Below are 144,179 nucleotides of genomic sequence, written 5' to 3'. Positions count from 1 at the left end.
ATTCACTTCAGCTGTCCTTTCTTCCTCATCTTCTTCATGACTAGTATCTTCCTCCTTCTCGTGGGCAGCTGTTATGGATTGATCATTTTCTGTAACAGCTTCCTTGAGTATGTCTTCTGTAGATACACCTGCGTCATCAAAAGAAATACCTTTTCCGACATTTTTCGGATAAGACTCATCAAAAGAAACATGGACAGATTCTTCAACAGTAAGTAAACGCTTATTATACACTCTATATGCTTTACTTGATTGTGAGTATCCAAGAAAGATACCTTCATCCGCTTTTGCATCAAACTTCCCAATGTTTTCCTTACCATTATTCAAAACAAAGCACTTACAACCGAATACGTGAAGATGTGACAAGTTTGGCTTCCTTCCTTTTAAAAGCTCATAAGGAGTTTTATTTAAAATAGGACGAATTAAGATCCTGTTTAAAACATAACAAGCTATGCTAACTGCATCAGCCCAAAAGTATTTTGGTAATCCACCGTCATTTAACATTGTTCTTGCCAACTCCTCTAAAACACGATTTTTACGCTCCACAACGCCATTTTGTTGTGGAGTTCGAGGAGCTGAAAAGTTATGCTCAATACCATACTTGTCACAATACTTATCAAAGTGATAGTTTTGAAATTCACCACCATGATCGCTACGAATTGTAACTATTTTGGAATTCATTTTGTTTTGGGACAGATTTGCAAAATTCTTAAAAGCAGAAAATGTTTCATCTTTGCTATGAAGGAATATAGTCCAAGTAAATCTAGAATAGTCGTCAACGATTACAAAACCATAATAATTTCCACCTAAGCTCTTTGTCCTAGAAGGTCCAAAGAGATCCATATAGAGAAGCTCAAGGGGTCGTGAAGTTGAAATTACACTTTTAGATTTAAAAGAGACCCTCGTTTGCTTTCCCATTTGGCACGCGTCACATAGGTGGTCTTTTGAAAATTTTATTTTTGGAAGACCGACTACTAGATCCTTAGATACAACCTTATTGAGCAAATCGAAATTAACATGCGCTAAACGCCTATGCCAAAGCCAAGAATCATCATTCAAGGTAACTAGACATTTAGTACTTGTTAAAGATACAACAAAAAGGTCAAGCAAATAGATATTGTTTACTCTTACTCCCTTAAACACAACATTTTGTTCAGCATGTTCAATTATGCAGCAAGTTTTTGTGAAAGAAACTTTATAGCCCTTGTCACACAATTGACTTATGCTTAACAAATTGTGTTTAAGCCCCTCTACTAAATGGACATCAGAAATAGTAGTGGTAGAGGGATTACCTACACTACCTTTGCCAAGTATAGCTCCTTTGTTATTGTCTCCATAAGTAACATATCCCTTCTTCTTTGCTTTGAATTCTATAAAAAGCGATATGTCACCGGTCATGTGTCTTGAGCAACCGCTGTCCAGAAACCATCTCCTATCTACGGAAGCAAGGCACCCATCCTACAATATCAAAAGAGAGAGGTTGGTACCCAATTTTCATTGGGTCCAAGTGGGTAAGTGCTAACATGGTTGCCTTTTGGCTTCCATTGATAAATACCTTTAGGAACAAGAAATCTCCTAAACTTGCATTTTTCAATGGTATGGCCAGCACGACAACAATAATGACATGAACCATGATGATGTGTTTGTTTATTCTTGTTCATTAAATCCTTTGGAATAAAAGAGTATTTTGCATATGGTGGATTTAATGACTTCTTAAACAACCTAGAGTCAACGGCATAAGTAATCTTAGGTTGTAAAGCTTTTTCCAATTTGACCTTGAGAGTGTTTACCTCTTTTTGCCAAATATGACAAGCTTCACAATACCTAACTTTACTACATCCATCAATGTCAATATCTTTTGAATTTTCTGCAATACTAGCTTTTAGCCATTCTAAATCTTTTTCAGCTTTGTATACTTTACCTTCCAGAAATGAAAAAATTTGTTTATCGGAAGATAATCTTTTAAAAGCATCTACAGCTTCGTTATGCAGTTTTTCAAAAGCTATTTTCAGTTCAGAAAAAGTCATAGAAGAGAAATTATTATAGTAGGCTTGTTTTACCTTTCTATCATTGATTTTCTTCTTGTGGTAGGACAGATTTTTGGTGTGCGCCATAAGGCACAGATTTGCGGTTTCATCACTATCACTTGAACTTTGTGTGCTTGATGAATCACTATCACTTTCCCATGCAATGTAAGCTCTTCTTTGTTTGCTGTACCCTTTTGTTTGAGCTTTTCCTTGATCCTTATACTTCATAGGACAGTCTGTTTTATAATGTCCAAATTTACCACAATTAAAGCAAGATCCTCTTCCTCTACTCTTCTTATTCTCTTCCTGTTTTGAATATGTAGATTGTCTTCGAAACTTCATGAGGTTTTTGTCGGAATGCTTGACTCCATTCTTTCGAATGAATCTATTATATCTCCTTACAAACAGTCCCATTTCCTCATCATCCGAATCTTTGTCACTACTAGAATCATTGTCACTTTGCTCTTTTCGTGAGGACTTAGAGCTAGAGGCCACAAGAGCTATTGGCTTCTTCTCTCCCTCTTTGTCTCTCTTCTTCTCCTTTTCCTTCTTACTTTTGTTCTCAAACTTTTCAAGACTTTCTAATGCTTGCTGATGTTCTTCCAGCTTTCCAAACAGAGTTGTAATCGTAAGTGTCGTTAGATCGTTGGCTTCCTTAATTGTTGTTACTTTAGGTTGCCATTCCCTGCTAAGACACCTTAGAATTTTATTAGTAGCTATTTCATTGGAAACAGGGTTTCCAAGTGCATTCATCCTATTAGTGAGATGAGTGAATCTCTTTTGCATGTCGGAGATAGATTCTCCTTGTTTCATGCGAAAGAGCTCAAACTCTTGATTGAGTGTGTTAATGCGGGACTGTTTACTTCAGTAGTACCCTCATGGGCAACTTCTAAAGCATCCCACATTTCTTTAGTTGTCGTGCAATGGGATACCCGATAATACTCATCAACACCAAGTGCTGAAATTAGCATATTTCGAGCTCTCCAATCACACGACCACTTTTTCTCATCTTTCTCATTCCAATCAGCTTCTAGTTTAGGAACTATGGTGCCAGCCGCATTTGTCATAGTAATTTGAAAAGGACCATTTTCAATGGCAGCCCATACTAACCTATCCACATAATTTATATGAACTCGCATGCAGTCTTTCCAGTAGCCGTAATTTTCACCGTTGAAAATAGGCGCTCTATTATACGCCCCATTTGGTTCAGAATCCATATCGTTACAGGCAGCCACAGAGCACCAGCGAACCGGCGCTCTGATACCACTTGTTAGACGGTGTGGCTAGTGATCGAGAGGGGGGTGAATAGATCACCTCTTTAAAATAAACGGATTTAAAGATTTTATCAGAGTTATTGAAACTTAGCGGAAAATTACAGTCCCGAATCGACTTCCGTCTATTCTGAACCGCTACTGGAAAACCGGACACGCGAATTTATTGCTGGATTTGAATTAGAACGATGAAGATTATTAACACTAGAATCTAACTAAGTCAAATGCACTTATCACTAAATTCTATTTCCAATGAATAAAACTCAGCTAACAGTTTTGTCAAACAATTGGTGTGTATGTGATCAATGAAGAACAATGGTGGAGTTTAGTTAAAGAATTTTTCTTGCCACTATTGTATCACGAAAAGTGCAGTCACAACACGCCAACTGAAATCACAAACCTATTGAAAATGTAAAGAGATATAAGGAAAGAATACGATACGCAGAGATTTGGTAAGGAAGTTCCCCACGTCGTCCTCGCGTGTGGGTACGTCTCCCTCTCAATTTCAACTGAAATTGAGAACTATAATTATCAATAATGCCGAATTCGTTGATACAAGGTTACAATACACAGACATAATTCTAAATCCCAAGAACTTCTTCTTGTATAAAACCTCCACTTGATCTGAGCACGATCAAGAATTTCCTGCAAGAAATTGCAAACAATTCACCGGTTCCATGACCTGTTTGCGAAATCACCCGATTCCCAAACCCTACGCTACGGCTGAATCTATTCTGCAAACGTGACTGACAAACCCGCAAGAAAACTCCAGTTCTTGAAGGATAAACCGTTTGGTTTTTCCTCGAAACCCCCTTCAACCTTCAACTCAGCTAGATCCTCGATCGTTCCACTGAACACCTCAGCTAGATCCTTGATCGTACCACTGAACGTTATGTCGTTGATCCTTTAATCCAAAGAACAAGAATGATTATGTGTTGATGTTCTTGAAGAAAAGTGATTGAGAAGATGAAGAAGATGAAGTCTCTTTCAGGTTTCTATCTGCTCCAACAATTGCTGTTACACACCCCTTTGATTTGTGTTCAACTGTTTTTCTCTTCAGAATTCTTACTTGTAGCACTGCTGTCACAACACTTCTTATATATGAAGGACAGAAGCTGTTAGTAGACAAAACAGACTTATGCATTGATACAAAAGGTTATGCATCGATGCATACTGTAACTTTGATTAATTTTAGAGAATTAATGTAAGCATGTATCGATGCAAAGCTCGTATGTATCGATACATAGAGCATTTTAACTAGGCATGTATCGATACAAGACTCGTATGGATCGATACATAGAGCATTTTAACTGACCATGTATCGATACAAGACTCGAATGGATCGATTCATACTGAAGCAAAAATGTTTTGTGATTTACAACAAATGTATGGATCGATGCATATGAACATGTATTGATACATACTGACACAAAATGGTTTTTATGAGTTCTTTTAAGAGATGTATCAATGTGAATCTTTGTGTATAGACATGAACCAATAGTATAGGCTAAAAACAGAAATGAATCATGTAAAATAATGCACAACCAACAATTAGACAATGATCACACAATTTGCTATCATTCAAAACTTATTCAAAGTAAAGAATTTGCTCACAAAATGATATAGTCATATCCAACTCTGTTGCTTAAAAAAATTTTTAGGGAGGAAATGTTTTTAAGTGGGGGAGAGTTGTAACTCCCCAAATTCGTTAAATTAATTTAAATAAATTATTTAGATTTTCATTTAATTATTTGGTGAGTGAAGTGTCTTTAAAAGAAATTTAATGATTATATATGTTGTTGGGGTATAATGGTATTAATAGGGTATGGTGAGAATATAAGAGTTTGGTCGAATAATTGGAAAATAACTAGAATATTAGTATTTTTACTCAATATTAGAAAAAAATAAAAATAGAAATTTGTGGATTTGAATTATAAATTATTTTATTCATTATATAATAGAGAAAATAGGAGTTAGTAGAGAAGTAAGGGGCAAGGAGGATATTTAGGAGAATAAGTTAATGGTAGTAAGAGAAATACCTAAATAGAGAATTAATTTGTATCTATAAATGGTAGATTTGGTGGAAAATTAAATTTATTAGTAATGTGAGTTTAAATATTAAATTAGAAAAATCTAATTGTGTAAGTTTGGGGTGATAGTATGAATTAATAGTGTTGAAGGCTAATGAGGTGATAAAAAAGAATTGTGTAGAAAATCCTAAATATATATTATAAAATGTAATGGAGAGTTAGATTTCTATCCAATTCTTAGAGAACTTGAGAAAGAGGCAAGAGGAGAACCCTAGAGCCATAGGAGGATGGGAAAACCATTGGAGAAAACTTGCTTGCTGGAATTCTTAGGTAAGGAGGAGAATAGATTGCAATAGGGTTTATGCATGAGGGGCATGGTAGAGGAGTCCATAACCTCCCATAGGGAATTAGGTTTTTCATGAAATTTTAGAGGAGTTCTTCCATCCAGGTTGTTTAAATGGGTTTGCTCCCTTGTATTCGACATGTGTGTGAAAATAATATCGATATTTATTTGTTTTATTAACTAGTGGTTTGCAGGAACGTGTTTGAAACATGTGAGGGAGAAGCTTCTGCTTCTCTGAGATGTTTAAGGTGTGAGGAGTTGGTAACATGTCATTATTATAAGGGTACATGTGTGGTCTACAAGCTTGGGGACGAAATGAGATAGTCATATTCATCTCCGTTGCTTAAGAAATTTTGGAGGGCGGAATTTTTTTTAAGTGGGGGAGAGTTATAACACCTCCAATTCGATAAATTAATTTAAATAAATTATTTACATTTTTATTTAATTATTTGGTGAATGAAGTGTCTTTAAAAGAAATTTGCTGAGTATATATGTTGTTGGGATGTAATGGTATTGATAGGGTGTGGTGAGAATATAGGAGTTTGGTAGAATAATTAGAAAATAACTAGAATATTAGTATTTTTACTCAATATTAGAAATAAATAAAAATAGATATTTTTGGATTTGAATTAGAAATTATTTTATTAATGATATAATAGAGAAAATAAGAGTTAGTAGAGAAGTAAGGGGCTACGAGGATATTTAGGAGAATATGTCAGTCGTAGTAAGAGAAATACCTAAATAGAGAATTAAGTTTTATTTATAAATGGTATATGGGATGGAAAATTAAATTTATTGGTAATGTGAGTTTAATAAGTAAATTAGAAAAATATAATTATATAAGTTTGGGGTGATAGTATGAATTAATAATGTTGAAGACTAATGAGGTAATTGAAAAGAATTGTGTAGAAATCCTAAGTATATATTCTAAAATGTAATGGAGAGTTAGATTTCATCCAATTCTTAGAGAACTTGAGAAAGAGGCAAGAGGAGAACCCTAAAGCTAGAGGAGGAGGGGAAAACCATTTGAGAAGAACTTGATTGCTGGAATTCTAAGGTAAGGAGGAGAATAGTTTTCAATAGGGCTTATGCATGAGGGATAGGGTAGAGGAGTCCTTGATCTCCAATAGTGAATTGGGTTTTTCATGAAATTTTAGTGCAGTCCTTCCATCTAGGTTGTTATAATGGATTTGCTCCATTTTATGCAACTTATGTGTGAAAATACTATCGATACTCATTTGTTTTATTAACCAGTGGTTTGCAGGAACGTGTTTGAAACATGTGAGGGAGAAGCATCTGCTTCTCTGAGATGTTTTAGGTGTGGGGAGTTGGTTAACGTGTCATTATTGTAAGGGTATATATGTGGTCTGCAATCTTGTGGGAGAAATGAGATAGTCATATCCAACTCTTTTGCTTAAGAAATTTTTAAGAGCGGAATTTTTTTAAAGTGGGGAAGAATTGTAACACCCCAAATACGCTAAATTAATTTAAATTAATTATTTATATATTTATTTAATTATTTTGTGAATGAAGTATCTTTAAAAGAATTTTGGTGATTATATATGTTGTTGGGATGTAATGGTATTGGTAGGGTGTGGTGAGAATATAGGAGTTTGGTAGAATAATTAGAAAATAACTAGAATATTAGTATTTTTACTCAATATTAGAAATAAATAAAAATAGAAATTTATGGATTTGAATTAGAAGTTATTTTATTAACTATATGATAGAGAAAATAGGAGTTATTAGAGAAGTAAGGGCAATGAGGATACTTAGGAGAATAAGTTAGTGGTAGTAAGAGAAATACGTAAACGGAGAATTAAGTTTTATTCATAACTGATAGATTGGGTTGAAAATTAAATTTATTAGTAATATGAGTTTAATAATTAAATTAGAAAAACAGAATTATGTGAGTTTGGGGTGATAGTATGAATTAATAGTGTTGAAGGCTAATGAGGTAATCGAAAAGAATTGTGTAGACAATCCTAATTATATATTCTACAATCGGATGGAGATTTAGATTTCATCCAATTCTTAGAGAACTTGAGCAAGAGGCAAGACGAGAACCCTAGAGCCATAGGAGGAGGGGAAAACCATTGAAGAAGAACTTGCTTGCTGGAATTCTTAGGTAAGGAGGAGAATAACTTTCAAGAGGGTTTATGCATGAGGGTTAGGGTAGAGGATTCATTAACCTTGTATGCGACATGTGTGTGAAAACACAATCGATACTTCTTTGTTTTATTAACCAGTGGTTTGCAAGAACGTGTTTGAAACATGTGAGGAAGAAGCTTTTGCTTCTCTGAGATGTTTTAGGTGTGGGGAGTTGGTTAACGTGTTATTATTGTAAGGGAACATGTGTGGTCTGGAAGCTTGGGGGCGAAATGATATAGTCATATCCAACTCTGTTGCATAAGAAATTTTTTAGGGAAGAATTTTTTTTAAGTGGGGGAGAGTTGTAACTCCCCAAATTCGATAAATTAATTTTAATAAATTATTTATATTTTCATTTAATTATTTGGTGTATGAAGTGTCTTTAAAAGAAATTTGGTGGTTATATATGTTGTTGGGGTGTAATGGTATTAATAGGGTATGGTGAGAATATAAGGGTTTGGTAGAATAATTGGAAAATAACTAGAATATTAGTATTTTGACTCAATATTAGAAAAAAATAAAAATAGAAATTTTTGGATTTGAATTATAAATTATTTTATTCATTATATAATAGATAAAATAGGAGTTAGTAGAGAAGTAAGGGGTAATGAGGATATTTATGAGAATATAAGGTTGTTATAATGTATTTTCTCCCTTGTATGCGATATGTGCATGAAAATACAATTGGTACTCGTTTATTTTATTAACCAATGGTTTGTAGGAACGTGTTTGAAACATGTGAGAGAGAAGCTTCTGCTTCTCTGATATGTTTTAGATGTGGGAATTTGGTTAACGTGTCATTATTGTAAGGGTACATGTGTGGTCTGGAAGCTTGGGGGGGGGGGGGGGGGGGGGGGGTGAAATGAGATAGTCATATTAGACTTTGTTGCTTAAGAAATTTTCGTCGGCGGAATTTTTTTTAAGTGGGTGACAGTTGTAACACCCCAAATTCGATAAATTAATTTAAATAAATTATTTAGATTTTTATTTAATTATTTGGTGAATGAGGTTTCTTAAAAAGAAATTTGGTCATTATATATATTGTTGGGGTGTAATGGAATTTGTAGGGTGTGGTGAGAATATAGGAGTTTGGTAGAATAATTAGAAAATAACTAGAATATTAGTATTTTTACTCAATATTAGAATTAAATATTAAATAAAAAGAGAAATTTGTGGATTTGAATTAGATATCATTTTATTAATTATATAATAGAGAAAATAGGAGTTAGTAGAGAAGTAAGGGGCAACGAGGATATTTATGAGAATAAGTTAGTGGTAGTAAGAGAAATACCTAAATGGAGAATTAAGTTTTATTTATAAATGGTAGATTGGGTGGAAATTTAAATTTATTAGTAATATGAGTTTATGAATTAAATTAGAAAAAATAGAATTATGTGAGTTTGGGGTTATAGGATGAATTAATAGTGTTGAAGGCTAATGAGGTAATTGAAAAGAATTGTGTAGAAAATCCTAAGTATATATTCTAAAATGTGATGGAGAGTTAGATTTCATCCAATTCTTAGAGAACTTGAGAAAGAAGCAAGAGGAGAACCCTAGAGCCATAGGAGGAGGGGAAAACCATTGGAGAAGAACTTGCTTGTTGGAATTCTTAGGTAAGGAGGAGAATAACTTTCAAGAGGGTTTATGCATGAGGGTTAGGGTAGAGGATTCATTAACCTTCAATAGGGAATAGGGTTTTTCATGAAATTTTAGAGGAGTCCTTCCATCTAGGTTGTTATAATGGATTTGCTCCTTTGTATGTGACATGTGTGTGAAAATACAATCGACACTTCTTTATTTTATTAACCAGTGGTTTGCAAGAACGTGTTTGAAACATGTGAGGGAGAAGCTTTTGCTTCTTTGAGATGTTTTAGGTGTGGGGAGTTGGTTAACGTGTCATTATTGTAAGGGAACATGTGTGGTCTGGAAGCTTGGGGGAGAAAGTAGATAGTCATATCCAACTATGTTGCTTAAGAAATTTTGGAAGACAATTTTTTTTTAAGTGGGGGAGAGTTATAACACCCCAAATTCGATAAATTAATTATTTATATTTTTATTTAATTATTTCGTGAATGAAGTATCTTTAAAAGAAATTTGGTGATTATATATGTTGTTGGGGTGTAATGGTATTGGTAGGGTGTGGTGAGAATATATGAGTTTGGTAGAATAATTAGAAAATAACTAGAATATTAGTATTTTTACTCAATATTAGAAATAAATAAAAATAGAAATTTATGGATTTGAATTAGAAGTTATTTTGTTAACTATATGATAGAGAAAATAGGAGTTAGTAGGGAAGTAAGGGCAATGCGGATACTTAGGAGAATAAGTTAGTGGTAGTAAGAGAAATACGTAAACGGAGAATTAAATCTTATTTATAATTGATAGATTGGGTGGAAAATTAAATTTATTAATAATGTGAGTTTAATAATTAAACTAGAAAAATATAATTACGTAAGTTTGGGGTGATAGTATGAATTAATAGTGTTGAAGGCTAATGAGGTAATCGAAAAGAATTGTGTAGAAAATCCTAAGTATATATTCTAAAATCTGATGGAGATTTAGATTTCATCCAATTCTTAGAGAACTTGAGAAAGAAGCAAGACGAGAACCCTAGAGCCATAGGAGGAGGGGAAAACCATTGAAGAAGAACTTGCTTGCTGGAATTCTTAGTTAAGGAGGAGAATAGCTTTCAATAGGATTTATGCATGAGGGTTAGGGTAGAGGAGTCATTAACCTTCAATAGGGAATTGGGTATTTCATGAAATTTTAGAGGAGTTCTTCCATCTAGGTTGTTATAATGTATTTTCTCCCTTGTATGCGACATGTGTGTGAAAATACAATCGGTACTCGTTTCTTTTATTAACCAATGAGGTGTCTTAAAAAGAAATTTGGTCATTATATATATTGTTGGGGTGTAATGGAATTTGTAGGGTGTGATGAGAATATAGTAGTTTGGTAGAATATTTAGAAAATAACTAGAATATTAGTATTTTTACTCAATATTAGAATTAAATATTAAATAAAAATAGAAATTTATGGATTTGGATTACAAATTATTTTATTAATTATATAATAGAGAAAATAGGAGTTAGTAGAGAAGTAAGGGGCAACGAGGATATTTAGGAGAATAAGAGAAATACCAAAATGGAGAATTAAGTTTTATTTATAAATGGTAGATTGGGTGGAAATTTAAATTTATTAGTAATATGAGTTTAAATATTAAATTAGAAAAATATAATTGTGTAAGTTTGGGGTGGTAGTATAAATTAATAGTGTTGAAGGCTAATGAGGTAATCGAAAAGAATTGTGTAGAAAAATCTAAATATATATTCTAAAATGTAATGGAGTGTTAGAATTCATTCAATTCTTAGAGAACTTGAGAAAGAGGCAAGAGGAGAACCCTAGAGTCATAGGAGGAGGGGAAAACCATTTGAGAAGAACTTGCTTGCTGGAATTCTTAGGTAAGGAGGAGAATAACTTTCAAGAGGGTTTATACATGAGGGTTAGGGTAGAGGATTAATTAACCTTCAATAGGGAATTGGGTTTTTCATGAAATTTTAGAGGAGTCCTTCCATCTAGGTTGTTATAACGGATTTGCTCTCTTGTATGCGACATGTGTGTGAAAACACAATCGATACTTCTTTGTTTTATTAACCAGTGGTTTGCAAGAACGTGTTTGAAACATGTAAGGGAGAAGCTTTTGCTTCTCTGAGATGTTTTAGGTGTGGGGAGTTGGTTAACGTGTCATTATTGTAAGGGAACATGTGTGGTCTGGAAGCTTGGGGGCGAAATGATATAGTCATATCCAACTTTGTTGCTTAAGAAATTTTTTAGGGAGGAAATTTTTTTAAGTGGGGGAGAGTTGTAACTCCCCAAATTCGATAAATTAATTTAAATTAATTATTTAGATTTTCATTTAATTATTTGGTGAATGAAGTGTCTTTAAAAGAAATTTGGTGGTTATATATGTTGTTCGGGTGTAATGGTATTAATAGGGTATGGTGAGAATATAAGAGTTTGGTAGAATAATTGGAAAATAACTAGAATATTAGTATTTTTACTCAATATTAGAAAAAAATAAAAATAGAAATTTGTGGATTTGAATTATAAATTATTTTATTCATTATATAATAGATAAAATAGGAGTTATTAGAGAAGTAAGGGGCAATGAGGATATTTAGGAGAATAAGTTAATGGTAGTAAGAGAAATACCTAAATGGAGAATTAATTTTTATCTATAAATGGTAGATTGGGTGCAAAATTAAATTTATTAGTAATGTGAGTTTAAATATTAAATTAGAAAAATATAATTGTGTAAGTTCGGGGTGGTAGTATGAATTAATAGTGTTGAAGGCTAATGAGGTAATCGAAAAGAATTGTGTAGAAAATCCTAAATATATATTCTAAAATGTAATGGAGAGTTAGAATTCATCCAATTCTTAGAGAACTTGAGAAAGAGGCAAGAGGAGAACCTTAGAGCCATAGGAGGAGGGGAAAATCATTGGAGAAGAACTTGCTTGCTGGAATTCATAGGTAAGGAGGAGAATAGCTTTCAATAGGGTTTATGCATGAGGGGCATGGTAGAGGAGTCCATAACCTCCCATAGGGAATTGGGTTTTTCATGAAATTTTGGAGGAGTCCTTCCATCCAAGTTGTTATAATGGGTTCGCTCCCTTGTATGCGACATGTGTGTGAAAATAATAACGATACTTATTTGTTTTATTAACCAGTGGTTTGCAGGAACGTGTTTGAAACAAATGAGGGAGAAGCTTCTGCTTCTCTGAGATGTTTTAGGTGTGAGGAGTTGGTAATGTGTCATTATTGTAAGGGTACATGTGTGGTCTGCAAGCTTGGGGACGAAATGAGATAGTCATATTCAACTCTGTTGCTTAAGAAATTTTGGAGGGCGAATTTTTTTTAAGTGGGGGAGAGTTATAACACCTCCAATTCGATAAATTAATTTAAATAAATTATTTACATTTTTATTTAATTATTTGGTAAATGAAGTGTCTTTAAAAGAAATTTGCTGAGTATATATGTTGTTGGGGTGTAATGGTATTGATAGGGTGTGGTGAGAATATAAGAGTTTGGTAGAATAATTAGAAAATAACTAGAATATTAATATTTTTACTCAATATTAGAAATAAATAAAAATAGAAATTTTTGGATTTGAATTAGAAATTATTTTATTAATGATATAATAGAGAAAATAAGAGTTAGTAGAGAAGTAAGGGGCTACGAGGATATTTAGGAGAATATGTTAGTGGTAGTAAGAGAAATACCTAAATAGAGAATTAAGTTTTATTTATAAATGGTATATTGCATGGAAAATTAAATTTATTGGTAATGTGAGTTTAATAAGTAAATTAGAAAAATATAATTATGTAAGTTTGAGGTGATAGTATTAATTAATAATGTTGAAGACTAATGAGGTCATTGAAAAGAATTTTGTAGAAAATCCTAAGTACAGATTCAAAAATGTAATGGAGAGTTAGATTTCATGCAATTCTTAGAGAACTTGAGAAAGAGGCAAGAGGGGAACCCTAAAGCTAGAGGAGGAGGGGAAAACCATTTGAAAATAACTTGATTGCTGGAATTCTAAGGTAACAAGGAGAATAGTTTTCAATAGGGCTTATGCATGAGGGATAGGGTAGAGGTGTCCTTGATCTCCAATAGTGAATTGGGTTTTTCATGAAATTTTAGTGGAGTCCTTCCATCTAGGTTGTTATAATGGATTTGCTCCATTTTATGCAACTTGTGTGTGAAAATACTATCGATACTCGTTTGTTTTATTAACTAGTGGTTTGCAGGAACATGTTTGAAACATGTGAGGGAGAAGCATCTGCTTCTCTGAGATGTTTTAGGTGTGGAGAGTTGGTTAACGTGTCATTATTGTTAGGGTATATATGTGGTCTGGAATCTTGTGGGAGAAATGAGATAGTCATATCCAACTCTGTTGCTTAAGAAATTTTGGAGGGCGAAATGTTTTTAAAGTGGGGGAGAGTTGTAATACCCCAAATTTGATAAATTAATTTAAATTAATTATTTATATATTTATTTAGGTATTTCGTGAATGAAGTATCTTTAAAAGAATTTTGGTGATTATATATGTTGTTGGGGTGTAATGGTATTGGTAGGGTGTGGTGAAAATATTGGAGTTTGGTAGAATAATTAGAAAATAACTAGAATATTAGTATTTTTACTCAATATTAGAAATAAATAAAAATAGAAATTTATGGATTTGAATTAGAAGTTATTTTATTAACTATATGATAGAGAAAATAGGAGTTAGTAGAGAAGTAAGGGCAATGAGGATACTTAGGAGAATAAGTTAGTGGTAGTAAGAGAAATACGTAAACGGAGAATTAAGTTTTATTTATAACTGATATAGATTGGGTTGAAAATTAAATTTATTAGTAATATGAGTTTAATAATTAAATTAAAAAAATAGAATTATGTGAGTTTGGGGTGATAGTATGAATTAATAGTGTTGAAGGCTAATGAGGTAATCGAAAAGAATTGTGTAGAAAATCCTAAGTATATATTCTAAAATCTGATGGAGATTTAGATTTCATCCAATTCTTAGAGAACTTGAGAATGAGGCAAGAGGAGAACCCTAGAGCCATAAGAGGAGGGGAAAACCATTGGAGAAGAACTTACTTGCTGGAATTCTTAGGTAAGGAGGAGAATAACTTTCAAGAGGGTTTACGCATGAGGGTTAGGGTAGAGGATTCATTTACCTTCAAAAGGGAATTGGGTTTTTCATGAAATTTTAGAGGAGTCCTTCCATCCAAGTTGTTATAATGGATTTGCTCCCTTGTATGCGACATGTGTGTGAAAACACAATCGATACTTCTTTGTTTTATTAACCAGTGATTTGCAAGAACGTGTTTGAAACATGTGAGGGAGAAGCTTCTGCTTCTCTTAGATGTTTTAGGTGTGGGGAGTTGGTTAACGTGTCATTATTGTAAGGGAAGATGTGTGGTCTGGAATCTTGGGGGTGAAATGAGATAGTCATATCCAACTTTGTTGCTTAAGAAATTTTTTAGGGAGGAAATTTTTTAAGTGGGGGAGAGTCGTAACTCCCCAAATTCGATAAATTAATTTAAATAAATTATTTAGATTTTCATTTAATTATTTGGTGTATGAAGTGTCTTTAAAAGAAATTTGGTGGTTATATATGTTGTTGGGGTGTAATGGTATTAATAGGGTATGGTGAGAATATAAGAGTTTGGTAGAATAATTGGAAAATAACTAGAATATTAGTATTTTTACTGAATATTAGAAATAAATAAAAATAGAAATTTGTGGATTTGAATTAGAAATTATTTTATTAATTATATAATAGAGAAAATAGGAGTTAGTAGAGAAGTAAGCGGCAAGGAGGATATTTAGGAGAATTCAATAATATCTCTACTTGGCTTTTCAATTCAACCAACTCATATGGAGACATTTGATAAGAAGGATTTGAAATAGGTCTGGATCCCAGATACAAATCAATAAAAAAAACTCTACTTCTCGAACTGGAGGCAATCCTTGGATTTTTGACATAAAAATATAATGAAATATATTAACTATTTGTATGTCTTTTAGTTGAACACCTGTCGACACTTCAACACTGGCATGTGGTAATTCTTAAACTCTCCCCCCTAAAGAAATTCAAAGTTGATTTACAGACAAATAATTAATAATTCCTAGTTCAGAGATAATAACCAACTTTTGAGCACAATCCAAAAGTATATAGTAGTACAACAACCAATCCACTAGACCTCGAGTGACTGGAGGGGAAGACAAATCAGATTTGGCTAAAAGTTATATATTCTCCATAACGACCAAACAATGCAAACATTTAGTGTTTACAACTATGTACTTAGTCGGTATGGAAATTTTCAAATCAAACGGTATAGGTGATATGATTAACCTCAAACAATTTTCACAATAATGTTGCCTGAAATCTGAAAATCCTCCTTAATCCACTAGACCTCCTTAATCATAAATGGTCTCATCTGCGTTAAGGGAGACACTTTTGATTATAAAACTTATAATAAAATATTTTACAACCATTATCAGGAGCATTATTTCAGTACCCGAATAAATATCCACATGAAGAGTTTCCAAAAGTGAACACTAAAATTATAATCATTTACCTGCAGATACCCATAATTCTTGTGACACACCCTAGTCATAATAAAAGATATAGCAGTTGATCAAAAATACTAGTCAAGTCAGAATATATATACTATAGTGTCCAAATACAAGGCCAAAATGAATGACCGTAAACAAATATAAATAATAAAGAAAGTCTAGTCCTAGAGTCTGATCACTAAGAGGTACAATAACAAGGATGCCCTCCATACCTTTGACCAAAACCAACATAAAACACCTTCGGTGTCACCAGTACCTTACCAACCATGCTACTTATATAAGAACCCGACTCCTATTTCACCAAATCAATCCACTCAAGAGGTGATTCTTTAAGTTCCGAAATCACTTTACATCTCTCTAAATCCGAATGAATGGGTAGAGGTGTTGCAACCACCTTATTCACCTCTATAAAATGAATGGGGGACGCTAAACTCCATAAAGTCATATCTTCCGTAATACCACTATCACTTATAGAAGCCTCTAAGGGAACCCTTCCCAAGCGTCCCTCAACAGGGGGGCCAATGGCCCACCTTGCTCCAACTAATCAGGGGGTGGGTACCCACTCCAGTTGTGGATACCACTCGACCTACTATGGTAACGTTGTGAACTCCACAATTCACTCCTCTCTATACACCTAATATAGATAATGAAGGAATATGGTGTGAAATCCTCTCCCACCTACTGATCTCATGAACTACCTGTATCCCTCGTCTAATCGTAACTACCACTCGCTCGTAGTCAAAAGTAATGCTAGAAGTCGGCTCGAGACATCATGCACTAGGAAGTTCCCTATCTGGAAAATTCAAAGTCGTCTCCATCGCCACACTAATAGTTAGAAACATGTGTTATAACATCGTCTGAGGGCATAGCCCAAAATTCACAAATATAGGGTCATAATCTAAAAAACATATAACCAGGAATACAACTACAAAAGCATAACATAATATGACAAGAAAGAGAATCATAATTTTATTGGTAGCATAAACAAAACAATAATCACATAGCTTAATACAGTGACTCTATATCAATGTTTTAAAAACCGGACCGGAGATTGAACCGGTAAAATTTACGTTTTAGTGTTCAATTGGTTTAACCGATTAAACCTACAAACGAATCGTTTATCAAATAAAATATAATATAAAAATAAATGTCATAAATATGTCACACATAATCATATGTTCACAACTTTAAAAAAAATATTTCAAAAACTCATTACAAATTTAATACAACAATATCGATAATACATATAATAACATAACATAGTTCTACATTTCATCTCAACATTCATTTAAGAACAATTTGACCAAATTAAAGAATTACAATAAACTAAGTTAAACTAATTCAAACTAAAATTAAAATAATAGACTATAATAACTAAAGTAAAATTCAAATAATTAAGAATACCTAAATTAAATAAGATAAAATATCAAAAATAAATAATATAATATACTTCATTAAACAAAAGAAAATGAATTTGAATTGAACTACGACAAATAAATTTTAATTGACAACAACAAACAATATTGACTTGAACGACAATAAATATTGAGTTGAATATCGTGACTATGTTTGAAAGAGACGGCGTGATGATGATGAAGTGTGGTTGAAAGAAAAACTATAATGGAGTGACAAAACTTAGAAGTTTGTATGGTTGTAAAAAAATCCGGATTTTTTTTTTGTGATTGAGAATGTATGTTAAGTTTTGATATTTACATATTAAAATTTATAAAAAGAAAATTTTAAAATGGTCAATTTGATGAATTTTTTTGAACCGGACGATTTTACAAAACCGGCTCCGGTTCTTTGGTTTGAATAGTTTTGGATGGTTCAATCCGGTTTTTTCAGTTTTACTCCGGTTGACCCACTAGCGGTTTTTTAAGGTTGACCTAACTAGATTCATCTCCGGTTCCCGGTCCAACCGCTTGAACCGGTCGATTCGGTCCGATTTTTAAAACATTGCTCTATATACTAGTGAAAGTGATTATGAAAATTACAACTCCGAAAAGTGTAATAGGCGCCTCCTACCACTATTTCAACTCAATAAGTTCCGCATAACTGAGGTGGACCCATTCCCCATAACCACACCCTTGTGTAGTCGGCTTGGTTTACACGTATTATGATATGCATGAACATATATTTGCATCTCAACATATATGTAAGTTCAATAAATTACTATCTAATAAAATGTTAATTAAATCCCATTAAAATGTGTTTGATAATCACCATAACTAAGTTTGATCTCTAATAAGGGTCATAACAACAATTAAAGAATGTGTTCACACGTCAACAAAACAAAATATTAAATTTTAACAATCACAATCAAGTTCACAAGAGTACAATGCATTTAAGAGTATATAGTATCGTTTAAAAAGTGTTCATATCTAAATATTTTCCTATCTCTTTAGCAATGATAGCACAAACTCCTTCAATTCCTAAACAAATAACCAGTTTAAGTTAAAAAAGATTCTCAAACACTTAGGTAATAGTGGCCACAACTACTAATTTTCTAACCCATTACTAAACTATCTAAAAATTCACTTACTTAGAAGATATTATACCCACACTTAACACAATCATGAAAAATCTTTTAAAATAAGCATGAAATTCTTTCATTACCACAAATTTTCATTATTTGTATGAGTATAATCCAACAAGGTTTCTCTCAAAGTATGAGCACTATGGAAAAAAAACATAGATAGAAAAATAAAATATTGATTTGAGTATAATCCAACATTTTCACAAAATTTGTTCAATCCAATAATCGCTTACATACGCACATATGTTGATGTGAAACTACTTCAAGATCTCCATGAACTTGCCAAAATGTTATTCTTCCTTTCCTTTTATGATTCTCCGAGGAAAAGGGGGATAAGGTCTTTCTTGAACAAACCTCGGTACCCTGGCGACCTCGGGCATGACCATAGGTTGCTTCTCTGGATTGGATGTCATGCTAGGAGTCTTCAGCTTACCCATTTCTTGTGTTATCACTTATTTAGTAGGTTTCACCATGGATGTTTCTTAAGGGGTTTCAGACACTTCCTTCTCTGAAGTGTTAAGAGCGATCAAATTTTTTCCTTGTGATTCTTCCCTTGCAAATATTGATCCTTCATATTCCTTTCCACTTCTTAACTTGACGACCTGCGCTTGCAATAGATCAACACCTATCCTGACACTAGATCACAAAGACCATCAAAAGCTCAAATGTCGGTTTAAAAAAATAGTATTGCAAATAAAATCAAGATGTTATTTGTTACTCACTCCCCAACAACGATGCCAAAAACTTGTTGTTTGAAAACGTGTGTCACATGCAAGTATACATGTATATCTTAAAGTAGCAAGGGATGAAAGCTAAGGATATCGTACCCAGAGGGAGTGGAAGGTAACTTAGGTTGATTTTTGCAAGAAACTATCTTTTAGTAAATAAGCACGAGCAAGATGAAAATAATATATGATTGTCACAGGGGTTTGGTGAAATAGTAAACAAGTGCAGAACAATGTTAAAAACATGTTTTTGAGTTCAATAATGGAGAGTATGTTGGATAATGATTCATTAATATAACATAGTTATTTGTGTGTTTATGATATGTTGTGTCGTACCAAGAAAGGTCAGAGAGTGATCTAAAGGTGTATCTCTACAACATCAAAAGCATATACTTTAAGGAAAGGGGATAAATCTTTAAGCCTCGCTTGTAACCCTAAAATATGTTTATTTTTACTTTGAAAGTCATTTATGGTTTTAGCTATTTGTCTCTAAGATTAAATTCTAGTGAATATCTTTGTCCTACTATTTCCACCACTTTTATCATGAAATTTGTTTGTTGTTGGATCTCTCACAACAACAAACTTTTATCTTTTTCCAAGTTGATCAATCAAAGAAATTGATTTATAACATACTAACGCATGATAAAACAAAGCATTAACAACACATCACTTAACATAAAAACTACATTATATCAACTTTCCATTGCTCAAAAAACAAGATTTTAGCTCATGATGAGCTGAGTACAAACTACAATACTGGTTCTTATGCTAATCATTCTCAAATACAAAGTAAAAAAGAAATAACAACCTAAGAGAAACGTATTGTCTTCTTCCAATAGATAATTAACAAGAGAAAACTTTTTTCACGCCAAGACTCAGTAGGAATCACTTGAGATGGTGAGAAGAAGAAACTCAATTTTCACTTAACTCTTTTCCTCATTAATTCTTCTATGTGAAATTTTTCTAACGAATGCCGAACTCCTTCTTCAGTCTTCAAGAGTTGCTTTTATAGGTGCTTGAGCTAGGGTTTTCCCATTTAAATTGGATCATGGGCTTGAGAATAAATCAAATCAGGCCCAAGATAAAATTAGCAAAGTTCCCTCATTTTCTTCTCCTTTGTAAAACATGAAAATCAAGTACAGACAATAGCGGGGGATAAGGTGTAGCGTGGCAGATTGCAGGTACCAAGGAGCATGCAGCGATAGTCTTTTTCCTTGCATGGAGCGCGTAGTGGGTATATGACATACTATCTTTTATCTTCTAGTGCCTTTGAACTTATTCTTTCAAATCAGTTCTCCTTCCAACACATAATGCTACCACGTCTTCCCTATGAATGCATTTGTTGTTTCTGTTTTTCTCTTTAGTTGTTTCCAGTCTTCTGTTTTCCTTTGACTCCCAGATGTTGTCCCTGACTGTCATACCTGAGCTCATCAGTACTACCTTGCACAAAGCAACTAACACATAAAAATTACAAAAGATAACACTTATTATTCTCTTTGCAAACTACTCTAAAAATAGCAAATATAAATTTGACTATTAAATGATAAAACACAAAGTTAAAACTAAGAAATAGGAATTGTAATAACTCACAAAATGTGGATTATCAATAAAGAACAACATGGAATGAAATATTACTATCTCTGTGGAATCCTACTAAAAACGCAAGTCGTCTCGATATCAAGAACATATAGGACTACAAAACATTTCTATAATGTTCTAGTACTCGTGTGTTTCAAAACAACCAAAGGGGATCGAGGCATAATCAACCTCATACAATATAGGAATGCTGATACACTCACTCTAACGTTCCACGTATACCTCAAAATATGGTTAGCCTCATGGAACATTAACTTCCGGTTAGCACTTCTCATATCAATCATAGTTTTACAATCTCTGTGATTTCCTACTAATCCTTTCTGTCAAGTTTGGTTTTACAGCAGGAATGACCACCTTGCATAAATTACCCTCTTAATTACAAGCTACATTCTGATATGTGCAGGGAGTCTCGAAATTCCTGACATATATTACAATTTATTCTTTTTGAAACAATGTTAATGTATACTCACTATCATGTGATACATGTACGTATCAAAGATTCAATATTGGTTTCCCTTAGATTTATGTCATATGGTTACATACGGTTCTTACTTTACCTCAACATTATTCATTAATCACAACATCACACATACATACAAGTACTATGAAAATTTGCCACAAGATAGATCTTTGAATTAACTTTCTAACGCAACTTATCCCGCCTTAACCGCAATTAGCAAACTCAAGTTACGTTATTTTCAACTCCGCCTCGCATTTTTAACACTAATATTTGAATACCACTTATTCATAAGTCAAATTTTCACATCTCTAACACATATATTTGAATTCCTGGACAAAAAAAAGTTATTTGCTGCATGTTCTTGCATCCAACCATTACCTAAAGTACCTAACCATCACCTAAAGTTCCACTTTACCATAATCATTTCTCAACATATAAAATTAGTAATTAGGGACAATAAACAAGCATGCAACACATAATTAAGCAGCAAACATGAATCCTGCAACTTAAAATACTCAATTCCTACATGCAACCCCCTAAATTTGGTCTACCCAAGATTAAAGTTTAAGAACCCCACCTCAAGGTTGAAGAATTCATAATTTGACGAGATGGATTTGGATGGATGATGATCTCTTTGGTTTTGATCATGAAATTTCCTCTATATATATATATATATATATATATATATATATATATATATATTATGAAGAATGATGAATCTCTCACAAAATTTGGTTTATACATTTTCTTGCATAAAAGACTCAAATGCCCTTAGCTTCTCGAAATTCCAAAAGTACGCTATTTTTAGCTTCTAACTTATTAAAATCTTAAACTTTATCTCATATTAGTCTTAGTTTAAGATAAATGAGATGTTACATTTACACCTATGTTATAGCTCATCTTACACAATCTTAAAGACAACCTTCACATATCTTTTTGGCTGCTTATCTTTTATTAACTTTTGTTGCACTTGATGTTTATGCAGCCATAAAGGAATAAATTAGGCTAGCCATCTCTCTTTCCGAAAACTGTCTTGACAATGAATCAACCAATGTATTATGGATCAGGGTTTGTTAGTGACCTCATGGTTATATCCTAGTGAACAGGGATGGAGCCATATCCACTTCATACGCCCCCAATATATATATATATATATATATATATATATATATATATATATATATATATATATTTGATTAAAACAATTTGTCCCATCAAGAACATTCTTAAAACGAATATATTATTAAAATCTAAGTGCAAAATTAGAAGGTATATAATTAACAGCAATGCTATTCCTGTACCTATTTTGTACACCAATACTTACACCGTATACACTGTTTATCATATAAATACGGTAAACAGTATTTTTTTAATAAAAAATATATTTTATGAACAGTATCTCGTGAATAATATTCGTGAACAGTAATTTTAAATGGGGAAACAAAGTTGGTTAATAAGATATAAAAAATAGGTTAATGAAATAATGAAGCTGGTTAATAAATACAACTATTTAAAATAATTTTTAGTGTAAAAATAAAATAATTTTTAGTGTAAAATAAAATTGGTTAATAAAATATAAAAAGTTGGTTAATAGAGTGATGAAAGTGGTTAATAAACATTCAGATATTAAAAATATTCTTTTATAATAATATAAAGTTGGTTAATAAAATATAAAATTTTGATTAATAAAATATAAAATATTGTTTAATAAAAATATATAATTGATTAATCATATTAATTTTAAAAATAATAATAATAATTGAGATTAATTATTATACACTGTCAGTTTAAAAAGTTTTACACCGTCGGTTCATCATCATCACCTGTTTATATTACTTTATAGATTTTTAAAATAAAAGTCAAACTTCATTTAATATCCAACGTCTATAATTAAGTGATGGTGTAAAACCCTTTTACAGTGACAGTGTATTTCAATTAATCTCATAATAGTTTTTATATTTTTATAAAAAAATATGTATTACTGTAATATTTTAAATATATTTATATCTATTAAAATATAAAGAAAAGATACATATAATTGTAATAGGAGAGAGAATTTAATGACAAAAAATTAAAAAGATATTATTTATGATATAGGTGTAAGAGAGTAGTGTAGAAATATCATTTCTATATAAATAATTGTATAGGACATAGTTTGAGATAATTAAAAAAAAATATTTTAAAAATCAATTGTAAACCAAATCATAGAATTGATTTTGTGTTTAATTTTAAATTATTTTTTGAATAAAACATCAAAAGAAAATTATATGATTAATATGAGAAAATTGAGAAAATTACTAACAATATTAAAATTGAGAAAATTACACGAATAAAAAAGATTACATGTCATAAAAAAGTACTGCCCCGCAACTTAAATCTTCTGAGTAGCATACGTGTCCAATGTTGGTGGCCAGCTGTGGTGATTCTCTGCTGCAACAAGTGCTAAGACATTTTTTTTTTGTTGTTGTAAGTGCTAAGACTCTTTTGATCTTTGTAGACCATAAAGTTTTTATTAAATACACATTAACTTCCATAAAACATTTGAGCCTTGTCAACTAAACATTACTATCACTTATTAAATTTTCAAATATTGTATGGTTGATACAATTCTGCTGCCAATCTTGGCTTTGCTATTGCTACAAGTGGCCCTCCAAGGTATCTACCACCATTGGAATACTTAAGAAGATCTATGGTTGATACATTAGGTGATCCACTCCAGTTGAAGCCATGGATCAACCTACCCAATAACATCACAGTCATTGTGGTTCCAAGTACAATTCCAGGACAAGCACGCCTTCCAGTACTAAACGATATGAACTTTAAATCTGGTTCCGCCAAAACTACCATAGAGCCGTCGTTTTTTAGATGGCGTTCTGGTTTAAATTTGTGAGGTTCATTCCAAACTTTTGGGTTTCGTCCGAGTCCTTGTTTGCTTAGAAGCACATGGCTACCTTTCGGGATCATGTAATTACCAATCATTGTGTTCTCCATTGAGACATGGGGAGGATTGAATATTGTAATGGGGTGAAGACGAAAAGCTTCTCTTGCACAGGCTTTCACATAGTTGAGATTTGGAATGTCCGATTCTTGGACTAGTCTTTGTTTTCCTACGATATTGTCCAATTCTTCGGTGGCTTGTTGAAGTAACTCTGGCCGATTTATCATTTCTGATATCGCGAATTCTGCTGCATTCGATGGATTGTCCACTCCTCCCAACAAAAGTTCCTACAAGTTTGAGTTTGGTCGTCAATTTTTTGAAGTGATAATGCAAGTGACAGAAACAAAACAAAACAAAAAATAAAAACAATATATTACTAGAGCTTGAGCCTTGATTTCTTCTGATGTCAATAATGGTTCGTTGTTCGCATCTTTGAGGGAGATTAGAATATCAAGTATGTCCTCTACATCAGCAGGACTAGTCTTTGATCCATCTTTCCATTTTTCAATTCTCCTTTCAATGATTGGATCATTATACTTTTTCACAACACTCATAGCATCCTTCACCTTTCTCTCATGTCCATCAATGTCAAGTCCTCTCAACAATGGCATATAATCGGAAACACAAAAAGCATAAACATACTTAAGCAATGTGAAAATAGCGTCTACATGTTCAACTTCCTCCAAACCAGGACCTCCATCATTCCTACCTTCTCCGAAATACCTTGTATTAAAAACCAGTTTCCTCATCAAATTACAACAATAGTGTCGAGCAATGCTCCTAACATTCACAAGACCGTTATTATTCTCATTTTTGCATTTGTTGTAGACATAAAACATTAGTTTATCAGCTTCTTCATTTCTTTTGTTTGTGAGTAATTGATGTTTGTGGGGAGAGAATAATTCGTTGACGAATATTTTCTTCATTTTCTTCCATTGTTCTCCGAAGGGTGTAACTGCTGTTGTCAAGAAACCATTGCTGATGATATCAGTGGACATGGATATTGGTCTTGATGCAAAAGTAGCATCATGTTTTCTCAAGAATTCAAGAGCAATGGTGGGACATGTAACAGGAATAACATGGACATTTCCTAGGCGGATACATGCTATATCAGTGTTCATTTCTTCCATTATTTTGTGTATCCACCTAGTTGGAGATTTGCTTGCAAGCATTTCAGGAAGATTACCAACTATAGGCCATGGTTTGGGACCTGGGGGCAATTTTGGTATATTTGGTTTCATACTCATCAAAGGATATCGTAGGATTTTGTTAGTCATAAAGCATAAAAACATAACAAGGAAAACAGGCCTAAAGGATTGAGGAAATAGCAAAAGGAAACTACGAATGTAACTCATCATAGCTTGGAAAAAGATTTTAAAATGAAAACAATAAGCAAGGTTTAAAGTTGTTGAGCTTGGTCTCTTATGAGAAGTGGGAGCGGTCCTATTTATAATAGAATAAACCTTACATTAATGCTCAAGTGTTATTTTCTACCTTACTTAATTTTTTAAAGGTTAATAAAAGTTGAGATTACAACTCGTTTGTAAAATAAAATTTTGATTTTAATAAGTGTTAGAAACATGAATTTATTATATTATCTTTGAATTTTTTTCACTCATTTTCAAAAGCTATTCAACATTTATGTAAATTTCCAAATCTCTACCAAAAATTCTAAAAAAGATAAGTTTTTTTCCGGAAATTTCAAATTCTCTATTAGAGATTCTGAAAAAGATAATATTTTCTTTTGGGGGAAATTTCAAAATTTCAAGTAAAAATCCTTTGAATTTGTACCGAAAATTTAAGAAATTCCGATATTTTTATATGCATGTTTTTTCAGAAATTCCAAATTTTCGGTAATTTCGTATGCATTTTTTTCGGAAAGTTCTAAATTTCCAACGGTTAAAAAAAAGGATATTTTTCGGAAATTTCAGAATTTCCAGTTAAATATGGAAAATTTTAAAAAAATTTGTAAATGTTGAGATTTTTTGTTTTTGTTTTTGCAGATACAGGGGGAAAGGATGACATAATTACAGGCATGGCCATAGAAAGAGCGGTAACTCAGGTTAGGGCTATTGAGATTGAGTCTTCCCAACTACGAGTTGGACGAGTGGTTCCAACCAACTCACACCAGAAACGGTTGGTTGAGCAGGGGAAGTTTCGCGCACCTTCTAGCACCCGACACCAAGCGATGTGATCAGACGAGCAACCCAGAAATGATGTTGAGGTTGTTCCGCTCAGGAGGTGCAAGTTCGGGATGTTCATGACTCAACGGTCGAAACAGATACAATACATGTTGCAGCTGAGGTTGTTGATGAGGTGACATATGAGGTGGTCCAGCCAAATGCCCTTGTTGCAAATGATGTAGTTCAACCAGATGCCTTTGTTGCTAATGAGATGGATACCACAGATCCGGTCCCTTTTGCTACTACTGATACAGAGGTTACAGCTCCGTCGACGAAGCCATCTGTGCGTACTGATGGAGCGCTCCCAGGAGAACCCATTGATCGGTCGATGCTTACCGAGTATGTTGATCATATGACATACCGACTATGACACAGAGAGGTATATATGTTTTAGGTTTAACTTTATTTTATTTATTATTGTTCCATGATGTGTTGAAATCTAACTTATAACTTTTTCTAAAGTTTGGTTGTTACAGAACTGTGTCCCACTGAAGGTGACATCCCACGGGTCGAAGATGAAGAACTTCCCTAAAAATCTGTCTGAGTAGGTCAGGAGAATTGTACATGATTTTGGTCTCCTCTCATTTTTTCATTGCTCCCTAACCATGCTCGATGCTCCATTTCTTACTGCTTTTGTTGCGCGATGGCACAAGGATACATCTTCCTTTTATCTTCTATTTAGGGAGATGACTATCACTCTGGATGATGTCTCATCATTGTTCCATCTCTCCATCGCTAGTAGATTCTTCACGACTCCTGTTATTAGCCAGTCGCTTGCATGTATGGTGGTTGTACGAGATTTATGAGTTATTCAGGAGGCCGTGCTGGAGGAGTTTGAGTTTAATAGGGGAGCTCACCTTCATATATCTTGGCTTCAGGATAATTACGACGAGCTTGGTGGGGCACATATGTATGAGACTTCCGCTAGGGTGTATATGCTACATCTAGTAGCATGTACTCTATTTGCAGATAAGTCTCATGTTTATATTAATGCTCGACACATGTGGTTTTTCACTATCCTTGACGATATCAGTTGGACTTAGGGGTGCACTGCATTGACCATCCTATATACAACACTTGGAGTTTCTACTGCCTTTTAAGACCAGGAAACTTGTTGGTCATTTGAGTCTATTCCAGGTATACTTGAAATTATTATTTCTATATTAGTTCTTATTTAATTGTTACGAATCAAATTTCTTAATTATTATTTGTTGTGTCTGTGTTCTTATATCAATGTTGGATATACGAGCATTTCCCCACCATTTATGACATGAGGGTGCAACATTCCCCTGCAGCCGCCCTACGCGCGAGGAGATGGATGGACAGGCAAGCACATGATGGTGCGGAGTACAATATAATGCTTGATGTCTTAACTGTAGGTGATGTCATATGGACACCATACACAGGTCACAGAGTCCATTGTGAGTTTCATGAGTCTTTTTATATTCTAGTTATATGTGGTGGGAGACCTTAGTGGCTAGACACTCTCTTGAGAGGTGTCCGTGAAATTATGGTTATGTCTAGGAAATCCAACGACTAGTTTCAGATATTCCATCTACAGGGAATTGACAGGTGATTTTAGAGTAACATCATCAGCTCTGCTCGTAGCGCAGCTACAGTTCAGCATGACTCGCTGTGTGAGGATGGTTACCTAGAGTGGTACCTCACCGTATCACACCCTCACATCATCCCACATGTTTAGCATATGGATGATGTCAGGCCTTCCGATATTGGGGTACCTGTCGATGATGTGTCGTCACCGCTGCCACCTCTAGCTGATGTCGATGACCAGCAACGCCTGTAGATGATTGCAATCATTATGGATAACCTCATGGGTTTGGTAAACCCAGATGGTGGGATTTTTACTGGATTATCGTAGGCAACACGCATTGTCCGTGGGTGACCTATTTAGAAATTATTATTATTTTTATGTATTATTTGTATATTATGTGTAACATTACTCAGACATTTGCACAATACTTTTTATTAGATAACATTTTAGATGTTCCATTGATGCGTGATGAACATAATTTAATATTTGACAAAGGGATACATAACTTAGACAAACGATTATATAACTTAAGAAAACAATAATAAATAAGAAAACCTAAACACTATCAGATGATTTTGGATGTTTCATCATCTTAGTTATGTGTCGCATCCTGCGAAAAATCAACCGGCGAGCCTCGAAAATAAAACACACAGAGCCGCCACTAAACGTTATTTATCCCAAGATAGGGAAAGGAAACGCTCAGAGAAACCTGGAAAGACATGGTCTCGCGACCAGAGAGAAAAGGTTCGGGAGTCGGTTACGCAAGGGGAAGGTATTAGCACCCCTCACGTCCGTCGTACTCGACGGGATCCACGTCCTAGAATAAAGAAAAGGTTGCTAAACATCACACACACACACGGGGAACGCAGGTGGGGTTAGGAGAAACGAGCTCGATAAGGTATCGCACCTTATGCCTACATATCTTGTCTGGAACAAGAATCAGAGCCACTGTAGTTCGGCTTACGCACGCCAAACAACACAAAACAAACCAACAAGAAAGGGTGGCAAACATGGAGCCCGACAACCACTGGATGGAATTACGTCGGCATCCGAACCAAAACACACTCAAAAGGGCAAACGTGGAGCCCGACAGCCAATCACTGGGCTTACGTCGGCATCCGAACCCAAGCACAATCAGATAACAAGTAAACGCACGCAAAAAAGAAAAAGGTTGCCCGGAGTGGTCTCGCACGACCACCTGCCTACATACCTTGTCTGGAACAAGGATCAGGGCGATGTAGTTCCCCTGAAAGGGACTGAATTGCTAACCAGAAACAGAGGGGAAAACACGACACTAGGGAGCTGAGACTCGAGCCTAATGTTGTCATGCATCGTTAACCCTAAGTTCAGTTTTCTATCCTACTTGCATAAGCAAACTAACCTAACCAGGAAAGAAGCTAGCACACAAGCATACAATCATATATCATCAAATGAGAACAGGTATCTCAAACAAGCATGTCAATCAGATATCCACATAACACGCACTATAGCCAAACAAGGGGGCTCAATCAATCAGGTTTGACTGCCTAAGCAATCGTCTGTACAGGCTGTGTTTGCTCTTAACCTTGCCATTACGAGGCTAAGGTGAAGCAGATGATGGGATGAAGTGAGGATCAGACCTCACAGCTCATATCCCTAACCAGGGAGAGCTTCTGACAAATGAGCATGGGTCCAGAATGGGGGAACCCTTCTATACTCGATGACTCTGACACAACAGATCTTGGGCTTTTGATCTCGATGCTACAACCATGTAATGGGAGCAAGGAGAAGACTCACTGAATAGTGGGGGACAGACTGCTTGTCCCTACCTTCCACCAATTGCCTTCTTTAAAGGACTTTTCCTGCTTGGGCTTAAAAATAAACATACACAAGCATTGCCTCTTAAGGAGGACTTCAGACAATTTGCCCGGCCCGGTAACAGCCGGGTCTCCAGACTACATGAAGTAAGAAGGTTATACCTCTATGCAAGTTGCTTAAGCAAAGCAAAGCAATAGTTCACAAGGAACTGAGCAACTAAAGTACCTGGAAACAATCAAACTCAGTCAGTATTCAATCAGACAAATTGTACAGCAAACAATCAAACAGTTTAAACAATACAACACAAAGCAAGCTCAAGGCTTAAGCCCAAGCTCTAACACCTACAAAACAATGTTATGTTAGTGTACAAACATCCACAACATCAATTAAAATTGATTTGGATCATTCTCCATGTGCATTATGCTTTTGGTCCTGAAAAATCAAGCAAATATTAGCAACTAGACCACTAGGCCAAGCCTAGGGTCCAAAAGCAAGAAAAAAGTTAAAACAGCAAGGTATTCATTAACCAACATCAAATTAACATCAAACACAAGCAAACATCATTGGTCTCATGTTTATATCATCCACCAAGCTCATGTTATGCACAAAACAATCCATATTGGTTCAAATGAAGCACCAAACATACAAACAGAATTATTGCATTCAAATCCATACCAAAACACATCCAAAAATTCTCAAATTAAATACACCTAAACAGGGGTCAATCAAGGTCTACCATGTCAAATTTGAGCTTAATTGGGCAAATGGAACCATGTCAATGAAAATCAACAAAAACAGACACAATTTCATGCTTCAATTCACACCATCAATGCATACATCCACTTCAAAAATTCATATCTCATTGAAAACAAAAAAGAAATGGATGGGACCAAAACAGGAATGTCACATTATGTGTCTACAACATGCATATCAAATTTCATGACCATACAATTCCATATGAGGATTTCCCAATCATTCTACCAACCTATGTCATATGAGCTTGCAATTTCAACCACCAGAAATGAAAAATCATGATCAAATTGAAAATGCAATGTAAAATTCCACAAAAATTCATACAATATCTCAACATGCTAACTAACCATCATGCAAAATTTCAGCCAATTCTAACATGTATAGGTCACTCAAAAAAATCCTGCAAGTTGACATAATGAGGTGTGACACAAATTGTCACACCTAAGTTCCAGAATTTGCTGCTCTCTAACCAGGTATCCAAAATTCATGAAATTTACATATAAATAATCCTCAATGAGTCAAGAACCACCACAAAAATTTTCAAGAATTTATTCTACATTATGAGCATTTCATGATCAAATTACAAACATGTATCAAAATGTGACATACATGAGAAAACCCTAGGTCAACTAAAATATTTGTCAAGCACAACTTTGACCAATAGGTCAAAAAAAAACTAGAGTTAACAAGGAAGTCATAGAAAAAATTTCCACATTTTTATGATTTTTTTACTATTTTTTATGAATTATTTAATGTGTTAATGATTTGTTAGAAATTATTGAATATATTATAATTAAGTTAAGATGAATTAGAATAACAGTAGTGGCATTTTAATGTGTTGGCGCATGGCTATAGGACAATTCTGGAGGGAAACAACATTTTGAATTGCCAAGCCAAAAAACAGGATCAAACGCGTTTTACATCCAGCACTGCTTCATCTTCCTCGCGTGTTCGCAAGCTTCCATCTCAAAACCGGTTTCAATCATTTCATCACCAAATTGCACAAACTAATACTCATTGGAAAGGTCTGAATGCATAGATCACGAATATATAACTTAATCAACCTAAATCTAACCGTGTAAACCGGATCGATCGTTTAAAGTTTCGCATTCAAAACTAAAAATCGCTATATCTCATTCTACAATCAACCAAATCGAAAACCACGAATTGCAGCATGTTCAGCAATGAATGAACTACAAAAACCATATCTCAATTCAAGAAATAATGAAACTCGAATCCGCACCTTATTTCGATGACGGCAAGTAATCCGCGAGCTTCGAGCTTCAAATCATGAAAACAGATGTAGAACACGCTTCAGGAAGATGAATGCCAAGCTCAAGTTCAATTAATGTTGCTTCTAGTGTGCGAATTCTTGATTTTCCATTGGAGAGTGAACTTTGGACAGCTGCGAATTACTACTCCTCAAGCTCCAATTTCCAAAAACAGTTTGAGATGATGATGAATGGAGTTCGATGCAAAAAGAATTTCGAAAATTGGTTGAAGAATGAAGAAGTTTGATGAATTTGAAGATTTGTGTTCTTGATAAAAGTTGAGAGAATTGGAATGGTTTTGAGATCCAATCTTGGAGTGTGTGAATTCTGTTGTGATTAGCAAGAGATTATGAATATATATGGTAGCCTTAATCATGCTTAAGTGTGTAATCAACCAAATTAGCATTGTAAGTGAAAATGTCATTTTCCAAATGAAGGGTAAAATTGGAATTTCACCATGACAGCTAGCGCCACCTGTTTTGACAGCACATACACCTTCTAAATATCATATGTGAACTGTAGAAACTTGTTTCATGCTCATTGGTTGCTCCATTCTCAAATTCACCATATGTATGCATTTGGTCCATTTTTGTCATTTCCATTTTTCAAGACAAAATCCAAATTAAAAGCCTTATGCATGAAATGAAAATTCAAACACATTCTAAATGCCATTCCTGAGGTGTTGGAAAAAGTCCCATTCAAAAATTCCCAATATTTTGACATTTGGACGATTTTGCCCCTGGTCCAATTCAGCTGTCCAGTTGAAAAGTGACTTTTTGCCTTGGCCACTTTTGGGAAAATCCAATGATGCACCCTCAAAGTACATGTCAAATGGAGTTTGTGCATATAAAGAACTTGCAATTTGGACAAACCATGTGGAAGTTATGGCCTCCTGATTACGGTCTTTTCTGAAATTCACTGAGCCATATCTCGCAAACCGTACATCGGATTTTCAAGTTCTTGGACTTTTTGGAAAGGTGAGAACAAGATCTACATCTGTCATGTTGAACAATTTTTCATTTGAAGCTTCCTTGGACTTCTGTTTTTGAGATCAAAAAACTTTCCATTTTTGGAAACTTCTATTACAAGTCAGTTGCTATTTTTGGCAGTTTTTGTCCTGACTTGATTTTCTTCATTCTTAAGCTTTGAGATGTCAAATATCACTTGTTCCAACATGAATGAAGTGTATCCAACTCATTTCCACCTCCACATCCATCAGATCAAGCACAGTTGACCACAGTTGACTTTTCATCTGATAGATGAATTTGGCAATGCATTGATCAATTTAAGCCCCAATCTCCAACTGAAATGGCTCAAGGGTGACACCCTAGCCTCAATAATCACCATATAATCACAAAATGATCCTCATCTCCTTCATAAACCCCATCTCCTGATCCAGCCCTGATTGGCCCAATACAACTGATTAGGGTTGACCAGTGGTCAAAACCCTAATCTCAAGGAATCTTCTTCAACCTCCTGATGACATCCAACCATGGTGATGATGATGTATCGATTCAATCAACATGAAGACCAATACCCTTGGGAGTCACAAAACCCTAATTCACAGCTCAATCCTCAGATGGCCCATGATCAATCAGTACAACCCTAGGCTTGCATTTTCTGACTTCCTCATCTTCTGATCAAGACTTGGGAAGATAGCTTGCACTATGTAACCACATGTTATGCGATATGAAATGCCTAATGTCCTAAAATGAAATACAAATATGTTAATGCTAGTCCCAAGAGAGGAGGGCAAATTTTGAGGTGTTACAGCTGCCCCTATTCAATCCACTGTGAACCTGTCGATACGAAATAGCCTCGGCTTTCGGATGATCAGGATGAAGAGTGATTGAATACCAAGAAACAGACGAACAATTTGCACTCTGAGGGGATAATAATTAACAACGCCTGTCAGCATCGGCGAAGAAACAATCTCGAAACCGTCGACCTGGGTACCAAAATAAATGGTAACGCAGGGATAACCATGGCCTGATCACCACACATCCACTCGGGATTCTTATTCTCTTCTTTTTATGCTTTTCTTGAACCCCGAAAATTTTCTCTTCTTCTACCTGGTCCGAAAACCACTTCGGTCTGAACTCCGAAAAACTGGCCTGAATACCATAAGTGCTTCAACCTGATAGTCGGAAACTTCACTAATCACCACTCTAAGGGCAACACGTCAGAGGGTACACCTTCAACCAGACACTGACTGATGACTGGGAAGAAACTTGACGTTTACTGAACATCGGACGATGATGTTTACTGACACCAAAAAAAGCTCGACCAGACATTAACCAATGACCGGGAGGAAACTCGATGTTTACAGGCACCGAACAATGATGTTGACATGACATCAAACAATGATGCGGACAGACATCAAACAATGATGCGGACAGACATCAAACAATGATGCGGACAGACATCAAACAATGATGCGGACAGACATCAAACAATGATGCGGACAGACATCAAACAATGATGCGGACAGACATCAAACAATGATGCGGACAGACATCAAACAATGATGCGGACAGACATCAAACAATGATGCGGACAGACATCAAACAATGATGCGGACAGACATCAAACAATGATGCGGACAGACATCAAACAATGATGCGGACAGACATCAAACAATGATGCGGACAGACATCAAACAATGATGCGGACAGACATCAAACAATGATGCGGACAGACATCAAACAATGATGCGGACAGACATCAAACAATGATGCGGACAGACATCAAACAATGATGCGGACAGACATCAAACAATGATCGACCAAACACTTACTGATGTCTGGGAAGAAACGGTGGTTCCAAACTCACAATGCTGAACTCCTCGGAGCATCGTCTTCGCTGTCAGACAAAACCAAACCTCAAGCGGTAATCACGGCTTGAATCGCGCTGATCGCGTAACGTCTTCTGACTGTATTCCCATCTCTGTCCGACGGGAACATTTCCTCCAATATCGCACTACTGGGGAACATTGCTGATCTGACGTTGTGATGCTAATCTCCTCAGAGTAACATCTTCACCTTTGGTGAACCCCAAATCTTCAAGCGGTAACCACAGTTTGGGTTGCGTTGAATACATCCCTTTTCCATCTCCGTCCGACGGAAGGAGTCTTCTCCAGTGTCGTACCACTGGGACAATACCTGTGATCCAATCATGAGGCTATACTACTCGGAGTAACACTTTCATTTTCTGGCAAAATACCTCTCAAACAGTAACCACGGCTTGAGACTAGCTGACGTTTGCAATGATGCATGCTTGATTTCTTCTGCGTAATGCTCCATAATTATGGAAATGCTACGCGATTATTTATTTTTCTATGCAATATGCAATGCTTATTCTACATGATGAATGCATAAAAATATCCCCCTCAAGGGAATTTTCTGGGGAAAACGAGACTCTCTGCTGAGGAACTCGCCACTGCTCCGATTTCCACCCTGCCGGGGATAGCACTGCTGCTAGGAAATAGACAACCCTTGCTGGGGATACAGATCCTTTGCACCCAACCCTCTCGAGGACATGCTGGGGATACAGATCCTTCACTGCACTCTGTGGGAATACCACAGTCTTTGACTTGCTGGGGATATAGATCCCAACTCTGCTTTGGGAATCCTCACAGATACTCCCGCTGGGGAAATGAGCAATCTTCAACCTGCTGGGGGAATACCATCCAGACCCTGCTAGGGGAACGACAACTACTCCGCTGGGGAGGACCCAATCAATCCACATGTAGGATACCCTCGGCTGGGGATGCAGATATTCGTCTGCTACAGAAACTCGTTCAATCCACTGGTAGGATGAACACTGTTGGAGAAATATGTCATTGAAAAAAACCCGCTCCACTCGGGGAACTGCTGGAGATATATTTTATTGAACCCGCTCCACTCGGGGATTAGCAACCTTCAGACCTGACTGCTGAGGAGACACCGTTGTACACCTGCCAGGTATAACCATACTGATTCGGCTGGAGAGGTCACAGACCTTGGATCTGCTGAGGAGCTAGTCCTATAATTCTGCTTGGGGACTTAGCTGGGAAATGAGAAAAGTTGGCACAGAACACCCGTCGACTCGTCGAACCACAGTATCTACCTTCCAGTCTCGTATCAGCTTTCCACTTTTGAGAACTCCAGACTCGTCTGGACCTTTTCTGCTCCATCATCTTGTATCCCCAAATCGCTCCGCGCTCGACGAGAACGTACTCATGGGAGTTATAAAGAAATTTCAATTTTCCGACTTTGAAGAGTCTTCTTGATTAATTCCAAAGGTCGTCGGACGTCTCTCGTCGTCTCTCCACCGTTCCTCCTTCGTCCCTGATCGAACTCTGCGGGGAATTGCATACTTTCAAGTCTTCCGACTTTGAAGAGTCTTCTTGATTAATTCCAAAGGTCGTCGGACGTCTCTCGTCTCTCCGTCCTTTCTTCATGCACTCGTCCCTAAGCGGACTCTGCGGGGAATTACATACTTTCAAGTCTTCCGACTTTGAAGAGTCTTCTTGATTACCATCAAGGAACGTCGTACGCCGCAACGTCTTCGTCATTCTTTCATTCATTAGTCCCTGAGCGAACTCTCTGGGGATTTATTACAATGCTTCTACATCACAACCTGCAAGTGAGTGAAAATATCTAACAGTTCCTGCAAAACAGATCATTAGATAAAACCGTGCCCCAGGCGTGTCAAGATTTCAACACTTGGGTCACTCAACCTTCCAAATAAGATTTCAAATTTTCAATCTTATAAACATGCATTGGAAGGAAACCTGTATGTTTTAAAAATGCAAGATTCTTTATCGAAAATATCTGGATGTTTTTGCAATCAAAGCGATTATGAAAAACAAAAACAAAATTATTTGACTGAATATGCATTTTATTGATTTGAAAAGCGTGACTCAAATGAGAAATACAAAAGGAAGCAATTCCTGAAAAGAGGTAACTGCACAAAAGGAAAAATCTATCCCAATGGCAATGTGAAACCCGTAATCTCATCGAGTTCCAACTCGGTTACACCCCATATGTCCTCAGACTCTCCGTGCTTTCTGCCTTCTGAACAAGACGATTCCAACTGATCCCCACCGGGTATTATCCATGATGCTTTAACCAAAGCACAAACGATCATGCTAGACGCAGTTGTTCGTTTCAATCCCTCTTTTGCCTGGACCGCCCTTTCGGGTTTTCAGTCCACCGGGATGCCCTTTTTTGCCCAAGTCGCCTTTTCAGGTTTTCGACTTGCCGGGTGTACATTTTTCATTTTTATCCCTAATTTTTGCCCGAACCTTTCTTTCTGTTTTTGGTTCGCCGGGATGCCCATTTTTGCCTGGACTATTTTGTTCTTTTCGTCCAGCGGGTCAATTATACGAAGTATTTTTTAACTGCGTCCGCATTCACAGGGGATGGAAGATCCTCACCATCCATGGTCATTAACAATAAGGCTCCACCAGAGAAAACCTTCTTGACCACGAATGGACCTTCATACTTCGGCGTCCATTTGCCCTTTCGATCGTTTTGGGGAGGAAGGATCCTTTTCAGCACCATATCACCTACGTGATATACCCGAGGTCGCACCTTCTTGTCAAAAGCACGCTTCATCCTTTGCTGGTATAACTGCCCATGACAGATAGCTGCCAGCCTCTTTTCTTCAATCATGCTCTCTGAGTGAGAAAGGCGTGTGCCCCAGCAGATGTACGTACCGAAGTACCGTCCCCAGGATACCAGCTTCATACTCGGTCACCATCGTTGATACATTCCATCGTGCCCCGGGAAGCACTAACTCATCCACCTTAACCTCCCCATCAGACATCAGAATCCGTTCGGATTCAGGGTCAGGCCCCTCCTCCGGGATCGGTCACTCTCAATCTTTCGATTAGAGCACCTCGAGATGTCCTCATCAGGGAACTCAAACTTCATCGGTTGATAATCCTCAATGGGTTGCGGAGCGATGTAATCAGACAATACACCCCTTGATTGCTTTCTGAGAGCATCACAAATCAGTAAACATTTTATTTTTCTCCTCTCGCCACCCGTCCGGTCAATGCTGGATTCTCAAACCCATACTCGATCGGATCCATCTCGGAAATCCACAAAGTGGCATGAATCAGCATATACTGTCTCAGTCGGCGAGCAGCCTATGCCAAAGTACATCAAGTTTCTCGAACAGTGAATGTATTGTTTCACAGTCGGTAAACTTTTGCTAAGGTAAATTGCATGCTCTTTTCGACAAGACTCGTCATGCTGACCCAATACACCTCGTAGACCCCTCAATGGCCGTCAAATACAGAACTGACAATTGCTCTTCCCACAGGAGATATCAGAATCAGAGGTTCCTGCAACTTATTCCTTTATTTCTTTCAATGCCCCTTGGCAATCATTATTTCGCCTGACCGTTCGATTTTTTTTTCAACATCCTGAATATAGGTTCGCATGTGGCTGTTTAGATGAGATGTGAACCATGACAGGTAGTTCAATCTTTCTAAGAAACTACGAACCTCTTTTTCTGTTTTTCCTCGGTTCAGGCGTTCCTCTTTTTTTTTTTTTTTTTTTTTAAGCAGGAGCAACCTCGATTCCTCTCTGACAATGAACCCCCGACAGCTTACCGGACCGCACTCTGATAGTGCCCTTACTTGAATTCAACCTCAGTCTGAATTGTCTCAACCGGTCAAACGACTTGCCCCGGTCTGCCAGATGCCCCACTTCTGTTTGGGACTTTTCTATCATGTCAATAGCATAGCATTTGATTCCATGATGAATCATCTCATGAAACAAAGTCACCATGGCTCTCTGATACAGGCACTGGCGTTCTGCTTCTCTGGAGGACAGTCTCCTTTCCATGGCAGCCTGTGCACAACAATATCGGTATCCAACCTTGGCATATCCTGACATGACCAGGTGAAGCATCCACATGCTCTTTCAACAAGGCTACCATTCTGCTCTCGATTCGCCTCTGAAGCGGCCCTAATTTCACTTCCTTTCTGACCTCGGTGCTTGGAATAACGATCTTGCATCGCTCCTCGGGCGACTGAATCACCTTCTCCTCTTGTTTTCAGCAATCTGGCCAATCCCAACAGATCACAATCTTCTTCGTCTTCTTCTTCAGCAAGATAGATCGGTTTGTCGAAGTCATATGAGAGGTAACCAAATTGTTATCAATGAGATCCGGAGAAGAATTTTTTTTGAAGTCGGGACGAGACAAAACAAAAGGAAAAAACAGAAAATAAACATTGCCATTTTTATTTTGTTTTTAAACTGCAAAAATAATTGAAAAACAGGGAACACCGTTTTTTGACTGAAAAACATCCATTTATTAATGATGCAGAAATGCAAATTTAAACATGAGGTGGCCCTTACAATGAACCATTACGTGTCGGGCAACACGTATGGCTTTCATGCATATAAACTGAAAACAAGAAATAATACTCTTCCAGATGAGTAACAATGTTGATCTTTCAAACCCTCCAGTTCAGGATTTGCTGCCCTGGTGCACACGGTTTTACCCAACCATCCAGCTTGCAGTCACTGTTGGTCTCTCCACCCACTGCACAGGTGTAATCTGCATCTTCAGCAATTGCACTCACCGTCGCTTGACCATGTACCGGCATGGGATTAGCATTAACATTCGGTGATGGCGCAAAATTGATAGCTTTGGAGTCTACCAGGTCCTGGACGACATTCTTGAATGCTCTACAGCCCTCAATGTTATGCCCCTGCGTACCAGAATGAAATTCACACTTGGCATTCTCATCGTAATCAGGAGGCCACTGATCTGTTCTTATCGGAACCATCGCCCTCGGTTGAACCAACCCAAGATCCATCAACTTTTTGAACAGAACAGCGTATGTCACGGGCGGCTTGTCAAAATAGCGATCAACCCCTTTTCCTTTCACCTGGTACCCGGCTCTCTGTTGAGGTGGCTGACGTTGCTGTCGTACCGACTGATTACCAGCAGGGATGGTTATAGCAGCAGTGTGCTGGTAGTAACGATCCCTACCGTATCCTCCCTGGGCATACACAGCACTTGATTCTCCCTCATTCTTCCTTTGACCATTTCCGAAGGGCTTCTTCGATCCTGATGATGAAGCAATACCACCCTGGATTTTCCCCATTTTCAGCCAACTTTCAATTCGTTCACCAGCCACCACAATGTCTGCGAAATTGGTTACCGGACAACCCACCATTCTCTCGGCAAAGACCCCTTGCAAAGTACCCATGAAGAGATCAGACATCTCCCGATCCACCAAAGGAGGTTGCACTCTGGCAGCCAACTCCCTCCATCTTTGAGCATACTCTTTAAACCCTTCAGTATTCTTCTGAGACATACCCTGCAGCTGGGTACGACTCGGGGCCATATCAGCATTGAACTGATACTGTTTAAAGAAAGCATCTCCCAGATCTTGCCAACCCTTGATGTCAGCAGATTTCAGCTTGGTGTACCACTCCAGAGATCCTCCAGACAGACTGTCCTGGAAGAAGTACATCCACAGCTTCTGATCCGTCGTGTAGGCAGAAATCTTACGTACGAAAGCTTGGAGGTGAGTTTCCGGGCAGGAACTCCCATTGTATTTGTCAAATGCAGGCGCTTTGAATTTTTGTGGGATCACAATCCCCTCAACCAGCCCCAAGTTGGACATGTTGACAAATCCCGGAGTGGCGTGGCTTTCCAGAGCCTTTACCTTCTCTGCCAGTAACTGAATTTCTTTGCTCTGTGGCTGGACACCATATTGACCAAATGGCTCATCGTGCATGGAGAATTGATCAGCCTCTCTGTCTTCCTCCCTGTCATCATCAAACCCATAGAAAGGAGGCACAAAATTGTCCTTCAAATTCTGCCCCAGACCGGGCCCAGGTTGACCACCAGCACCAAAACCAGCAGCATTGTCATTCACCAAACCCACAGTCGCTCTTTTACCACCATCTTTGGATCCACCCAACCCCTGATTGGAGACACCATCCAGATTAACAACACTGTTAGCAGCTGAAGCCCGCTCGAGCTTTTCAACTTTATCTGCCAGAGCCTTCTGACCAACTGCAAAGCCTTGCATGATGTTGATCAGCTCGTTCATTTTATCTTTCAGTTCGAGCATATCTGTGTTGGGAAGATCCATCAGTCTGGGTGTATTGCGTCTGGTGAAGTATCTGTGAGGACGGGTTGAGTGCAAGGGTACAACTCTACGAGCACGAGCAATGATTCCTGCAAAACAGCAAACAGGTTAATATGCATGAATGCAACGTCTATCCATATGAGGAAGATTCCGTCCTTCGATTCTGGTTTCATCGAGACAGATAACATCTTAACATCCACATTCTGAAATTCATGATGTCTCTCAACCAGAATCTCAATCCATAGTACTCCCCATATGACTAGACGTAGTTTGGGTGCAGATGAATGCGAAATGAGAATGATGCATGAATGCAATGCACTGTGCCATCCTCCAAGCCCTCTGATCATCAACTGTACAGAAGCCTGGTCTCTGAACTGTTCATACCCATCCGAGGAAACTGTAACCATAAGTCCGACTCAAGGGTTCCGAAATAAACGGAAGATAGATACATCATCATCATCACCAGTCTCTGAGCAGACACCCTCAACCATCTGAATCGGCCCGGGGAATCCTGAAATAAACGGATCCCCACTGATAAATATCACGGACAGCACTCCGGCGTCACGGCAACAAATAACCATAAATCCGACTCATAAATATGTCTCTGAATCACAGATCAAAAGTCACCATCTGAAGGCTATCTGAACAAACATCTGACAGAACAACCCTCCCCTCACAGGTAAGTTCTAATCAAGTCATCCTAAGGCGGATAATGGTCTCGACAATCGGGCGGAGATACTCAATGGGTTTGCCCTTTCGGGTGTGCCATTGTAGCTCCCTTAAAATCGTCTAAACCAAAGATCCGGGAATGATCGGTCACCAGAGTCAACAACTCAAATGGAGTGACTCAAACAAAGCGGAATATCCACAGAGATGAGCACTATCAAGTGAGCCTCGTCCGGCTTGTGGCACATCACGCCGCCAGGCACATGTTGACTTAACATGAAAGAGGCAACGTGAGACCACACTAGTCCTAGGTGTATACTCGGGCCTGGGTTTTAGCCCCACTCAGAACACCCACCCCACACAACAGAACCACCTGCAGAGGACAGCAACAACATGATAGTATGATGCATGCAAACATTTAATGCAAATATATACACACTGGTTAGAATAATAAATAACACAAACAAGCAACCTAAACTAATCCTAAAACGCTAGGAAGGACTCGCTTAGGGACGATGGACCAGCATAGGTCTACATCGCAAGTCCCCAGCAGAGTCGCCAGCTGTCGCATCCTGCGAAAAATCAACCGGCGAGCCTCGAAAATAAAACACACAGAGCCGCCACTAAACGTTATTTATCCCAAGATAGGGAAAGGAAACGCTCAGAGAAACCTGGAAAGACATGGTCTCGCGACCAGAGAGAAAAGGTTCGGGAGTCGGTTACGCAAGGGGAAGGTATTAGCACCCCTCACGTCCGTCGTACTCGACGGGATCCACGTCCTAGAATAAAGAAAAGGTTGCTAAACATCACACACACACACGGGGAACGCAGGTGGGGTTAGGAGAAACGAGCTCGATAAGGTATCGCACCTTATGCCTACATATCTTGTCTGGAACAAGAATCAGAGCCACTGTAGTTCGGCTTACGCACGCCAAACAACACAAAACAAACCAACAAGAAAGGGTGGCAAACATGGAGCCCGACAACCACTGGATGGAATTACGTCGGCATCCGAACCAAAACACACTCAAAAGGGCAAACGTGGAGCCCGACAGCCAATCACTGGGCTTACGTCGGCATCCGAACCCAAGCACAATCAGATAACAAGTAAACGCACGCAAAAAAGAAAAAGGTTGCCCGGAGTGGTCTCGCACGACCACCTGCCTACATACCTTGTCTGGAACAAGGATCAGGGCGATGTAGTTCCCCTGAAAGGGACTGAATTGCTAACCAGAAACAGAGGGGAAAACACGACACTAGGGAGCTGAGACTCGAGCCTAATGTTGTCATGCATCGTTAACCCTAAGTTCAGTTTTCTATCCTACTTGCATAAGCAAACTAACCTAACCAGGAAAGAAGCTAGCACACAAGCATACAATCATATATCATCAAATGAGAACAGGTATCTCAAACAAGCATGTCAATCAGATATCCACATAACACGCACTATAGCCAAACAAGGGGGCTCAATCAATCAGGTTTGACTGCCTAAGCAATCGTCTGTACAGGCTGTGTTTGCTCTTAACCTTGCCATTACGAGGCTAAGGTGAAGCAGATGATGGGATGAAGTGAGGATCAGACCTCACAGCTCATATCCCTAACCAGGGAGAGCTTCTGACAAATGAGCATGGGTCCAGAATGGGGGAACCCTTCTATACTCGATGACTCTGACACAACAGATCTTGGGCTTTTGATCTCGATGCTACAACCATGTAATGGGAGCAAGGAGAAGACTCACTGAATAGTGGGGGACAGACTGCTTGTCCCTACCTTCCACCAATTGCCTTCTTTAAAGGACTTTTCCTGCTTGGGCTTAAAAATAAACATACACAAGCATTGCCTCTTAAGGAGGACTTCAGACAATTTGCCCGGCCCGGTAACAGCCGGGTCTCCAGACTACATGAAGTAAGAAGGTTATACCTCTATGCAAGTTGCTTAAGCAAAGCAAAGCAATAGTTCACAAGGAACTGAGCAACTAAAGTACCTGGAAACAATCAAACTCAGTCAGTATTCAATCAGACAAATTGTACAGCAAACAATCAAACAGTTTAAACAATACAACACAAAGCAAGCTCAAGGCTTAAGCCCAAGCTCTAACACCTACAAAACAATGTTATGTTAGTGTACAAACATCCACAACATCAATTAAAATTGATTTGGATCATTCTCCATGTGCATTATGCTTTTGGTCCTGAAAAATCAAGCAAATATTAGCAACTAGACCACTAGGCCAAGCCTAGGGTCCAAAAGCAAGAAAAAAGTTAAAACAGCAAGGTATTCATTAACCAACATCAAATTAACATCAAACACAAGCAAACATCATTGGTCTCATGTTTATATCATCCACCAAGCTCATGTTATGCACAAAACAATCCATATTGGTTCAAATGAAGCACCAAACATACAAACAGAATTATTGCATTCAAATCCATACCAAAACACATCCAAAAATTCTCAAATTAAATACACCTAAACAGGGGTCAATCAAGGTCTACCATGTCAAATTTGAGCTTAATTGGGCAAATGGAACCATGTCAATGAAAATCAACAAAAACAGACACAATTTCATGCTTCAATTCACACCATCAATGCATACATCCACTTCAAAAATTCATATCTCATTGAAAACAAAAAAGAAATGGATGGGACCAAAACAGGAATGTCACATTATGTGTCTACAACATGCATATCAAATTTCATGACCATACAATTCCATATGAGGATTTCCCAATCATTCTACCAACCTATGTCATATGAGCTTGCAATTTCAACCACCAGAAATGAAAAATCATGATCAAATTGAAAATGCAATGTAAAATTCCACAAAAATTCATACAATATCTCAACATGCTAACTAACCATCATGCAAAATTTCAGCCAATTCTAACATGTATAGGTCACTCAAAAAATCCTGCAAGTTGACATAATGAGGTGTGACACAAATTGTCACACCTAAGTTCCAGAATTTGCTGCTCTCTAACCAGGTATCCAAAATTCATGAAATTTACATATAAATAATCCTCAATGAGTCAAGAACCACCACAAAAATTTTCAAGAATTTATTCTACATTATGAGCATTTCATGATCAAATTACAAACATGTATCAAAATGTGACATACATGAGAAAACCCTAGGTCAACTAAAATATTTGCCAAGCACAACTTTGACCAATAGGTCAAAAAAAAACTAGAGTTAACAAGGAAGTCATAGAAAAAATTTCCACATTTTTATGATTTTTTTACTATTTTTTATGAATTATTTAATGTGTTAATGATTTGTTAGAAATTATTGAATATATTATAATTAAGTTAAGATGAATTAGAATAACAGTAGTGGCATTTTAATGTGTTGGCGCATGGCTATAGGACAATTCTGGAGGGAAACAACATTTTGAATTGCCAAGCCAAAAAACAGGATCAAACGCGTTTTACATCCAGCACTGCTTCATCTTCCTCGCGTGTTCGCAAGCTTCCATCTCAAAACCGGTTTCAATCATTTCATCACCAAATTGCACAAACTAATACTCATTGGAAAGGTCTGAATGCATAGATCACGAATATATAACTTAATCAACCTAAATCTAACCGTGTAAACCGGATCGATCGTTTAAAGTTTCGCATTCAAAACTAAAAATCGCTATATCTCATTCTACAATCAACCAAATCGAAAACCACGAATTGCAGCATGTTCAGCAATGAATGAACTACAAAAACCATATCTCAATTCAAGAAATAATGAAACTCGAATCCGCACCTTATTTCGATGACGGCAAGTAATCCGCGAGCTTCGAGCTTCAAATCATGAAAACAGATGTAGAACACGCTTCAGGAAGATGAATGCCAAGCTCAAGTTCAATTAATGTTGCTTCTAGTGTGCGAATTCTTGATTTTCCATTGGAGAGTGAACTTTGGACAGCTGCGAATTACTACTCCTCAAGCTCCAATTTCCAAAAACAGTTTGAGATGATGATGAATGGAGTTCGATGCAAAAAGAATTTCGAAAATTGGTTGAAGAATGAAGAAGTTTGATGAATTTGAAGATTTGTGTTCTTGATAAAAGTTGAGAGAATTGGAATGGTTTTGAGATCCAATCTTGGAGTGTGTGAATTCTGTTGTGATTAGCAAGAGATTATGAATATATATGGTAGCCTTAATCATGCTTAAGTGTGTAATCAACCAAATTAGCATTGTAAGTGAAAATGTCATTTTCCAAATGAAGGGTAAAATTGGAATTTCACCATGACAGCTAGCGCCACCTGTTTTGACAGCACATACACCTTCTAAATATCATATGTGAACTGTAGAAACTTGTTTCATGCTCATTGGTTGCTCCATTCTCAAATTCACCATATGTATGCATTTGGTCCATTTTTGTCATTTCCATTTTTCAAGACAAAATCCAAATTAAAAGCCTTATGCATGAAATGAAAATTCAAACACATTCTAAATGCCATTCCTGAGGTGTTGGAAAAAGTCCCATTCAAAAATTCCCAATATTTTGACATTTGGACGATTTTGCCCCTGGTCCAATTCAGCTGTCCAGTTGAAAAGTGACTTTTTGCCTTGGCCACTTTTGGGAAAATCCAATGATGCACCCTCAAAGTACATGTCAAATGGAGTTTGTGCATATAAAGAACTTGCAATTTGGACAAACCATGTGGAAGTTATGGCCTCCTGATTACGGTCTTTTCTGAAATTCACTGAGCCATATCTCGCAAACCGTACATCGGATTTTCAAGTTCTTGGACTTTTTGGAAAGGTGAGAACAAGATCTACATCTGTCATGTTGAACAATTTTTCATTTGAAGCTTCCTTGGACTTCTGTTTTTGAGATCAAAAAACTTTCCATTTTTGGAAACTTCTATTACAAGTCAGTTGCTATTTTTGGCAGTTTTTGTCCTGACTTGATTTTCTTCATTCTTAAGCTTTGAGATGTCAAATATCACTTGTTCCAACATGAATGAAGTGTATCCAACTCATTTCCACCTCCACATCCATCAGATCAAGCACAGTTGACCACAGTTGACTTTTCATCTGATAGATGAATTTGGCAATGCATTGATCAATTTAAGCCCCAATCTCCAACTGAAATGGCTCAAGGGTGACACCCTAGCCTCAATAATCACCATATAATCACAAAATGATCCTCATCTCCTTCATAAACCCCATCTCCTGATCCAGCCCTGATTGGCCCAATACAACTGATTAGGGTTGACCAGTGGTCAAAACCCTAATCTCAAGGAATCTTCTTCAACCTCCTGATGACATCCAACCATGGTGATGATGATGTATCGATTCAATCAACATGAAGACCAATACCCTTGGGAGTCACAAAACCCTAATTCACAGCTCAATCCTCAGATGGCCCATGATCAATCAGTACAACCCTAGGCTTGCATTTTCTGACTTCCTCATCTTCTGATCAAGACTTGGGAAGATAGCTTGCACTATGTAACCACATGTTATGCGATATGAAATGCCTAATGTCCTAAAATGAAATACAAATATGTTAATGCTAGTCCCAAGAGAGGAGGGCAAATTTTGAGGTGTTACATTATGTCGTTGAAAGATCTTGATATCTTTGCATCTAACTCGATCGGCCCCTTAGTTAGCCTACAGTGAAATGATCTTCACATAAGCATCAAATCTTCCATGATCTTCAACTCAATAAGGTTCTATTTCACCCTTACATTAGTATCAATCCAATATTCACTAAACTCGATCTTTCTCACCTTTATGTTAACGATATCATCCAAAAATTCATTCAACTTGGATGTCAAGGCGGCTAGAGATGTGGTGCCATCTGGAAGCCGAAACTCTACAGGAGGTGCTACTCCGTTGAAGTACAGTTTTTCCTTAATCAAAAATTAAGGAATAGTCGTTTTGAGATGTTTTTCTCAACAATAGGTGAACCATATTTATACATCTTTGAATTCATTATGGATCACACAAAATGGTTTGTGCAATATCAATCGTCCAAAACTGTCGGAACAATCCTAAACGTTTGAAATCTTATAAAATTGAACTATCGGAAATTTCACTTTGGTTGAAATTTCTAGTAAAACATGTTAATTTTAAAAAAAATGGTAAAATTGTAAACTTTCATAAATTTTAAAAATTCCAATATACCTGAAATTCTGAATACACTACCGGAAATTTTGAATTCACTCCCAGAATTTTTGAATAGCCTACCAGAAATTTTACACGCATATTTGATTCAAATTTTTAGCAGGGGAACTTTTGGAATTATGAAATTATGTGGGGGTGTTAGGTATAAAAGAAGGGGTGGCAAGTTAAATGCTCAAGGACCTAAACTCTAGCCAACGACCCACGTTGAAAGACCTAATGATGAGTATTTGGAGAAAACTTACGAGTCAATGCTTTTAATTATAATATGAGGTTTTATTATGGGATTTAAATTTGTGTGCGTGTGTGTGTGTGTTTGTGTGTGTGTTTGTGTGTTATTTGTGATTCCGCTGCCTGATATCAGATGAGTTAGATGTCGTGTAAAAATTTCAAGTACATATCAAATGAATTGATGTCGTGTAAACATCCCAAGTGCAATTGTGCGTATTAAAATATTGTGTTGCATGCTTATTTAAATTAAGTGTTACATGATAAGCAAATGTGTGTGTTTTGAGAGGCTTAACATCCAATGTGAAAAAGTTGTGGAAAATATGTTGTTTTACTATAATCATGTTTTGGGAAATTAGGGTGTTACATTAGTGGTATCAGAGTATACTTGGTCCGTCCATCCAGGTTGTTATAATGTGTTTGCTTCTTGTATGTGACATGTGTGTGAAAACACTGTCGATACTCGTTTGTTTTTTTCACCAGTATTTTGCAGGAACATGTTTGAAACATGTGAGGGAAAAGCTTCTACTTCTCTGAGATGTTTTAGGTGTGGGGAGTTGGTTAACGCGCCATTATTATAAGGGTGCATGTGTGGTCTGGAAGCTTGGGGGCCAAATGAGAGAGTCATATCCGATTCTATTGCTTAAGAAATTTTTGAGGGCGGAATTTTTTTAAGTGGGGGAGAGTTGTAACACCCCAAATTCGATTAATTAATTTGAATGAATTATTTAGATTTTTATTTAATTATTTGGTGATTAACATGTCTTTAAAATAAATTTGGTGATTATATATGTTGTTGGGGTGTAATGGTAATGGTAGGGTGTGGTGAGAATATATGAGTTTCGTAGAATAATTAGAAAATAACTAGAATATTAGTATTTTTACTCAATATTAGAAATAAATAAAAAAAGAAATTTGTGGATTTGTATTAGAAATTATTTAATTAATTATATAATAGAGAAGATAGGAGTTAGTAGAGAAATAAGGGGCAGTGAGGATATTTAGGAGAATAAGTTAGGGGTAGTAAGAGAAATACCTAAATGGAGAATTATGTTTTATTTATAAATGGTACATTGGGTGGAAAATTAAATTCATTAGTAATATGTGTTTAATAATTAAATTAGACAAATAGAATTATGTGAGTTTGGGGTGATAGTGTGAATTGGAAGGGTTGAGGGCTATTGAGTTAATTGAAAAGAATTGTGTAGAAAATCCTAAGTATATATTCTAAAATGTGAGGGAGAGTGAGATTTCATCCAATTCTTAGAGAACTTGAGAAAGAGGCAAGAGGAGAACCCTAGATCCAGAGGAGGAAGGGAAAACCATTAGAGAAGAACTTTCTTGCTGGAATTCCAAGATAAGTAGGAGAATAGCTTTCAATAGGGCTTATGCATGAGGGTTAGGGTAGAAGAGTCCTTAACCTCCAATAGGACATTGGGTTTTTCATGAAATTTTGAGTTCCTGTGATATTATGATGTTGATTGACTGAATTGATGTGTATTTTTGTTATAATTTGGTATGTGATTACTGTTTTGAAATTGTTAATATTTTCCACCATTGTCGAATGTTTGAAGCTTTAGGGTTAATATGTTTTCGATAGAATTGAGACTGATATGTGTTAAATTGTTGTTTTAATCATTAGATAATTGTACTACATCAAATTTTGAGATCGGGGCTTTTTACGGAATCAAAATCGGAGGTCTAGAAGGGTTGCTATAGTGGAAAACATAGAAAAGTATATTCTTGGTATTAACACACGGATTTTTGGATTTAGTGATGAACTGATCGTGGGAAAAAACATAGTTCTGGGTTCATCCGTCAATCCTCATGACTTCCATTATGCTTGACAAAATATATCATAACTTGAGATTCGTGATTCTATTTGGGACGCGGTTAGAAGGATTGGAAAGCTAACACATAGACTATATCATGGTGATGCCTTAAGAGGCTGAATGTGCACTTAATGATGTGAGTATACTATTTTACTTAAGGTGTAATGTCGGTGGTTGTGTTTCTAGCTGCTGAGTTGGGTTTTATGTGTTGTGTTGTCATGTGATTCATGTTAACTGCTATTGGGCATATTTTGGGTGACTTAAACTAATTAATTTCCTGATTACATTAGGTTGTTTAGTTTTAATAATTGATCTAGAAAAACTATTTAATTGTTATAATTAAATCGATAATGTTATTTGGTGTTGCTATGTGATTAACGAAAGATGATTTTTTGTATTCTTAAATTTGGTTGTATATCGTGTATGAATATTTGAGTTGTGTGATGCTTTTATGTGAATATGCATAATAGTTGTTATGGTGGTGGTAGATCGAAGGGGGAACTACGTTCTTTTATGCACTGTTGATTGATAATGTGTATTTTCTGATTTTGGTGTGATATAATCTAGAGAGGGATTGCTAGAGTTTTCAATGCATTACATCCTGATCAGAAGAGGTGTCTTAACTCATTAATTTGAGGATATAATCATGCATCATAAGAAATATGTCAAGAGGCATGTTTGCTAGTTTAGAAGATGAGACTAGTGACTTGTCTCAAGCTCTGAAAAAGGGGCTTGGAGCTCAGTAGAGGGAGCTCATGGGTTCAGAAGAGGGGACCCGGTTCCAGAGAGAACCGAATATTTAGTTTGTACCACATGCATATGCATAGAGTTATGTAGTCGTGTTTTATTGAATAATGAGTTATATGTATAATTGTTGAGTTGGGATTGATTGTTGAATTTTGGTAGAGATTTTGATGACATATACATTGAATGAAATTGTGTAGAGGATGTTGTGTTATTATCCTACCTTGAACTATATTCCTTCTATACTTGTTTGTGAATTCTCACCTCTTTTGTTTGATTATTGTCTTTATCTGGGCATCATGCACATACTGAAGAGTAGAGACGTTGTTGTGAGTGGAATCTAGCTCCTAGAGCTATTTTCTTTAGTTTCGTTGTTTTAGTTCTGGTTATGCTCTGATATGTAACACTTGGGAGCGATTTTCTTTGTTTTATGTTGCGATTTTATGTGAGACAATGTATGCTCTCGTATGTTTATATTTTGGTGTGATGAGCTTTTGGAAAAAACTTACGAGTCGGTGCTTTTAATCATAATATGAAGTTTTATTATGGGATTTAAAGTTGTGTGTGTGTGTGTGTGTGTGTTATTTATGATTCCGCTGCTTGATATCAAATGAGTTGGATGTCGTGTAAACATCCCAAGTATAGATCAGATGAATTGATGTCGTGTAAACATATTAAGTGCAATTGTGTGCATTAAAATATTGTGCTACATGTTTATTTAAATTAAGTGTTACATGATAAGCATGTGTTTAACATTCTATGTGAAAATCTTTTGAAAAATCTCTGATTTTATTATAATTATACATTGGGGTATTAGGGTGTTACATTAGTGGTACCAGAGCCTGCTCGGTCGTTCCATCCAGGTTGTTATAATGTGTATGCGACATGTACGTAAAAACACTATCGGTACTCGTTTGTTTTATTAACCAGTGGTTTACAAGAACATGTTTGAAACATGTGAGGGAGAAACTTATGCTTCTCTAAGATGTTTTAGGTGTGGGGAGTTGATTAAAGTGTCATTATTGTAAGGGCACATGTGTGGTCTTGAAGCTTGAGGGTCAAATGAGGGAGACATATCCGACTCTGATGCATAAGAAATTTTCGAGGGATGAATTTTTTTAAAGTGGGGGAGAGTTGTAACATCCCGAATTCGATAAATTTATTTAACTGAATTATTTAGATTTTTATTTAATTATTTTGTGAATGATGTGTCTTTAAAAGAAATTTGGTGATTATATGTGTTGTTAGGGTGTAACGGTAATGGTAGGGTGTGGTGAGAATATAGGAGTTTGGTAGAATAATTAGAAAATAACTAGAATATTAGTATTTTTACTCAATATTAGAAATAAATAAAAATAGAAATTTATGGTTTTGAATTAGAAATTATTTTATTAATTATATAATAGAGAAAATAGGAGTTAGTAGAGAAGTAAGGGCCAATGAGGATATTTAGGAGAATAAGTTAGTGGTAGTAAAGGAAATACCTAAATGGAGAATTAAGTTTTATTTATAAATGGTAGATTGTGTGGAAAATTAAATTTATTAGTAATATGAGTTTAATAATTAAATTAGAAAAATAGAATTATGTGAGTTTGGGGTGATAGTATGAATTAATAATGTTGAAGGCTAATGAGGTAATTGAAAAGAATTGTGTAGAAAATCCTAAGTATATATTCTAAAATGTGAGGGAGAGTTAGATTTCATCAAATTCTTAGAGAACTTAAGAAAGAGGCAAGAGAAGAATCCTAGAGCCAGAAAAGGAGGAGAAAATCATTGAAGAATAGCTTACTTGTTGAAATTCTAAGGTAAGGGAGGAAAATAGATTTCAATAGGGTTTATGCATGAGGGTAGGGTAGAGGAGTCCTTTGTGAGCAAATTCTTTACTTTGAATAAGTTTTGAATGATAGCAAATTGTGTGATCATTGTCTAATTGTTGGTTGTGCATTATTTTACATGTTTCATTTGTGTTTTTAGCCTATACTATTGTTTCGTGTCTATACATAAAGATCCACATTGATACATTTCTTAAAAGAACTCATAAAAACTGTTTTGTGTCAGCATGTATCGATACATGTACTTCTGCATCGATACATAAATTTGTTTTAAATCACAAAACGTTTTTGCTTCAGTATGTATCGATCCATACGGGCCTTGCATCGATACATAAATTTGTTTTAAATCAAAAAATGTTTTTGCTTCAGTATGTATCGATCCATACGAGCCTTGTATCGATACATGCTCAATTAAAATATTCTATGTATCGATACATACGAGCTTTATATCGATACATGCTTGTATTAATTCTCAAAAATTAATCAAAGCTACAGTATGTATCGATGCATAACCTTTTGTATCAATACATAAGTCTGTTTTGTCTACTAACAGCTTCTGTCTTTCACATATAAGAAGTATTTTGACAGCTTAGTGATAAGCACGAATTCACAAGTGAAAAACGGTTGTAACACCAATCAAAGGAGTGTGTAGCAGCAATTATTTGAGCAGATAGAAACCTGAAAGAGACTTCATCTTCTTCATCTTCTCAATCTCTTTTCTTCAAGAACATCAACACATAATCATTCTTGTTCTTTGGATTAAAGGATCAACGAGATAATGTTCAGTGGAATGATCAAGGATCTAGCTGAGGTGTTCAGTGGAACGATCGAGGATCTAGCTGAGTTGAAGGTTGAAGGGGGTTTCGAGGAAAAACCAATTGGTTTGTCCTTCAAGAACTGGAGTGTTCTTGCAGGTTTGTTAGTCACGTTTGCAGAACAGATTCAGCCGTAGCGTAAGGTTTGGAAATTGGGTGATTTCGCAAACAGGTCGTGGAACCGGTGAATTGTTTGCAATTTCTTGCAGGAAATTCTTGATCGAGCTCAGATCAAGTGAAGGTTTTATACAAGAAGAAGATCTTGGGATTTAGAATTCTGTCTTTGTATTGTAACCTTGTATCAATGAATTCGGCATTATTGATAATTACAGTTCTCAATTTCATTTGAAATTGAGAGGGAGACGTACTCACACGCGAGGACGACAGTGGGGAACTTCCTTACCAAATCTCTGCGTATCGTATTCTTTCCTTATATCTCTTTACGTTTTCAACAGTTTTGTGATTTCAGTTGGTGTGTTGTGGATGTACATTTAGTGATACAATAGTGGCAAGAAGACTTCTTTATCTAAACTCAACCATTGTTCATCATTGATCACATACACACCAAATGTTTGACAAAACTGTCAGCTGAGTTTTATTCATTGGAATCAGAATTTAGTGATAAGTGCATTTGATTTGATAAGATTCTAGTGTTAATTTTCTCTATCGTTCCTGTTCAAATCCAGCAATAAATTCGCGTGTCCGGTTTTCTAATAGTGGTTCAGAATAGACGGAAGTCGATTCGGGACTGTAATTTTCCGTTAAGTTTCAAAAACTCTGATAAGATTTTTAAATCCGTTTATTTCAAATAGGTGATCTATTCACCCCCCCCCCTCTCGATCACTAGCCACACCATCTAACAAGTGGTATCAGAGCACCGGTTCGCTGGTGTTCTGTGGCTGCCTGTAACGATATGGATTCTGAACCAAAGGAGGCGTATAATAGAGCGCCGATTTTCAACGGTGAAAATTACGGCTACTGGAAAGACTGCATGCGATTTCATATAAATTCTGTTGATAGGCTAGTATGGGCTGCCATTGAAAATGGTCCTTTTCAAATTACTATGACAAATGTGGCTGGCGCCATAGTACCTAAACCAGAAGGTGATTGGAATGAGAAAGATGAGAAAAAGTGGTCAAGTGATTGGAAAGCTCGAAATATGCTAATTTCAGCACTTGGTGTTGATGAGTATTATCGGGTATCCCATTGCACGACAGCTAAAGAAATGTGGGATGCTTTAGAAGTTGCCCATGAGGGTACTACTGAAGTAAAAAAGTCCCGCATTAACACTCTCAATCAAGAGTTTGAGCTCTTTCGCATGAAACAAGGAGAATCTATCTCCGACATGCAAAAGAGATTTACTCATCTCACTAATCGGTTAAATGCACTTGGAAAACTTGTTTCCAATGAAATAGCTACTAATAAAATTCTAAGATGTCTTAGCAGGGAATGGCAACCTAAAGTAACAGCTATTAAGGAAGCCAACGATCTAACGACACTTACAATTACAACACTGTTTGGAAAGCTGGAAGAACATCAGCAAGCATTAGAAAGTCTTGAAAAGTTTGAGAACAAAAGTAAGAAGGAAAAGGAGAAGAAGAGAGACAAAGAGGGAGAGAAGAAGCCAATAGCTCTTGTGGCCTCTAGCTCTAAGTCCTCACGAAAAGAGCAAAGTGACAATGATTCTAGTAGTGACAAAGATTCGGATGATGAGGAAATGGGACTTTTTGTAAGGAGATATAATAGATTCATTCGAAAGAACGGAGTCAAGCATTCCGACAAAAACCTCATGAAGTTTCGAAGACAATCTACATATTCAAAACAGGAAGAGAATAAGAAGAGTAGAGGAAGAGGATCTTGTTTTAATTGTGGTAAATCTGGACATTATAAAACAGATTGTCCTATGAAGTATAAGGATCAAGGAAAAGCTCCACCAAAAGGGTACAGCAAACAAAGAAGAGCTTACATTGCATGGGAAAGTGATAGTGATTCATCAAGCACACAAAGTTTAAGTGATAGTGATGAAACCGCAAATCTGTGCCTTATGGCTCACACCAAAAATCTGTCCTACCACATGAAGAAAATCAATGATAAAAAGGTAAAACAAGCCTACTATAATAATTTCTCTTCTATGACTTTTTCTGAACTGAAAATAGCTTTTGAAAAACTGCATAACGAAGCTGTAGATGCTTTTAAAAGATTGTCTTCCAATAAATAAAATTTTTCATTTCTGGAAGGTAAAGTATACAAAGCTGAAAAAGATTTAGAATCGTTAAAAGCTAGTATTGCAGAAAATTCAAAAGATATTGACATTGATGGAAGTAGTAAAGTTAGGTATTGTGACGCTTGTCATATTTGGCAAAAAGAGGTAAACACTCTCAAGGTCAAATTGGAAAAAGCTTTACAACCTAAGGTTACTTATGCTGTTGACTCTAGGTTGTTTAAGAAGTCATTAAATCCACCATATGCAAAATACTCTTTTATTCCAAAGGATTTAATGAACAAGAATAAACAAACGCATCATCATGGTTTATGTCATTATTGTTGTCATGCTGGCCATACCATTGAGAAATGCAAGTTTAGGAGATTTCTTGTTCCTAAAGGTATTTATCAATGGAAGCCAAAAGGCAACCATGTTAGCACTTACCCACTTGGACCCAATGAAAATTGGGTACCAACTTCTCTCTTTTGATATTGTAGGATGAGTGCCTTGCTTCCGTAGATAGGAGATGGTTTCTTGACAGCGGTTGCTCAAGGCACATGACCGGTGACATATCGCTTTTCATAGACTTCAAAGCAAAGAAGAAGGGATATGTTACTTATGGAGACAATAACAAAGGAGCTATACTTGGCAAAGGTAGTGTAGGTAATCCCTCTACCACTACTATTTCTGATGTCCACTTAGTAGAGGGGCTTAAACACAATTTGTTAAGCATAAGTCAATTGTGTGACAAGGGTTATAAAGTTTCTTTCACAAAAACTTGCTGCATAATTGAACATGCTGAACAGAACGTTGTGTTTAAGGGTGAAAGAGTAAACAATATCTATATGCTTGACCTTTTTGATGTATCTTTAACAAGTACTAAATGTCTAGTTTCCTTGAATGATGATTCTTGGCTTTGGCATAGACGTTTAGCGCATGTTAATTTCGATTTGCTTAATAAGGTTGTATCTAAGGATCTAGTAGTCGGTCTTCCAAAAATAAAATTTTCAAAAGACCACCTATGTGACGTGTGCCAAATAGGAAAACAAACCAGGGTCTCTTTTAAATCTAAAAATGTAATTTCAACTTCACGACCCCTTGAGCTTCTCCATATGGATCTCTTTGGACCTTCTAGGACAAAGAGCTTAGGTGGAAATTATTATGGTTTTGTAATTGTTGACGACTATTCTAGATTTACTTGGACTATATTCCTTCATAGCAAAGATGAAACTTTTTCTGCTTTTAAGAATTTTGCAAATCTGTCCCAAAACAAAATGAATTCCAAAATAGTTACAATTCGTAGAGATCATGGTGGTGAATTTCAAAACTATCACTTTGATAAGTACTGTGACAAGTATGGTATTGAGCATAACTTTTCAGCTCCTCGAACTCCACAACAAAATGGCGTTGTGGAGCGTAAAAATCGTGTTTTAGAGGAGTTGGCAAGAACAATGCTAAATGAGGGTGGATTACCAAAATATTTTTGGGCTGATGCAGTTAGCACAGCTTGTTATGTTTTAAACATGATCTTAATCCGTCCTATTTTAAATAAAACCCCTTATGAGCTTTTAAAAGGAAGAAAGCCAAACTTGTCACATCTTCACGTATTCGGCTGTAAGTGTTTTGTTTTGAATAATGGTAAGGAAAATATTGGGAAGTTTGATGCAAAAGCGGATGAAGGTATCTTTCTTGGATACTCACATTCAAGTAAAGCATATAGAGTATATAATAAGCGTTTACTTACTGTTGAAGAATCTGTCCATGTTTCTTTTGATGAGTCTTATCCGAAAAGTGTCGGAAAAGGTATTTCTTTTGATGACGCAGGTGTATCTACAGAAGACATACTCAAGGAAGCTGTTACGGAAACTGATCAGTCCAGAACAGTTGCCTATGAGAAGGAGGAAGATACTAGTCATGAAGAAGATAAGGAAGAAAGGACAGCTGAAGTGAATGACCTTCCACCAGCTTGGAAATCTTCAAAAGACCATCCTATTGACAACATCTTGGGAGATATTTCAAAAGGAGTAATGACTCGTTCTAAGATAAGTAATTTTTGTTCTCACTTCGCTTTTGTTTCACAAGTAGAACCTAAAAAATGCCAAAGAGGCCTTGATTGATGAATGTTGGCTAATGGCCATGCAAGAAGAGCTTAATCAATTTAAAAGAAATGACGTTTGGGAACTTGTCCCTCGTCTGCGAGATCATCATATCATAGGTACTAAATGGGTTTTTAGAAATAAGCTTGATGAAAACGGAGTGATAACTAGGAACAAGGCACGTTTAGTAGCACAAGGGTATAACCAAGAGGAGGGCATAGACTATGAGGAAACTTATGCTCCAGTTGCTCGCCTTGAAGCTATACGTCTCTTGCTTGCCTATGCGTGTTCTAATAATTTTAAGCTTTACCAAATGGACGTAAAAAGTGTGTTTCTAAATGGTGTCATAAATGAAGAGGTATATGTCTCACAACCTCCTGGTTTTGAGAATGCTGAAAATCCAGATTATGTTTACAAATTAAAACGAGCTTTGTATGGTCTTAAACAAGCCCCTCGGGTTTGGTATGAAAGGCTTAGCAAATTTCTAATTGATCATGGATATTCAAGAGGTAAAGTGGATAATACTCTCTTTATTAAACACAAGGGAAAGCACATTCTTTTAGTTCAAGTTTATGTAGACGATATAATTTTTGGTTCAACTAACATACACTTGGTCGAAGAATTTTCTAAGGTTATGCAGGGTGAATTTGAGATGAGTCTTATGGGGGAGCTGAATTACTTCCTAGGTCTTCAGATAAAACAACTTGATGAGGGTACAGCAGTATGTCAAACAAAATACTGCAGAGAACTACTCAAGCGCTTTGGAATGAACGACTCAAAATCAATTGACACCCTTATGCCTACCAACAGAAATCTAGATAAAGATGAGCATGGTAAGAGTGTAGATGTCAAAAAGTTTAGAGGTATGATTGGGTCTCTTCTGTATCTTTCTGCTTCTAGACCTGACATCATGTTTAGTGTTTGTATGTGTGCACGATATCAATCAAATCCTAAGGAATCACAACTGAAAGCTGTTAAGCGTATATTTAGATATCTTCATGGAACATCTAAATATGGGCTTTGGTATTCTAAAGGAAGTGATTGTAGCTTAATAGGTTACTCCGATTCTGATTTTGCTGGCTGCAAATCAGATAGGAAAAGCACGAGTGGTACATGTCACCTGTTTTCAAACTCCTTGGTAAGTTGGCATAGCAAAAAGCAGGTATCTGTGGCTTTGTCAACTGCAGAGGCTGAGTACGTTGCAGCCGGTAGTTGTTGCGCTCAGATTTTGTGGATAAAGCAACAACTACAAGACTTTAACATTCAACTCAAACGTATTCCAATAAAATGTAACAACACTAGTGCTATAAACCTTACTAAAAATCCTGTTTTACACTCACGCACTAAACACATAGAGATTAGACATCACTTTCTTCGCGATCATGTTGAAAAAGAAAACGTTGTATTTGAGCATGTTGATTCTAAAAACCAGCTTGCTGACATTTTCACTAAACCTTTGGCAACGGAACCGTTCTTCAACATTCGTCGTGAATTAGGGATCTTAGATCTATCTCCATTGTTGTCTTAAGCATGTTTGTTCTTATTTATATTATACCTCACCTTGGTTGATGAGTTTTGCTTTAGATTTCATTTATACCTCACAAGGTTACATCAACAGAGGTAATATCACTTCTTTCTATATCTCTTTTAGAACTATGTGTTTGTGTATGTTAGAACAAAATTCCTTATTTTCGTTTATGTGAATTTCTTTGCATATATTGTTTGAACATTAATATCTGATTTGTGAATTATACTTGGGCATCATTATCATGACATACTTCATAATGCATAACCATACTGCATAAAAATTAATTAAAATTTGGTTTGGCATCAGTATGTATCGATTCAAAGATGTATGTATCGATTCATGTCTTCTTTATTTCACATCTGTTAAAATTGGTTCAGTATGTATCGATTCATCCGTCGTATGTATCGATACATAGACCCTTTAAAAACAAAAAATGCGTGACATGGATCGATCCATTCCCATATGCATCAACACATACTGATTATTTTTGGATTAAATGCATTTTATTTCACTCATGGATCGACACATCAGCAATTCTTACCACATCTTCTCACAACCTTAGTATCAGCAGCTCTCCTACCTCTCAAAACCTGCGGCTAACCCTAATCTCCTTCATCATCATTCTCTCCAAAACCCTAAATTCATCTTACTTTTCTTCAATCTTTCATCACAATGCCTCCAAGAACCATTCCGGCTAGAGCAAAAGGAAAAGGAAAAGGAAAGGATCCGGTTGGCACTTCTCAGCAGTTACCAGAAATTCCTCCAAATGCCTTAGATTTGCTTCATCCTGCAATTGCTACTGAGTTTGAAGATTCTTTCAAGACAAGGTTAGTTATGAAACCCCATGCCTTCGATAAACATGATGCTTTTCGCCTGCATCTCAATGATGTGGTTGAACTCCTCAATGCATAAAAACTTGGTTCATTTTTTACTACAAAGGATGATTACCATGAGGATTTTATCCGTGCATTTTATGCTGGCTTACAATCTGGTAAAGGATATATGTTTAAGTGTTCTATTGGTGTCAGAACCTATACCTTTGAAGCTGGTGATTGGGAAAAAGTATTTCAAATTCCGCTTCCGTCGCATAATTTCAAGAATTGGCATGACTTGAAGTTTGATACTGACTTTAACCTGAAGGAGTTTACTCTATCTATCCTGAAATTGGACAGACCGCTGGGTGAGGATGAACAGGTTACATCTGGTATGATTAAGAAAATTCCTCACATACTTCATTGGATTATCTCGCACATTCTGCGTCCAGCAAACATTGGACATTCTAGGTTAGACAGGGCAGCCATTCATCTCTTGTATATTCTTCAAAATAAGGTTCCCTTGAATTGGGCAAATTACTTTGTGAAGCGTCTCTTTTTCGTGTGTAACAGTGCCAAGAATGTTGCTCTTGGTTATGCGTCTCAAATCATGAAAATTCTTACGTTTTGGAATGTTGCAATCCTTTTAGTTCCTTTCATATCACCATCTGCTGCTCAAGAGTTTGACTCTTCCACTTTATCTCATATGGGATATCGGTGGGACAAGGAACGTCAATGTTTCTACTTCTTTGAGAGGAATCCAAAACAAGGATCTATAATTTTGATGTACCTTCTGAACAAATTCATGTAGTTGAAGACCAACCTGATGAAGAAATGCATGATGTGAACGAAGCAGATGCGCCTGCAGCTGATGACAATGCTGGCTGGGGTGATTGGGTGCCACAAAGGTGGTCTCCAACCAACTATGTACCTGAACCAACGGTTCCTCCGTTCTCTGGCGGTGCTTCATCTTCAACACCTACTGCGCACCTAACTCAAATGCTTCAACAAATAGAGCTTGCCAACCAAGAACGTCATGAAGAGGCACGGTCTTGGCATGTACAACAAAGTGAGTGGCATAAGGAGCATCGTGAGTGGCATGATGATCATACACGAATGTACCATAACCAACAATCTTGGCACACGGACTTGGTTAAGTGGCACCAAGTCTTCTACAATGAAATGTCTGGTTTTATGGACGACCGTCGTGCCAATCCTGGTATTATGGACATATTCAGAAGTGTTGAAGTTCAGGACCGGTTCAGGCACTACACCTTCATGGGCCATAATCCAGATGCAATGCCTCCTCCTCCGCCTCCGGCAAGCTTCAGAGATCCTGATAGAGATGACGAGGAGTCCTGTGGTGGCTATAATCCGCATTAAACCATCATCATTTCATTTCACTGCATTTCATTGCATGTTGCTTGAGTTTTCTTTCAGATTAGTTGCACATTATATGTCTTGGCTTATGTAATTTTTAAAACACTTTCTACTAGTTAAATGCTTATTTCCTTCTGCTTACTTCTGGTGTTATTGCCCTTATTTGTCATTCTTTGTGAGTGATTCTTTACTTTTTAAGCTTCCTTCTTTGTGATTGTTAGCTTCTTTATCATTTTTGCTGTATCCTGCTACAACATGTTGCCTTGATAAAACTGTTTTCTTTTTTTTTTGATGTTGACAAAGGGGGAGAAATGCAGATGTTGACAGATATGCACAAACTCAGGGGGAGTATCACACATCTTGCTAAAAATTTGCCATCATCAAAAAGGGGGATTTTATGAGCAAATTCTTTACTTTGAATAAGTTTTGAATGATAGAAAATTGTGTGATCATTGTCTAATTGTTGGTTGTGCATTATTTTACATGTTTCATTTGTGTTTTTAGCCTATACTATTGTTTCGTGTCTATACATAAAGATCCACATTGATACATTTCTTAAAAGAACTCATAAAAACTGTTTTGTGTCAGCATGTATCGATACATGTACTTCTGCATCGATACATAAATTTGTTTTAAATCACAAAACGTTTTTGCTTCAGTATGTATCGATCCATACGAGCCTTGCATCGATACATAAATTTGTTTTAAATCACAAAATGTTTTTGCTTCAGTATGTATCGATCCATACGAGCCTTGTATTGATACATGCTCAGTTAAAATATTCTATGTATCGATACATACGAGCTTTGTATCGATACATGCTTGTATTAATTCTCAAAAATTAATCAAAGCTACAGTATGTATCGATGCATAACCTTTTGTATCAATACATAAGTCTGGTTTGTCTACTAACAACTTCTGTCTTTCACATATAAGAAGTATTTTGACAGCTTAGTGATAAGCACGAATTCACAAGTGAAAAACGGTTGTAACACCAATCAAAGGAGTGTGTAGCAGCAATTGTTTGAGCAATTAGAAACCTGAAAGAGACTTCATCTTCTTCATCTTCTCAATCTCTTTTCTTCAAGAACATCAACACATAATCATTCTTGTTCTTTGGATTAAAGGATCAACGAGATAACGTTCAGTGGAACGATCAAGGATCTAGCTGAGGTGTTCAGTGGAACGATCGAGGATCTAGCTGAGTTGAAGGTTGAAGGGGGTTTCGAGGAAAAACCAACTAGTTTGTCCTTCAAGAACTGGAGTGTTCTTGCGGGTTTGTTAGTCACGTTTGCAGAACAGATTCAGCCGTAGCGTAAGGTTTGGAAATTGGGTGATTTCGCAAATAGGTCGTGGAACCGGTGAATTGTTTACAATTTCTTGCAGGAAATTCTTGATCGAGCTCAGATCAAGTGAAGGTTTTATACAAGAAGAAGATCTTGGGATTTAGGATTCTGTCTTTGTATTGTAACCTTGTATCAATGAATTCGGCATTATTGATAATTACAGTTCTCAATTTCATTTGAAATTGAGAGGGAGACGTACCCACACGCGAGGACGACAGTGGGGAACTTCCTTACCAAATCTCTGCGTATCGTATTCTTTCCTTATCTCTCTTTACGTTTTCAACAATTTTGTGATTTCAGTTGGTGTGTTGTGGATGTACATTTAGTGATACAATAGTGGCAAGAAAACTTCTTTATCTAAACTCCACCATTGTTCATCATTGATCACCTACACACCAAATGTTTGACAAAACTGTCAGCTGAGTTTTATTCATTGGAATCATAATTTAGTGATAAGTGCATTTGATTTGATAAGATTCTAGTGTTAATTTTCTCTATCGTTCCTATTCAAATCCAACAATAAATTCGCGTGTCCGGTTTTCTAGTAGCGGTTCAGAATAGACGAAAGTCGATTCGGGACTGTAATTTTCCGTTAAGTTTCAAAAACTCTGATAAGATTTTTAAATCCGTTTATTTCAAAGAGGTGATCTATTCACCCCCCCCTCTCGATCACTAGCCACACCGTCTAACATCCTTAACCTCCAATAGGGCATTGGTTTGTTCGTGAAACTTTGAGTTTCTATGATATTATGATGTTAATTGGCTTAATTGATGTGTATTTTCGTGTATAATTTGGTATGTGATTATTTTTTTGAAATTGTTAATATTATCCACCATTGTCGAAGGTTTGAAGCTTTGAGGTTAATTATTTTTGATTTAATTGAGAATTATATGTGTTAAATTATTGTTTTGATCGTTAGATAATTATAGTACGTCGAATTCTGAGATCGAGGTTTTTTAAGGAGTCAAAATCGGAGGTCTGGAAGAGCTTTCATGGTGAAAAATATAGAAAAGTAAATCTCGATATTTACCCACAGATTCTGGGACTTCGTGACCAACTGGTCGTGGGAAAACCCCCAGTCCTGGGTGACATCCGTCAATCCTCATGACTTCCGCTATACCTAATGAAATATATCGTAACTTGAGATTTGTGACTCCGTTTGGGTCGCGGTTCAAAGTGATGGAAAGATAACGCATATTATCATATCATGGTGGTGCCTTAAGAGGTTGAATGTACACTTAATGACGTGACTATACAATTTTACTTAAGGTGAAATGTCAGTGGTTGTGTCTCTAGCTGTTGAGTAGGGTTTTATGTGTTGTGTTTGTCGTGCGATTCATGTTAACTGTTGTGGGGCATATTTTGAGTGACTTTAATTAATTAATTTCCTGATTACATTGAGTTGTTGAACATTAATAATTAATTTAGAAAAATAATTTAATTTTTATAATTAAATCGATAACGCTATTTGGTGTTGTTATGTGATTAATGAAAGATGATGTTTTATATGCATAAATTTGGTTCTATATGGTGTATGAATATTTGAGTTGTGTTATGCTTGTATGTGAATATGCATAATTGTTGTCGTGGTGGTGGTAGTTCGAAGGGGGGACTATGTTGTTGTATGTTATTTATGTTTTGATGTTATTTATGGATCATTGTATGATTAATTGTTGTGATCCTTATGTTTGCATAATGAGTTGATTAAATTCATGTGTTGTTTGAAATATAATTTTGTTGAGATGAATTATTAGCATGCTTGTGTTGTATTGTTGATTGATGATGTCCATTTTGTGATTTTAGTGTGATGCAATCCAGATAGGGGATTACTATAGTTGTGAATGCATTACGTTAGGATCAGAATAGGGGTCTTAACTCATTGATTTAATGATATGATCATGCATCGTAAGACTTGCGTCAAGAGGCATGTTTTCTAGTTCAGAAGAGGGGACTAGTTGCTTGTCCCAAGCTTAGAAGAGGGGGATCTTGGGTTCAAAAGAGGGGACCCAGTTCCAGAGAGAACCGAATATTGAGTTGGTACCACATGGATATGCATAGAGTTGTATAGTCGAGTTGTATTTCATAATGAGTTATATGCATAATTATTGATTTATGATTGATTGATGAGTTCGGGTGCGAGATTGTGATGAGATATACTATGAATGAAATTATGTAGAGGATGTTGTGTTATTATCATACCTTACAGTATATGCCTGTTATAATTTTTTGTGATTTCTCACCCCTTATGTATGAATGTTGCCTTTACATTGGCATCATGCAGATACTCAAGAGTAGAGACGCTGTTGTGAGTGGAAGCTAGCTCCTAGAGCTATTTACTTTAGTTTTGGTTATGCTCTGATATGTAACATCTAAGAGAAATTTTATTTCTTTTATGTTGAGATTTTCTGAGAGATAATATATGTTCTAGTATGTTTATATTTTGGTGTGATGAGCATTTGGAGAAGACTTACGAGTCGATGCTTTTAATTATAATATGAAGTTTTATCATGGGATTTAAATTTGTGTGTGTGTGTGTGTGTGTGTGTGTGTGTGTATGTGTATGTGTGTGTGTGTGTTATTTATGATTCCGCTACCATGAGTTGGATGTCGTGTAAACATCCCAAGTACATATCAGATGAATTAATGTCATGTAAATATCCTAAGTGCAATTATGTGCATTAAAATATTGTGTTGCCTGTTTATTTAAAATTAAGTGTTACATGATCAGCAGGTGTGTGTGTGTGTTTTTTGAGAGGTGTAATATCCTATGTGAAAATGTTATAAAAAAATCTCTGATTTAATTATAATTATGTGTTGGGAAATTAGGGTGTTACACCATGATGAAGAATATGAATTGATCTACTCTAAGTGGAATCTTCGTATTACCTTAGTGAGGTGTAGACCCCCAGGTCAATACTACATAATTGCCAATCTTGAGAATGGGTTTTGGCTTTAGACAAGGTTCTTAGGGTCACATACCTTATTCTAACTTTCAATATAATAATGGGTTGTCCATATCTTGATGAAAATCTAAATAGATATACTCTAGATGGGATCTTCGTATTGTTCCAACAAGGTGTAGACCCCCCGGTTCAATACTACACAATTGCTGCCCCTAAAATAGGTTTCTGTTTTAGATGAGGTTTCTAGATTCATGGACCTTATTCGTAATTTCAATGCAATAGCGGGCTAGCCACATCATGATGAAAGTTCCAAACGTATCTACTCTAGGTGGAGTCTTCGTATTGTTCCAACAAGGTGATGAGCCCTCGGTCTATACTTCACGAATTCAAATTCTAAGGTTTTTCTCAAAGCTCGGGTACAAAGCTTATCTCACAGAATATATCAAAAACATAGATCACCTATCATAGTATTAGAGGAATCAAATGACAGATATCATAAATAACACAACAAGTTAAAGAGAAACAAAATGGAAGAAAGAAAACAACAATTATTAACATTCATCGCAAATTTAACTAAATTAGGCTTGACTCTCTCTTGCAGGAGAAACATCCCCAACATAGTCGTCAGTTGTCCCATCTCGAAAAATACGATCCTTCGCGAAGAATTCACGCGCTCGCGGAATTGATTGAACAGAGTCTCCTTCAAACTTTATTTATTCCAAATAAGGAAAGAGGAAATATCAATAAAACTCTTGAAAGAAAAAGAAGATGGTCATCACAACCATATTCGGGTTCGGGAGTCGATTACGCAAGAGGAAGGTATTAACATCCCTCACATTCGGTCTAGTCAATGGGAACCTTTTAGTTAAACTTGCGATTGAATGTTAGCTTATGTTAATTGTTTTCTTCGAGTGATAAAATATGCAAAAGGAAAAGAAAAGGGGTAGAGGAAAAGGTTTTTATTAGGGTGCTTAACGAGTTTGTGGGTCTCACTCCGACGAGATTGTGGCGGTTTCAGATTCCATAATTTTCGGGGAAAAAAGCATAATTTTTTTCTTTTTAAAAGACTTTGCATGAAATGTATTGATGCATAAATATTTTATAAACTCATAGATAAATGTATGATATTTTTCATGAGCATCTAAAGTTTATACATAATGTATTTCCATTATACCTTATTTAATGGTCAATTCTTTTGATTTCCATAATACTCAAAGCTTACGCATTCTTGATTCTTGATTCCAAACTTGTTCTTCTTTAATATTTGTTATTTGATAAGCTTTTTTCTTCATCAAAACTAAACTAAGATAGATGATAAACATATTCTTCACAATCTTCCCCTTTTTTATGATGACAAAATATATTAATATGAAGTTTTTGCTTGACATTTAATGCTCCCCATATCTTGTATATCTCCCCCTTTATTTTGCAATTTATGATTTGTCTATGATATCCTGAAAATTAACAAAAACAACCATATCTTCTCCCTGTTTTTTATATTATCAAAAAGAAAAAGAGTAAAATCCAAAGGACTATAATAATATAAGTGAAAATATATAATTATGTAAAATTGTTTATCTTGTTCACAATACTAGCATATAAAGTTAAAGTTGATATCAATGTTGATGCTTCTTTAAAACATCTTTCAATCAATGAAATTTTTAGAACTATCAAATCATATGATCTTGTATCTTGAAAGATCAATCTTGATTTGACAATACTATCATATGATCTTCATGTACCTACAAAATAATTAATAGTATTAGGTTCCCAATTTTCTTTGGGTCCTCTTGGGTTTGATCCCTTCCTCACCCATACATACTCACCTAAGAAATACCATAATTTCTTATGTAGCAAGTATTAGAAGTATGGCCTTTTTCATTATAATAAAAACAAATAGGTCTAAACACATGATTCCTTTTATTGACATGAAAATTGTTTCTATCATAAAGTCGTTTAAGATGGCTTACAACATGTTCTTTCTTTGATTTCTTATTGTTGAATTTGCTAGTACTATTTACAAAGATAGTTTGACTTGAACTAGGTTTATCATAATTAGAAAAGAAAAGTCCACATTTATTATTTGAAAATCTTTGACACCTCAACAAATTATCCAAGTCAATTTCCCCCTTTTCATATTTGGCAATGACTTGATTTAATTCCATAATTTTTGACTCAAAAGATGAACACTTATTGCGTTCTGAATTTTTAATTAAGTCTAACTCCACTTTTGTGATATTAGCCTCACATTCTAGATTTAAAATATTTTTCTTTTTATTTGAAACTTTTCTATAAAGTTTAAAAAATTCATCATGTAATTCATTAAAAGCACTTTGTAATTCATCACATGAAGGTCTATAATCAATTTCATAATCGCTAACCTCGTGTTCTTCATCAGTTGAATGACGTGATGTCATCAATGCCTTGCTTTCATGATATTCATATGAAGATGAACTTATTTCATTGTCATCCTATGCTACATATGCTTTCTTTGGCCTTTTGTCCTTCTTACTTTTGGATTTATTCTTCTTTTGAAATGTAGGGCATTCACTTTTAAATGACCTCTTTCTCCGCATTCAAAGAAAGTAACCTTCCTTATTGGTGCTTCTTTTTGACTCATTTCTTTTGTCCTTTCCTTTCTCAATAACTTTTTCAAAATTATTGATTAGAGCATCATCTCTAAAAACATAATTTGTAGAATCCATCTTCTAGCTCTATGGAGCAAGTTACCAATAACCCACTAGTGTTGATGTCAATGTTGGTGCTCTTTGAAAGTGCCAAAAAATTCATTTCATCTTTAGTTTGAACGGTTTCCAAACATATAAACCTCTGTCTCAAGAAACATTTGCATACTGATCTTCGAGAAATCATAACATTCACCGGTAAAACATGGAAGTCTGTTTATGCTGTCATTTTCTCCTAAAATTGGTTTTGTGAAAGTCATATGGATTGAGAAGCAAGCTACCTAAACTTGATCTGATACCAATTGTAAGTTTGAGAGTTTTTAATCTAGGGGACGAGTGAATTAGACTTGCGAGACCTTTCTGGTTTTTATGCCGGTATTTTAAAGCGATGGTTCTTGTGTTCTTTATTTTTCTACATTTAAATTATGCACTTTCATTTAAAAGCCATTATTAAAGACTCAAACCTCTCTTGAGAGGATGTGCATGTATTAATGACTCTTTGTGTCATGATTTTTATTTTTGAGTCTTTGTTTGAATTATTGTTGTGCACTTCTCTGGTGCTTTCATTCATATCTTAAAGCATAAAGTTTAGTTTGTTTACTTGAGTTGTAAATTCAATATCAAGATTTTGTTTATTGAGTTGATCACTTAGGATTAGTGACTGAGAGAAAGTGAGACGGATTCTCATATTTAGGGGGAGTCCTAAATAGAAATACACTGAGTGTGGAATTAAAAAGATGGGTTGAACAAATGGCTTGTTCATCTTAGACACTTTGTACTAATTTTATTAAAAAGTGAATTTCCTTTATTTGGTAGAGTGTCCTCAAGATGTAGGTGTAGTTTCACCAAAATGGGTTATCAATTATCTTGTGTTATTTATTGCATTAATTGTCATTTGCTACTTATCTTGCAAACTGTTTTTTTTCCTGGTATATAAGGCACTAGACATCATGTCTGACATTTGTCCTTAGAATATGTCATATGTCATAAACCAGTTGTTCACGTTGTCTCAGACATCTTGTCCAAGATATGTCCTCCTGAGAACAGAATTTACTTGGTGAATGATAAAAAAGGAAAAAGGAAACAATACATGTTACTTTTTTTTCCATTCATCCTTTTTTTGCAATAGAAGTAATCAATTATCTCAGTGTTTTTAAAAACTGAAGAGAAGACTCCCAATTTTATTTAATTTTTTATTCTAAAAATGAAAACCTTTTACCTTGGTTTTTACACTCCATCAATTTGCAAAGTAAGTTATTTATTGAGTTTCTTTGTTGTCCATAAACAAATCTTTGTCATCCATTTATATAGGATCAAAGCTCTTGACTTTGCCATCACATTAATCTACAAGTAACAATAGGGACCCGCGTGAAACAGTCACGATAACCATTAAGAATACGAGCGCCACATTATATATCTCAATCACATATAGATTTAATAACAAATATTAGTAATGAAAACATTAGGAATGAAAAAAGTGAAACTTAAAGGAGCCTGGAAATAATCTTTTTGATGGATTGTAAGAGCAGAAAATAGTATTTGTTCAAGGTTTGTGTTCTTTACATAATCTCTTGTGTTTATGCATGACAAGTTAGTTTCCTTATCTAACATTTGTCTAATTTTCTATATCCAGATTAATAGAATGAGAAGTCATTGAGAATATACTCCAATATAAGGAATGCAAAATATTCCATCATTTGATCTTTATCAAGGTTCACAAGGATAATAATGAAGATGTTTCAAGATTCTTCTTCAAAATTATACTTATAAGTTTTAACAAAAATAATGTAAAATTATTAAAATTAATGTAATGTTAATATATATATATATATATATATATATATATATATATATATATATATATATATATATATATATATATATATATATAAACATACAATCAGGATTGGCAAAGATATATAATCACGTAGGACTAGCCATTGTTAAGTAGTGTGTGGTTGTATGTGTGTTACTTACAATCACGGTCTAGTGCCCGTTGTAGAAAATTGGAATGTGTGCCACCTATTACCATGGTTGTGTTACATAACCTTTGTGAAAAGTTTATATGTCCTTGGTTTGATTCCCATCGACGCCAATTTTTGGATTTAAATTATTTTGGATAACGTTCAACATTTAACCACTGATGGTTTTAGAAACCGTCGTGAAATCGCTCGCTTGCTTGTGTTTGTGAATCGTATCAGACCAGAAACAACAACACACATTTGTGAATCGTATCATACCAAAAATTATATTATATCAAATTCAAAAATTATATATTATATCAAAACTAAAATGGCATAAAACAACCTACAATTTAAACATCATTACATTAAGTAATTGTGTCTTGGTGTTTTTGTTTCTTGTCTCTTTGTGTCTTGTCTCTTAGTGTCTTGATTTTGAACACCTATAATTTTAAATAATTATACTTGTTAGTAAATAAATTTAGAAATTATAACTTACAATAATGAATAAATAATAATATACTTACTTGTTAATTTTCCCATATGCCTTCGTTATGATCATTACGAATAGCATGCACATCATCTCTGTCAACTTCATAATATGAGGTAGGCACTTGTGTTGTGTAAGAAGGAGTGGAAGGAATATCAAAAGTTTCATCACTACGAGGAATGTATTTTCCTTGGAGAACAATTGACCACCTCCCACATATGTCTGAAGGGTTAGTGACATATTGTTTTGCTTGAGAAGCCATGATGAATGGTTAGGTCATATAAGTTATCTTGACAAAGTTAACCCGGGTGATTCCTAAGTCATCAGTTTGTACACCACTATTATTGGGAACCCACTTGCATTTAAATAAAGACACTTTGAAAGTAACATAATCAAGCTCCCAAATCTCCTCAATGACACCACAAAATGCTCAAGATGCCAATATATGATTCTTATCTTTCAAACTAGAGAAAAACATGGATTTCGCCTCAACCATAACCCCATTATTTTGTATTGTACTACGATCATCTTTTGATTTTGTATAAAAGGAAAAATGACCAATGTCGTATGCAGTCCAAGTTATCACATTAAATTTTGGCATGTACGACAACCATTTAATTGTCTCAGATGCGCTATCATCATTAGATATTTCTTCATTAAACCAATCTATGAATTTCTTGTTATGCTTTGTCAACAACAACTTGTCACTCGTTCGGGGATATTTTTTCTTCACGAGTCCTTTGTGAGTAGCTATGTAAGGTTGAACTTAATCAAGTTTATTCAATATATAGAAATGTGCTTGAAGAACTACATCCTGAGTCATTGACTTAACATTTAAACCATGAGTATTTTTACCTTCATAGCTATGAGCATGACGGGACTTTAAAATTCCTATAGACTCTGCTTCCAACAAATAGTTTGTACAAAACTCAACATCATCTTTTGTGATGTACCTTTCAACAATTGAAGCTTCTGGTAGGTGATGACTCTTCGTTTATCTTTTAAATATCTTCATGTATCACTCTATTTGGTACATCTAACTTAAATAAACTAGACCACAAAATATAATTTCTCTTACTAGATGAACAATTAAGTGAACCATAACTCAAACTTTTATTCGACCACCCATTTTTTGCATTCAAATTAAACAATTTTAACGCTACAGACAATCATGTAAAACTTGTGCACTCCTTATATAAAAGGGTGTCCTTATCACTATATATAGTATCACAAATATGGACTTTCCTAAAATAATACTCTCCAATATCAATGAACATATCTTCTAGTCTACCATCCATATCTTCATATTCATCAACTTCGTGAATTTATGATACCCTGTTTCACTTTTTATCCATTTTACCATGCCACGTCCATATTGTATAATTTTAACATATACCATCACAACATAGGTGATGAAATATTTCTTCCTTGTACCTATATTTATATTCCCGCAAATAATGCAAGGACAATAAAAGATACCATCATTATCGGGAAGATTTTGTTTAGAGTATTCAAGGAATTCAAGATCTCCTTTCTCATATATCGAACGTAATCTATCAACTTTTATCAAACTACGATCCATAATAAATTCTAAAATTTATATCAAAAGAATAATGTGAATGAAACACCAAAACCTAAACCTAAAGCATATCCAAACCTAGAGCATATTTATAATAATAATATAACACTAAACCTAAAGCATATGCACATCCATCACAAAAATATAATATTTAACAACAAAAAATGTAATGAACTATGAACCAGGAACAATATGAACACAAGGTTTCAAAAATGAAATGAACTATGAACCTGGAACAATATGAACACAAGGTTTCAAAAACGCAATGAAAGCAATGAAAATAAGTCATAAAAAGTAATGATAAAATCAATGAAAAAGGAATAAAAGCAATGAACATCAACCATCAAAAGTAATATATCATACTTTGAAGAGGAGGAAGAGACGTAATGAATGAAGATGGTGAACATAAATTGAAGATGGTGAATATTTTTGTACCAAATGAATGAAGATGGTGAACACAAAATGAAGATGGTGAAGGTTTTCGTTCCAAATGAATGAAGATGAAGAGTTCGTCGTCGCCTTCGTTTGGTTTGCTTAAGGAATGTTATGGAGAAAATAAAGAATTTCTTTTGTTTTAAATGACAAGAATGCCTTTCTGTTTTTTTTAAATGACAAGAAATCCTTTCACCAGGGTTGTTTAGTTAACCGTAATAAAGTACACATCATGTTACCACAATGGATAAATAGAACCGTAGTTAAACATTTTTCAATTTTTGTTTAACTTATGAATTTAAGGACACACACTTTTTTAATAGGAAAAATGGAAAAATGTTGTGGTTGGGATTCGAAGCTTATAACACTTAATTTATCACCACGGTTGTTTCACACAACCGTAATGAAATGTCTTCAAATAAAATAAAATAAAAATTCATATGCTTCCAATTTGAGATATTACAACGGTGGACTAAATGACTGTAGTAAATTAATGTTACCAAAAGTATATTTTGTAATATATATATATATATATATATATATATATATATATATATATATATATATATATATATATATATATATATATATATATATATATATATATATATATATATATATATATATATATATATATATATATATATATATATATATATATATATATATATCACCTCAGTGATTTCTATAACTGATATGTAAAGTCGTATGTTTTTCTTTAAAATACGAAATTTCAATTGTTGGGGTTCAAACCCATTTAAAGTAGACGTTTTTCCTCGGTTATTTAACAACCGATAGTTAAAGTAGAAATTTTTCATTACATCATTCGTTATCTCATCTTTGAAACCTTGGTAAAAGTCATTTTTCAACTGAGGTAAAATGGGTTTTCGTTCTAGTGGCAATTTAAAATAAGAAGTTAATAAGTTCACAAGTTAACAAATTTTGAGATACTTGTTTGAAAGGAAAAATTAGAAAATAATTTGGTACTTAAAACTACAAAAAAGTGTAAAAAAATATATTTTTTAATTTTAATTGAACCAACGAATCAACTTACTGTTTGGGAAAAATATCAATTTAAACACCTAACAGAATGCCAATGGATGATTATTCCATAATCGTACTTTTCTCATGCTATAATAATAACAATAACAACAATGGAATAACATGAATATCTTCTTTGTAAATGAATGAGAATACATAAATGATTATTATAATCTCATCCACAAAAATGGTGGCTAAACTTTCTTTTGGTTTTCCTCTCAAAAGGTTTTCACTCACATGATGTTATTTAGGTGTTGTTATGGATGATATTTTAAAATGAAGCATGAAAGTTTCTTTTATAGCCATGCATGAAACAAATAGGTGGCTACTATATAAGGAGAATTTTTCTCCTTTTCTTTTAACCAATTTACTAAAAGTTTCATTTACTATTTTGTCGTGTATTTGCCCTTCTTTTTCTCTCCTTCTAAAGAGGACACCCATCAATCTCCCCCTTCCGATTTAGGTGGAGGGCTCCATCAATCCAGCAGCGCTTCTGCAAATCTTGTACGTGTCCTTAGGTAAGTGATTGGTTATAATATCTAAGCAAGTGTCATTAATATAGATTTTATCAAGTTGTAATTGCTTGAAATCCAACATATCAAGTATCCAGTGATATCTCACATCAATATGCTTTGATCTCGAGTGAAAACTTAATTTTTTTTCTCAAGTGGATTATGCTCTGACTATCACAATACACAACGTGCTTCTGTTGTTCATGCCCTAATTCATGCAAGAATTGCTTCCTCCATAAAGTTTCCTTGCAAGCTTATGTTGTTGTAATAAATTTTTGCCTCTATTGTATACAACACAACACGCTTTTGTAGCTTTGATTTCCAAGATACAACTCCTCCTGAAAATGTAATTAAGAATCGAAAAAGTTAATTTTCTAGAATCAAGATCTCCTTCTCTATCTACATACGTGTAGCCTATTATTTCAGGTTTTCTACTTCCAAAGCACAAACTCATTCTGGAAGTTCCTCTAAGATATTGTAAAACCCAATTCATAACATTTCAATGCTCTTTTCCGAGATTTTCCAAGAATCTGCTAACAACACCAACAACGTGTGTTATATCTGCAGGTGTGCATACCATTGTATACATCAAGCTTCTAATAGCTAAGGCATATGGAAACGTGTTCATCTATTTCTTTTCAATTTTACTTGTAGGTCTCTACTTTAAACTAAGACAAAAGTGACTAGCAAGTGGAGTAGAAACTAGATTTTTCTTTTCCATGTGAATGCTCTAATACCTTATCAATATATTTTTCTTATGATAACCATAACTTGTTTTCCGGCTGATCATGACAAATGGGCATACTAAGAATATGCTTCACTGGTCCCAAGTCTTTCATTGAAAAATACATCTTCATTTCATTCTTCAACTGGCTTATATTCTCATTACTTTGTCCTATGATCAAATATCGCCAACATACAAAATTAGTATGGTGAACTCACCATCAACAAATTTCTTCATAAACAAACAATGATCAGAATTAGTCCTTTGGTATCCATGATCAATCAAGAAAGAATCAAATTTCGTGTACCATTAACGTGGTTCCTACTTAAGTCAATACAAAGTCTTTTTCAACTGACTTACTAGTTATTATTTTCCTTTGACTTTTAATCCCTTTGGATGCTCCATGTAAACTTATTCTTCAAAATGGCCATGAATAAATACACTCTTCACATCTAGATGCTCCACGTCTAGATTCAAACTTTCCGCCAAACCAAATATTACCTGAATCAATGACATATTTACTACTCATGAAAAAATATATTCAAAGTCAATGCCTTTATTTTGACTGAATTCTTTCACGACTAATCTTGCCTTGTATCTAGGGCATGAGTTATTCTCCTCAACTTTTAACTTGTACACCCATTTTTAGTGCAATTTTACCTTTCAGTAAATCTACCAACTTGTAAGTCAAGTTCTCATGCAAGGATTGCACTTATTCTTCCATGGATTTCAACCACTACTCTTTGCGGTTATCCATCACAGCTTCTTTATAAGACTCTGGATCTCCCCCATCAGTGAGTAACACAAATTCCGTTGTGGGATATTTGGTTTTCAGTTTAGGTATCTTGGTTTACCTTATTAATTAGGGCTCTTTTTCTTCATCCTCATAGTCTTCAACCATGTCTTTGTTATCACCATTGCTTGTATTACCATATGTTACTTCTTTAGTTGGACCATTATTAATTAGAGCTTCATTTTCTGCATCTCTAATATCTTCCATTACATCTCCCCTGTAATGCTATAAAGGAGGAATTGGATCTAAGTTAATTGGATATTCTCTAAAAATAACAGACTTAACTCCCTTATGAATATATTCAATATTCTAGTCTTCAAAGAAGACAACATTTATACTTTTAATAATACTCTTCTCTATAGGATCCCATAACCCATACCCAAATTATTTATTCCCATATCCCAAGAATATGCATTCCTTTGACTTTGAGTCGAGTTTTGATCTCTCATCTTTTGGAACATGAACAAATGCTCTACAATCGAATAGCTTCAAATGGTTGTATGATACATATTTACTTGTCCAAAAATATTTGGAACATCATCATTCAATGGATTTAAAGGGGATGAGTTGATTAAATCAATTGCGGTCATCAGAGCCTCACCCCAAAAACTCTTGGGTAACTTGGAATGAGATAACATTGTTATCACTCTTTCAACTATAGTTTTGTTCATTCTCTCAGCCACCCCATTATGATGAGGGGTATTTGGAAAAAATCTTTCATGCCTAATACCATAAATTCTCCTCCATTGCCAGTGCGAACTCATTTTAACTTCTTGCTAGATTCTCATTCAGCACTAGCTGAAACTGTTAGAATACTACAAACATCTGGTATTTTATTTTCATGGCATACGTCCAAAACTTTCTAGAGTGTTCATCAATAATTTAAAAAAATACCTTACAGTTCCAAGGGTATTAGTGGTCATTGGACCACAAACGTCATATTGCCCCAAATCTAAAATATGTGATCTTCTATGTGAGGCCTTATATTGAAATGAAACTCTATGTTTCTTTCCAGTCAAGCAATGTGTAAATGGATTAAGAGACATTTTTAATCCTTTCATGCAGGACAAAATACCTCTGTTGGCTAGAATTTGAAGTCCTTTCTCACTCATATATTCGATTCATGCCATATATCGGTCAAGGAGTCTTCTACGAGGGCATTAACGCACCCATTATTAACTTTGGCTTATATCACATAAATATTGCTTACTTTATTGCCTCAGGCTATTACCAAGTACTTTTGTTAGCTTCCATTTCTTGTCCCCAAACACACTAGTATACCCTTATCTGTCTAGTATTCTAATGGATATTAGATTGAGACACATGTCAGGAACATGTCTGACATCTTTCAATGTTAGGTAACAACCGGTGTTTTATTTCTAGAAAAATATATTTTTCCCCATAATTTTGGATGTATTATCATTCCCTATTCTTACATGACCAAAATCACCGCTTATTTAGGAGGAAAAGAAATCCTTTTGTGTTGCTACATGGAGTGATGCACCATAATCCATAATCCAACATGTATCTTGCGATGTCAAATGAACATGACCATGAGCACAAACATACATTACCTCATTGCCTTGAAATATGGTAGTGGCTATGTTACTCGTTGTTAGTTGAGATTTCGACGCCAAGGTTGGATTAAGTATGATGGGCAAAAGATATACTTATAAGATGTTTTGACTTTGACAAGAAGTATTTTGGGAGATCTTAGTCGAAGAGGTCCTTTGTGTAAGAGGGCAATGCTGGTCTTAGGACTTAGAAATATTTCTGAGTTTAGACTGCAACTTCGACGGAAGCAATACTGAGGTTGCGTTCTACGAAAGGTTTTAAATTTTGAATAAGGATGATAACTGTCTTTTGTCCTTATCTATTTATCTAAAATGACGTGTGTAAAGTTATGGAGAAGTCGAGGCATTCAAGTGAAACGTGTTATTTTATGGAGAAAAGACCGCTGATAATGGTTATTTTCGACTTAGTATAAATAGGGGTCTTAGTGTATAGGATTTTCGTGTGTTAAATCGTTGTACAAATACTCACAAATTACTATAAGTATCTAAGTGTGTTTGAGAAACGAGTTCGTTGAATATGTACGTATGAATCACCATATTTTCATTTCAATTGAAGTCATTTATAGTTTATCAATTATTTTTTCTTATTGCAATTTACTTTGAAGTTGTTTATTGTAACTCCTTTACAAATTCTACATTAACTTTTAAACCATAAACAATATTCTCAAATCATGGGAATTGTCGAAGTGATCATAGACTTTCAAATATAATTTAACAAGAGCACATGTCTTAGGATTCACTGGTTGATCCTATAAAGTAAACCATTTTTGGAGACCAGATTTTGTTTACTAATTTTCATGGTAAACAAATTGGCACGCCTAGTGGGGCGGTGCTATTATTAAAACATTTTTCTTTTTGAAATATTTTGTATAAGTTCTTCATTTTACTATCTCCCTAACTTCGTTGCATGACACTAAGAAGTGGTAAAATAGCCACAAACAACGAGGAAAGACTTAGGAGAAGATACTTAAGGGGTGGTGAATTAAAATCCACCAAATAATCAAAATCCACCAAATAATAATGGAGAATCAACCCCTTCATCTTCGACAAGGGGAACTACGGTTGCTGCGTCTGTATCTAAACATGTACCATCCATGGCAAGTACGATGCTTGTGCAGTCGATTGCCCAAAGTGGACCCATTTTGTCTTATGTAGGAAAGTAGGATCCACCAGTGACCCCCCCCCCCTCTAGTGGGGAATAACTTATTCAGGCCTTATATGCCTGGATTCTCGATGCCTTTAAATGGTCACGAACAGCCTCATGGCATGTCAATTTCGATGATGGGAAGTTTGCATAATACAACATCAACGTTTACAAAATCAGTGGTGAACGCGACTTCGCCACTACAACGATCCAGTTCAGACATTAATAACATGTTTAGAATGAGTCAACCCTTATGGATGGGATTTCCAATCTAAATGTCCAATCTTACCAACAATTTTGCGGCAGTAATAAGGAAGCAGATGGACAAAAGCAACCATGAAATGGTCCAAATGTTGGCTAACCAAATGGGTACAATATTTAACCCTTTGATCCAAAACACTACCCAAACGAACCAACAGATGGCAGACTAGATGAGGCGCATTGCTGATTTCTTTGGTGTCCCACAGCCTCCTCAACATACGCAGAGGGAATAGATGATAGAAAATTGGGGGATATCCCTTGAAGAAGACCTCACCATTAACCAATTCCAATAAAACTAAAGAAATGTACCCCAGGAGAACGTGGTAAATCAGGGATTAGGAGTTGAACCCCCAGGACGGATAGTAATGGTGAATAGGAACCAAGATGCTGATGAGGTCATAACTCAGATTCGATGTGATGATATGGAGGTAGACAATAATCTATCAATCATGTCGAAATAATCATGGCACGAAATGGGGTGAATGTTGGCCTTCATAGGCCAAATTACACATCACCATTGTCTGAATATATTATGCAATCAGAATTACACCCTATGTGGAAAGTCCCCAAGTTTACTAAGTTTTATGGGGACACTAATGAGTCCACTGTCGAACATGTGGCGAGGTACCTAATTGAAACATGGGAAATTGCTAATAACGAGAACCTAAGGATAAAATACTTTCCAAGTTCCCTTATGAATAATGCCTTTATGTGGTTCACCATGTTGCCAGCGAATTCAATCCATGAGTGGACTCAATTGGAAAGATTATTCCATGAACAATTCTACATGGAACAGTCGAAGATCAGTTTGAAGGAATTGGCCAGTGTTAAATGAAAATTCTTTGAGCCAATAGATGATTATTTGAATAGATTTAGTTTGCTTAAGGCCAGATGTTTTACACAAGTGCTTGAGCATGAATTGGTCGAAATGGCCTCTGTTGGCCTTGGTTATTAAATTAGGAAGAAACTGGATACCCAATATCTAAGGGACGTGGCCCAATTGGCTGACAGAGTTCGACAGGTAGAATGCCTGAAGACTGAAAAAGCTAGGGAAAATAAGAATAACGGGAGGGAAAGGGTAGCCTACGTTGAATTTGATGAAGATGAACCAGAAACGTATAATGGTCCTTTAAATTTCGACGAAAGCGAAGTTGACCTCGCTGAACTAAAGCAAGGACCACCTTATTCCTGCAAAGTCCTAGCGCCTTCGAATGGGAAAAACCAGTCGAACCAGAAAAGACTGATAGGTTCTCTAAGAAAACATATACCTTCGACGTCACCAAGCGTGACGATATTTTTGATTTATTAGTTAAATATGGCCAGGTGATAGTGCCTCCTGGTGCTAAAGTACCTCCTCTAGAACAAAGAAAAAAGAGGCGATTTTATAAATATCATAATTTCTTAAGCCATAAAACTTTGAAATGTTTTTTTCCAGAGATCTTGTGCAGAAGGCTATCAGAGACGGAAGGCTCAAGTTTAGAGACAAGTCGAAGTTTCAAATGAGGAAGATCCTCTCCAGGTGGAAGACGCCCACTTGACTGAACCATCTTTTGCTCATATGGTGGAAGTGTCTGAGGACTGTGCTAAGAAAGTTTTAATGGTCGAAGCTACTGAAGGCTTCAACCAAGGAGTCACTGAAGGCTTCGATAAGGGAACCACTGAGGGTTTCATTCAAGGAGTCATTGAAGGCTTCAACAAGGAAATCACTGAGGGTTCCAATCAAATGATCACAACAAATGAAACTACTGGAGGTTTCATACAGATTACATAACTAAGGCCACTGAAGGCCTTAGAGTCAAGTTACAGGATTTAGACATCACTGAGGATGCCAGCCTAACGGTTAACATGGTCGAAGAGATCCAAGAGATTGCAATGAAGGTTGACAAACAAAGCCTTAAGCAAAAGGAGTATGTTAAAGTGGCCTATACCAAGAAAGATGAAAGCTTGGTCGAATTCCTTCATCGGTGCCAGAGGAAGAAATCTGAGGTGATGATATGCCCAAGGTGCAGCTCAGTCTTCTATAGAAAGGCAGCAAAAAACTTTGAGGGGGTTCGACTAGCCAAAAACCGGAGAACTGGAGAGACACTAACAACCCATTTGCCTTTGACAAGAAGGGAGTACCCAGGAAGAAAGATAAGAAGGACCAAGACCCCATGGCAACAAACCAACAACCTTCAAGCCTACGGCTGATGCCCCTAAGGGTAAGTGGGTGAAGCTTGTCGAAAGAAGGGAGCAAGACCATAAGAAGTGGCAAAACTTTGAAGTAGAGAGAGGCTCCTCAGTGGCATACCGGAAGGAATTCCAAGCCTCAAAATGGTTATCATATCGCTCTGTAAACTACAAAGGAAAAAACCCTATGTCAAGGTCTCAACGGAGGAGACAACAAAGAAGAACAAAGGCTGAGCGAGAGGCTCGAGAAAAGGCAAATGCTGAATCAAGTAGTAATGTACCCCTTAAGTAGAACAGGAACATAGAGAAGAAGTCTGTTTAAAGGAAGCTCTTTTCCTCTCAAAAGGAGGAATCTGGAGAGAAGTCTGACCAAGCAGCAGTAGAAGATGATATATTGACAGATGATTTTGACACAGATTCAGAGCCATCATTGGGTATCACTTGTAACGTTGTGTCTGTGTTGCCTAGAGAATACGACCAAGTTATGGAGATAGAGGAACCTGAGGATGCAACTGATTTGGAAACGGCTAGTCATAGGCCAGTTTGCTATTACGTAATGAACAATGGATGCGTGGAAGAGAAAAACACCTTTTTTGAAAGGCCAAGCGAAGGAATGAAGAACCACTTAAAACCTCTATTTATTAGGGCAAAGTAGAAAATGTTTGACTGAATAAAATCTTAGTAGATGGTGGAGCGGCTGTGAATTTGATGTCGCATTACATGTTGAAAAGAATAGGAAAAGATGATACTGACACTAAACCCCATAATATGGTTCTATCAAACTTTGAGGGAAAGGTTGGTATTAAAATGGGGGTAATCCAAGTGGACCTCACAATTGGCAGCATCACAAGGCCAACTATGTTTATGGTCATGGCATCGAAATCCAACTACAATCTACTTTTGGGTTGAGAGTGGATCCATGGTATTGGCGTAGTCCCTTCTTCACTATATCAACGAATTTCAATCTGGTGAAATAATGGAATAGTGGAGAATATTGATGCGGACCAAAGTTATTACATGGCGGAAGTCAACCAGGTGAATAGAAGGCACTTCGACAAACACCAGGCACACATTGCCCCTTGCAATCCTATAGGGTTCGACTTTACGCCCACTGACAATGTGTCATGTTCCTTTTACCTGTACCTAACCCATGGTTTCCAATAGGATAAGGAGGTAGTAGGTGAGGAAGATTTTGGATTTGGAGGAACAGAAGGAATCCAACCAACTGGTTGGGGAAGTGAATTTGATGACAATGTCTGAGTCAAAGACATTGGAAAATATTTTGGCTTATATAGCCGAAAACAAATTAAAAGCGGCTTTAGAGGCTGAAGTCGGATACATGGTTGTCGAAGCCAAAAGGAATGAAGTGCACTTAGAAGGTCCTAGTAAGGAATTCAAGCCAAAACCACCTGATAAGGTTCAAGATGAAGTGCAAGTCCATAGGATCGACGCCATTTATGATGACGGTGTCGCAACGCGAAAAACAACCGGCGGAAAAAAAACTGTTTACAGAGCCGCCACCGACGCTATTCATCCTATGACGGAAAGGGAGCGCAGGACTAACCTAAGAAAGGGAAAGGAATGGTCTTACGACCAGAGATTACAAGGTACGGGAGTCGGTTACGCAAGGGGAAGGTATTAGCACCCCTCACGTCCATCGTACTCAACGGGATACACGCTCAAAAGATAGCTCAAAGAATAGGATAAGGTTGCTAACAAAAACTGCTCAAAGAAATCTGCATAAACTGGAATAGTAAACAGGTGAAAGAAGATGGAGGAAGTGGACTCGGCAGGATATCGCATCATGGGCCTACGTAGTTTGTCAAAAACAAACATCAGAGTCAACGTAGTTCAGGGAATGGGAGGCATGCTCGCTAGGATATCGCATCCTATGCCTACGTATCTTCTCTATCCAGAGAAGAATCAGAGCACTCGTAGCTCGGCTAACGCACGCCGAAACAAGACACCAAAATGGGACGCTGAGACGTCAAAAGAAACACCCAAAAGGAAACAGAATGCCAATACATGGACTTATATCCGACTCTAACCAACCAAAAAGGAAACAGAATGCCAATACATGGACTTATATCCGACTCTAACCAACCAAAAAGGAAACAGAATGCCAATACATGGACTTACATCCGACTCCAAACAATCAACACAAACAAGGAAACAGAATACCAATACATGGACTTACATCCGACTCCAAACAAAAACAAACGCTAACCAGCGAACACCAAAGAAAAAGGTTCTCCGTGCGAACCACAAAGATGAACCCCAAATGAGTGACAACCGTCACAAATGAACCCCAAGATGAACCCCAAATAACTTACAACCGTCACATATGAACCCCAAGATGATAACCATCATCATAAATGAACCCCAAGGTGAACCCCAAATGAGTGACAACCGTCACAGATGAACCCCAATAATATCAGAAGAAAACCCCAAGGTATAAACATACCACACACGCCCACACTGGACAAACAAGTACTCATACCAAAACAAGAAAGAAGATGAACACACACAAAAAACAAAAGGGTGCCCGGAGAGATCTCGCTCGATCTCCTGCCTATGTATCTCATCTGGTATGAGAATCAGGGCGACGTAGTTCCCCTTAACAGGGGAAAGGAGACAACAAACTAATAGGGAGACTAAGACTCGAGCCTAATAGTTGTCATGCAAACAAAAAGAGACGTTGAGACGTCAAAAGAAACAAAAAGGTTGCCCGGAGAGATCTCGCTCGATCTCCTGCCTACGTATCTCATCTGGTACGAGAATCAGGGCGACGTAGTTCCCCTTAACAGGGGAGAAACTCTCCTAACCAGAGACCAGGGAAACAACAAACTAATATGGAGACTAAGACTCGAGCCTAATAGTTGTCATGCAATCCACAATCCCTAAGTTGAGGTCTCTAATCAGAACCTAACTCACACAGGAAGCAAGTCAGTTAAGAAGAAATCAAATAATCACACCAACACAAGTGAACAAGAATCACACACTATATACACACAAGAGGCCCAAACAATGGGTAGGCTTTAGTCAAGAGGGGTCATATCAACCTCGACAAACAAGCCAAACTGTAAGGGTAATCAACTAGGCTCTTAACCACTAACATTGAATGTTAGGGTGGGCAGATCAAAATGGTAATGAGGATGGGACCTCATGCTCTTAACCCTGGCCTGGGTGAGCTTATGACAAAGAAAGCGTGGGGATCCAGAAATAGGGACCCTATTCCACTTGACTGACTCTATACAAAGATCTTGGGTACATGTTCTAAAGCATCAGCACGTAGTGCGAGCATAAAGAACGACTCACTGAATAACAGGGGATTGATTGTTAATCCCTTCTATATGTCAATTGCCTCTTCACTTAGGATGACTTATCAAGTAGCATGCCTCACTTGGAGGTCTTTGGCACAAATGTAAACAAACACAATCAGAGCCTCTTAAGGAGGACTTCCAGCAAAATGCCTGCCAAAAAGGTGACAGGACTTCCAGACTACATGGAGTAAGAAGGCTAAACTACCTTAGTGGTGTATCAACCACAATCCAAAGCTTAAGCAATAGCAAAGCTAGCAAGCAACTAATGTACCTGTACAAAAGCTACACAGTTACTATCTCAATCAGAAAACCAACAGACAACAGTGGAATCATTCAACAGTTACAACTCAATGCAAGGCACAAATGCAAGCACTCAAATGAGTTCATCACATCAATTTACCTACAAAACAACAATAATTAGTGCTCAAAGGTATTTGCATCTCACAAGGTGAGACCAAATCCAACCATCAATGCTAAATGTCCAAACCTGAAACACAAAGCACAATTAGTTCATGTACAAAACAATAGTTCAAAGACTAGGTTCAAAACCAAACAAAATGATCAAAACAGAAGTCAATCTTTTGCATAATGCACATTTAAACATGTCACAAGATGTCCTCAAAAGGACCAGCATCAATTCACAAGGCAAATGCATCAAATGATCAATGTAAAGCAAAGTCAAGCAAAGGTGCACAAATTGGACATCCAACTTAGAAAAATCCAAATCAAAACAGAAATGCATCCAATGCCTAGATATTTTTTATACAAGCTACTCATGTTATGAACATACATCATGCAAAAAATTAGATCCAGAAGAGCTCAAATGACAGGTGAACAAAAATGCACAAATGCAATACCAAAAATGTGATACAAATTGTCACACTACATATTCATGTGTCAAAAACAGTGATAGCATATGATAAAAATTTCAAACCAATCATCAAAAATTCATATCAAATATGAAGATCAAGCATGCAAAAATTCAGGTCAATTGGATTAACAAGGAAAATTTCACAAAGCAATGAACACAGCATATCAAATTAGCACCATGTTCAATCAAAAATTCCAAAATAAATTTCTAGACACAAACAAATCATGAAATAAATCCTATAAAAAACTAGACATTAAAACAAGATTGTGAAAAAAAAAATTGGACTCAATTTGAAGCATTTTACTATTTTTAATGATTTTTTAAAGTTGAACAAAATAATGTGAAATAATATGAAATAATGGAAGGAAAATGACAAAATTCAAATAATATTCAGAATAGGCATAACCAAGGATCGAACACACGCATGGAAGGAGAACTCAAATAAAATTCAGAAAATGCACAAGCCAGGTCTTGAACACACGCTCTAAGGATCAAAAGCGCCTGATATGAAACGCAACGTTTCATTAAGTTGCATGGTAGCCACATAAGCGAGTCAAAGCAACACGCAAGCACTGTCAAACGAATCCAGGCCAATGAAACAGCCATGCCAGCGCAAACGTGGAAGCATACGTGGACAAAACCCTAGGCAACATAACCAGACGCCGGAACAGTAATTCCGGTCGTCTTCTCCGGCCGTCTCCGGCGGAGATTCACGAAAAAATTCCAGAATCGTACAAATTATATATGGTTCGAAAGCTCTTCTCACGTAAATCACGAGTATCACATCAAATCAACCTAAATCAACCTAGAATTCACGGATCGAAGCAAAACATTTTGGATATCCAAACTTTAAATCAACATATCATGCACAATTTTCATCCATTTTTAAAACAGAACATATCAGCATGCTTAGGGGAACTAGATCTACACATTCATGGCAAGAAATTAGGGAAAAGAGAATTTCAATTTTCAACCTACTTGAGATGAAGTGTACTGAAATCGCGTGTTCAACTGCTCTAGAGCTCCAGATCTCCTCCAATATCCTTGCCTTGAAGCTCTAAGCAAAAAGAAACCGTTGAAAACTCTTAGATCTGCTTCAATTTCAAGCTTCCATTTCCATGCTCATGTACTTGTGTAGCTCGAATTCTTGCTCAATTCTTCAAACCAGTGGTTGGATTTTGCTCAGAATTCTTCCAGGATCATGAATCTACAAGAATTGTTGCTATTTGTATGAAGAAAATTGGAAATCGAAGTGAGAGAAAAAAGTGGAGGGAAATGGAAAATTCTAGATCTCAAATTTTGTTCTAAGCAAAATCAGTTAGGGTTTGGCTTATATATGGTACACTAATGATGCTGTAATCCCAATTAGGCTTTGGTTAATTAAGATTCGTGAGTTATGAAGTAAAATGCAAAAATTGCAAAAGTGAGCTAGCATGTGGCCATGTGCACGTGAACAGTACCATGCAAGGGTATGATTTCACTTAAAATCATTCAATAATCAAGATGGAATTGGTATTTGGCTTGCATGATCATCCAAATTTGAATTATCAAAATTCCCTCCAAAATGCACATGTATGAACAAGTGATCATATGAGCTTCTTCCATGCATGGAAAGGGTTGATTTGAAAAGTATTGGTCATGAGAAGTATTTTGCAAAAAGAATGGACCAATTTGGAGTTTTGAATCAAAAGTTATGCCACTTTGAAATTCCATGTATACTTTGTGATCATTTGGCCATAACTTCTCAACCAATCATCAGATGGTCATAAAATAGGACTTTTTGAAAAGGGGAGAGAAAGATCTTCAACTTTCATGTTCACCAAAAATACATTTCAAACTTATTTGATGTTGATAAATCAAGTTGAATGTAGACCAGAAACTTGCCATTTTTGGAAACTTGAAATTACAAGTCATTTTCCATTTTTGGAAACTTTTGCCATGACTTCAAAATCTTCAAGATAGATGTTTAGAATTACAAATGGACCTCCTTTGAACATGATTGAGGTCTCTCAACTCATTTCCCCACCTCATAGCCCTCAGTTGACTGCACAGTTGACTTTTTGGTCCTCAGATGACCTTGAAATGCCCTGACCAGCTTAAGCCTCTACCACTTGAGGAAATTGCTCAAAAATGAAACCCTAGCCCATGTAAGCTTGTTATGACACTCATGTGATCCTCTTCATCAGCAAATACCTCACCTCCTTGAGAAACCCTAGCTGGAAGAATGGCATTGATTAGGGTTGACCAGAGGTCAGAACCCTAATCCAAAGGAACTTGAGAATGAATCATGGATCCCTTGATGATGATAGAACCATGATGATGGTAATATACCCTTGCAAACACAATGATGCTCAGGACCTTTGAAGGATCAGGAAACCCTAATTGAAATGCAAACCCTCAGATTGTTGATTATCAATTCATAGAGACCCCCAGGCTTGAATCATGTAACTTCTCCATCTTCTGAAAAGACTTTGGAGGATGACCTTCTTATTTTCATATGATATGAAAAATGCAATGCCTAATGTCCTAAAATATGAAATGCAATGTGTCAAACTAGTCTCAAGACGAGGAGGGCAAATTTTGAGGTGTTACAGCTGCCCCTATTCAATCCACTGTGAACCTGTCGATATGAACAACCTCGGCTTTCAGATAATCAGGGTGAAGAGTGATTGAATACAAAGAACAGACGAACAATTTGCGCTCCGCTGGGAATTATTATTTATTTTTTCTTTTCTTGAACCCCAAAACTTCTTTGATTTTATTTTATTTTTGCTTTTCTTGAACCCCAGAACAAATATTTTTCTTTCGCGCGGATGATCCCTGATCACCGCATTTGAACCCCGAAAACTCCATGTCACTCTTGTTGCCAAACAATGAATCCCATTCTCCATTTGAACCCCAGTCGCCTGACGATAACTCGCGATCGTCGTTGTGAACCCCATTCTCCAGAAAACACCCCGTGTTTCCTTTTCTCCATTTGAACCCCGTTCTCCATTTTCTCGTGCTAATTCCGCTGGCAACGCCAGAAATAACACCAAACACCACTCTGAAGGCGACATATCAGAGGGTATACCTTCACGACAGGAAGATAACATGTGCATTTCTTCCTCGGAAGACACCCAGAACGACTTCTGTTGGCCTCAGCCAAAGCCTAAGGTGACACATGATCAGAAGACAATCCTAAGGACCGCATCCCGGATACAATCTTCAATTCCAGTTGAACCCCGTTCTCCAGAAAATGCCCAACACTTCCTTTTCTCCATTTGAACCCCGATTGTCGCGCTGGTCGCGTAATGTTCTCCGATCTACATTTCCATCTCCGCCCGACGGAAACTCTTCCTCCAGTATCGTGCTACTGGGGAATATTGTCGATCCAGAATCATGATGCTAAACTCCTCAGAGTAACATCTTCCAACTTCCATCTCCGCACTACGGAATTTTTTTCTCCAATATCGCACTACTGGGGAATATTGTCGATCCAGAATCATGATGCTAAACTCCTCAGAGTAACATCTTCCAACTTCCATCTCCGCACGACGGAATTTTTTTTTCTCCAATATCGCACTATTGGGGAATACTGTCGATTCAGAATCATGATGCTAAACTCCTCAGAGTAACATCTTCCAACTTCCATCTCCGCACGACGGAATTTTTTTTTCCTCCAATATCGCACTACTGGGGAATGTTGTTGATCTAACGTCACGATGCTAAACTCCTCAGAGTAACATCTTCACCAACCAGCTAAACCAATTCTCAAACGGTAACCACGACTTGAGACTAGCTTATGCTTGCAATGCATATGTTTAAATTTTCCAATGGCGTAATGCTCCATAACCATGGAAATGCTACGCAATTTGGGAGAATGCCATGCGATATGATTTTCTAAATGACGAATGCATAAAAAGTATCCCCCTCAGGGGAAACACGGGCAGTCCTGCTGAGGAACTCGATATCACTCCAATCTCCAACCTTGCTTGGGATAACACTGCTGCTAGGGAAAGAGCAACCCTCACTGGGGATGACCTCCACTGAACTCGATCCGCTTGGGGACTTCACTGGGGAAAACATCCAACGCGCACCTCCGCTGGGGAAACAACAACCTTCAGGCCTGGCTGCTGAGGAAACACCAACCTCGAACCTGCTGGGGAAATAACAATCCCAACCCTGCTAGGGGAGATACGAAATATCTGACACGGAATACCTGTCGACTCGTCGAACACTGGCATTCACCATCTAACCACATTGTCAACTTTCCACTTTTGAGAGCTCCCAGACTCATCTGGTCTCTTCTGATTCATCATCTTGTATTCTCGACTTCTCCCTACCTCAAGGAAATCGACCTCCTTGAATTCGTGTCAACTCTCCAGTCCTCAGACTTTGAAGAGTCTTCTTGATTAATCCCCTAGGATCGTCGCGATTCTTTCACTGTCTTTACACCATCCTTCAATTCTTCGTCCCTGATTGGACTCGAAGGATTCTTTCGTCAAAAAGCTTCACATCACAACCTGCAAGTGAGTGAAAATATCTAACAGCACCTGCAAAAGAGATCGTTAGATAAAAACATGCCCTAGGCGTGCCAAAATTTCAACACCCAGGTCACTCAACCTTCCGAATAAGATTTCAAGTTTTCAATCCTATAAACATGCATTGGAAGGGACCCCTATGTCTCAAAATGCAAATATTCTTTATCAAAATAAACGGATGTTTTTGCAATCAAAGCGGTAATGAAAACAAAAACAAAATTATTTGACTGAATATGCATTTTATTGATTGAAAAAGGTGGCTCGTAACTGAGCAATACACAGGAAGCAATCCCTGAAAAGAGGTAATTGCGCACAAAAGGAAAATTTATCCTAATGGCAATGTGAAACCGTGATCTCATCGAGTTTCAACCCGGTTACAACCCATATGTCCTCAAGACCTTCCGCACTTTCTGCCTTCTGAACAAGACGCTTCCGACCGATCTCTGCCGGGGATTCTCCATGTGTCATATCCAAAGTACAAACGATCATTCCCTCTTTTGCCTGGACCGCCCTTTCGGGTTTTCAGTCCACCGGGATACCCTTTTTTGCCCAAGTCACCCTTGTGGGGTTTTCGACTTGCCGGGTGTACAGTTTTTTCTCTTTTTATCCCTAATTTTCCCCTAACCTTTTTCATTTTTTTTGGTTCTCCGGGATGCCCATTTTTTCCTGGACTATTTTGTTCTTTTCGTCCGACGGGTCTCTTATACGAAGTATTTTTTAACTGCGTCCGTATTCACAGGGGATGGAAAATCCTCACCATCCATGGTCGTCAACAACAAGGCTCCGCCAGAGAAAACCTTCTTGACCACGAATGGACCCTCATAATTAGGTGTCCACTTGCCCCGATGATCGTTTTGAGGAGGAAGGATCCTTTTCAATACCATATCTCCCACATGATACACACGAGGTCGCACCTTTCGGTCAAAAGCACGCTTCATTCGCTGCTGGTACAACTGCCCATGACAGATGGCCGCCAACCTCTTTTCTTCAATCAGGCTCAGCTCTTCATACCGAGTCCTTACCCATTCAGCCTCTTCCAATTTCACATCCACCAGGACTCTCAATGACGAAATCTGGACCTCAATTGGTAGCACAGCTTCCATCCCATACACAAGCGAGAAAGGCGTTGCCCCAGTAGATGTACGCACCGAGGTTCGATACCCATGCAATGCAAATGTATTCAGCCACATTATTGGTGCATTCAAATGTTAGTCGGGCAACAAAAGGAATGTGGGATCCCTTTGGCGTAACTAAAACAACACCAACTCCACTACCATTCACATTAACGGCCCCATCAAACATCAGAATCCATTCGGACTCAGGGTCAGGCCCCTCCTCTGGGATAGGTTCCTCACAATCTTTCGATTTGAGAAACATGATGTCCTCATCAGGGAACTCAAACTTCATCGGTTGATAATCCTCAATGGGTTGTTGGGCGATGTAATCAGACAATACACTCCCCTTTATTGCTTTCTGAGAAGTATACTGGATATCATATTCAGTCAAAATCATTTGCCATCTCGCAACCCGTCCGGTTAATGCTGGCTTCTCAAAAATATACTTGATCGGATCCATCTTGGAAATCAACAAAGTGGTATGAACCAGCATATACTGTCTCAGTCGGCGAGCAGCCCATACCAAAGCACAACAAGTTTTCTCGAGCAGTGAATATCTTGTTTCACAGTCGGTAAACTTTTTGCTAAGGTAGTAAATTGCATGCTCTTTTCGACCAGACTCGTCATGCTGCCCCAGTACACACCCCATAGACCCCTCGAGGATTGTCAAGTACAGGATTAACGGTCGTCCCTCCACAGGAGGCATCAGAATCGGAGGCTCCTGCAAATATTCTTTTATCTTTTCAAATGCCGCTTGGCAATCATTATTCCACCTGACCGTTTGATCTTTTCTCAACAACTTGAATATGGGTTCACACGTGGCTGTTAGATGACATATGAACCGTGAAATGTAGTTCAATCTACCTAAGAAACCACGAACCTCCTTCTCTGTTCTCGGTTCAGGCATGTCTTGTATTGCTTTTACTTTAGCAGGATCAACCTCGATTCCTCTTTCGCTTACAATAAACCCCAGCAACTTACCGGACCGCACTCCGATAGTGCACTTATTCGGATTCAACCTCAATCCGAATTGTCTCAACCGGTCAAACAACTTGGCCAAGTCTACCAAATGCCCCTCTTCTGTTTGGGACTTTGCTATCATGTCATCAACATAGCATTCAATTTCATGATGAATCATATCATGAAACAAAGTCACCATAGCTCTTTGATACGTGGCACCGGCGTTCTTGAGACCGAATGGCATCACCTTATAACAAAAAGTGCCCCACGGTGTGATGAACGTTGTTTTCTCCATATCATCTGGCGACATTTTAATTTGATTATAGCCAGAAAAGCCATCCATGAAGGAAAACACCGAGAATTGAGCTGTATTATCTACCAACACATCGATGTGAGGTAATGGGAAATCATCTTTAGGGCTAGCTCTGTTCAAATCCCGGTAGTCCACACACATCCTCACCTTTCCATCCTTCTTCGGTACCGGCACAATATTCGCGACCCAAGGCGGATAATTAGTGACAGCGAGGAAACCAACATCCAACTGCTTCTATACCTCCTCTTTGATTTTCATGGCCATCTCGGGTCGAGTTCTGCGCAACTTCTGCTTCACTGGAGGACAGTCTTCTCTCAATGGCAACCTGTGCACAACAATATCGGTATCCAACCCTGGCATATCTTGATAAGACCAGGCAAAGATATCAACATACTCTTTCAACAAGGCTACCATTCTGCTCTTGACATTCACCTCTAAAGCAGCCCCAACCTTTACTTCCTTTCTAACCTCCTCGGTACCCAGATTGACAATCTCGACTTGCTCCTCGTGCGGTTGAATCACCTTCTCCTCTTGCTTCAACAACCTGGCTAATTCCTCCGGCAGTTCACAATCTTCTTCGCCTTCTTCTTCGGCATGATAGATCGGATTGTCGAAGTCATATGAGGGTGTAACAGGATTGTTATCAATGAGATCCGGAGAATGATCGCATCTGCATGAATGTTGATTCATGCATTGCTTCAGAGTCGGACGAGACCAATCAAAAGGAAGGAAAAATGAAAGCAAACATTGCCATTTTTTTTATTAAACTGCAAAAATAAATGAAAAACAGGGAACACCGCTTTTAATGCAAAAAACATCCTTTTATTAATGATGCAAATGTTGCAAAATGAAACACATGAGGTGGCCCTTACAATGAACCATTACGTTTCGGGCAAAACGTATGGCTTTCATGCAAACAGAATTGAAAAACAGAAATATTACTCTTCACGCAGAGTGACAGTGATGATCTTTTCGACCTTCCAGTTCTGGATCTCCATTCCTGGTACGCACGGTTTTATCCACGAGTCGAGCTCGCAGTCACTGTCAATCTCTTCACCCACCGCACAGACGCGATCTGGATCCTCAACAATTACATTCACTGACATCTGACCATGCACCGGCATGGGATTAACATTAACATTCGGCGATGGTGCAAAATTGATGGCCTTGGAATCCACCAAGTCTTGAACCACATGCTTGAAGGCTTTACAATCCTCAATATTGTGCCCGGGAGCACCAGAGTGGAATTCGCACTTGGCATTCTCATCATAGCTTGCAGGCCTCTGATCTGGTCTTACCGGAGCTAACGTCCTCAACTGAACCAGCCCGAGATCCTTCAACGTCTTCAACAGAAAGGAATACGTCACGGGTGGCCAATCAAACTGACGATCTGCCATCCTTCTTCTCACTTGGTACCCAGCTTTCTGTGTTCTCTGTTGAGGTGACTGTTGTTGATGTTGCACAGATTGATCACCAGCAGGAATTGTTACTGCAACAGCATACAGGTGGTAACAATCCCTACCGTGTCCCCTTCGGGCATACACATCACTCGATTCTCCCTCCTTCTTGCGCTGACCATTACCAAAGGGCTTCTTTACTCCAGACGACGAAGCATTTCCCTGCATTTTCCCTATTTTCAGCCAACTTTCAATCCTCTCCACCTTCTCGGTGATTGCTTTCTGCCCCAAGGCGAACCCTTGCATGACGTTGATCAACTCACTCATCTTCTCTTTCAGCTCGAGAATGTCAGCGTTGGGTGGATCCATCAGTTTGGGTTTGTTGCGTCTGGTAGGGTATATGTGCAGACGAGCTACGTGCAAAGGAATGATCCTGCGTGCGCGAGCAATGATTCCTGGAAATGATCAGACACGTTAGAAACCGATACCTGCAAAATAGAAGACAGGTTATTATGACTCACACATGAATGCAATGTCTATCCGTATGAGGAACATTCTGTCCTTTGATTCTGGCTTCATCGAGATGGATAATAATTTGACAATAACATTCTGACATCAGGATGTCTCTCAACCAGAATCTCAATCGAGAATGTACCCTGAGTATGGATAAGCATGAGTTAGATGCGGATGAATGCAAAATGGGAATGATGCAGATGCATGAATGCAATGCATAGTGCCATCCTCCAAGTCATTTGAACATCAACTATACTGGATTCCGGTCTCTGAACTGATCACAACCATCTGAGGGACTAAGTAACCAAAAATCCAACTCGGGAGTTCCGAAATAAACGGAACCGGAGGATATATCACCATCATCACAAGAAATCCACCGAACGGATAACAACAAGATCCTCTGAACAAGTACCCTCAAATTCAACCCGGGGATCCGAAATAAACGGAACCCGCTGATAAATACCACGGACAGAACTCCGGCGTCTCAGAAATAAATATCCATAAATCCGACTGAACCAAAGTCACCATCGAAGAGTCACCAACAGAACCTGTATCTGTAGGAATCAAACCCCTCCCCTCACAGGTGAATTCTAATAAGGTCATCCTAAGGCGGATAATGGTCTCGACAATCAGACAAGATACTCAACGGGTTTACCCTTTCGGGTGTGCCGTTGCAGCTCTCATAAGATCATCTAAACCAAAGATCCGGGAAAGAACGGTCACCGAAGTCAACAGCTCAAAAGAGGTAACCCAACCAAGGTGGACTACTCCACCCGGAAGGACCCTCTCAAAAGAACCTCGTCCGGTTGTGGTATGTCATGTCTCATCATCATGTTAATACCACATGTGAGGAAACATGAGACCACGCTAATCCTAGGTGTATACTCGGGCCTGGGTTTTAGCCCCACTCAGAACACCCACCCCAAATCATAGGAACCACACATGTCCAGAATCCAGCACAATGATAATATGATGCTTGCAAACATATATGCAAATATAATCATAGTATAATAATCATAAACACAATAAATAAGCAGTAAAAGCAACCCAAACTACCCTAAAAACTACGCTAGAGAGCACTAGGATTGACTCGCTTAGGGAAGATGGACCAGCAAGAGGTCAACTTCAGTCCCCAGCAGAGTCGCCAGCTGTCGCAACACAAAAAACAACCGGCAGAAAAAAACTGTTTACAGAGCCGCCACCGACACTATTCATCCTATGACGGAAAGGGAGCGCATGACTAACCTAAGAAAGGGAAAGGAATGGTCTTACGACCAGAGATTATAAGGTAGGGGAGTCGGTTACGCAAGGGGAAGGTATTAGCACCCCTCACGTCCGTCGTACTCGACGGGATCCACGCTCAAAAGATAGCTCAAAGAATAGGATAAGGTTGCTAATAAAAACTGCTCAAAGAAATTTGCACAAACTGGAATAGTAAACAGGTGAAAGAAGATGGAGGAAGTGGACTCGGCAGGATATCGCATCATGGGCCTACGTAGTTTGTCAGAAACAAACATCAGAGTCAACATAGTTCGGGGAATGGGAGGCATGCTCGCTAGGATATCGCATCCTATGCCTACGTATCTTCTCTATCCAGAGAAGAATCAGAGCACTCGTAGCTCGACTAACACACGCCGAAACAAGACACCAAAATGGGACGCTGAGACGTCAAAAGAAACACCCAAAAGGAAACAGAATGCCAATACATGGACTTATATCCGACTCCAACCAACCAAAAAGGAAACAGAATGCCAATACATGGACTTACATCCGACTCCAAACAATCAACACAAACAAGGAAACAAAATGCCAATACATGGACTTACATCCAACTCCAAACAATCAACACAAACAAGGAAACAGAATGCCAATACATGGACTTACATCCGACTCCAAACAAAAACAAACGCTAACCAGCGAACACCAAAGAAAAAGGTTCTCCGTGCGAACCACAAAGATGAACCCCAAATGAGTGACAACCGTCACAAATGAACCCCAAGATGAACCCCAAATAAGTGACAACCGTCACAGATGAACCCCAAGATGATAACCATCATCACAAATGAACCCCAAGGTGAACCCCAAATGAGTGACAACCGTCACAGATGAACCCCAATAATATCAGAAGAAAACCCCAAGGTATAAACATACCACACACGCCCACACTGGACAAACAAGTACTCACACCAAAACAATAAAGAAGGTGAACACACACAAAAAAAAAATAAAAGGGTGCCCGGAGAGATCTTGCTCGATCTTTTGCCTACGTATCTCATCTGGTATGAGAATCAAGGCGACGTAGTTCCCCTTAACAGGGGAAAGGAGACAATAAACTAATAGGGAGACTAAGACTCAAGCCTAATAGTTGTCATACAAACAAAAAGAGACGCTGAGACGTCAAAAGAAACAAAAAGGTTGCCCGGAGAGATCTGGCTCGATCTCCTACCTACGTATCTCATCTGGTACGAGAATCAGGGCGACGTAGTTCCCCTTAACAGGGGAGAAACTCTCCTAACCAGAGACCAGGTGTCGCATCGCGAAAAACAATCGGCGGGAAAAGACACAGAGCCGCCACCGTGCGTTATTTATCCCAAAGGAGGGAAAGGAAACGCTCGAAGTAAACCTGAAAAAGGGAAAGGAATGGTCTTACGACCAGAGATTGCTAGGTACGGGAGTCGGTTTCGCAAGGGGAAGGTATTAGCACCCCTCACGTCCGCCGTACTCGATGGGATCCATGCTCAAAAGGAAAGAATAAGTTTTCTAATAAACTGCTCAAAAACTGCACTAAACTGGAATACAACACAGGTGAAGGAAAACGGAGAAAGCGGACTCGGCAGGATGTCGCATCCTGGGCCTACGTAGTTTGTCGAAAACAAACATCAGAGTCGACATAGTTCGGGGAAATGGGGAACATGCTTGCTAGGACATCGTATCCTATGCATACGTATTTTCTCTAACCAGAGTAAGAATCAGAGCACTCGTAGCTCGGCTAACGCACGCCGAAACAAAACACTGAAAAGAGACGCTGAGACGTCAAACCAAAACACACAACAGGAAACGGAATGCCAACAACTGGACTTACATCCGACTCCGAACAAACAAACGCAAACAGGAAACAGACTGCCAATAAATGGACTTATGTCCGACTCCAAACACACAAACAAGGAAACAGAATGCCAATAGATGGACTTACATCCGACTCCGAACAAACAAACGCAAACAGGAAACAGAATGCCAATAAATGGACTTACATCCAACTCCAACACACACGAAAAGGGAGGAAAGGGTCTCGATTGCAACTAGGGCAAGAGAAAAGAATCGCAACAAGGGCGAAAACCAGCAAGGATCAAATGTTAGTCGTCAGTCAAACACGACAAGACATCGCATCTCGTGCCTACGTATCTCATCTGAACATGAGAATCAGAGTTGCCGTAGTTCGGCTTAACAGGGGAGAAACTTTCTCCTAACCAGAGACTAGGGAGATAACAGACTAACAGGGAGACTACGACTCGAGCCTAAAAGTTGTCATGCAAACGATCCCTAAGTTGAGGTCTCTAATCAGAACCTAACTCGCACAGGAAGCAAGCTAGCTCAAACAGCAAGTAAACATCAATCACAGGTAAACAAGTATCACACTCTATATGCAAACAAGCGGCTCATACAAGGCTGGGCTTTAGTCAAGGGGGGTCATATCAACCTCGACAAAAAAGCCAAAACTGTAGGGGTGTGCCGAAGCTCTTAACCACTAACATTGAGAGTTAGGGTGAAGCTAATGAAAGATGGTGAGGATAAGATCTCATAGCTCTTAACCCTGGCCTGAGTGAGCTGCAAATCAATGAAAACATGGGGATCCAGAATGGGGGATCCTATTCCACTTGACTGACACTATATACAAGGATCTTGGGTCAGGTTCAAGAGCATCGGCACGTAGTGCGAGCATAATGAACGACTCAACGAATAACAGGGGATTGATTGCTAGTCCCTTCTATCTGTCAATTGCCTCTTCACTTAGGAGGACTTAACAAGTAACATGCCTCAACAAGGAGGTCTTTAGCACAAATATAAACAAACACAGTCATTGCCTCTTAAGGAGGACTTCAGCCAAATGCCTGCCAAAAGAAACGACAGGGCTTCCAGACTACATGGAGTTAGAGTGATTACCTAGGTGGTGTACCAACCACACTCCAAAGCAAAGCTCAAGCAAGAGCTAAAAGCGACTAATGTGCCTGTACAAAAGTCAAACAGTCAATATCATATTCAGAAAACCAAACAGACAATCAACAGTGGTGCTTATTCATCATCTACACAAGGCAAGTCAAAGTGTAAGCAACTCAAGTGAGTTCATCACCAATGGACCTACAACATGACAAAGGTTAGTGGACAAATTAATTAGCATCTCAAGTCATGAGATCACATCAACCATTAGAGCTAAATGCTTGAACCTGAAATACAAAGCTCAAAAGGTGAGTACAAACCACTAGTACCAAGACTAGAGTCAAAGGCAGAGCAAATAGCCAAAACAGAATCTAACATTCCATATGAAGCACATTTAATCAAATACGAACATGTCATAAAAATGATCAAACTCAAATCATAAGGCAAGGCCATCCAATGATCAAGATAAGGCAAAGGCACACAAGATGATCACAATTGGACATTCAAATGAGAAAAACCATATTAAAACAGAAAAGCATCCAATGATCATGAAATTTTTTATGTGAAATCAACATGTTAAAAACAAGCATCATGCAAAAAATTAGGTCCAGAATATATCCAATTGCATAAGAATGAAAATGAACAAAGGCAGCATCCAAATGTGTGACATAAATTGTCACACCATACATTCATGTGTCTAAAACAGAGATGAAATGTGCTAAAAATGCCAAACAAAAGCTCAAACATCCTGTAACATGTTATGAATGAGCATGTCAAATTTCAAAGCAATTGGATCAAATATGAGCATTTCACAAATCAATTAGCATAACATGTCAAATTTGTATCATGTTCAAACACTCAAGCACATTTAAAAATCCAGCCACAATAAAATCAGGCAAATGACATCAAAAATAATAGACATCACAACAATCTTGTGGAAAAAAGTTGCATTCAATTTGGACAAGTTTTCTATTTGTTATGATTTTTGGAAATTGATGAAATAAAATAACATAATACAAGAAATATGCATGGCAATTTATTGGTTGAATGAAGTCTGGAAAAAAAAGCTGAAACCAAGTATTGAACTCAGGTCTCTATGGCTACAGGTGCGCTTAAAGTGAAATTAAAAGAAACAAACGCCAGGCCAAGAATCGAACTGAAGTGGATGAGGTCATAGGCGCGTTCAAAACGCTGCGTTCCAACAGGAGGAAGCAAATGAATTTAAAAAAATGCTTGGCCAGAGAATCGAACTGTGGAACTGAAGGTTGCAAGTGCGTCCTATTGAAAACCCTAGGCGCTGGACCAGATGTCCGGAATAGTGATTCCGGTCATCTTCTCCGGTCACACGCCGGTGGTCCTCCATGAAATTTTTCCAGATTTTTCTAAAAAGCACACCATTCGAAAGGTCTCGTAACGTACGTTCCAAATCCATGCCTAATTCACTCTAAATCATCATATATCTCATGGATCGAGCAAGAACAAATTGAACATACAAACTTTAAATTGACATAACTTACGCAATATCCAACCAAAATCAATAATATTCATATCAGAATCATCAGTGGAGCACGCACTACAAGATCATGGCAATGAATTGGCAAATAATGAGATTTGAATTTTCACCAACCTGTTATGCAGTGTGATGAAACAGTGTGTTCAAGGCCTCAAATGCTCCAAATCTCCTCTATCAACCTCGTGGTGAAGCTTTATGCACGAAATATCAGTTGAAATGGTTTGGATCTTGCTAAATTTCAGAACACCATCTTCATCTTCAAGCTTTGTGTATGCACGTTTTTGCACCAATTTCTTCAAACCAAGCCTTGATTCATACTCAATGATGCATTGTGAACATGATTATGCGATAATATTGATGTGTTATGTGAAGAAAATTCAAGTTTGCATTGAGAGAATTTTTGGAGGGAAATGCAATTTCTAGATCTAGAATGTGTAATCTGATCCAATTCAGTTAGGATTAGGCTTTTATACTCCTCCTTAATCACGTTGAAATCAAGTTTAAGCATTGGTTAATGAAAAATTAATGAGAAATGAGGTGTATGACCAAAAATGCAAATGTGAGGTGGCATGGAGATTTTACACGTGAACAGTGCACATGCATGGTTCAAACTCACTTAAAATCATCCAAAGATCACAATGGCATTGGTATTTTTCATGTATGATCAATAGAATTTGAATTCTCCATTTTCCCTCCAAAATATACATGCATGGACAAATGATCATGTGAGTTAATTTCATGCAATGCAATGATTCAATTGGAAACTATGGGTCAAGACAAGCATTTTTCAAAAAGAGTGGCTCAATTTGGAGTTTTGTAGCCAAAGTTATGCCATGTTGAACTTCCATGCACACTTGGTGATCATTTGCTCATAACTTCTCAACCCTTCATCAGATGATCATGATCTTGGACTTTTTGAAAAGAGGAGAGAAAGATCTTCAACTTTCATGTTGACCAAAATTTCATTTGAAGCTTCTTTGATGTTGGAACATCAAGTTGAATGTGGTCTAAAAACTTGCCATTTTTGGAAACTTTGAATTACAGGTCACTTTCCATTTTTGGAAACTTTTGATTTGACTTCAAAATCTTCAAGATAGATGTTTGACATGATGAATAAGCCTCTTTTGGACCTTAATGAAGTGTCTCAAACCATTTCCCCAACTCAAAGCCCTCAGTTGCCTACACAGTTGACTTGTATGGGCCTCAAATGACCTGGAAGTGCACTGATGAGTTTGGGCCTCTGCCACTTGGTAACGTTGCTTCAAAATGAACCTTGGCTCATATAAGCTCTTTTAGAATAATCATGTGGCCTTCATCTTAGGGAAAAACTTGCTCTTTTGTACTGATGAATCTCTTGATGCCAATGCTGATTGCCAAGATGCAATGCAATATGGAATGATAAATGACCTAAAAAATGAGATGAATGCATGAATGGGGAGGGAAAATTTGAGGTGCTACAGCTGCCCCTATTCAATCAACTGAGAACCTGAATGGATGAAAGCAACGACTATCAGACTTTCAAAGTAAACAGGGATTGAATACCAAAAGAACCGTGAAATTTGCACTCCGCATGCGACGAAGTGAAGGAAGCGAGGCTCATTTACCGAAGGCGGCTTCAAAACAGTCGACTTGATATTCACTGATATCAAGGAAAGCGAGGCCATTTACTGATGGCGGCTTCAAAATAGTCGACTTGATATTCACTGATATCAAGGAAAGCGAGGCCATTTACCGATGGCGGCTTCAACAGAAGACTTGATATACACTGATATCAAGGAAAGCGAGGCTCATTTACCGATGGCGGCTTCCACTGCAGGATTTGATATCTTCCGATGTCAAGGAAAGCGAGGCTCATTTACCGATGGCGGCTTCCAAACAACACTTGAGGTTTACGACTGGAACAAGCCCAGACATTTACTAACGACTGTACTGAGGAATTGATATTTATCAAAGAAAGGAAACCACGACCAGACATTTACCGATGAATGGGAAGAAAGAAACCACGACCAAACATCTACCGATGACTGGGAAGAAAGAAACCATGACCAGACATTTACCGATGAATGGGGAGAAAGGAACCACGACCAGACATCTACCGATGACTAGGAAGAAAGAAACCACGACCAGACATTTACCGATGAATGGGAAGAAAGAAACCACGACCAGACATCTACCGATGAATGGGAAGAAACTCGATGTTTACCGACATCGACAAATGATGTTTACCGACACCAAAATAAGAAGGCACGACCAGACATTTACCGATGACTGGTAAAGAACTCGATGTTTACCGACATCGAAAGATGATGTTTACCGACACCAAAAAGAGACGATCGACGTTTACCGACATCAAAAAGAAAGGACACACACGGGTGCTGACACGACACTTACTGGTATCACAAGGATGACATCTACACATGTCAAAACAAGGTAGACGCTTGTCGGGGACTAAACTGGGGAGTCAAGCTTTCCTTTTACGGACGGGTGAGGAAATAAATCTCTCTGGGGATTACTGATTCTGAATGCTGCTAAGAGCAACCGCTGCAAATGTGCCACACAGATGTTGAAAAATGATCTGCCTCTGCTGGGGATAAGATCCAATCTGCAAGATGCAAGGGGAGGAAAACTCTTGCTGGGAAAGCAAATGATCACTTTGCTGAGCCCACAATTCCTGATTCGATCTCCCAACTCTGTGGGGACACCCAACGATTCTGCTGGGGATACTTACTTATCTGACATTCTCGGAACGGCAGAGAAACCAGCTCAACTAGGGAGTCACTTGTTGGGGAAATACCAACCTCTCAATCATGCTGGAGAAACATTCTGAAATCAACCTAGATGACCCAACGTCGCGATGCTAAACTCCTCAGAGTAACATCTTCACCAACCGGCTAAACCAATTCTCGAACGGTAACCACGGCTTGGGACCAGCTTATGCTTGCAATGCTGATGCATGAATTTTACAGCGTAATGCTCCATAACCATGGAAATGCTACGCAATTAACGATGCAATATGTTATGCTTCTCTAAATGATGAATGTATAAAAAGATATCCCCCTCAGTGGACTCTACTGGGGAGCTCGAGGAACTCTGTTGAGGAACTTGATACCACTCCAATCTCCACCCTGCTGGGGAATAGCACTGCTGCTGAGGAAAGAACAACCCTCACCAGGGATGAACTCCACTGAACTTGATCCGCTTGGGGGCTTCGCTGGGGAAATAGCTACCAATGCACACCTCCGCTGGGGAAACAGCAATCTACAGACCTGCTGGGAAAAACAATCTCAACCCTGCTAGGGGAAACAACAACCTTCAGGCCTGACTGTCGAGGAAATACCGATCTCGAACCTGCTGGGGAGATACGGCATACTTGACATGGAACACCTGTCGACTCGCCGAACGCTGGTATCCACCATCTAACCAAAGTGTTAACTCTCTATTTCAGACTTTGAAGAGCCTTCTTGATTAACACTCAAGGATCGTCGCACGTCTTACGCCGTCTTTTCACCATTCTTCAATCCCTTGTCCCTGATTGGACTTCCACGGGGATCTTTTGTCAAAAGTTTCACATCATAACCTGCAAGTGAGTGAAAATATCTAACAGCACCTGCAAAAGAGATCGTTAGATAAAAACGTGCCCCAGGTGTGCCAAAATTTCAACACCTGAGTCACTCAACCTTCCGAATAGGATTTCAGGCTTTCAATCTTATGAACATGCATTGGAAGGGACCTGTATGTCTCAAAATGCAAAGATTCTTTATCAAAATAAACGAATGTTTTTGCAATCAAAGCGGTAGTGAAAACAAAAACAAAATTATTTGACTGAATATGCATTTTATTGATTTGAAAAGGTGGCTCGTAACTGAGCAATACACAAGAAGCAATTCCTGAAAAGAGGTAATTGCGCACAAAAGGAAAATCTATCCTAATGGCAATGTGAACCCGTGATCTCATCGAGTTCCAACTCGGTTACACCCCATATGTCCTCAAGACTCTCCGTGCTTTCTGCCTTCTGAACAAGACGCTTCCGACCGATCTCTGCCGGGGATTATCCATGTGTCTTAACCAAAACACAAACGATCATCCTAGACACAGTTGTTCGTTTCAATCCCTCTTTTTCCTGGACCGCCCTTTCGGGTTTTCAGTCCACCGGGATACCCTTTTTTGCCCAAGTCGCCCTTGTGGGGTTTTCGACTTGCCGGGTGTACAGTTTTTTCTTTTTATCCCTAATTTTTGCCCGAACCTTTCATTTTTATTTTGGTTCGCCGGGATGCCCATTTTTGCCTGGACTGTTTTATTCTTTTCGTCCAGCGGGTCTCTTATACGAAGTATTCTTTAACTGCGTCCGCATTCACAGGGGATGGAAAATCCTCGCCATCCATGGTTGTCAACAACAAGGCTCTGCCAGAGAAAACCTTCTTGACCACGAATGGACCTTCATAATTGGGTGTCCACTTGCCCCGACGATCGTTTTGAGGAGGAAGGATCCTTTTCAACACCATATCTCCTACATGATACACACGAGGTCGTACCTTTTGGTCAAAAGCCCGCTTCATTCGCGGCTGGTACAACTGCCCATGACAAATGGCCGCCAGCCTCTTTTCCTCAATCAGGCTCAACTCTTCGTACCGAGTCCTTACCCATTCAGCCTCTTCTAATTTCACGTCCATCAGGACTCTCAATGACGGAGTCTGGACCTCGACCGGTAGCACCTCTTCCGTCCCATACACGAGCGAGAAAGGCGTTGCCCTAGTAGATGTATGCACCGAGGTTCGATACCCAGGATACAAGCTTCATACTTGCCACATTGTTGGTGCATTCAAATGTTAGCCGGGCAGCAAAAGGAATGTGGGATCCCTTCGGCGTAACCAAAATAGCACCGACTCCACTACCATTCACATTAACGGCCCCATCAAACATCAGAATCCATTCGGATTCAGGGTCAGGCCCCTCCTCCGGGATTGGTTCCTCACAATCTTTCAATTTGAGAAAACTTGATGTCCTCATCAGGGAACTCAAACTTAATATGTTGATAATCCTCAATGGGTTGCCGGGCGAGGTAATCAGACAATACACTCCCCTTGATTGCTTTCTGAGAGGTATACTGAATGTCGTATTCAGTCAAAATCATTTGCCATCTCGCAACCCGTCCGGTCAATGCTGGCTTCTCAAATATATACTTGATCGGATCCATCTTGGAAATCAACAAAGTGGTATGAACCAGCATGTACTGTCTCAGTCGGCGAGCAGCCCATGCCAAAGCACAACAAGTTTTCTCGAGCAGTGAATATTTTGTTTCAAAATCGGTAAACTTTTTGCTAAGGTGGTAAATTGCATGCTCTTTTCGACCAGACTCGTCATGTTGCCCCAGTACACACCCCATAGATCCCTCGAGGACTGTCAAGCACAGGATTAACGGTCGTCCCTCCACAGGAGGCATCAGAATCGGAGGCTCCTGCAAATATTGTTTTATTTTTTCAAAATGCCGCTTGGCAATCATCATTCCATCTGACCATTTGATTTTTTTTTACCGCTTGAATATGGGTTCACACGTGGCTGTTAGATGAGATATGAACCGTGAAATGTAGCTCAATCTACCTAAGAAACCACGAACCTCTTTCTCTGTTTTCGGTTCAGGCATTTCTTGTATTGCTTTTTACTTTAGCAGGATCGACCTCGATTCCTCTTTCGCTTACAATAAACCCCAGCAACTTACCGGACTGCACTCCAAAAGTGCACTCACTCGGATTCAACCTCAGTCTGAATTGTCTCAATCGGTCAAACAACTTAGCCATATCTACCAAATGCCCCTATTCTGTTTGGGACTTTGCTATCATGTCATCAACATAGCATTCAATTTTCATGATGAATCATATCATGAAACAAAGTTACCATAGCTCTCTGATACACGGCACCGACGTTTTTGAGACCGAATGGCATCACCTTATAACAAAAAGGTGCCCCATGGTGTGATGGACGTTGTTTTCTCCATATCATCTGGCGACATTTTAATTTGATTATAGCCAGAGAAGCCATCCATGAAGAAAAACACCGAGAATTGAGCTGTATTATCCACCAACACATCGACGTGATGTAATGGGAGACCATCCTTCGGGCCAGCTCTGTTCAAATCCCGGTAGTCCACACACATTCTCACATTCACATCCTTTTTCGGCACCGCAACTTCTGCTTCACTGGAGGACAGTCTTCTCTCAATGGTAGCTTGTGCACAACAATATCGGTATTCCATCCTGACATATCTTGATACGACCAGGCGAAGATATCAACATACTCTATCAGAAGTGCTACCATTCTGTTCTTGACATTTTCCTCTGAAGCGGCCCCAACTTTCACTTCCTTTCTGACCTCCTCGGTGCCCGAATTGACAATCTCAACTCGCTCCTCGTGCGGTTGAATCACCTTCTCCTCTTGTTTCAACAACCTGGCTAACTCTTCCGGCAGTTCGCAATCTTCTTCGCCTTCTTCTTCGGCATGATAGATCGGATTGTCGAAGCAATATCGGGGTGTAACAGGATTGTTATCAATGAGATCCGGAGAATGATCGCATCTACATGAATTTTGATTCATGCATTGCTTTTGAAGTCGGGACGAGACGAATCAAAAGGAAGACAAATGAAAATAAACATTGCCATTTTTATTTTTTTAAACTGCAAAAATAAATGAAAAACAGGGAACACCGTTTTTAATACAAAAAACATCCATTTATTAATGATGCAAAATGTTGCAAAATGAAACACATGAGGTGGCCCTTACAATGGACCATTACGTTTCGGGCAAAACGTATGGCTTTCATGCAAACAGAATTGAAAAACAGAAATATTACTCTTCACGTAGAGTGACAGTGATGATCTTTTAGGCCTTCCAGTTCTGGACCTCCATCCCTGGTACGCACAATTTTATCCAACGATCGAGCTCGCAGTCACTGTCAATCTCTTCACCCTTCGCACAGGCGTGATCTGGATCTAGCATTTCGGCACTGGTGAATGTGAATGGTTGAGGACGTCCTTTATTCTATCCAGACGAGCCTTGGCCCGACTGATAGCCAACCCCAAACCTATCTGCTTTCACCGCAACGTCTATCAATCTTCCCCAGCCTAGGGCTTCTCCACTTCTCACCACCTCCATGGCCTATTTGTAAGAAGTAATGGACAGCTTCTTCTCTTTCTCAACAAAAATAACATTCTCCACCTTGACGGTTTCAAATGCCTGACATGGTGTTTCACATATTTCACCATCCATTTCCTCATATTTGAATGATGACACTGGGATGACAAAAATACCCTCCTCTCCCCAATCAACTTTCTCAAATCGGAGACGTCCCCCGTCCATCATTCTCTGAATCGTCTCCCTCAACATTACACACCTGATCAGTGCATTTTGATGCACGTTCTTTCATGTTTGTACTTAAGCATTTCTTCGGTTTGCTTTGATTATTTTTATGTTTTAATGTGTTTTCATAATTTATGTTATTTTTACACTTATTTAATTTTCGTATTTAATTTTCAGCATTAGCAGCTTTCGCGAGAAAAATCATATCTTGAGCTACGAGTATCAGATTGAGGCTTGTGAGTATATGTTGGAAAGCTAAGGAAAAGATCTACAACTTTTGTTCAGAAGTCGAGAGCTGAATCGGACTGTAGCAGGGCCAGAAAGTCTGTTGAAGTTGCAGAATTTTATTTGTATTTTTGTTGGGTCATTTGTAGTGGGCTGGATCGACCCAGTTGAGTTGTAAAACGGGTCTTTGTTTTCCCCTAGGTCTAGCAGCCGTACACCATTGGGAATAAAACGGGAAAATCACTATTCACGAAAGACTTGAAAGCTTTGGCAAGAATCTCATGAAGAACTAATCGATCCAAACAATTTGCTGTATTCGGGTTCCGATACCTTGAGATTTTAGTAATTCTTATTCAGGTTTTTTATTCCTTTCAATATTAATATATGTATTTTGTTTGCTTAATCCGATTTACATATGCTATATTGATTTAATCCGATTGATTGTGTGATCCTAACTATAGTCACGATTTCGTTTGCTTAATTCGTTATCGAGTCCGTTGAATTCATGTTTGCTTAATTCATGAAACTTAATCCCGTTTGCTTAATTCGGATAATAGGAACATACAACTTATACTATCAATTGCGCTTGTCAGTTGATATTATAATCGAATAGGAATAGTTAATTTGCGGTTGGAATTACGATAGTCGATGATAGGCAAAGACCGAATCAGTAAATTATTGCTACAGCTTATTTCAATAATCACTTATTTTAATCTATTTTTTTAATTGAATCCTAAACCAACCAAAACCCCATTAATCGTTACTATCATTGGTTAATTCATTCAAGAATCCTTGTGAGAATGATAATCCGAGTCAATTTGTCGCTAACTACGTTTTGTCAAAATACTCGTTTTTGATCCGCGCGCGACAGCGAATCAAATTGGCGCCTTGCCGGGGATTCTTGTTTCTTTTAATCGTTTTTAGAGTCATAGGTTTAGTGTCTAAGCATATAGGTCATAGTTTCCTCGCAGTTTCGTCCAACTTACGTATTGGTCTTTTTTGCGGTTTGGGATAAAAAAAAATCTGTTTTTAAACAAATTGTCTCAGATTATTCCGATTTTTTGTCGATTCATTGGGAAAAAATCAGTAATCAAAAGCCTCTATTTATGGAATAAATAGTGGATGGCGCCCTAAAAAACCGAAATTCCTTATTTTTCTATTTTTTATGATTTATTTTCGGTTTTGGTAGTTTTAAAAACATCTGAAAAAATTCTCAAAATTCTTAATTGACGTCATTAGATTAACTTAGGTGTTAGTTTATTTTTGTAAATTTATTTTAATCGTTTTCCTTCATTGTGTTTGTTTTTTACTATGGCTGACCAAAGAACTTTAAGGCAGTTAGCTGTCCCTGATGTGAATTACAATGACATGTGTATTGAATATCCTGAAGCTCATACTCCTTTTGAATTGAAATCTGGTTTAATACACTTGTTTCCAAGGTTTAGTGGTCTTGCAGGTGAGGATCCGCATGAGCATCTGAAGGAATTTGAGGTTGTGTACTCTGCACCTTCTGGACCTTCACTAGAAGATATTGTCAAACAAATGGCTGCAAATAATCTCCAGTTTCAACAACAAGTAGATTCTACTTTAAAGACTTTGCAAACACAGATTGGGCAGCTTGCCACTTTGGTGAATGCCATGCAGCAAGCTCAAGGATCAAACCAACAACCCTTGGAAGAACATTCTGTTTTTCAAATAGATTTGATTTCTGAAATTGTTGATGATACTTGTAGTGATTTGTTTGCATCTGATTTTCCATCATTGTCTGGTTTTGATGATGTTTATTCTTGTGATATTTGTACTGAAACTAAAATTTGCTCTGTTTGTGCTGAAATTGAGGCTGCCTTGCAAGTTGATATTCTTACTGCAGATGAGGTTGCAATTAAAGTTGTTCATGTAGATAAAGCTCTTGACATCCCGGCTGCCCCAAACATTCCTTCTATTGAGCAGCCACCTTCCCTCCAGCTGAAGCAACTTCCTGAAAATATAAAATATGCTTATTTAGAGATGAATGAAAAACTACCGGCTATAATTTCTTCTAACCTTGATTTCGATCAAGAAAATAAGCTTTTGCAGGTTTTAAGGAAGCATAAAAAGGCATTTGGTTGGACATTGGCTGACATTCTGGATCAGATCACCTTCACGTGTCTGTTTGACACTTTTACTTTTAGAAGATTCTTTGATCCTGGAATAAAAGGTGAAGATACTAATAAAAATTTCAAGTTCAATGGACATTACCCAAAGTTATTCCATGACAGCCCCAATTTGGAAGAAGAAAATGTAGAATGTATCTCTTTGGGAAAGGCTGCTTATGTGATCACCTATCCTCCTTGACTACTCGGGTGTGTTCTTTCCTCTCTCTTCTCTCTCTTATTTTATGTTTGTTTCTTTCATTGAGGACAATGCATATTTTAAGTGTGGGGGGAGGGGATACTTTATTTTCTTTGTTTTTGTTCTTTGTTTTGTTTTGTTTTTGTTTTCTTTCTAAAAAAAAATTGCATTTTTGTTGAAAGTTTTAGGCTATAGAATAATTTGAGGTTGGTTTGTAGAGACTTGGGAAAAGTTCACAAGATCGGTATTGTTTTAACACCGTAAGTCTCCTGCATATGGAAATTGAGTTGAATTTTTATTATTACATAGCCTTAAATTCTCATTCTCTGACAGCTCTTGAGTAGTTTATTTCAGCAGTCAACACCATCTCACACACACTCTACGCAGGGAAGCCGATGAATATAAGTGAGTGTTCTGAAAAAGAAAAAAAAAGAAAGAAAAGGGAATGCACCTTCTAAGTTTGGTGACCCTCACCCGGTCACTTAATCCAGCGGATGTAGTACCTTAAAAAAATTTGAAAATAAGACTAGTTGTCAGTTGGTTCAGCGGTTTCTGGTACTGAACTTGGTAGGGCGGATTACGGTCTGATCCCCCGCAACTACAATTGAGTAAGCAAAGGGTTATGCCACTTAAGTACCAGAACCCCGTGCAGAAAAGGATCAGAGTCACTAACCGGTCGCCTTGCTATGAGTGTGTGGAGATAACGGGCTTAATGTGATTGCGCCTGAATGAAAAAGAGCAAAAGAAGGATGAGTAAGTTAGGCTTTAGTATAATAATATGATTCGAGTTGATTTGTGTATTCAGGAGGTTTATGTCTGCATAACTGTGGATTAGTGTTCTTACAATATCCTTAGTGTGCAAGATTAGTATCTATCAATGCAAAGTTAACCGAAGATGACTTGTAGCCTAGGATGAGTAACTGATGATGTATTTGTGCTTTCTTTGTTTTGTTTTTCGTTTTGCTCGGAGTGCAAAAGTTCAAGTGTGGGGGAATTTGATCAGTGCATTTTGATGCACGTTCTTTCATGTTTGTACTTAAGCATTTCTTCGGTTTGCTTTGATTATTTTTATGTTTTAATGTGTTTTCATAATTTATGTTATTTTTACACTTATTTAATTTTCAGCATTAGCAGCTTTCGCGAGAAAAATCATATCTTGAGCTACGAGTATCAGATTGAGGCTTGTGAGTATATGTTGGAAAGCTAAGGAAAAGATCTACAACTTTTGTTCAGAAGTCAAGAGCTGAATCGGACTGTAGCAGGGCCAGAAAGTCTGTTGAAGTTGCAGAATTTTATTTGTATTTTTGTTGGGTCATTTGTAGTGGGTTGGGTCGACCCAGTTGAGTTGTAAAACGGGTCTTTGTTTTCCCCTAGGTCTAGCAGCCGTACACCATTGGGAATAAAATGGGAAAATCACTATTCATGAAAGACTTGAAAGCTTTGGCAAGAATCTCATGAAGAACTAATCGATCCAAACAATTTGCTGTATTCGGGTTCCGATACCTTGAGATTTTAGTAATTCTTATTCAGGTTTTTTATTCCTTTCAATATTAATATATGTATTTTGTTTGCTTAATCCGATTTACATATGCTATATTGATTTAATCCGATTGATTGTGTGATCCTAACTATAGTCACGATTTCGTTTGCTTAATTCGTTATCGAGTCCGTTGAATTCATGTTTGCTTAATTCATGAAACTTAATCCCGTTTGCTTAATTCGGATAATAGGAACATACAACTTATACTATCAATTGCGCTTGTCAGTTGATATTATAATCGAATAGGAATAGTTAATTTGCGGTTGGAATTACGATAGTCGATGATAGGCAAAGACCGAATCAGTAAATTGTTGCTACAGCTTATTTCAATAATCACTTATTTTAATCTATTTTTTTAATTGAATCCTAAACCAACCAAAACCCCATTAATCGTTACTATCATTGGTTAACTCATTCAAGAATCCTTGTGAGAACGATAATCCAAGTCAATTTGTCGCTAACTACGTTTTGTCAAAAATACTCGTTTTTGATCCGCGCGCGACAGCGGATCTTACACACCCATTCGTAGTGACAGTGCAAGCAGCACAACAATTATCACAACCAGGGAAAACTCCACTCTTCATCAGACGTCTCTTGACCACAACCATGAGAGTCCTTATCTGATCCATATCCGTCACCTCTATTTTTCTCTTATCCTCTGGCATCACGTTCACCCCCATAGGACCATGCATCGGCATGGGGTTAGCATCAACATTCGACGTCGGTGCAAAATTGATGGATTTAGAATCCACCAAGTCTTGAACGACATGCTTAAAAGCTCTACAACCCTCAATGTTATGCCCGGGTGCACCAGAGTGAAACTCGCACTTGGCGTTCTCATCGTGACTTGCAGACCCTTGATCTAGTCTTGACGGAGCCAACGTCCTCGGCTGAGCCAACCCTAGATCCTTCAACTTCTTGTACAGAAAGGCATACGTCACGGGTGGCCTATCAAATTGACGATCTGTCGTCCCTCTTCTCACTTGGCACCCAGCTCTCTGTGCTCTTTGTTGAGGTGGTTATTGTTGCTGTTGTACAGACTGATTACCAGCAGGAAGCGTTACTGCAGTAGCATACGGGTGGTAACGATCCCTACCGGGTCTCCTTTGGGAATACACATCATTTGATTCACCCTCCTTCTTGCGCTGACCATTACCAAAGGGCTTCTCTACTCCAGGTGACGGAGCATTTCTTGGTATTTCACCCATTCTCAGCCAGTTTTCAATCCTTTCCAACTTCTCAGCGATTGCTTTCTGCCCCAAGGCGAACCCTTGCATGACGTTGATCAATTCACTCATCTTTTCTTTCAGCTCGAGAATGTCAGTGTTGGGTGGATTCATCATTCTGGTTTGTTGCGTCCGGTAGGGTATCTGTGCGGACGAGCTATGTGCAGAGGAATGACTCGGCGTGCGCGAGCAGTGATTCCTAAGTCAATCAAACATGTTAGATACTGACACTTGCAAAACAAAAGACAAGTTAATATGACTCACACATGAATGCAATGTCTATCCGTATGAGGAACACTCTGTCTTTTGATTCTGGCTTCATCGAGACGGATAATAATTTGACAATAACATTCTGACATCAGGATGTCTCTCAACCGGAATCTCAATTGAGAATGGACCCTGAGTATGGATAGACATGAGTTGGATGCGGATGAATGAAAAATGGGAATGATGCAGATGCATGAATGCAAGTCACTGTGCCATCCTCCAAGTCATCTGAACACCAACTATACGGAAGTTCCAGTCCTTGAACTGATCACGACCATCTGAGGGACTAAGTAACCACAAATCCAACTTGGGGAGTTCCGAAATAAACGGAACGGAGGATATACCACCATCATCACAGGTAAATCACTAACCGGATAACCACAAGATCCCCTGAACAAATACCCTCGAATCCAGCCCGGGGATCCAAAATAAACGGAACCCGCTGATAAGTACCACGGACAGAATTCCGGCATCTTAGAGATAAATATCCATAAATCTGACTGAACCAAAGTCACCATCAGTACCTGCAAATGATTCACCCTCGCCCCACTCACGGGTGTCATCTAGGCCAAGGTAAGGTCAAGAGAAACGCAGGATAAACAATCCTTTCAAGAATATCATCATATGCACACCAGATGTATGCAACGATAATACCCCATCAGAATCTGAACTGCTCGTGATACCATGTTCCGCTAAGTGGCGCCATACCACCCGCTTCCCATGAATCACTCTATTCCTAGGTGTCCTAAAGTTCACTCATAGCCTGTGTATTGGGCCTTTTACCTCTTGTGACTCCCACCCAACAGAGAAACAGATACACAGCCAACACAATGATAATATGATGCATGCAAACATATATGCAAATATATACAATCACAACATAATAATCATAAATGCCATAAATAAAACAGTAAAAGCAACCAAAACTATCCTAAAGAGCGCTAGGATTGACTCGCTTAGGGAAATTTCCCCAGCAGAGTCGCCAGCTGTCGCATCGCGAAAAACAATCGGCGGGAAAAGACACAGAGCCGCCACCGTGCGTTATTTATCCCAAAGGAGGGAAAGGAAACGCTCGAAGTAAACCTGAAAAAGGGAAAGGAATGGTCTTACGACCAGAGATTGCTAGGTACGGGAGTCGGTTACACAAGGGGAAGGTATTAACACCCCTCACGTCCGCCGTACTCGACGGGATCCATGCTCAAAAGGAAAGAATAAGGTTGCTAACAAACTGCTCAAAAACTGCACTAAACTAGAATACAACACAGGTGAAGGAAAACGGAGAAAGCGGACTCGCCAGGATGTCGCATCCTGGGCCTACGTAGTTTGTCGGAAACAAACATCAGAGTCGACGTAGTTCGGGGAAATGGGGAACATGCTCGCTAGGACATCATATCCTATGCATACGTATCTTCTCTAACCAGAGTAAGAATCAGAGCACTCGTAGCTCGGCTAACGCACGCCGAAACAAAACACTGAAAAGAGACGCTGAGACGTCAAACCAAAACACACAACAGGAAACCGAATGCCAACAGCTGGACTTACATCCGACTCCGAACAAACAAATGCAAACAGGAAACAGACTGCCAATAAATGGACTTATGTCCGACTCCAAACACACAAACAAGGAAACAGAATGCCAATAGATGGACTTACATCCGACTCCGAACAAACAAACGCAAACAGGAAACAGAATGCCAATAAATGGACTTACATCCAACTCCAACACACACGAAAAGGGAGGAAAGGGTCTCGATTGCAACTAGGGCAAGAGAAAAGAATCGCAACAAGGGCGAAAACCAGCAAGGATCAAATGTTAGTCGTCAGTCAAACTCGACAAGACATCGCGTCTCGTGTCTACGTATCTCATCTGAACATGAGAATCAGAGTTGCCATAGTTCGGCTTAACAGGGGAGAAACTTTCTCCTAACCAGAGACTAGGGAGATAACAGACTAAAAAAGAGACTACGACTCGAGCCTAAAAGTTGTCATGCAAACGATCCCTAAGTTGAGGTCTCTAATCAGAACCTAACTCGCACAGGAAGCAAGCTAGCTCAAACAGCAAGTAAACATCAATCACAGGTGAACAAGTATCACACTCTATATGCAAACAAGCGGCTCATACAAGGCTGGGCTTTAGTCAAGGGGGGTCATATCAACCTCGATAAACAAGCCAAAATTGTAGGGGTGTGCCGAAGCTCTTAACCACTAACATTGAGAGTTAGGGTGAAGCTGATGAAACATGGTGAGGATAAGACCTCATAGCTCTTAACCCTGGCCTGGGTGAGCTGCAAATCAATGAAAACACAGGGATCCAGAATGGGGGATACTATTCCACTTGACTGACACTATATACAAGGATCTTGGGTCAGGTTCAAGAGCATCAGCACGTAGTGCGAGCATAATGAACGACTCAACGACTAACAGGGGACTGATTGCTAGTCCCTTCTATCTGTCAATTGCCTCTTCACTTAGGAGGACTTAACAAGTAACATTCCTCAACAAGGAGGTCTTTAGCACAAATATAAACAAACACAGTCATTGCCTCTTAAGGAGGACTTCAGCCAAATGCCTGCCAAAAGAAACGACAGGGCTTCCAGACTACATGGAGTTAGAGTGATTACCTAGGTGGTGTACCAACCACACTCCAAAGCAAAGCTCAAGCAAGAGCTAAAAGCGACTAATGTGCCTGTACAAAAGTCAAACAGTCAATATCATATTCAGAAAACCAAACAGACAATCAACAGTGGTGCTTATTCATCATCTACACAAGGTAAGTCAAAGTGTAAGCAACTCAAGTGAGTTCATCACCAGTGGACCTACAACATAACAAAGGTTAGTGGACAAAGTAATTAGCATCTCAAGTCATGAGATCACATCAACCATTAGAGCTAAATGCTTGAACCTGAAATACAAAGCTCAAAAGGTGAGTACAAACCACTAGTACCAAGACTAGAGTCAAAGGCAGAGTAAATAGCCAAAACAGAAGCTAACATTCCACATGAAGCACATTTAATCAAATAAGAACATGTCATAAAAATGATCAAACTCAAATCATAAGGCAAGGCCATCCAATGATCAAGATAAGGCAAAGGCACACAAGATGATCACAATTGGACATTCAAATGAGAAAAACCATATTAAAACAGAAAAGCATCCAATGATCATGAATTTTTTATGTGAAATCAACATGTTAAACACAAGCATCATGCAAAAAATTAGGTCCAGAAGATATCCAATGGCATAAGAATGAAAATGAACAAAGGCAGCATCCAAATGTGTGACACAAATTGTCACACCATACATTCATGTGTCTAAAACAGAGATGAAATGCGCTAAAAATGCCAAACAAAAGCTCAAAAATCCTGTAACATATTATGAATGAGCATGTCAAATTTCAAAGCAATTGGATCAAATATGAGCATTTCACAAATCAATTAGCACAACATGTCAAATTTGTATCATGTTCAAACACTCAAGCACATTTAAAAATCCAGCCACAATAAAATCAGGCAAATGACATCAAAAAATAATAGACATCACAACAATCATGTGGAAAAAAGTTGCATTCAATTTGGACAAGTTTTCTATTTGTTATGATTTTTGGAAATTGATGAAATAAAATAACATAATACAAGAAATATGCATGGTAATTAATTGGTTGAATGAAGTCTGAAAAAAAAAAGCTGAAACCAAGTATTGAACTCAGGTCTCTATGGCTACAGGTGCGCTTAAAGTGAAATTAAAAGAAACAAACGCCAGGCCAAGAATCGAACTGAAGTGGATGAGGTCATAGGCGCGTTCAAAACGCTGCGTTCCAACAGGAGGAAGCAAATGAATTTAAAAAAAATGCCTGGCCAGAGAATCGAACCGTGGAACTGAAGGTTGCAAGCGCGTCCTATTGAAAACCCTGGGCGCTGGACCAGATGTCCGGAATAGTGATTCCGGTCATCTTCTCCGGTCACATGCCGGTGGTCCTCCATGAAATTTTTCCAGATTTTTCTAAAAAGCACACCATTCGAAAGGTCTCGTAACGTACGTTCCAAATCCATGCCTAATTCACTCTAAATCATCATATATCTCATGGATCGAGCAAGAACAAATTGAACATACAAACTTTAAATTGACATAACTTACGCAATATCCAACCAAAATCAATAATATTCATATCAGAATCATCAGTGGAGCACGCACTACAAGATCATGGCAATGAATTGGCAAATAATGAGATTCGAATTTTCACCAACCTGTTATGCAGTGTGATGAAACAGTGTGTTCAAGGCCTCAAATGCTCCAAATCTCCTCTATCAACCTCGTGGTGAAGCTTTATGCACGAAATATCAGCTGAAATGGTTTGGATCTTGCTAAATTTCAGAACACCATCTTCATCTTCAAGCTTTGTGTATGCACGTTTTTGCACCAATTTCTTCAAACCAAGCCTTGATTCATACTCAATGATGCATTGTGAACATGATTATGCGATAATATTGATGTGTTATGTGAAGAAAATTCAAGTTTGCATTGAGAGAATTTTTGGAGGGAAATGCAATTTCTAGATCTAGAATGTGTAATCTGATCCAATTCAGTTAGGATTAGGCTTTTATACTCCTCCTTAATCATGTTGAAATCAAGTTTAAGCATTGGTTAATGAAAAATTAATGAGAAACGAGGTGTATGACCAAAAACGCAAATGTGAGGTGGCATGGAGATTTTACACGTGAATAGTGCACATGCATGGTTCAAAGTCACTTAAAATCATCCAAAGATCACAATGGCATTGGTATTTTTCATGTATGATCAATAGAATTTGAATTCTCCATTCTCCCTCCAAAATATACATGCATGGACAAATGATCATGTGACTTAATTTCATGCAATGCAATGATTCAATTGGAAACTATGGGTCAAGACAAGCATTTTGCAAAAAGAGTGGCTCAATTTGGAGTTTTGTAGCCAAAGTTATGCCATGTTGAACTTCCATGCACACTTGGTGTTCATTTGCTCATAACTTCTCAACCCTTCATCAGATGATCATGATCTTGGACTTTTTGAAAAGAGGAGAGAAAGATCTTCAACTTTCATGTTGACCAGAATTTTATTTGAAGCTTCTTTGATGTTGGAACATCAAGTTGAATGTGGTCCAAAAACTTGCCATTTTTGGAAACTTTGAATTACAGGTCACTTTCTATTTTTGGAAAGTTTTGATTTGACTTCAAAATCTTCAAGATAGATGTTTGACATGATGAATAAGCCTCTTTTGGACCTGAATGAAGTGTCTCAAACCATTTCCCCAACTCAAAGCCCTCAGTTGCCTGCACAGTTGACTTGTATGGGCCTCAGATGACCTGGAAGTGCACTGATGAGTTTGGGCCTCTGCCACTTGGTAACGTTGCTTCAAAATGAACCTTGGCTCATATAAGCTCTTTTAGAATAATCATGTGGCCTTCATCTTAGGGAAAAACTTGCTCTTTTGTACTGATGAATCTCTTGATGCCAATGCTGATTGCCAAGATGCAATGCAATATGGAATGATAAATGACCTAAAAAATGAGATGAATGCATGAATGGGGAGGGAAAATTTGAGGTGCTACACCAGGGAAACAACAAACTAATAGGGATACTAAGACTCAAGCCTAATAGTTGTCATGCAATCCACAATCCCTAAGTTGAGGTCTCTAATGAGAACCTAACTCACACAGGAAGCAAGTCAGTTCAGAAGAAATCAAATAACCACACCAACACAAGTGAACAAGCATCACACACTATATACACACAAGAGGCCCAAACAATGGGTAGGCTTTAGTCAAGAGGGGTCATATCAACCTCGACAAACAAGCCAAACTGTAAGGGTAATCAACTAGGCTCTTAACCACTAACATTGAACGTTAGGGTGAGGAGATCAAAATGGTAATGAGGATGGGACCTCATGCTCTTAACCCTGGCCTGGGTGAGTTTATGACAAAGAAAGCGTGGGGATCCAGAAAGAGGGACCCTATTCCACTTGACTGACTCTATACAAAGATCTTGGGTACATGTTCTAAAGCATCAGCACGTAGTGCAAGCATAAAGAACGACTCACTGAATAACAGGGGATTGATTGCTAATCCCTTCTATCTGTCAATTGCCTCTTCACTTAGGAGGACTTATAAAGTAGCATGCCTCACTTGGAGGTCTTTGGCACAAATGTAAACAAACACAATCAGAGCCTCTTAAGGAGGACTTCCAGCAAAATGCCTGCCAAAAAGGTCACAGCACTTCCAGACTACATGGTGTAAGAAGGCTAAACTACCTCAGTGGTGTATCAACCACAATCCAAAGCTTAAGCAAAAGCAAAGCTAGCAAGCAACTAATGTACCTGTACAAAAGCTACACAGTTAATATCTCAATCAGAAAACCAACAGACAACAGTGGAATCATTCAACAGTTACAACTCAATGCAAGGCACAAATGCAAGCACTCAAATGAGTTCATCACATCAATTGACCTACAAAACAACAATAATTAGTGCTCAAAGGTATTTGCATCTCACAAGGTGAGACCAAATCCAACCATCAATGCTAAATGTCCAAACCTGAAACACAAAGCACAATTAGTTCATGTACAAAACACTAGTTCAAAGACTAGGTTCAAAACCAAACCAAATGATCAAAACAGAAGTCAATCTTTTGCAGAATGCATATTTAAACATGTCACAAGATGTCCTCAAAAGGACCAGCATCAATTCACAAGGCAAATGCATCAAATGATCAATGTAAAGCAAAGGCAAGCAAAGGTGCCCAAATTGGACATCCAACTTAGAAAATCCAAATCAAAACAGAAATGCATCCAATGGCCTAGAGATTTTTTATTCAAGCTACTCATGTTATGAACATACATCATGCAAAAAATTAGATCCAGAAGAGCTCAAATGATAGGTGAACAAAAATGCACAAATGCAATACCAAAAATGTGACACAAATTGTCACACTACATATTCAAGTGTCAAAAACAGTGATAGCATATGATAAAAATTCCAAACCAATCATCAAAAATTCATATCACATGTGAAGATCAAGCATGCAAAAATTCAGGTCAATTGGATTAACAAGGAAGATTTCACAAAGCAATGAACACAACATATCAAATTGGCACCATGTTCAATCAAAAATTCCAAAATAAAATTCTAGAAACAAACAAATTATGAAATAAATCCTATAAAAAACTAGACATTAAAACAAGATTGTGAAAAAAAATTGGACTCAATTTGAAGCATTTTACTATTTTTAATGATTTTTTAAAGTTGAACAAAATAATGTGAAATAATATGAAATAATGGAGGGAAAATGACAAAATTCAAATAATATTCAGAATAGGCATAACCAAGGATCGAACACACGCATGGAAGGAGAACTCAAATAAAATTCAGAAAATGCACAAGCCAGGTCTCGAACACACACTCTAAGGATCAAAAGCGCCTGATATGAAACACAACGTTTCATTAAGTTGGGTGGCAGCCACATAAGCGAGTCAAAGCAACACGCAAGCACGGTCAAACGAATCCAGGCCAATGAAACAGCCATGCCAGCGCAAACGTGGAAGCATACGTGGACAAAACCCTAGGCAACATAACCATACGCCGGAACAGTAGTTCCGGTCGTCTTCTCCAGCCGTCTCCAGCGAAGATTCACGAAAAAATTCCAGAATCGTACAAATTATATATGGTTCGAAAGCTCTTCTCACGTAGATCACGAATATCACATCAAATCAACCTAAATCAACCTAGAATTCACGGATCGAAGAAAAACGTTTTGGATATCCAAACTTTAAATCAACATATCATGCACAATTTTCATCCATTTTTAAAACAGAACATATCAGCATGCTTAGGGGAACTAGATCTACACATTCATGGCAAGAAATTAGCAAAAAGAGAAGATCAATTTTCAACCTACTTGAGATGAAGTGTACTGAAATCGCGTGTTCAACTGCTCTAGAGCTCCAGATCTCCTCCAATATCCTTGCCTTGAAGCTCTAAGCAAAAAGAAACCGTTGAAAACTCTTAGATCTGCTTCAATTTCAAGCTTCCATTTCCATGCTCATGTACTTGTGTAGCTCGAATTCTTGCTCAATTCTTCAAACCAGTGGTTGGATCTTGCTCAGAATTCTTCCAGGATCATGAATCTACAAGAATTGTTGTTGTTTGTATGAAGAAAATTGGAAATCGAAGTGAGAGAAAAAAATGGAGGGAAATGGAAAATTCTAGATCTCAAATTCTGTTCTGAGCAAAATCAGTTAGGGTTTGGCTTATATATGGTTCACTAATGATGTTGTAATCCCAATTAGGCTTTGGTTAATTAAGATTAGTGAGTTATGAAGTAAAATGCAAAAATTGCAAAAGTGAGCTAGCATGTGGCCATGTGCACGTGAACAATACCATGCAAGGGTATGATTTCACTTAAAATCATTCAATAATCAAGATGGAATTGGTATTTGGCTTGCATGATCATCCAAATTTGAATTATCAAAATTCCCTCCAAAATGCACATGTATGAACAAGTGATCATATGAGCTTCTTCCATGCATGGCAAGGGTTGATTTGAAAAGTATTGGTCATGAGAAGTATTTTGCAAAAGAATGGACCAATTTGGAGTTTTGAATCAAAAGTTATGCCACTTTGAAATTCCATGTATACTTTGTGATCATTTGGCCATAACTTCTCAACCAATCATCAGATGATCATGAAATAGGACTTTTTGAAAAGGGGAGAGAAAGATCTTCAACTTTCATGTTCACCAAAAATCCATTTGAAACTTCTTTGATGTTGATAAATCAAGTTGAATATAGACCAGAAACTTGCCATTTTTGGAAACTTGAAATTACAGGTCATTTTCCATTTTTGGAAACTTTTGCCATGACTTCAAAATCTTCAAGATAGATGTTTAGAATGATAAATGGACCTCCTTTGAACATGATTGAGGTGTCTCAACTCATTTCCCCACCTCATAGCCCTCAGTTGACTGCACAGTTGACTTTTTGGTCCTTAGATGACCTTGAAATGCCCTGACCAGCTTGAGCCTCTACCACTTGAGGAAATTGCTCAAAAATGAAATCCTAGCCCATGTAAGCTTCTTATGACACTCATTTGATCCTCTTCATCAACAAATCCCTCACCTCCTTGAGAAACCCTAGCTGGAAGAATGACATTGATTAGGGTTGACCAGAGGTCAGAACCCTAATCCAAAGGAACTTGAGAATGAATCATTGATCCCTTGATGATGATAGAACCATGATGATGGTAATATACCTTTGCAAACACAATGATGCTCAAGAACTTTGAAGGATCAGGAAACCCTAATTGAAGTGCAAACCCTCAGATGGTTGATCATCAATTCATAGAGACCCCCAGGCTTGAATCATGTAACTTCTCCATCTTCTGAAAAGACTTTGGAGGATGACCTTCTTATTTTCATATGATATGCAAAATGCAATGCCTAATGTCCTAAAATATGAAATGTATTGTGTCAAACTAGTCTCAAGAGGAGGAGGGCAAATTTTGAGGTGTTATAGACGGGCCTTTGGGTTTCAAAAAGGATCCGTTGGCAAACAACATAAAGATGCTAGTGCAAGATCCTTTATAAGAGATCGACTTGGGAAAGGGGGAAACCAAAAGAATAACATACATAAGTGCCGACATTAGCCCAGAACTCAAGGTCTAAGTAATCCAGCTGTTGGAGGAGTACAAGGACTGCTTCACCTTGGATTACAACGAGAAGTCGAGTTTAAGCAGGGAACTGGTCGAACTAAAGTTGCCTATAGAGCCTAGGAATAAGCCAATCAAGCATACTCCAATGCGTTTCACATGTGAAGTTATATTGAAAATCAAGGAAGAGGTCAAAAGGATTCTAAAATGCAAATTCATTCTTACGACCAGGTATGTCAAACGGATTACTAACATTGTACCAATCATTAAGAAAAATGCCACTTTGAGGGTTTGCATTAACTTTAGAGATTTGAATGCTGCAACCCCAAAGGAATATCCAACGCCCGTAGCAGAAATACTTATTGTTGATGAAGATGTGCCAAAAACGACATTTCGATGTCCCGGAGCCTTAGGCACCTATGAATGGGTGGTGATTCCTTTTGGCCTAAAAAATGTTGGGGAAACTTATCAAAGAGAAATGGACTCTATATTTCATGACTTTTTGAAACTTTCATGCACATTTATATTGATGACATTGTGGTTAAGTCTGTTTCAGGAAGAAGTCATATAGACCATCTTCGACAGTCATTCGAAAGAATGAGGAAACATGGTCTAAAGATGAATCCTCTTAAATGTGCTTTTTGTGTGCAGGATGGGGATTTTCTAGGCTTTTTGGTCCATAAGAAAGGAATCAAAATTAACCAAAACAAGACCAAGGCCATCATGGAAGCAAAGTTGCCATCAAGGAAGAAGGAACTGCAGTCGCTGCTAGGATAGATCAACTTCCTAAGGAGGTTCATCTCAAACTTAAGTGGCAAGACTCAAGCATTCTCGCCTCTACTTCGAATTAAGAAGGAAGATTTTAACTGGGGGCAAGCGCAACAAGAGGCTTTCGACAAGATCAAAGACTACCTCGTTCATCCTCCAATTCTGGTGCCTCCTTGTAGGAATAGAAGTATAAGATTGTATCTATATCTGATATGACTTTAGGGAGCATGTTGGATCAAGAGGATGAAAACAGGTGAAAGAACCATTTACTACCTTAGTAGAGTCTTAAGTGATGCAGAAACTAGATATAGTACAGTCGAAAAGTTATGTCTATGTCTATATTTCTCATGTACAAAATTGAAGCACTATATAAAGCCAATTGATGTTTACGTTTCATCTCACTTCAACATTATTAAACATATGTTATCTAAACCAATTTTACATAGTCGAATTGGTAAATAGGCACTGGCCTTAACTGAGTATTCTTTAACTTACATGCCTTTAAATGCTGTTAAGGGACAAATGGTAGCAAACTTTATAGTCGACCACTCTATAGTCGAAAATTCCATAAACTATTTGGAGCTTGAACCCTGGAAATTATAATTTGATGGTTCTAGTCATAAAGATGGAATGGGTATGGGAGTATTGATTATTTCTCCTAACAAAATTCCAACAAAATTCAAGTACAAGGTCAAAGGCCTTTGTTCAAACAATGAGGCTGAATATGAGACTTTGATAGACGAACTTGAGATCTTGTTGGAATTGGGGGAAACTCGAGTCAAAATAATGTCTGACTCAGAGTTAGTTATAAAACAAATTAGAAAGGAGTATAAGTGTGTTAAAGAAAATCTTATAATGTACTTCGTAATAGCCAATAGACTATTACGAAGGTTCGAAATGGTAAGTGTTCGACACATACCTCGACTTGAGAACCAAGAGGCCAATGACTTGGGCCAAATTGCTTATGGATATAAGATTTCAAAAGAAAATTTTCAAGATGCAATCGAAGTTAGAGGAAGAGTTGTGTCAACTAGATTGTCCCTAACAAATTTGGAAACAACAAAGTTAGGGTATGCCGACGAAGAGAATTTTGAGATACTAGCCATAGACAGTTTGGGAGACGAAGATTGGAGAAAGCCAATAGTAGAATACTTAGAAAACCCAACAACATTTGTTGAATGAAAATTCATGTATCACGCTTTAAGTTATATTCTTATGGGGAACAAATTATTTAAAAAGATGCCTAAAAGAGTCTTACTCAAATGCCTTAGCGAATTTGAGGCATATTTAGCTCTCTTTAGTTTCTGTAGTGGGGAGTTCCTTCGAACCTCCTATTCTTAATCTCTTAAGCCTCTGCATTAATGGGATTACGAATTGGAAAAGATGATTCGAAGGTAGCATTCAACCATAGTTGCAGCAACCAGAAAGGACCAAAAAGTATAAGGTCCCTTTGGGTTGAAAGTTCTTGATAGTTGTGACACCTTCCCCTAAGGACTCTTAGAGATTGACCAAGATCATTTCGCTGAGATAAAGGTTGTATCCAGCATGAAGTTGGTTCACCATGGTTAGGAATTTCTTCGCTACTTAAAGAGATTTTAAGCAAAATACGCAGCGAGACAGCCAGAGAGCGAGGAAAGCAATGGGCTCTTGGTCAGAGACTTCAACGGAGTTCTTATCGTGGTAGTATGCTATGTAGGTGGTGAAAGAAGCTTTAGTAGTGTCGAAGAAGATGGTATCTTCATCCATAAGGTTTGGATCATAAGTTTCCCCAGTTAGATTGAGCCCAGTGATAGTAGCAATGTCGAAGAGTGTGGGTGTCATCATTCCACAAGGAAAATGAAAATTGTTGTAGGTGTTTTCCCAAAAATACAAAGAGGAAACTAACATGGACTGGCAATACCCAGGTCCAACCTTCGATAATTGAATCATGTCGAAGATACCCATGTTTTTCCAGACATGGAATTTCTTATTTTCTATCCTTCCAAACCATCCTAGATAATCTGAGGGATCCTTGAATAAAGGGCAAGATCAAAATACCCTAAAATCTTTATTCATATAGTCTAGTTCGATGGGTTTTTCTATCGAAGGTGTGCTTTGGTTGTCAGGATGTGGGTTTTCAGCAATTTCAATTTCATCATTAGCTCTAGGTTTCTCCCCATTAGCTATGGGTTTGTAATGATGGTATGTTGGGAAAAATTCCCTAAGACTATCAGGATTAGTAGTTGTATCTGATAGGGGTCCTAACATAGCATATTGTAGCGGGGTATTCGTTACCATTAGAGATATTGATTAAATCTAAGGTAAACCATACAAGTCGAGTCGCCACCGCACTTCTATTTATCCAAAGGAATGGTTAGAAAGCGAACAAAAACCTAAAAGTTTTATCGAATCAAAAACTAGTAAAAATGTCAGAGATCGGGGTAAGGGGGTTGGTTATGCAATGGGGAGGTTTTAAGCACCCAAAACATCCTAGGTATTCCTAGGGAGCCCTTTTCATACTTGTTGTAAGGTTGGTATTTTGTGAAAATTTATTTGTGCAAACATGATTGAAAAGGTGATAAGAGAATATACAACTTATTTATATTTTGTGTTTGGATGGCTAAACCTATTGCCTACGTACCATCTTAAAGAAGATTAGGATCAAAACCCCGTAGTTCAGGGTAAAAATCTCAAAATGAGTTGGTGAATTGATTGGTCCAAAAGCCTTAAGGTCTTTTGTTATCCAAGGGAGAAAACTCAACCTAAAACCACAAATCCACCATGTGAGGATAACTTCAACATGCTAGTGAGGGGTTAACCCTATAATAAGCATGGAAGACTCATTGTCCATCACTAAGGATATAGGTGAGTATTACATCTATCTCAAGGATAACTCAAACCTAATAGCTAAAGGTTATGAAAAAATTGATTAAGAAAGTGGCCATTGAAACCACAAAAGTATTTGGATGAGTTATATTTACCAATGAAAAGTATTTACAAAATATGGTCAAAGTTGACTTAGGATTCAATTCAAGATAAGTGTTATGAAAAAGTTTGAAAGTCAAAAGCATAAGGCTTAGGTTTCTAATGTTTGAAAAGAAGTGTTAAATGTTTGCACAAATTTTTTGGCTTGGGTTAGAATGGAGGGAAGAAGAAGAATGGCTAAAGTCCTAATCATACAAGAGATAAGGGAAAGGAAACAAGACCACAAATGGAGTTCCTCTCTTGAGATCATATTGATGACCCAAGTAGCTCCCATCCTTTGGAATATGCAAGCAAAATGATAGTAAGCTCAAGCAAACAACACAATCACAACAAGCTCCTTAGGAGATCCTCAAAGTATCTTGTATCTTTCACTTTGGATGAACATGGAAATGGTTCTTCAAGTTTGAGCTCTCAAAGAATTCCCTAGCACAAAAGCACACACATCAAAAGTTCCATGAAGTAAATCAAGAATGGACAAGAGTGAGTTTAGAGATTTGGTCCTTCTAGTCCATCTTCAACATTAAGGTCTTTTTTACTCCAATTTGCATAGGGAATGTCCTAGAAACTAAGTCCATTTGTCCATTTCTTTGCATTTGGTCCACAATAAAAAAAACAAAACACAAGCACAATAATATATACCATTATGTGCTCAAGTGAGCAAAAGGCAAATTGCATTAACATAAACATGTGCTCAAATGAGCAAAGCGGAAAAAGCAAATGAATAATATGTACAAGAATAGTAAATTGCATAAATGTAAAGAGCAAGAAGTAAATGTTAATAGTTAGTGGTTAGTGTTAATAGTTAGTGTGCCATAAGGCAAATTTAGCGCTATGTTAAGCAATCGTAATTGGACTTATGTAGAAGTCTCAACTATCTGAGGGCGGTCAATAATAATGTAGGCAACAACATAACTTAGAGGTCTTGATTAGTGAATCAAACTCCAACAACTTGCCATGCCAAAAAGAAGATGAGAAATGATCTTGTATTGGTTTAGGTCCTTTGCATGATTTAGAAAGCAATCTATCCTTAATGCAAAGCCATTCACTTGATCATTTGATCAAGATGAATTAGATTTCTATCAAGGAAGATTAAACCTCCCTAATCAATACTAACCATCAACCTTTAACTCATTGATCAAAAAAGAAAAGTAGGTGAAGAAAAAGAAGATAAAGCATATACATGAAGAATTAAAGTGCATTAAATGAAATGGAATGTACCAATCAACAAATGTTGACCAAAGATAGGTAAGATCAAGGTCAAACAATAGAAAACAGAAGCAAGATAAAGATTGGAAGTCAAGAAATAAACAAAATATTTTTGGCATTTTTAATGTTTAAAATTAAACTTGAATTAAAATACTAAAGAAAGGTCAAACTTCAAACTCACTTCAAATAAACTTTAAAAAGTCCAAGTGAATTATCCCAAGTTCAACAAGGTCAAACAAAGTTTGACAAAAAATTTCAGCATTTTTAAAAGTAAGAAACTATTTTAAATCAATTAAAAATGCATAAAAATAACCTAATTGAACTAAAATCTCAAATAAATCTCAAATCAATTAATAAATTGATGAGAATATTTTTCATAGATCTATCATCATTCAAAGAGGTTGAGAAGATATTTTTGTATTTTTTGAATATCAAAAAACTATTTAAAATGAATTAAAAATAACCAGAAAAGAGAAAATTACTAAAAATAGCAAATGATAAAATAAAAAAAATAAAAAATGATTTTTAGAAACTAGAAATTAAAAGAGAAATAATGCAATTGGTCCCATAATTTTTGGACCAATAATAAAAGAGATATGAATTTTAGAAAATGAAATGGAATTAAAAAATGAAATAGAAATTAAAATCAGAATTAAAATAAATGGAAAAGCGAGAGCCCTTGGATCTGAGCTCATTAATTGAGCTGGCAGATCCAAGCATCCATAAGCGCGTGTCCAATGTGTTCCACGGTCAATGCCACCACACGCTGAATTAAAATAAGTCATAAGTTTGGACTGCTGAGATTAGATCTGGAAATAAACATGGACTGCCACGATTGGATCTGGAGACCAGACGGTGGCCAGCGCCACCGTCTTCTCTGGCTAGCTCCGGTGGAGATCAAAAATTGCAGGTCAAAAAATGTTAACTAAAATACACGTTCCAAGCACCATTCGAAAGGTAGAGTGATGTACATCACTCCCATGCCACTCAATTCCATTCTAGATCCCTATGAAGAGAGAAATCAGAGATGGAACTTTGGTGGTGTTCAGCTGAACTTGCTCGATTTCAACAATTAAGAACACAATAATGATGCCTCTATACAGAGGACTTCAAACAACATAAGATCAAGGCAAATGGAGCAATGTATGATGAGATTCGAAGCAAAATTCAGTTGAGCAAAACCTTTGGATTATGAAGAATTGAGTCACTCTCTTTGATTCCTTTTGCAAACAGAAGCTTCAATGGATCAAGGTGAAGAGGTCTAGGAACTTTAGATCTTAAAAATCAATCAATGCAATTGAATTTCGAATCTGAAACTTTTAGAGAAAAATGAGATTTGTTCCTTTGGTATGGGTGGGGATTCAATTCAACAGGGATTTAGGCGCCATTAGGTTGAAGAATTGAAGAGCACATCACTTGTATTTATAGCCAAAACCATCTGAAATGCAATGAACAAAGTGTGCATGGGAGAAGAGGGCCTCCTGCATGGGCCTGTACAGGCGCATGGAGGGCCCAATTCTGATTGGAATGGATTGCTATACATCACCAAATGAGAAATGGACGTGCAGATTAAATGTTAACAGCTTGTGCAATGTGTTTGAAATGAATTTCTCAAAATGCACTTAATTCTTCATGTCTTCGAAAATGATGCTTCCAAACTCCAAATGCAACCTTATGAGCAACGGTTAGAAAGCTTGTTGCATAAGGAACAAATGCTATGTTGATCAAAACTCCAATTGGGCCTTGGAAATTAATGAAACTTGAGCTTGAAGTGTAGGGTACAAAACATGCATTTGTGAAGTTTCCAAATTTGGCCAATGTTCAAGCCCTTTTGTTTCAATGATGAAAGTTGTAACACCCTTCTAAAATACCCCAAATATTTAATTAAAATAGCAATATATCAATCAGAGTAATTATGCAATTAAGGGTGTCACACAATCATTTCACACCATTCACCAAATAACTGTCATGCTCTTTTATTAATTCAAAAAATAAAGCATTTGCACAATACGCAGCGGATAGAAATCAAATCAATCATGCAAAACATGTAACACATTACATGTAAAATTATTCAACAAGGTAAAACATCCCGTCCCGATGTTACATCTATCAGAGCATGACCCACTAAGGAGACTACACTAGACTCCAAGCATTAGCTTCTACTCAATCACTGCTCGTTACCTGAAAAATAGTTGTAAGGGTGAGTTCCTCAATCGATATAATAAGCATTATAAAATATCATGTAATGCTAAGTAAATAACACATTAATCACCCTAATCATATCACACATTCGGTAACGGCACATCAACTCAAATGGCATACTCAATACCAATACAATTCATACTCATACCCAATGCCAACACAAACACACGTATAATATTGGAATACATCCATTCATATTATACGTCATACATACATTATGCAATGAGACTCCATGCATGCGGTACCGACTATTCGTGAACATATAGTTCACCTCACCGATCAAATCCAGATACGGCTACCAAGCCCACTAGTCCCACTCATTTGAGACCTAGTGACTCACTCACTAATTCCTCACCACGGGAATTAGCTACCACCAACTCACTAGTTCCTCACCACGGGAATTAGCTACCACCCCAAGGGCTATGCTATGCACGCTAATCACCTAGCATGCAAACATCAACAACAATCCACAATGATTTACTCACTAATTCCTCACCATGGGAATTAGCTACCACCATAAAGGCCACAATATGCATGCTAATTCACCTAGCAATGCAACATCAACAACAATCCACAATGGACATATGCTCACACTCTAAGCCATAAAACAGTCCATCCACAATCACATACATAATATATACATTCACGACATTATGCATATTTTCACACATCATCAGCATATTTATCACATAATCATATTATGTCATGCCAAATAATTCAATCACAGTATTAGCACACTCTACTAATACCTATCCTACTCAAAACAACGGGAAATAATCCCTACTATATCACACATCGATATAGGCCAATCACCAATTATGTTCACAACATTAAAATATCAATCTTTCCAATTTCCAACAGTGTTAACCGGTTAACGCCCTGGGTTAACCGGTTAACGCAACACAGAACACGCTTTCTGGCAAAACTCAACAGTGTTAACCGGTTAACGCCCTGGGTTAACCGGTTAACGCAGACAGAACAACAATATTTTCACAACTCGCAACAGTGTTAACCGGTTAACGCCCTGGGTTAACCGGTTAACGCAAGCAAAACAGCAATACTTCACAATTCCTAACAGTGTTAACCGGTTAACACCCTGGGTTAACCGGTTAACGCAAGACAGAAAGCTGTTCCTGCGCTAACACGAAGCAGAATGCAGAATTCTCCGCATTTTCCGCCGTTGGAGGACTTCCGGACCTCCGATTTCGATTCCGTAAAAAGCTATACGTTCGGGAAATCACAACTCACACAAATACAGATTCAATTACAGTTTTCACATCATCTATTCATCACAATTTTTCAACATTCATAATCCAATTAGGGTCAAATCAACGGCTTATCACTACCCATTACATGTTAACCCATAATACCCATTAAACGACGATAAACCCCCCCTTACCTGAGTTAATCCGGCAATCCTTTAGCCTCAAGCTCTTCTCTTCTCCAACCTTCTTCCTCTTGCTCTGCCTCTTTGCCCTTTTCCTCTTTTTGAGCCGCTTCTCTGTTTTCACGTGAAAACTCTTTTTACCAAAATGGAACTCTTTTTCCTTATTTCCAACTTATATATTTTCCAATAATTATTATTCCAATAATAATAATAATAATAATAATAATCCAAAAATTCCAATTATTTAATTAAATTAATAAATATAATATTAACTTAAATTAAATAATTATCTTATTTTTATCGGGGTGTTACAACTCTCCCCCACTAAAAGAGTTTTCGTCCTCGAAAACATACCTCAAGCGAATAACTCCGGATAAGACTCCTTCATCTGACTCTCAAGTTCCCAAGTCACATTTCCACCTGCTGGTCCTCCCCAAGCTACCTTTACCAAAGCAATCTCTTTACCCCGTAACTGCTTCAACTCTCGATCCTCGATCCTCATAGGTGATGTTTCAACAGTCAGGTTATCTCTCACCTGTACATCATCTACTTGGACAACATGCGACGGATCAGGAATGTACCTCCTCAACTGAGACACATGAAAAACCTCATGCAAATTCGCAAGTGACGGCGGTAAAGCGATACGATAGGCTACCTCCCCTATCCTCTCCAAAATCTGATAAGGACCAATAAATCGAGGTGTCAACTTCTTCGACTTCAAAGCTCGACCAACCCCAGTTATCGGAGTAACACGAAGAAACACATGATCTCCCTCTTGAAACTCAAGTGACTTCCTCCTCTTGTCGTGATAACTCTTCTGACGACTCTGAGCAATTCTCATCTTCTCCTGAATCATCTTAATCTTTTCCGTAGTTTGTTGAACAATCTCCGGTCCAACCACAGCACTCTCACCGGACTCATACCAACATAAAGGCGTCCGACATCTCCTACCATACAAAGCTTCAAACGGTGCCATACCAATGCTCGAATGAAAACTATTGTTGTAGGTAAACTCAATCAAAGGCAAATAACAATCCCAAGCACCTCCCTTTTCCAAAACACAAGCCCTCAAAAGATCCTCCAGTGACTGAATCGTCCTCTCAGTCTGACCATCAGTCTGCGGGTGATATGCAGAACTCAATCTCAGCTTAGTTCCCAAAGCCTTCTGCAAACCTTCCCAGAACTTCGATGTAAATCTAGGATCTCTGTCCGAAACAATACTCGACGGAATACCATGCAAACTTACAATTTTCTCAATATACAACTCAGCTAATCTCTCCAATGGATAGTCCATTCTGATCGGAATAAAATGAGCCGATTTTGTCAATCTGTCAACAATCACCCAAATAGCTTCAAAATTCTTAATCGTCCTCGGTAAACCCGAAACAAAATCCATACTGATACTATCCCACTTCCACTCTGGAATAGCCAACGGTTGCATTAGCCCAGATGGCTTCTGATGCTCAACCTTTGACTTCTGACAAGTCAAACAAGAATAAACAAAACTCGCAATTTCTCTTTTCATTCCCGGCCACCAAAATAACTTTTTCAAATCATGATACATCTTCGTAGCTCCAGGATGAATACTCAGGCCACTACGATGTCCTTCCTCAAGAATACTCTTCTTAAGTTCGGTAACATCCGGAATACACACCCGATTACCAAATTTCAAAACACCATTCTCATCAACTCTGAATTCACCACCTTGACCTTGATTCACCAGAGTCAACTTATCAACCAAAAGCACATCGGATTTCTGACCCTCTCTAATCTCATCCAGAATACCACTCGTTAACTTTAACATTCCCAATTTAACACTATTGTGAGTACTCTCACACACCAAACTCAAGTCTCTAAATTGTTCAATTAAATCCAATTCTTTAACCATTAACATAGACATATGCAATGATTTCCGACTCAATGCATCAGCCACTACGTTTGCTTTACCCGGATGGTAATTCAAACCAAAGTCATAATCCTTCAGAAACTCTAACCATCTCCTCTGTCTCATATTCAGCTCTTTCTGATCAAACAAATACTTTAAACTTTTATGGTCACTGAAAACCTCAAATCTTGACCCGTACAAGTAATGCCTCCATAACTTCAGAACAAATACCACGGCTGCCAACTCTAAATCGTGTGTCGGATAGTTCCTCTCATGAACCCTCAGTTGTCTCGAAGCATAAGCTATAACCTGCTTATTCTGCATCAACACACCACCCAAGCCCAATAATGATGCATCACAGAAAACCTCAAATAGTTCTGACGGACTCGGTAATATCAGAATAGGAGCAGTAGTCAACCTTCTCTTTAACTCTTGGAAACCTTCTTCACATTTTGAGTCCCAAACAAACGCTTGCCCCTTTCTAGTCAACATCGTCAACGGTAACGCCAACTTAGAAAATCCCTCAATGAATTTCCTATAATATCCTGCAAGTCCAAGAAAACTCCTTATCTCCGAAACTGACTTCGGAACTTCCCACTTAGATACCGCTTCTATCTTAGAAGGATCAACAGCAACACCATCTCTTGAAATCACATGACCAAGAAAACTAACCTCTTCTAACCAAAATTCACACTTGGACAGTTTAGCAAATAACTTCTTTTCTCGTAGAACTCCTAAAACCACTCTCAAATGCTCAGCATGCTCTTCTTCAGATTTCGAATACACCAAAATATCGTCAATAAACACCACAACAAACTGATCTAGGTACGGATGGAAAATCCTATTCATATACTCCATAAACACTCCAGGCGCATTAGTCACACCAAAAGGCATTACAGAATACTCATAATGTCCATACCTCGTTCTGAAAGCAGTCTTCTGAATATCCTCAGTTTTCACACGTATCTGATGATAACCCGATCTCAAATCTATTTTACTGAACACACTCGCACCAACCAACTGATCCATCAAATCATCAATCCTCGGCAAAGGATACCGATTCTTGATCGTCACTTTATTCAGTTGCCTGTAGTCCACACACAACCTCATAGTACCTTCTTTCTTCTTAACCAATAACACTGGTGCACCCCACGGTGACACACTCGGACGAATAAATTTCTTATCCAACAGATCTTCCAACTGACTCTTCAATTCAGTTAACTCAACAGCAGACATACGGTACGGAGCCATTGATATCGGCATAGTACCAGGCACCAAATCAATCGAGAACTCAACTTCACGCTCTGGCGGTAATTCATTCACTTCTTCCGGAAACACATCAGGAAAATCACACACTACGGCTAGATCGCAAATCACCAGTTTATCTTTAGCCTCCAAAGTCGCTAACAGCATAAACAACTCTGCCCCATCGGCTACTTCCTCATTCACCTGCCTTGCTGATAGAAACAAACTCTTCCCTTCCTCAATCTCAGGAAAGATCACAGTCTTATCAAAACAATTGATATAAACTCGGTTAGACACTAACCAGTTCATACCCAGGATAACATCAATCTGCACTAGTGGAAGACACACAAGGTCCATCCCAAAGTCTCTACCAAAAATACTCAAAGGACAATTTAAACAAACTGAAGTAGTAGTCACTGAACCCTTCGCAGGAGTATCAATCACCATACTTCCATGCATCTCAGATATCTCTAATTTAAGTTTCACAGCACAATCCAAAGATATAAAGGAATGAGTCGCACCTGTGTCAATAATAGCTACAAGAGGAAAGCCATTAATATAACACGTACCTCGGATCAAACGATCATCTGCAGAAGTCTCAGAACCCGATAAAGCAAAGACCTTGCCTCCCGACTGGTTCTCTTTCTTCGGCTTAGGACACTGTGGGCTAATATGACCCACCTCTCCACAGTTGAAACAAGTCACAGTCTTCAACCGGCACTCTGCAGCCAAGTGACCACCTTTGCCACACTTGAAACACTTCTTCTCATTACTGGTACACTCATGGATACGATGTCCAGCCTGACCACATCTGTAACACTTAGCAGGGGCACTGGAGTCTCCCCCACTAGGCCTCTTCATCCCACTCTGCCTCTGGAAACCTTTGCCAGCTGCATACGGTTTCCCACGATCATTCTGATTCTTGCCTTTCCTATCAACCCTCTGCTGATAGCTCTCCGCTCTGGCTTTGGTATCCTGTTCAAAAATCCTGCAACAGTCAACCAAATCAGAAAACACTCTAATCCGCTGATATCCAATAGCCTGCTTGATCTCGGGACGCAACCCGTTCTCAAACTTCACACATTTTGAAAATTCCCCAGTAGCCTCATCATAGGGAGTGTAATACTTCGACAGCTCTGTGAACTTAGCAGCATACTCAGTAACAGACCGATTGCCCTGCTTCAATTCTAAGAACTCTATCTCTTTCTTTCCTCTGACATCCTCTGGAAAGTACTTCCTCAGGAATCTCTCTCTGAACACCGCCCAAGTGATCTCAGCATTCCCAGCAGCTTCCAACTCAGTGCGGGCAGCAACCCACCAATCATCTGCTTCCTCTGACAGCATATGTGTACCGAACCTGACCTTCTGGTTATCGGCACACTCAGTCACTCGGAAGATCCTCTCGATCTCCTTCAACCACTTCTGAGCACCATCTGGATCGTATGCTCCCTTGAACATTGGAGGATTGTTCTTCTGGAACTCACTCAGTTGACGAGCAGCTCCCATTCCCACAACATTCGGATTCCCTCCAAGTACTCCAGCTAGCATACCCAGAGCCTCAGTAATCGCAGCATCGTCTCTACCTCTTCCAGCCATCTCTATTCTGAAAGCCCAACAAGCTAAAACAATAAGTACTGATAGGGTTACACAACACCTATCCCGTACAGGGAAACAGAATAATTACGACTCGACTCGACCGACTATGCTCTGATACCACTAATGTAACACCCTTCTAAAATACCCCAAATATTTAATTAAAATAGCAATATATCAATCAGAGTAATTATGCAATTAAGGGTGTCACACAATCATTTCACACCATTCACCAAATAACTGTCATGCTCTTTTATTAATTCAAAACATAAAGCATTTGCACAATACGCAGCGGATAGAAATCAAATCAATCATGCAAAACATGTAACACATTACATGTAAAATTATTCAACAAGGTAAAACATCCCGTCCCGATGTTACATCTATCAGAGCATGACCCACTAAGGAGACTACACTAGACTCCAAGCATTAGCTTCTACTCAATCACTGCTCGTTACCTGAAAAATAGTTGTAAGGGTGAGTTCCTCAATCGATATAATAAGCATTATAAAATATCATGTAATGCTAAGTAAATAACACATTAATCACCCTAATCATATCACACATTCGGTAACGGCACATCAACTCAAATGGCATACTCAATACCAATACAATTCATACTCATACCCAATGCCAACACAAACACACGTATAATATTGGAATACATCCATTCATATTATACGTCATACATACATTATGCAATGAGACTCCATGCATGCGGTACCGACTATTCGTGAACATATAGTTCACCTCACCGATCAAATCCAGATACGGCTACCAAGCCCACTAGTCCCACTCATTTGAGACCTAGTGACTCACTCACTAATTCCTCACCACGGGAATTAGCTACCACCAACTCACTAGTTCCTCACCACGGGAATTAGCTACCACCCCAAGGGCTATGCTATGCACGCTAATCACCTAGCATGCAAACATCAACAACAATCCACAATGATTTACTCACTAATTCCTCACCATGGGAATTAGCTACCACCATAAAGGCCACAATATGCATGCTAATTCACCTAGCAATGCAACATCAACAACAATCCACAATGGACATATGCTCACACTCTAAACCATAAAACAGTCCATCCACAATCACATACATAATATATACATTCACGACATTATGCATATTTTCACACATCATCAGCATATTTATCACATAATCATATTATGTCATGCCAAATAATTCAATCACAGTATTAGCACACTCTACTAATACCTATCCTACTCAAAACAACGGGAAATAATCCCTACTATATCACACATCGATATAGGCCAATCACCAATTATGTTCACAACATTAAAATATCAATCTTTCAAATTTCCAACAGTGTTAACCGGTTAACGCCCTGGGTTAACCGGTTAACGCAACACAGAACACGCTTTCTGGCAAAACTCAACAGTGTTAACCGGTTAACGCCCTGGGTTAACCGGTTAACGCAGACAGAACAGCAATATTTTCACAACTCGCAACAGTGTTAACCGGTTAACGCCCTGGGTTAACCGGTTAACGCAAGCAAAACAGCAATACTTCACAATTCCTAACAGTGTTAACCGGTTAACACCCTGGGTTAACCGGTTAACGCAAGACAGAAAGTTGTTGCTGCGCTAACACGAAGCAGAATGCAGAATTCTCCGCATTTTCCGCCGTTGGAGGACTTCCGGACCTCCGATTTCGATTCCGTAAAAAGCTATACGTTTGGGAAATCACAACTCACACAAATACAGATTCAATTACAGTTTTCACATCATCTATTCATCACAATTTTTCAACATTCATAATCCAATTAGGGTCAAATCAACGGCTTATCACTACCCATTACATGTTAACCCATAATACCCATTAAACGACGATAAACCCCCCTTACCTGAGTTAATCCGGCAATCCTTTAGCCTCAAGCTCTTCTCTTCTCCAACCTTCTTCCTCTTGCTCTGCCTCTTTGCCCTTTTCCTCTTTTTGAGCCGCTTCTCTGTTTTCACGTGAAAACTCTTTTTACCAAAATGGAACTCTTTTTCCTTATTTCCAACTTATATATTTTCCAATAATTATTATTCCAATAATAATAATAATAATAATCCAAAAATTCCAATTATTTAATTAAATTAATAAATATAATATTAACTTAAATTAAATAATTATCTTATTTTTATCGGGGTGTTACAAAAGCTCCAAATGATAAACTCTTCAACATGAAAGTTGTATATCTTTTCAATACAATCAATTTGGACTTAAATTTTGCATCATTTGGATTTTTAATGAAGAAGTTATGGGCACTTGAAGTTGGACTTTTTCACATTTCAATGCATTTGGCCCAAAGTGACCTATAATGTTTTGCATTATCACATGTATTTATTTTGAGATTTTGCAATTTTTCTCAGCATAACATTTTAAGTAGACATAATACGCTTTCCAATGCATTAAGTCTCACCTCAAAATCATGAAAAATGAATGAGTTATGTTCTTGGGAAGTTGACCCAAAATTAGGGTTTCAGTCAAAATGACCTATAATGTCTTGGAATGGATGATGACCTTCCAAGCTTCAAATCAAATTTTGATGAACATGAAAGTTGTTCATATTGTCCTTAAGAACATTTTTTCTCTTGGGGTCATCTCCATTTGACCAACACATAAAAAGTTAGGTCTCAGTGTATTTCAAAATAGTCAGATGAATTGACTGATCAACTTCTCAAGTCCACAACTCATATCTTGATGAATTGATGATTGAGGACACTCAAATAAGTTCAAATGTGCATGAGATGATGAATTAAATAACTTCCCCTGATTGTATTTGACCATGGGTTTAGGTTGCTTCATGAGCAAGGCACAGTTGATGAACAGATGAATTAGGGTTTCCTTGGGAAACAAACCTCAAACCCCTTGACTTGCTTTGATCAAAATGATGAATTGAAATACTTGGGAGGTATATTTGATGGATGAGAGCTTTGGGAACCATTACCATGCTTGATTTCATCTTAAATTGACCATATCAATGCACAAATGACCTCCTAGAAGCTTTGGATCTTGTGATTGCTCAAGCTACAAACAAGAAATGTTAGTGACATAATTTTGTGCTTTTGTTTGGTGAATAAAAAATGAGAAAAGCAATGATATACAATTCAAGCATGCTTGGTGATCTCAAACCACTTACAAGAGAGATCCCACCCAAAGGAAAGGAGCCAAGATGCTTATGATCCTTGAGGCTATGCAAATGCAATGTTATGATGCCATGAGGGATCTTAGGGCCAAAATTAGGGTCTTACACATACGTTTTACCAGAAACAGAAATAGGAATCAATACCTGCGATTGGTAGATTCTTCTCTTTTCTTCAGCAAGTGGAGGCTCGGGTATGTACTGTTGGTTACCCACAGCGTTTGGACCTAATATTTTATGAACTGGAGCAAGACCAAATGATTTATTGGACTCTTTTATGGCCTTTGTTGAATCTTTAGCAGCTTTGGTAGAAGACACCATTGATGCAGTAGGATTGAAGAAAAAAATGGGTTTTGTTTTGTAAAAGATGAAGAGTTTAGGAGGAACTTTTTCTTTGTTAAGAGAAGTTTCAGAATGGAAAAGTTAAGAAAAGTTGGTGTTCACTATTTATAGGTGAGTTAAGTGGAAGAGCTTCACTTCAAACATTGATGGTTGAAAAGATAGTGGGATACGTGCCAGTCGGATAGCAAGCGATGGAATGGTGGCAGCTGAGCTAGCCCACAATCTCCTAGGAGCTAGGAGCGTGATGATTGCAACAAAGATTCTCGCATGATTTTGAGAAGACGTTTGAGAGAAGGTTTCATGATGATCATGATGTCATAGCAGATGGAAAGTCTGTAGCGTCAAAAGAGACTTTTAAAAAATTCCTTTTTCTCCATTTGGTCGAAAACGATATTTTTTGGGGGAAATTTGTTAGCTAAGATTTCGACGCTATGGTTGGATTAAGTATGATGGGAAAAAGAAATATTTTAAAAATATTTTGACTTAGACATGAAGTATTTTGGGAGATCTTAGTCGAAGATGTCCTTTGTATAAGAGGGAAATGCTGGTTTTAGGACTTAGAGATATTTCTGAGTTTAGACTGCAACATCGACGGAAGCAATACTGAGGTTGCGTTCGACGAAAGGTTTTTAAATTTTGAATAAGGATGATAATTATCTTTTGTCCTTATCCATTTATCTAAAATGACGTGTGTAAAGTTATGGCGAAGTGGATACATGCAAGTGAAACGTGTGATTTTCATGAGAAAAGACCGTTGATAGCGGTTATTTTTGACTTAGTATAAATAGGGGTCTTGGTGTATAGGATTTTCGTGTGTTCAGTCATTGTACAAATAGTCACAAATTACTCTAAGTATCTAAGTTTGTTTGAGAAACGAGTTCGTTGAGAATGTACATATGAATCACCATATTTTTATTTCAATTGAAGTCATTTGCAATTTATCAATTATTTTTTCTTATTGCAATTTACTTTGAAGTTCTTTATTGCAACTCCTTTACAAATTCTGCATTTACTTTTAAACTTTAAACAACATTCTCAAATCATGGGCATTGTTGAAGTGTTCACAGACTTTCAAATATAATTTAACAAGAGCATATGTCCTAGGATTCACTGGTTGATCCTGTAAAGTAAACAATTTTTGTAGACCAGAGTTTGTTTACCAACTTTTACGGTAAACACTCGCATCACCATCTTCTTGCTGCTCTCTTTTTAGCTTCTCACATTCTCTCTCATGTGACCTTTCTCGTGATAGTAATAACATTCTATGTCTTTTCTTGTCCACGATCTTCCCGTGAAATTATCTTTAAACTTTCCCCTTGACTTTCTATAGTAATGAAACTTCTTATGGATACTTATTCCATGATACTCTGTGACAAGTGCATCAGACTCTGACATCATTCGTTGTTCCTTCATTCTTGATTCTTCACTAAACATGTTATCTTTACCATGTCCAATGTTAGAACACTTGTATGGCAAGGAACTTAGTAACAACAATGCTTGTAATTCATCTTCAAGCACCATCTTCATATTAGTGAGTTGTCTTACCAGTCTTTGAAAATCACTCAAGTGTTCAAAAACACTTTGGGTTTCTCTATACTTGAGGTTAACAAATCGTCGAATAGTAAATGCTTTATTTTGGACTGTCTTTCTCTCGTCCAGGGTTTCTAGCTTCGCCCATAACATGTACGCAATTGTTTCTTGCGCATCATGATGAAAGACACTTTGATCTATCCATTGTCGAATTTGTCCATCATTTTTCCTGTTCATCAAATTTCAATCATCATAAGTCTTGCCGATTGGCTTCGTCCCTTTATTTTGCAAAGGTTGATACAAATCTTTGCAAAAGACCGTGTCTTCCATTATAGACTTCTAAATCGAATAGTTTGAAGAGGTTAACTTAATCATTGTTGATGTCGTTGATGTTGACTCGTCCATTGTAAATAAGAGAAGTTAAAATGTGTGGTGAGTCAAAATTTTGATATCACTTCTTAGAAAATATATGTTAAAATATTTATTAAAATACTAACAGATGATTATCTCAAGATCATATTTTTCCATACTATAATAATAAAAATAATAACGATAGAATAACAAGAATATCTACAATGCAAAAATGATTATTGCAATTTCATAAAAAAAATGGTGGCTAAACTCTTTTTAAGTTTTTCTCTCAATGTTTTCACTCCAATATTGAAAGTTATTTTAAAATGAAGCCATAAAAATTTCTTTTATAGTCATACATAAATAAATAGGTGGCTATTATCTAATGATATTTTTTCTTCTTTTCTTTTATTTCATCCGTCTCATAAAAAATGTCTTATTTAAATAATTCATGGTTCTTAAGGAAATTATTGGATGTGTTGGTTTTGATGATAAAACTAATATCATTTACTATAATATCTTTATTAATAGTAATTAAAAGAGTGGTTAGATAAAGTGAAAGTTAATAAATAGGGATATAATAGTGAAAAAATAATAATAAATACTGGATTAATATTATAAAATGACAATTATTTTAACACAGAAAAAAATATAAATGAGATATTTTTTTATGAGACGGGGAGTACCCAAATAGGTGACTATATTTATTTAACTAGTTAATTGACATGTCAAAGATCTTAATTCGCTCCTTTATAAAACAATGGACTAAACATGGCCATTAATTCTAACCCGTTTTGGTTATCTCTAAATTTGACCAATAGACAACAATGACACTGAACTATCAGAAATAGTAACAGATAGGTGTCCGAACTTTTTATTATAAAGTAAATTAAACAAGACAAAAAAACAGGTAAAAGAAAAAGTACCTATCTATTCTTGTGTGGTGATGGCCATCCAATGGACTGTTCCCACCAATAATTAAAAAAGTATCCAATAAAAACACTACAATTATTGTGTGGGGAAAAGCATCCATGATCAACTAAAAAGTCATGATAGATAGAAAAAGTACCTATCTATTATTGTGTGGTGAAAGTCATAATTTTTATTAAAACTTATTTTAAAAATATATAAATTATTTCAAATTTATTTGTTATAAATTTAAAAACAATTTTATAATTTTTTAAATACATATAACAATAAAAATAACATATATTTACAAAAATAATTATCTATCTTAAAAATAATTTTCATGAGAAGTTATTAAAAATAACTTTAAATTTTAAATATTTTTTAAAATTTTAATATTAAAAAACTCATAAAACAATTGATATAATGTTTCATAAAAAATTAATGTATAAAAATATGTCATATGAAGAAAAAAATTGTTTGTCTAAACAATTTTGTTCATATGTCATATGAGCTACTTCGACATTTTTATAATCTAAATAATATATAAAAGTAACATATTCCTTGATTGGAGGCCTAAAGAAGATCATAAACAAATTTTTGGGTGTCAAAAACTAATAGATAGATAGATACATAAAAGGACGATGTTAGAATTAATTTATATAAGACATGTTTAAATACGAATATAATCATAATTTAAGGTGAAATATAATCAAAACAAGCATATAAGAATACCTTATGATCTACTACACAATACAACGTAGAATTAATGTTGAAACAATATATGATTGCTTTATATAAATCAATATGACCTTATGATCTACGACATAAGGTTTCAACATGCCTTAGATCATAAGATATTCTTATATGTTTGAAACACATCATAACCTTATGATCTACAACATATTGATTTATTAAGGAGTATCAGAATATCTGGACGAATCCAAGAAGAACGTTTTGTAGGTACTGATATCGATAATCCTAAAATGTAAAAAAATATAGAGACAAGTGACTAACACTTATTGGCTTGTGGATCTTCCTCAACCGATACTCTTAATGCCTCAAACAACTCTTTGTTAGATTAATATATATATATATATATATATATATATATATATAATATATATATATATATATATATATATATATATATATATATATATATATATATATATATATATATATATATATATATATATATATCCTATGTTCCTGATAACAAGAGAACAACAAGATCAATAAAACAAAATGCGAAAATAGAATTAGAGATTTTACCTCCAGCCATTGTTGCAGTGTTGTGAGTGCACTGCCTTTGATTCTTCCAAGCTCTTGCTCTCTCAATATAGATGGTGTATTTCTTTTCTGATGAGAGAAAGCTTTGGGGACCAAAGACTATTTATAGGCTTGATTCTACCGTCAAGAATTTAAAGCCATTAAAACTCATTACCACCAATTAAATGGTCACATCAATTTACATTAAAACTAAAATAAATCATACCCTTTTCAGAACCAAAATTTCAAAACTATGAACCACATTAAATTGGTTTTTATTATTAATACTTATTATAATAAAAATAAGAAACCGTTACATTCTCCCACTTGGTACATAGAACTGATTATTGGCATAAATGAGTCATTGAAAACTTACTCAAGAAATAAATATGTGAATCATAGAGATAGTCCCTCTTAAAGCGAGTAGTCTCATCTATGTATTACAACATGTCTATTTTCAAGTATATATCTGTAATGTGGTAACTAACTTGATGAATAAACCAATGTTTACTCTTGGTCCAGATGTAACATATTTTCTCAAACTGATGTGCGCATGAAAATGAGAAAACATCACAATATAAGAGTTTTATTAATAAACTGTATGTATACAATCATAAGGAGGACCCAAGTCACATGTTCTCTACATGATCCTTAAATTTTATTAGTGGCATGCCCTTAGTCAAAGGATCAGCGATCATTAAATCAGTACTAATGTGATTAATAACTACAATTTTATCTTTAACTCTTTCTCTAATGGCTAAATACTTTATGTCGATGTGCTTGCTTCGACTTCCACTTTTATTGTTCTTAGCCATAAAGACAGCTGCTGAATTATCGCAAAAAATCTTCAGAGGTTTAGAAACAGGATCCATGATTCTAAGCCCATAAATAAAACTCTTAAGCCATACACCATGAGAAGTAGCCTCAAATTTGACCAATAGACAACAATAACACTGAACTATCAGAAATAGTGACAGATAGGTGTCCGAAAAACAGGTAAAAGAAAAAGTACCTGTCTATTATTGTGTGGTGATGGCCATCCAATGGACTGTTCCCACCAATAATTAAAAAAGTATCCAATAAAAACACTACAATTATTGTGTGGGGAAAAGCATCCATGATCAACTAAAAAGTCATAATAGATAGAAAAAGTACCTATCTATTATTGTGTGGTGAAAGTCATAATTTTTATTAAAACTTATTTTAAAAATATATAAATTATTTCAAATTTATTTGTTATAAATTTAAAAACAATTTATAATTTTTTAAATACATATAATAATAAAAATAACATATATTTACAAAAATA

The 144,179-nt window shown here is 37.3% G+C and overlaps 1 protein-coding gene across 1 annotated transcript; it reads right to left on the bottom strand.

The window, feature by feature from the left end:
• Positions 1-23,569: 23,569 nt before the first annotated feature.
• LOC127084390 (isoleucine N-monooxygenase 1) lies at positions 23,570-25,650 on the bottom strand. Its single transcript, XM_051024827.1, has 2 exons — positions 24,600-25,650; positions 23,570-24,509 (listed from the first exon to the last, which is right to left on the bottom strand). Exons 1-2 carry the CDS (start codon positions 25,578-25,580, stop codon positions 23,868-23,870), a joined length of 1,623 nt encoding a protein of 540 aa, XP_050880784.1. The 5' UTR covers positions 25,581-25,650; the 3' UTR covers positions 23,570-23,867.
• Between the last annotated feature and the right edge of the window lie 118,529 nt (positions 25,651-144,179).

Source organism: Lathyrus oleraceus, chromosome 5 (genome assembly GCF_024323335.1).
Source record: "Lathyrus oleraceus cultivar Zhongwan6 chromosome 5, CAAS_Psat_ZW6_1.0, whole genome shotgun sequence".
Taxonomy (NCBI): Eukaryota; Viridiplantae; Streptophyta; class Magnoliopsida; order Fabales; family Fabaceae; genus Lathyrus; species Lathyrus oleraceus.
This window is presented reverse-complemented; position numbering and strand designations above follow the sequence as displayed.

Coding starts and splice junctions, on each gene's coding strand:
- LOC127084390 (XM_051024827.1), bottom strand. CDS start 25,580: ATGATGAGTTACATTCGTAGTTTCCTTTTGCTATTTCCTCAATCCTTT. Junction 24,510..24,599: donor AAATCAAGGCTCAAGCTCTA/GTAATATATTGT, acceptor TCAAACTTGTAG/GAACTTTTGTTGGGAGGAGT.